Here is a 144,179-nt window from a genome sequence, read left to right on the forward strand (position 1 = left end):
TCTCAAGTTCAAAACCAGTCTCAGCAACTTAGCAAGACCCTGTCTCAAAATAAAAAGTGAAAAGATCTGGAGATGTGGCTTGGTAGTAGAGCACCCCTGGATTCAATTCCAGGTAGCAGAAAAAAAAATGGAGGCATGAAGTCAGTTTGGGATTTCATTATTACTACTCAGGAAACTTAAAGTTAAAAATGTACCTAAGATGTGCTTGCAGTTAATACCTCTGAATCTTTGCTTAAAATATTCTGGTGGTTTGGAAACAATAAAAATAATTAGCAGATCTTACTGACAGCTTGGCAATTTAATTTATTGCCGTCAGTTCCATTTATTATTTTTTGAACATAGGGAAGGTTGTGAGTTTCTCTTAAGATTAAGTATTGTCATCTGCATAGATTTCAACTTGAATCAGTTGTTGAGTATGGATTAAACAGAAAATGGGTACTGTGTGATTAATGTGTGATCAATATATAAAACAAGGTTGAGTACAATTAATACTTATTGATAAATGGTAAGTATTTTCTTCTTATCATTCAACAAAAATATCTTATTGTTTCAATACTGAATTACATAACAGTTCCCACTTGGGTAAAATGAGAGTAAAAAATTATTGAAAGGATTTTCATTAACACAATAAACTTACAAATTCAATGATGTCCCTCTCTCAGGTCTTGCTATATATCAGCTGAACTGCTAGAAACGTGTGTACTACAGAGAGACTTTAAAGCACATATTGTTGTCAAGTAGCACATTCAGAGGCAGTAGATGTTGCATTATGTACTACCTAAATGAATCTTAGAAACTTCCTTGGTAAGTTTTTAAGAAAAATACCTTTTCTTTTATGGTGGTGGTGCTGGGGATTGAACCCAGGGCCTTATGCATGCTAGGCAAGCATTCAACCAACTGAACTACATCCCCAGCCCCCTAAGAAAAATATATGGATGCATAAATCAGTATTGTCATGGTAACATTAACAATAACATCTACCCATCAATGACAGTAGCTGCCTTTGGGGGAGAGCTGGGCAGGGGAATGAAATCATGCAGAGATACCAGGAACTCAGATTTCATCAGTGGTAATACAAATCTCAATATGCTTTCATTTATGAAGCAAATATTACTCAATGTTTATATTTTCAAATTTGGTAGTTTTATTTATGATAATTATAGGTAATGCTATTGCACCATTTTTAAGTGCCAGGAATATTCTTAGGCAGTGATTATCCTGGTTTAACCCATTTTTTGTCTCATCATCCCAGATGTGGAACATGTAGAAAAAGTTAAATATGGTGTATGAAATAACATGTAAGTATATCATACTAACAATAAAATTTACTATAATACCATGATTACATTAATAATCCTTAATATAACATATAAAAGCCCTAGATTATTATTTCTAACCCATTTTAATTTACCTGTGTCAATTTCATTGGAACATTGGCAGAACTGGAAACTTGGGTCCACGAAGAACTTTACATACACATATTCTGAGGAAGTTGATTTTGACCTAATCCAAGGGTATCTATTTTAAAATTTATGTGGGTAAATACATTGATATATGAGATTCAAGAAACACTATTTAAGCAATTTAAAAAAATTAAAAATTTCTCATAACATTATAAGTTAGGTATTTATTTTCCCCATTGTTGCTATGGGGAATCTGTCCCCATGTGTTTATGATTCCAGGACTTTTCTCTTTTGCCTTTTATCCCAATTAAATTCCAGGGAGGCCTGAAAAAGTAATAAGCCTGAGTTTCCCTCACATAGCTAATGTAGAAGAGTTACCGTCCAGGCATCAGGAAGATTGATGTGAAAATGTTTAAGATGTAAAATGTTGGGACTGAAAAATGGGAGCTTTGGGGGTATCCTTGGTGCTGTGAGAGGATTTATGATTAGAAAAACAGTGGAGCACAGTAGCTGTTTGCTGTAGATTATAAAATGAAAAGTGCAAAGAGCTGTTTTCCTGACTAGATAGTTGTGGGGTTGATAGCAATGATGTGGTATAAAACAAAATTAAAACAAAAAAACCCTTCAGAAGTATTTTAAATTCTTCATTATTTAATCAGCATCAGGTGAAGGGTACTCTAACGCCACTTACTTGGTATATGATGGCCTTGACTGTGTGCAGCTACCTAAAACACATTACTTAAAATTTTAATTTTGCCTAAACTAAGGATAATAGTAATATGTTGAATGATTCTTTTCGCCTTCTACTGAATGGTTTTATTTTTTGAAAAAGCTATCTTTAACAATGTTTTTCTTTCTTTGCTGTCATGTATATTTTAAATTTTTTATTGTTTTTGTTCTAATTAGTTACACATGACAGTAGAATGCATTTTAACACATAATACGTAAATGGAGTATAACCTCTCATTCTTCTGATTGTACATGATATAGAATCATATTGGTCTTGTAGTCATATGCACATATGGTAATAATGTCTACTATTCTTCTTACCTACATACCCCCTCCCCTCCTTTGACTCCTTTTGGCCTAATCCAAAGTAACTCTATTCTTCGCTAGCTCCCTTGGCCCCATTGTGAATTAGCATCTGCATACATATCAGAGGAAACATTCAAACTTTGGTTTTTTGGGTTTGGCTTATTTCACTTAGCATGATATTCTTTAATTCCATCCATTTACTGGAAAATGCCATAATTTCAGTCTCCTTTAAGGCTGAATAAAATTCCATTGTGTATGTATACCACATTTTCTTTATCCATTCATGTGTTGAAAGCTATCTAGGTTGGTTCCATAATTTAGCTATTGTGAATTGAGCTGCTGTAAACATTGACATGGTTGTGTCACCCTAGTATGTTGATTTTAAGTCCTTTGGGTATAAACTTAGAAGTTGGATACCTGGTTCAAATGGTGGGTCCATTCCAAGTTTTTTGAGGAATCTCCATACTGCTTTCCATATGGTTGTACCAATTTGCAGTCCCACCAGCAATGTTTGATTACACCTTTTCCCCACATCTGAGCCAATATTTATTATTGCATGTATTCTTGATAATGGTCATTGAGTGATTCTTAAATGATACACAGTATTAGACTGAGAACATATATCCACAAAGGAGTTAAATCAGAAGACCTAGAAGGACAGAATCCTGGAAGAAAACTGGCCCATAAGTATGTGTTAAGAATGGACTGTGGTTGTGGCTCAGTGGTAGAGCACTTGCCTGGCACGTGTGAGGCATTGGGTTCAATCCTCAGCACCACATAAAAATGAATAAATAAAATAAAGGTATTATGTTCATCTTAAAAAATATTTAAAAAGTATGTGTTATGATTATGAATTATCAATTTAGTGTTCATATTATCAGTTCTAACCCTTAGGAAGTGTTGATACATATTCTGCATTACAGAAATTTGTACCATTGTCTTAGAATATGATTAGGTATATTAGACTGTTTCTTGCTTTACTTCAATTAAAATGAATTTTATTTCTAAAAGGAGAAAATGTATTTCTCACACTGTTTTTTTTTTTTTTTTTTTTGATCCAGAGTTAATCTGTGTGCTACCGTGACTGTGAACTTGTTATACGAGTGTTAAGGGTCTTCTAACATTTTGCACTTGAGTGTATTTAGGTGGGTAGGCTAGGTGTGGCCCATTCCTGTAATCCCTGCTCCTCAGGGGCCTGAGGCAAGTTAGAGACCGACCTAGGTAACCTAGCAAGACCCTGTATTAAAATAAAACAAAAAGGGACTGGGGAGATAGCTCAGGTGTAGAGGGCTTGCCTAGCATGGTTGAGGCTCTGGGTGGAATAATGAAAAAAAAAAAAAGAATGAAAAAAGAGTAGGCATGTAAAAGAGAAGATGAAGGACAGAAAAACAATAATGAGAGAGTTTCCAGATAATTAGGTCTGTCACAACTGAGAAATATCATTTACTGTGTGTAGACCTCAGTGTGGATGAGTAGTTGTGAAGGCTCAAATTAAATGCAGAGGTGGAGTGCTGAATGCTTGCTGACTTGTATCCTTTTTCCTACCCTCTTTTCTATGTCAAAGGTGTCTAAGCATTATAGAAGCACCAAATGTAGCAGACATCTTCCAATTCCATCTCCTGAGTCTCTCAGCTGATCCAGAATCGCAGCCCGTCCTCTTTGGACTGTTCCTGTCCATGTACCTGGTCACAGTGCTTGGGAACCTGCTCATCATCCTGGCTGTCAGTTCTGACTCCCACCTCCACACCCCCATGTACTTCTTCCTCTCCAACCTGTCCTTGGCTGACATCTGTTTTGCCTCTACCACTGTCCCAAAGATGCTGGTGAACTTCCAAACTCACAGAAGAACCATCTCCTATGGGGACTGCCTGACACAGATGTCTCTTTTTCTCATTTTTGGATGCATGGATGATCTGCTTCTGACCGTGATGGCTTATGACCGTTTTGTGGCCATCTGTCACCCCCTGCATTATCCAATCATTATGAACCCTCGCCTCTGTGGCTTTTTAGTTTTGGGGTCTTTTTTGATTAGCATATTGGAATCCCAGCTGCACAATTTGATTGCATTACAGTTTACTACTTTCAAGGATGTCAAAATTGCTAATTTCTTCTGTGACCCCTCTCAGGTCCTCAGTCTTTCCTGTTCTGGCACCTTCACCAATATCATAGTAATGTATTTTGTTGGTGCTCTATTTGGCATTTTCCCCATCTCAGGAATCCTTTTCTCTTATTATAAAATAGTCTCCACCATTCTGAGAACCCCATCCTCAGGTGGGACGTATAAGGCCTTCTCCACCTGTGGGTCTCAACTCTCAGTTGTTTGTTTATTTTATGGAACAGGCTTTGGAGTGTACCTTGGGTCAGCTGTGTCCCATTCCTCTAGAAAAGCTGCAGTGGCCTCAGTGATGTACACTGTGGTCATCCCCATGCTAAACCCCTTCATCTACAGCCTGAGGAACAGGGTCATTAAAAGTACCCTAAAGAGACTCCACAGTAGGCTCATCTAATCTCATGATCTGTGATAGAGACTTGATGGATAGTTTGGAAAAAACAATCAAATTAGCACCCAGACCTGTAAATTCTACCTCTTTGGTTATATTATTTTTGTACTTGATGACTTTGATCTCTCATGTTTCATAGTGGAATGGTAGTCATTAGGGTTGAGGGAAGAGGTTAAAGGGAATTTAAAAATGTTCCTATTAGTACATTATAGTTTACATGTTAGTGGGGCTCATTTTGACAGCTTCATACATGCATAGAATATAATTTGTTCCATTTTAATCTACAGTACTTCTACTTTCCCTCCCCTTTTCCCTTTACCTGCTCCCCTTCCTCTACTTTGGTATTCTTCCTTTTTTTAAATTTATTGTTTTTTAAATTGGTGCTTTATAAATATACATAAAGATGGAGTTCACTGTGCTATACACATATATGTTCATGGCATAGTTTGGTAATTGTATTCCACTAATTCCTCCATTTTCATGTCTGTCCTCCCTCCCTCTCAAACCCCCACTTTCTCCACTGATCTCCCTTCTATTTTCAAGGGGTTCCACCCCCATTTTTCCCTATATTTCATTCTAGCTTCCACATATGAGAGGAAATATTCAGCCTTTGGCTTTCTGTGTCTGGCTTGTTTCACTCAGCATGATGATCTCCAGTTCCACCCACTGTCCAGCAAATGCCATAATTTCATTCTTCTTTAGGCTGAGTAAAATGCCATTGTGAATATATACCACATTTTATTTATCAGTTTTTCTGTTGTATACCTTTTCTGGTCTCATGACTTAAAAAGGGGTATGAAGTTTTAGTTTAGAAGAGTGAAGAATTTCTCTGAATGGATCTTGGTGATAGTTCCCCATCAATATGAATGCAAATAATACCATCAAACTGTGAATTAAACGATGGTTAAAATTATAAATTTTGATTATACATATTTTGCCACAATAGAGAATATAAATAAAAATCAGATGGATCTTAAATTTTAAAAAGTTATTTCTATGGGTATAGGAAAGAAAAAGTACAAAGAGAAGGGTGTAGGTATAAATATGATTCAGCCTGAGGCATATTTTAGAATTCACATCACTCCAGACTCCAGGGCATTTGAAAATTAAGCTAATTTTTTCTATTGTATTGGAATTCTTTATTTGAATAACACCATAATAACCCAGTGTTGATTAAGTTCCAAAGTTCCATTAGGTAGCATACATGGCCTGGAGATGGTTGTTATTCTCCCACTTTTAGTAATCAGTACTAGTAGAGAGGTGGAGAGATTTACACACTCACTGCACATAGTGGCAGGTGAATGATATGGACTAAAGTGTTCATTTTCTCATTTCCATTGTAGACTGTTCTCTCTTCTACTGGAACAAAATACAAATATTATTCATAACACCAGAGAAAATTTCATGGTGACTTGTTATGGCACAATTATTACCATACAGACTACAGTGATATTTCAATATCACTGAACTTCAGGATATAGAACTTCAGAATATAAGAATGTATTTAATAACGACTGATTTTTCCTTTGGACAACAACTGTACCTGTCTAATAGTAAAGTTGAATATGCATCAATTGTTGAAAGTCAAACAAATGAAGTCCATCCTCATGTAGAAATTCACTAGTGTGATATAGAGAAAGGCACAGGAGCTTTTAAATGATTGAGGTAATAATAAACTGTCAGAATGAATCATCTCCCTCCCTCCAATTAATGTCTGTGTTTTTGTTAAAACATCTATTGTAAAGGATGTATTTCAAAGACAGAGCCAAATTCACCTGTTGATGTAAACCAGTACATTTCAAGGTCATATGCATTGTGTTGTCAACTTCTTAGGTGAACTTATTCTTTTATGAAAGGAACTATTTAGTGTCCTTTCCATCAAATCCCCAGGTTGGGTGAATATCTAGGTATTGATACTTTCAGTGTTTGTCCTCTGCAGTACCCAGGATCACACCACTTTGAGAGAAGACACCAAACCCTATCACTTATAATCACTTCAGAGAGAAGCCACATACTACTATGGCTTTCTCTTCAGATGTTTCCAAATTAAGTAATTTTATATAAAAATACAAAGGGTCTGTGTATTATTTCATTATTTTATAAAATTAGAATTTCTGGGAAGTAATTAGATGAGATCTATTACTTTATTTGAATGATATCAATGGTAATGACAATTACTACAAGATACCTGGAGATACTTTGGAATAACCTAACTTTAGGCAATAATTTATTGCACATGTATGAAGATGCCAGAACAGAAGTATGAACAATGTGGAATGCTTTTAAGAGATACTTCTTGTGGGACACAGGGGTGCATGACTGTAATCCCAGCAACTGAGGAGACTGAGGCAGAAGGACTGCAAGTTCAAAAGGAAAAACAAAAACTTGTTGATAATGTTCTCCACAGTTCCTCTAATCCAGGCATAAACTTGTAGTAGTATTCTGGAATAGGCTGAAAAATTAATGATTAAAGATAATAAAATTGGTGGTTCAAGATGGCGGCCTAGAGGGTGACTGCACCCCCAGTCACTCTAGAACCCAGGAGTTAAGAAGGGGAGGCATTGAGAGACTCGGACAGAAATAGAGCCATGGATGAGTCTGGCCACTGGGTAAAGCTCGGCCCGGGTGGCAGGCCCAGATAGAGGTGGCCTATCGGAGCAGGGCAGGGCAGCTACAGTCTTCCACAGGCAGCCCTGTGCACTCCAGCGGTGGGCCCCACCCACACAGCCAGCTTCTCCAGGTTCTCAGAGCAGGCCCCCTAGTGAGAGCCTTTCTGACCAGAACAAGCTCCAAGTCCCAGAGCGTACTCCCAGCATACTCCGGCACGCAAGCAGCTTCAGGGACTAGGATAGGGCAGCCAGAGACTTCCCCAAGCAGCCTGGACCCCTGCAGTGGGAGGTGCCTTTCAAGGCTAGTTTCTCGGACCAGACCGCCCAGTGAGAGGCTTTCTACATAAAACAACCACAAGTCCCCGAACACACAGAGAGCTTCAATCTGCAAGCAGCCTCTGATATCAGGGCAGGGCAGTCAGAGACCTCTTCACGTGGCTCTGCCCACACCGGCCACAGGCTCTTTCCATGGGGCGATCCAAGATGGCGGCCTAGAGGGTGACTGCATCCCCAGTCACTCCAGAACCCAGGAGTTAAGAAGGGGAGGCATTGAGAGACTCGGACTGAAATAGAGCCACGGGTAAGTCTGCCCACTGGGTAAAGCTCAGTCCAGGTGGCAGGCACAGATAGGGGTGGCTTATCAGAGCAGGGCAGGGCAGCTAGAGTCTTCCCAAGGTAGCCTTCCACACTCCGACAGTGGGTTCCTCCCACATGGCCAGCTGCATGGTGCAGGCCCCCAGTGAGAACCTTTCCACACAGAGCCAGCTCCAAACCCTGGATCCAGTAGGGGGCTAGGGGAAGCTTTCTTCGGATGCACCGCATTATCAAATTCCTCTAAGACATCAGGCTACTGAAGGCTGGGAGGTGATACACTGGAAATCTACCGGGACACTATAAGCCAATAGAGGAAATATGCAATATCTCAGGGCCCCACTGACAGCTGACCAATATGAGAAAACAAGGGAAGATAATGTCCCAAACAAACCTAGATACTACATCAATAAAACCCAATGACAGCACAGCAGAAGAAATGTCAGAAAGGGAGTTCAGAATGTACATAATTAAAACGATCAGGGAAGCAAATGAGGAGATGAAAGAGCAAATGCAGGCATTGAAGGAGGAGATGAAAGAGGAAATGCAGGCATTAAATGATTGCACCAATCAACAGTTAAAAGACCAAACACGGGAAGCAAGAGATCATTTCAATAAAGAGTTAGAAATACTGAAAAAAAAGCAAACTGAAATACTTGAAATGAAGGAAACAATAAACCAAGTTAAAAACTCCATAGAAAGCATAACCAATAGGATAGAACACCTTGAGGACAGAACCTCAGACATTGAAGACAAATTATTTAATCTTGAAAAGAAAGTTGAACAAACAGAGAAGATGGTAAGAAATCATGAACAGAATCTACAAGAATTATGGGATATCATGAAAAGGCCAAATTTAAGAATTATTGGGATTGAGGAAGGCTTAGAGAAACAAACCAAAGGAATGAACAATCTATTCAATGAAATAATATCAGAAAATTTCCCAAATCTGAAGAATGAAATGGAAAACCAAGTACAAGAGGCTTATAGAACTCCAAACATACAAAATTACAACAGACCGACACCAAGGTACATTATTATGAAAATACCTAACATACAAAATAAAGACAGAATTTTAAAGGCCGTGAGAGAAAAGAATCAAATTACATTCAGAGGAAAACCAATAAGAATATCAGCAGATTTTTCAATCCAGACCCTAAAAGGTAGAAGGGCCTGGAACAACATATACCAAGCCCTGAAAGAAAACGGATGCCAACCAACAATCTTATACCCAGCAAAACTTACCTTCAAATTTGATGATGAAATAAGATCCTTCCATGATAAACAAAAGCTAAAGGAATTTACAAAAAGAAAGCCAGCATTACAGAACATTCTCAGCAAAATATTCCATGAGGAAGAGATGAAAAACAATGAAGCAAATGAGCAACAGGAGGCGCAAGCCTAAAGGAATAGCCAAATAAAGGAGAAACCAAATCATGTCAAAAAGAAATATGAGTCAATTGAATGGGAATACAAATCATATCACAATAATAACCCTGAATGTTAATGGCCTGAATTCATCAATCAAAAGACATAGACTGGCAGATTGGATTAAAAAGAAAAATCCAACAATATGCAGCCTGCAAGAGACTCATCTCATAGAAAGAGACACCCATAGACTAAAGGTGAAAGGATGGGGAAAAACATACCATGCACACGGACACAGCAAAAAAGCTGGAGTATCCATCCTCATTTCAGATAATGTGGACTTCAAACCAAAACTAGTCAGAAGGGATAAAGAAGGACATTACATGCTGCTTAAGGGAAGCATAAATCAGCAAGACATAACAATCATAAATATCTATGCCCCGAACATTAACTCATTTATGTATGTCAAACAAATCCTTCTCAATTCCAGAAATCAATTAGACCACAACACAATAATACTAGGCGATTTTAACACACCTCTCTCACCACTGGATAGATCATCCAAACAAAAATTGAATAAAGAAACTATAGATCTCAACAACACAATCAACAATTTTACTTAACAGACATATATAGAATATACCATCCAACAAAGAACAAATAAACTTTCTTCTCAGCAGCACATGGATCCTTCTCTAAAATAGACCATATTTTATGCCACAAAGCTACTGTTAGCAAATACAAGAAGATAGAGATACTACCTTGTACTCTATCAGATCATAATTGATTGAAATTAGAAATAAATGACAGAATAAAAAACAGAAACATCTCCAATAACTGGAGATTAAATAATACACTATTATATGATGAATGGATAACAGAAGACATCAGGAGGGAAATAAAAAAAATTCTTAGAAGTAAAGGAGAACAAAGACACATCATATCAAAAACTCTGAGACACTATGAAAGCAGTACTTAGAGGAAGATTTATTTCATGGGGCACGTTCAAAAAAAGAAGTAGAAATCAACAAATAAATGACTTAACACTACAGCTCAAAGCACTAGAAAAAGAAGAGCAGACCAATACCAAAAGTAGTAGAAGACAGGAAATAGTTAAAATCAGAGCCGAAATCAACGAAATCGACACAAAAGAAACAATTCGAAAAATTAACAAAATAAACAGTCGGTTCTTTGAAAAAATAAATAAAATTAATAAACCCTTAGCCACACTAACAAAGAGAAAGAGGGAGAAAACTCAAATTACTAAAATTTGGAATGAAAAAGGAAACATCACAACAGACACGAGTGAAATACAAAACATAATTAGAACTATTTCGAAAATCTATACTCCAACAAAACAGAAAACCTCGAAGACATCAACAAATTTCTAGAGACATATGAATTACCTAAACTGAACAAGGAGGACATACACAACTTAAATAAACCAATCTCAAGCAATGAAATAGAAGAGGTCATCAAAAGCCTACCAACAAAGAAAAGTCCGGGACCAGATGGGTTCTCAGCCGAGTTCTACAAAACCTTTAAAGAAGAGTTCATTCCAATACTCCTCAAACTATTACATGAAATAGAAGAGGAGGGAACCCTCCCAAACTCGTTCTATGAAGCAAATATCACCCTGATACCTAAACCAGACAGAGGCACATCGAGGAAAGAAATTTCAGACCAATATCCTTAATGAACATCGACGCAAAAATTCTCAACAAAATTTTAGCAAATTGCATACAAATATATATTAAAATGATAGTTCACCACGATCAAGTGGGTTTTATTCCAGGGATGCAAGGTTGGTTCAACATTCGGAAATCAATAAATGTCATTCACCATATCAACAGACTTAAAGTTAAGAATCACATGATTATTTCAATAGATGCAGAAAAAGCATTTGATAACATACAGCTCCCCTTCATGCTCAAAACATTAGAAAAAATTGGGGTAGTGGGAACATTCCTTAACATTATAAAGGCCATCTACGCTAAGCCCATGGCTAATATCATTCTAAATGGTGAAAAACTGAAAGTGTTCCCCCTAAAAACTGGAACAAGGCAGGGATGCCCTCTTTCACCACTTCTACTCAACATCATCCTTGAGACTCTAGCCATAGCAATTAGACAAAGCAAAGAATCTAAAGGGATACGAATAGGAAAAGAAGAACTTGAACTATCCCTGTTCGCTGATGACATGATTATATATTTAGAGGAACCTGGAAATTCCACCAGAAAACTTTTAGAACTCATAAGTGAATTCAGTAAAGTAGCAGGTTACAAGACCAATGCTCATAAATCCAATGCATTTTTATACATAAGTGATGAATCTTCAGAAAGAGAAATTAGGAAAACTACCCCATTCACAATAGCATTGAAAAAAAATAAAATACTTGGGAATCAATCTCACCAAAGAGGTGAAAGACCTCTACAATGAGAACTACAGAACACTAAAGAAAGAAATTAAAGAAAACCTTAGAAGATGGAAAGATCTCCCATGTTCCTGGATAGACAGAATTAATATTGTCAAAATGGCCATACTACCTAAAGTGCTATACAGATTCAATGCAATTCCAATTAAAATCCCAATGATGTACCTTGCAGAAATAGAGCAAGCAATTATGAAATTCATCTGGAAGAATAAAAAACCTAGAATAGCTAAAGCAATCCTCAGTAGCAAGAGCGAAGCAGGGGGTATTGCAATACCAGATCTTCAACACTACTACAAAGCAATAGTAACAAAAATGGCATGGTATTGGTACCAAAATAGACAGGTAGATCAATGGTACAGAATAGAGAACATGGACACAAACCCAAATAAATACAATTTTCTCATAGTAGACAAAGGTTCCAAAAATATGCCATGGAGAAAAGATATCCTCTTCAACAAATGGTGCTTGGAAAACTGAAAAACCATATGCAATAGAATGAAATTAAACCCCTATCTCTCACCCTACACAAAACTCAACTCAAAATGGATCAAGGACCTCAGAATCAGACCAGAGACCCTGCATCTTATAGAAAAAAAAGTAGGTCCAAATCTTCACCTTGTTGGCTTAGGATCAGACTTCCTTAACAGGACTCCCATAGCACAAGAAATAAAAGCAAGAATCAACAACTGGGATAGATTCAAATTAAATAGCTTTCTCTCAGCAAAGGAAACTATCAGCAATGTGAAGAGAGAGCCTACAGAGTGGGAGAATATCTTTGCCAACCATACTTCAGATAGAGCGCTAATTTCCAGAATCTATAATGAACTCAAAAAACTCTATGCGGAGAATACAAATAATCCAATCAACAAATGGGCTAAGGAAATGAACAGACACTTCACAGAAGAAGATGTACAAGTAATCAACAGATATATGAAAAAATGTTCAACATCCCTAGTAATAAGGGAAATGCAAATCAAAATTACCCTAAGATTTCATCTCACCCCAATTAGAATGGCGATTATCAAGAACACAAGCAACAATAGGTTTTGGCGAGGATGTGATGAAAAAGGAACACTCATACATTGCTGGTGGGGTTGCAAATTAGTGCAGCCACTCTGGAAAGCAGTGTGGAGATTCCTCAGAAAGCTGGGAATGGAAACACCATTTGACCCAACTATCCCACTCCTTGGCCTACACCCAAAGGACTTAAAATCAGCATACTACAGAGATACTTTCACATCAATGTTCATTGCTGCTCAATTCACCATAGCCAGATTGTGGAACCAACCTAGATGCCCTTCAGTTGATGAATGGATAAAGAAACTTTGGCATATGTACACAACGGAATATTACTCCGCAATGAAGAATGATAAAATTATGGCATTTGCAGGCAAATGGATGAAATTGGAGAATATCATGCTAAGTGAGATAAGCCAATCTCAAAAAACTAAAAGACAAATGATCTCACTGATAAGCGGAGGAGGACATATAATGGTGGGTGGGAGGGGTTAGCATTAGGTTTAATGTTAGGTTTAGGGTTAGGGATAAGGAGTGTTGTAAGAATGAAGGAAGGAAAGACTGTATAGAGGGAAAAGGGGTGGGAGGAGTGGGGGGGAAGGGAAAAAATAATCAAACATCATTGCCCTATGTAAACATATGATTACACAAATGGTATGCCTTGACTCTATGTACAAATAGAGAAACAACATGTGTCCCATTTGTATACAATAATAAAAAAAGGAAAAAAAATAGCCCTGAATGAAAATTAAAACACCAAAAAAAAGATAATAAAATGGCTATCCCATTATATAGGGTTTTAAAGGGGAGGAGAGAAAATTTGGGCAAAAGAAGAGAAAAAAAGAAAAAAGAAAGAAGGAAGAGAAAGACAGAAAAGAATAATAGAAACCAATGTAAAAAGAAGAAAAAGATGGATGGGGGCAGAATGTGAGGTAGTAGCTGGGAATGTAAGAGGAAAAGAGGAGCTGAGGAGCGGGTGTATCCCTGAGTCGGGAAAACAAAGATAGAATGATTCCAGGCAATGCTTTAAAACGTAGAAGAAATACAATCAAATAGGTCAAGGGCACAATATTGAATACTAGTGTAAAAGTATCAAATCAAAATGAGTAAATATGTGTATGGTCAAAGTTGACGTTAAAGCTAAGGAGGAGGAAATTCATATTGAGTTTTCCTGTTCTGGATTTCGTCAGGATTTGGGCCATTTAGAAGATGTCCATTACTCTTCAGCTTTGTCTCCCCCAAAGGCGCTGGGGCACGGGAGCCACTCCTGTGGTTGCTCTGGACCCTCATCATGCAGTTCCCGATTCTCCTCTGTCGGCCCCGGGGGCCTGAGGCTGGATGCTCAGAGGGTGCTGCGCTGTCCCTGCTGGCTCTTTCTACTGGGTGCAGGAGTACGGGGTGCATGAATCAGGGCTGTTGCTCTGAATGCAGTGGGACACCATGCACTGGTCCCCTCCACAGGGCCCTCTTCAAAGTGGCGGAGAACTGGGTGGTTGTCTGCAAGCTCAGGACCTGTGGTTGGGAGCTCTCTGTGGTAGTTGTAGTGTAGAAGTGCACCCCGCCCTGACCAGCACAGATCACCAGGGCACTATTCCTGTGCCCCGGAAAGAGGCGCAGCTGGTCTGCCTGCATCTTAGCAGCCACTGCCCATGGTTATGAGGGGCTCCACTCCTTTCCACCGACTGGAACAGAGATGCCACCCTGCCTGTGTCAGAGCTCCCATGGCCTGTGGCTGCAAATCGCTGATGCAGTACCCCTCTGCTGCCTGGGACTGAGACAACTGTCCTATCTGTGCCTGAGCGCTCACTATCAGGGGCTGCAAATCTCAGGCCTCTACTCCCATCTCTTCCCAAGCTCCTGCAGAGGCTGTGTGAAGCTCTGGGTTAGGCGAGCAGTTCCTGGGAGTGGCTGGCTCTCCGGTCCCCACGCCCATATCCACAGTCAGGGGAGGGGCTTTTCAGCAACTTTCATTGAGTAGTCATCCCTCTACAGATTCCTTCCAGACAGATTATGGAGATGTTCCACTGCAGGGCTTCTCCCTCTGGTTTTATTTGTTGCAGTCTGAAGGTGGGGAGAAACTGTATTGATTTAATTTCTTCTAGGAATTTTGACCAGCTGTGAATTCCAGAAATGACTTCCATGCCCACATGACTCCCAGCTCACAGTTTGGGTCAAATTGCTTGATGTCCTTCACCAACTCCACTGCCCCTGCTGTGTTTTAATTTGGTCTGCTTTTCTTTCCACCTCTTGTTAAGGAGGTGAGCTTATGTGTTTTCCTCTCCCTTTCTCTCTCTCTGTAGTCCCTTCCCCTCTCCCTGGTATGGATTTGGGGTCAAGCAACTGTGTCCTTGTTTTCTGCTCCAGTAACCAAACTTCAAGTCTCTCCAAATCTCAGACTGACTAGTATTGGCTCTTAGAGCCCTAACTATGTCATCCACTTCTCTGGTCAGCTGTTTTTTCCTCTGCCTCATTTCTGGAGTGTGGAGGGGTCTGGGTTCACAACCTAGCTCTGCTTTATAGTGATATTTAATAGGTTGATAGTAATAAACCTGAATAAATGAAAAATATAAGAATTTTTTTCTTAAAATTTCATTGTGTTTTATTCATTGACAGGTAAGTGTAGTATGTACTGATGCCACATTTGTAGAGAGTAACGTTGTGTGATGTTTTCGTCAGTTTTTTCTCTGCTGTGACTGCATGACTGTAGTGGAGGAAAAGCATATTTGAGGGCTTACAGTTTCAGAGTTCTAGTTCACACAAGTCTGGCACCATTCCTTGGGGGTTCAAGGTGAGGCTGAACTTCACAGCAGCTCACATGCCGGTCAGGAAGCAGAGAGAGGTGGACACCACTTGCCACATACAATATATACTTCCAAAGCCACGCCCCCAATGCCCCTCCTCTTCCAGCCACACCCCACCTGCCTTTGGTTACCACTCAGTTATTACTGTCAAGTTTTTAATTCACTGATTGGGTTGAGGGTCTGGTAACCCACTCACTTCTCTGAACCTCCTTGCATTGTCTGACACATGAGCTTTTGGGGGACACCTCACATCCAAATCATAACATATGATTTTTGGAGTCTAAGTGTATTTATGAAAATTTAAAGTCTACCAAGATTAATGATAGGAGTCATATATTAAATGATTTTTAAGAGATAAACCATATTTGGCTGAACATTTTTATCCACGAAGAAGGGAAATTAGTCAACCCACGAATGAAGAAAAACCTCTGGGACAAAGGGCACACGACCAACTATGAGCTCTAACTCAGGGTTCAGAGAAGGCAATCCTAGCTCTCACAGTGTTCACAGACATTCTAAGTGAAGTTTTGTACCACTGGTGTGGGATAAAGTGAGGTATGTTTGACTCTTCTTAATTTACCTTAATGAGAATATTTTTTCTTATAGGGGATGGACATTTTTTATTCTGTACTTTCTTCTTCAAAGAATAGAATATATTACATAGTGATCATGGACTTCTTGTCTTTCCTGCTTTGGGTCTACTAATGTTACCCAGTTGATTGTTTCTAAAGTATGATTTTTGTAGAGGAGGAAAAGTTTATTCGAGGGTTCACAGTTTCAGGGGAGATAAATGACATAGAAACCAGTAACGCAAGAATTCTAAGAAGATTGTGTTTGACACAACTGAGAAGTATTGCTGAAGTTGTATGGACCTCAAGTGTGAATACTTGTGAAAGTGTGAATTAAAATATAAACAGAGTTGTAAGTGCTTGCTTATTCATGTCTTTCACCCAACCCTGTTTATACTTCCCAAAAGGTTTCCAAACAATATTGAAGAACACAATATTACACATGGGAGAGAATTCTTCCTCTGGGCTCTCAGGTGTTCTGGAACTGCATTCTTTCCTCTTTGGATGGTTCCTGTCCATCTGTGTGGTTATGGTGCCTGGGAACCTGCTCATCATCCTGGCTCTCAGGTCTGTATCCCACCTCCACATAACCATGTGCTCTTCCTCTCCAACCTGTCCTTGGTTGACATCTGGTTCTCTTCTACCACAGTTTCAAAGATGACTGTAGACATCAACATTCACAGTGACTCATCTCCATAGGTGGGCTGCCAAAAACCAATCTCTTTCTTTTTGAATGGAAACACTTTTATTGATAGTTAAGGGCTACAAAAAGCAGAAATAGGACAAATCTAAGACAACAGAATATAAAATTGCAGGAGAAAGATTAATACTCTTCACCCTCATCTTCTCTGTCAGCACTATCAGTTTCCAACCTCCTAATGGTCCTCCACTTTGGCAGCCATGTCCTCTTTCCTCTGCCCCCTCACCCATGTCCCAGTGAACTAAGACATGCTTAGCCTGCAGTAGGTCAAAATTGTGATCCAGGTGAGCCAGGCCTCAGCAATTGTTGGGCAGTTGCGCAGCATACACACAGCTTGCTGTACCACAGAGGGAGGCTGGTTTAAGGTTAATGCTAACCTTGAAGCCAGTAGGGTACCAATCCACACACTTAATGGTATGCTTGTTGTCAATATTGACAATGGCAGCATTAACATCTTTGGGGACCACATCACCATGGTAAACTAGGCAGCAAGCCATGTATTTACCATGGCAAGGGTCACAGTTCACCATCTGGTTGGCTGGCTCAAAGAAAGCATTGGTGATCTCTGCTACAGTGAGCTCTTCATGGTTGGCTTTCTCAGCAAGATGACAGGGGCATATGTGGTTAGAGAAAAGTGGGGTGAGGATAGGTTTGACTGGAATTCTGTCACGTCAATGTTCAGGACTCCATAAAATTTGAGGGAGGCAGTGATGTGAAACACAATCTGGCTAATAAGGCAGTTAAAGTTAGTGTAGTTTGGGAGCTCGATGTCACTTTCTGTGGCAGATGTCATAGATGGCCTCATTGTCTATCCTGAAGGAACAATCAGCAATCTATCAGTGTTGGGTGTATTGATGATCTGTTCCTGACTGTGATGGCCTATGACCAGTTTATGGTCATCTTGCCCTCTGCATGATCCAGTTATTATAAGTCCTCAGGTCTTTGATTTTTACATTTTGTAATCTTTTTTTTTTTTTGGTTTTTCTTTGAACTAGAAGCTTCACTATTTGACTGCCTTACAATGTACCCATTCAAGGATGTGAAAAGTGCTATTTTTTTCCAAAAGTTTTTTCATATTCTTAATCTTGCCTGTCCTGATATCTTTATGAATAAAATCATGTGTTGTCTTGGTTCTATGTGTGTGTGTATTAATCAACAGTAGTGAATTATAAAGCATTCTCTACCTGTGGGTCTTTCTTTCACTGCTTGCTCATTTTGTGGATCAAGCATTTCAGTGTGCTTGGTTCAACCATATCACATCTCTCAGAATGCTTGTGATAGACTAGCTGATGTACCCTGTGGGCACCACTGTGCTGAATCCCTTCTGCTCTACTTGAGGAACAGGGACATTTAAACACCACAGAGGAGTCTTCTTGGTGGAACAGTTCCATCTTGAGACCTGAAGCACACAACTGGAACACAGCAATATTGACATCTAGTCCTGAAATGCTGCCTCCTTGGACACATTGTTTTTAGTTTTGAGGGCTTTAATTCCCCATCATGTTTCACAGTAGAATGGTGGTTGCCAGGGTTGTGGGGTGGGAGGAGTGGAGAGTTTTTGACAAGGGTTCTAAGTTTAAGTTTTGCAAATTGAACATTTCTGAATTTGGATGATGGTGATTATTGCACAATAATATGAGTACAATTAATTGAAACTATGAATTCATATTAAATACGCACCATGCTGGGTGGGTATTTAATATGGTTAGAATGGTGATTTTTTTTTGTTATTTTTATTTTACCTCAATAAAAATGGGTAAAAAAGCAGATGTACCTTTAAAAAATGTAGAGGTAAAAGAAGTGAATATACATGAGCTTCCTCCAAGGTAGAGGGAATGTTCACGCCCTTCTGTGGACATTCATTTTTCTCTTGTTACTCTTCCTCCATTAATGTTAGAAAGTCCTCAGAGACCAGGGTAATATGGACCAATCTGACTAATTATGAGCTCTGTGCATTTAACTTCTAAGGTCCTTTAATAATCAATAATTAGCCTGTGGCTTCAGCTCTTTTCTGTGATGGTTCCAGCCCAGTGAGCTGCATAGCTGTGTCTCCTGCTGTGGCTGTTTGCATCAGGAAACTCCTAGCATACACCATGTATATCCATATGAAAGCTACAAACAGAGCCTGAGTCTTATTGAGCCCTAGTCATGGGTAGGTCTTGGGATCTTCACTTCTTCGTGATGACCCAGCAGAGAAGCAGCCTAACCCAGTAAGTGCAGAGGGATCCAGTGGATGTGGGAAGGACTATTGGAATATTGTGTTTTCACCATAAACATCACATTTTGGAGAGCCAGATGGGAGGATTCCATAAGAAAAAATTCATCTATTGGGATCATAAAGTTTACATTTTGGTTTAAGGTAGGGATATCAGAAGTCTTATTCAAAATTTTCTCTTTACCCACACTGGTTTTATTTCTCAAAGAAATCTCACCAACAATATCAAAAAATGGGTCCTTCTAAAGTGTTTCCTAAGCACTGAAAAGGGACTGTGATAGTTATGATAAGGATGATGTGGAGGATGGCAGAAGCCAGAGCACCATGAACTGATACAGAGGGTTTGCCAAGTTGCAGATGCTGAACAGTGTTCTGTCCTTCATTTCATTTCATGTGTGCCATCTCGCTGTAGTTATGCAGGTCCACTTTATTACCATTTGATACAAATTGAAAAGGGTCTGGCTTATTTCACTTGGCATGAAACTCTCCAGTTCCATCCATTTACCAGCACATGCCATAATTTCATTCTTCTTTATGGCTGAGTAAAACTCCATTGAGTATGTATACCAAATTTTCTTTATCCATTCATCTGTTGATGGGCACCTGGGCTGGTTCCATAATTTGGATACTGTGAATTGAGCTGCTATAAACATGGATGTGCCTGAATCACTATGGTATGCTTATTTTAGTTCCTTGAGATAAATACCAAAGGAGTGGGATAGCTGGTGATATGGTGATTTCATTTTAGATTTTTTGCCAATGTCCACACACCCTGCTTTCCAGGATGGCTGCAACAATTTGCAGTCCCACCAACAATGTGTGAGTGTACCTTTCTCCATATCCTCACAGAATGTTTTCTCTCACATCTTCCTGTCAGCTGGCAAACAATAAAACATGTAGTGGGCCTAATTCAGAGTCTAACCACTTCTTTTGTAATCTTTCCTACTTCACTTATCACTTCTGTCATGTTGGGGACATTGTTGATGTCTCTAAGACTCAGCATTGTCATCTTAGTAGATTTCTAGTTGAGGGAACTCCAGTGGGGAAGGATTAAATAGATAATAGGCACTCTGCATGCGATAAATATGTGGTGCATATATAAATTTAGGGCAAAATAAAATTTAGATATCATTATTAGGACAAACTAAGGAAAAAAGGAGGGATCCCATGAAAGTACAAGGGAATTCAGTGGAGTAGAGAAAGAGGATAGAAGAGGCAGGAGTGGGGAGGAGAGATGGGAAAAGGAAGGAACCATGGAATGAAATTGACCAAACTCTGGTGTACACATATGTGAATATACCACAGTGAATTTCATTGCGATGTATATCTATAAATCACAAATTAAAAACAATAAATCAATAGAAGGAAGACCCATAGAATAGAGGAATAGGAATGGGAGATGGGGAGGAGATGAGATAGTATTGTGTACTGAAATGAAGCAAATTGTATTCCCTGCATGTATGATTACATCAAAATAAATCCAACTGCTATATGTAACTATAAAGCATGAAAATGAAAAGGTGCATTATATTTATGTAACTTGTACTCATTTTTTAGGTAGAAAATAGTAAAACTATGTTTGCATTGGGCTGCCTGACTATGGACTCAGGGCATCATGCAGGAGAATCCTGGCAGGCTGTCCCATCAACAAGCCAACCAGCAATTCCTCTTCCCGGTCACTGCAGAGAGAGAGCCTTGCCCACTGTGTTCTTCCTTTTGGGATTCATGGTGATCACAGGGCAGAGCAGTGGGGGCGCCCACTGCATGCACTATGGAAGCAAACAGCCACGGGTCACAGGAGAGGTCCCAGTAGGGGAGGCTCATGATCATTCAGCACAGATCTCTGTCTTGTGTCCACTCCAGAACATCCTTGAAGCTGACCACATGGTCGTCCATGCTTTTACATAGCTCACTGAATCTCAAAAGTTCACCTTATGTCAGGTTTTGATTTCATTCCTACTCACAGAACTGGGAAGACTTTAAAAGTATATTTGTGAAGTACCTGTGGTTAAGACCTGCTGGAAACTTCCTGTCAGCTGGCAAACAATAAAACATGTAGTGGACCTAATTCAGAGTCTAACCACTTCTTTTGTAATCTTTCCTACTTCACTTATCACTTCTGTCATGTTGGGGACATTGTTGATGTCTCTAAGACTCAGCATTGTCATCTTAGTAGATTTCTAGTTGAGGGAACTCCAGTGAGGAAGGACTAAATAGATAATAGGCACTCTGCATGCGATAAATATGTGGTGCATATATAAATTTAGGGCAAAATAAAATTTAGATATCATTATTGTTATTACTAATGATAAGTTTATCTTCATGTCATTCAGCTAAAACAACACTGAACGGAAGTTGCTGTTTTCCTATTGCTCAATGGGACATTTTATTTTCAGTCCTACAGATGTGTATGCTCTGTATTTGGGAAGGACATCTCCCTTTTTCATTTCTGATTCTCCAGAGCCTATGCTTTGTTTGGCATGGGGAGATGCAGAATTTTAAATATTGCAAATCAGAGGAATTAGTCCCAAGGTCTTAGAACAAAATAAGGTATATTGGACTGCCTCTTAATTCCCTTATATTAAAATTGTTTTTTTATTTTTTTAATTAACGGGGAAGCTTGTTACTTTGCCCCATTTTTCCATAAAGAGGAGGCTGCATTTTACTGTGATCACAACTTGTTCCCACCACTGCTCCTGGACTTCTGATGGTGTGCAAGGAAGGGGTGAATGATGTAGAAAGCAAAAAACAAATAGTACAGGAAGACTGGGGTTTTCACTACTGAGAAGTACTGTTGAGGGTGCATAGATCTCAAGCACAAATACTTTTCTTGTGAACACTTGAATTCAAATGCATACAGAGTGCTGGGTGCCCATATGTATTTCTTTTTCCGTGTCCTCTTTTCTTTTTCAAAAGGTGTCCAATCAATACGGACCCACAAAATCTTACACGTGTTTCGGAATTTCATCTCATGAGCGTCTCAGATGATCCAGATCTGCAGCCCATCCTCTTTGGAATGTTCCTGTCCATGTACTTGATCACCGTGCTTGGGAACCTGCTCATCATCCTGGCAGTTCTGACTCCCACCTCCACACCCCCATGTACTTCTTCCTCTCCAACCTGTTCTTGGCTGACTTTTGTTTTACCTCCACCACAGTCCCCAAGATGATAGTGAACATCCAGACTCAGAGCAGAGCCATCTCCTATGTGGGCTGCCTGACACAGATGTCTTTTTATCTTATTTTTGCGTGTATGGATGATATGCTTCTGACTGTGATGGCCTATGACCGGTTTGTAGCCATCTGTCACCCCCTGCGTTACCCAGTCATTATGAGCCCTCGACTCTGTGGCTTCTTAGTTCTGGTGACTTTTTTGATTAGCCTTTTTGAATCCCAGCTACACAATTTGATCGCATTACAGTTCACCACCTTCAAAGATGTTGAAATTTCTAATTTCTTTTGTGATCCCTCTCAAGTCCTCAGTCTTTCCTGTTCACACTCCTTCACCAATAACCTGGTCATGTATTTTGTTGGTGCCATATATGGCTTTTTACCCCTCTTAGGTATTCTTTTCTCATATTATAAAATTGTTTCCTCCATTCTGAGAATCCCATCGTCAGGTGGGAAATACAAAGCCTTCTCCACCTGTGGGTCTCACCTGGCAGTTGTTTGTTGGTTTTATGCAACGGCGATTGGTGTGTACCTTGGCTCAGCTGTGTCTCATTCTTCTAGAAAGGGTGCAGTGGCCTCAGTGATGTACACAGTTGTCACTCCTATGCTGAACCCCTTCATCTACAGCCTGAGAAACAGGAACATTAAAAGCACCCTAAAGAGGCTCCTTAGTAGGATAGTCTAATCTCATTTTCAGTGACATACATTTCATTTTTAGTTTGGAAAAATAATAGAATTGAATACTGATACCTGTGAATCTTGCCTCTTTGGTTACATTACTTTGTAATTTAAAAACTTTAATTAGTGGAATTGTAGTTATAAAGTTTGGGAGGATAGATTAATGGGGAATTTAGAATTGAATATAAAGGTTCAGTTAAGAAATTTGAAAAATTTCTAGAGCTTTATGATTAATGTTATTAATGCTATCAAACTATAAAGTTAATAATGATTAAAACTATATGTTTCTATTATGTATATTTTAGTACAATAGAATATGTAAATTATTATCAGACAGATCTTAAATTTATAAAAAGGCTATTACCATGAATATAAAAAGAAAAGAAAATGTAGCACAAAGAGAAGGGTATACTTCAAAGCCAGCCTCAGCAACTTAGGGTGACCCTAAGCAACTTAGTGAGATTCTGTCTCTAAATAAAATATAAAAAAGGGCTGGGGATGTGGCCCAGTGGTGAAGGTCTCTGAATTCAATTGCTGGTTCAAAAAAAAAATCCAAAACAAACACCAAAAAACAAACAAAGCAGATTTTTTTTGTGTGTGTGGGGGGATTTTCTTAGGTTTTTTTTATTTTTAAAATTTTTTTAAAAATTTAATTATTTATTTAAAAAATTTTTTACAGACTGCATTTTGATTCATTGTACACAAATGGTGTATATGTACACATTGGAATATTATTCAGCCATAAAGAAGAACAATATTATGGTATTTGCAAATAAATGGATGGAATTGGAGAATATCATGCTAAGTGAAATAAGCCAATCTCAAAAAACCAAAGGTCAAATGTTTTCCCTGAAGAATGGATGATGACATATAATGGGTATGGAGGAGTGAGGGGTGAATGGAGGAACTTTAGATTATGTAGAGGAAAATGAGAGGGGGAGTATGAAACATGTTGGGATGAGACAGACATCATTACCCTATGTACATGTATGATTAAACGAATGGTATGAATCTACGTTGTGTACAACCATAGAACAAAGCAGATGTTATGATTAAGTTGTTGGTGTGTGAAGCCAAAGTATCTAGATATTTCAAGTATTCACAGGTCAATATATTGTTAAATAGAACTAAGGACCACTACTCGACTTGATTTAAGAGATCTAATACAAATTTTCTTCTTTTCCTGTATGGAGTGCCCAAGAGTAGATGAAGAGGATTGAGAGGCAGGGAGGAGGGGAGAGATAGGGGAGGTACTAGGGAACAGAATTGACCAAATTATGTTATGTCCATCGCAAACACACCACAATGAATTCTACTGATGTGTGTAATTTTACTGCACTAATTAAAAAACACCATAAAGGAGACCAGTAGAGGAAGGAGATGAAGGTGAGAGAGAAGATGAGGGAAAGGGGAGGTACTGGGGAATGAGACTGAAAAACTTATGCATGTATGAATATTTCACAATGAATTCCAGTATTATGTATGATTGTAATGCACCATCAAAACCACAAAATTAATTAAAAATTTTAAAACAGTCATATGACTTAAGTAATTGCTATTCCCATTTTATACATGAGCAAACTGCCCAGGTATGTTGATATTTTTTTCCTGTTTTCTCTTTTGCTTTTTTTTTTTTTCCCAACTGAATCAGAGTTGCCTTCAGGTCTCTCAAATAAGCAAGTAGTTCATATATCAGGAAGTACTGACCAGAAAGTCTAGTAAGCAGGTACATGAAAATTAGCACCCAAACTTTGGGGCCTAGGGGGTTCCCTGGTGCCAAAATCTTCAACTACAAAAAGGAGGGTTTGTGAGGAGAAAAGTAAACAAACAACAACAAAAACAAACAAAAATAAAGAAAAGATAAGAAAAGTATTACCAGATGACAATAAAATGGAGAATCAATGTGAAATTGCCAAGAGATATCTTACACAACAAATACTTTACTGAGATTTAATGGACTGATAAAAACAAACCTATATGGATGGCAGCTATGAAGAATTCAAATCATAGTAAATGCTGGAGAGGATGTGGAGAAAAAGGAACACTTTTACACTAGATAGGACTGTAAATTAGTACAACAACTATGGAGATCAGTATGGAGAGTCCTCAAAAGAGTAGGCATGGAACCACCATAAGACTCAGCTGTACTCACTCCTTGGTATTTATCCTAAGGAATTAAAGCCATCATACTACAGTGATACATGCATACCCATGTCTATAGCAGTACAATTCTCAATACCCAAACTATGAAACCAGCTGAGGTGTTCATCAACAGATGGATGGATAAAGAAAATGGCATACACACACACATGCACACACACATGAGTCTCATTCATCCATAAGTAAAAATCAAATTACGTTGTTTGCAGGAAAATGGATGGAACTTGAGATCTTTATGTTAAATGAAATAAGTCAAATTCAGAAGGTCAAGGGTCTCATGTTTTCTCTCATATGTGAAAACTAAGGAGAAAAAAAGGAAAAGAAAGGTGGGGACTTCATGAATATTGAAAAGAGATCAGTAGCATAGAGGAAAGGGACCAGGGAGAGTGGGTGCATGGAAAGTGGAAATACTGGGGATGATGTTGATCACATTATGTTGTCCTAGTGGGTGCATACGTGAGTACGTGTAACAGATGCCACCATTATACAACTACAAGGCACCGATAAAACTGTGAAAAAACCTGGATCAAATAAAAATTTCAAAAATGTTACTTCAAACTTCATTATGTTTTAATTATTGAGAGGTACAGTGTACCCTAATGTTACATTTGTGGTCAGCGATGTATGATGTATTTGTAGCTTTAACTAAACTGTATCAAAGTTTTGAGTATACCATGGCAAATGAGTCATTTGATTTTTAAATCTTTTTTTGACTGAGCACTTCACGTAGAAAGAAGGGAAATGAGAAAACCCCAAAATGTTGAAAACCTGCTGGAATACCTGGCACATGACAATGTTTTCTGTTCATTAACTATTGTTTGTAAATTGGGTTTTGGATAAGGTAGTCCTAGTTCTCACAGAGTGTTCACAAGCATTCTGTTTTTCTTCTTCTTCTTTGTACTGGGAATTGAACCCAGGGGCACTTAATCACTGAGCCACATACCAAGCCATTTAAAAAAATATTTTATGTAGAAACAGGTTCTTGCTGAGTTGCTCAGTGCCTTACTAAGTTGCTGAGGCTGGTTTTGAACTTGTGATTCTCCTGCCTCAGCCACCTGAACTGCTGGGAATATGTTCACAAGCATTCTAAACACAAATGGTAGGTGCCATTTTTGTAGAATGAAATTAGGTGTATTGAACTGCTCTTTAACTTTCCTTAATAAGTAACTTTTTTTCTTTCTTTTTCTTTTTTTGATGGTCCTGGGGATAAAAATCCAGGGCCTTGTGCATACTAGGCAAACACTTTACCATTGAGTTACATCCCAATTCTAAAAGTGATTTTTATTAAAAGGGGAAATATATTTAGTGTTCTCTATATTTTTCTTCAAAGAGTGGTATTCATTTTAGTTACCATGAATTTATCTCTAATGCTCTTGGCCTTTTATGCATGCTCAGCTGAGTGTCTCTAAAGTAGATGTTTGCAGACAATAACACAGGATACAATCACGTAAGCATTGTAAAAAGATTTATTTAGTCACAGCTGAGCAGTATTGCAGAGGGTGCATGTACCTCAGGAGTGAGTACCTTCCTTTGAATACCTATTCAAAATATATACTGAGTCGTGGGGTTTGTTTATTTGTTCTTTTATCCAACACTCTTTATTTTCCCACAATGTTTCCAAACAGTAGATTAGAAAACCTTATATGTGTCACACAGTTCCTTCTCCTGGGAACCTCTGGTGGTCCAGTTTAATCATCCCTCCTTGGACCCTTCCTGTCTATGTACCTGCTCACAGTGCTTGGGAACCCGCTCATCATCCTGGCTGTCAGCTCTGACTCCCACCTCCACACCCCCATGTACTTCTTCTCTCCAAACCTGCTACTGGCTGACTCTGTTTCACCTTGCCAGGTTACCCAGAGATGATCATGAACATCCGAACTCACAGTAGAATCATCCCCCATGTGGAGTGCATTACACAGATGGTTCTTTTGGTCTTGTCTTTTGAAATATAGAACATATGCTACTATCATTGCCTAGGATATGTTGTGACTGTGTGTCTCCCCCTGCATTTCCCAATTATCACAGACCCTTGACTCTGTGGTTTCTTAGTTTGCTGTCTTTTTGGTTAGCCTTTGGACACTCAGGTGCATGATTTGATTGTATTATAATTGTTTTAATCTATGGATGTAGAAATTTCCAATTCTTCAAGGGTCCTTCTCAACTCCTTAATCTCACCCATCCTGATACCTTCTCTAATAACATTGTCAGGTATGGAGTCATATTGTGTTTTTCCAATCTTTTGGGTTCTTTTATCTTTCTAAAATATTGTTTCCTCCATTTCGAGAATCCCATCATCATGTGGGAGGTACCTCTGAGTCTCCTCTGTCAGTTGTTAGCTTATAATGTGGAACTATCATTGGAGTGTTCCTTGGTTCTGTTGTGTGAATCAGCCCAGAAAGCATTTCGTGACCTTAGTTATTTACACCTTGCTCATCCCTACCCTGAATCCCTTCACCTAAAACCTGAGGAACAGGGACATAAAAAGTGTCCTTCACAGCAGAACTGTCAGGATCTGAGCAATGGGTTTAAATGTAAAGTATGAAAGGCAACTGAACTACAAATATAGATCTGGAATCTAGCCAGCCTCTTGGTCACATTATTGTTGTGGTATACAGGTTCCAATTTGCCATTCTTTTTGATGGCAGAATGTTGGAAGTCAATTTTGTGGCTGGGAGGAATGGAAAGTGTTTTACATTGTGTAGAAATTTTCAGTTTGGATATGGGTGTTGGTGATGGATGCCCAACAGTGTGAGTGTGATTAATGCTGATAATCTGGAGGAGACTGTCATTTTGGGAGCGAAATTAAATTTCACCATCATAAAATTGGAAAAAAGGCAAAGGAAAAAAAATTAATGAACAAAATGAATAATACCCAGGAGCTTTCTCCTGTGTAGAAGAAGAGCCCAAGAGCATTTGTGGACATTTATTTTCTCTTCCTCATCCTCCATTAACATGAGGAAGCCTTTAGAGTTTGTGATAACCTGGACCAATTTGGCTAATTAGGAAGTGTGCATTGAGCCTCCAAGGCCATATAATAGTCAACAATCAGTCTGTGCCTGCAGAGCCCTTCAGGTTGATGGTTCCAAGTTCAGTGAGCTCCATACCTGTGTCTCCTCCTTCTGTGTTTGTCTGCATCAGGAAGCTCCTATCTGAGACTGCAGGGATAGAAATCCTGGGGACAAAGCCTGAGCCTTCATTGAGTACCAGGCATTAGATGGGCTTTGGATCTTCACTCCTTGGCCATGACCCACCAGAGTCCCAGTGCAAATCGGTAAGTGCTGAGGGAGGCGAATGACGGAGCATGAGCTGTCTGAATATTGTTTCCAAAACATGCATTTTGGGTGGCCAGATGGGAGAAAAAGGATGTAAAATTTTCGGTTACCAGGATTGTTTATGGTCTTGGTTGTGGCAGGGTCCTGGAAATCTCTTCAGAGTCTTGCTTTCCTCCCACACTGGTTCCACTTTCCATGGACAACTCTCAGACAATAACGGAAAATAGGTCCCAGTAAACACTTTCCTAAGCTCTCCAAGAAGTTTATGAAGGTGATGATGAGGATGAGGATAGTGACCATAACATCATGAAGCATCATTAATTTGTCCTTAAAATTTATCATCTTTATTAAATTTACTATTGAAATTCACCTTTCCCTTTAATAATAATTAAGTACTATGGTGTGCCAGTGATTGGTGTGGGCATTTTATACATACCAAGTCCTTTAAAATGATGAGCCCTTTATAAATAATTAACCCCTCTGACAGAATTGGAGACAAAATTTTAGGACTCAAAAACATGTCTACCTGACTCAAATCTTAGCTTTTTAAATACTTTTATTGGCCTATATTAACGACACAGAATAGTGGATTTCATTGTAACACATTCATACATGCATATAGCATAATTTGGTCAACTTCAATCTCCATACTTCCACTGAAACCCCACTCCTCCCTTCTTCTGAACTTTGTTTCTCTCATCATGGATGTTTATTGGGAGATTTCTGAGTGCCAGGCACTCTGCACTGTATACAGATTGTATCAATTTTTTTCCATAGTTTTCCCGACATTAAAAGTACACAATTTTAATTTTATAGGAAATAAAATTTAAAAACATATTTTTATGTAATTTGTGTAGGATGTTAGGCTGAAAACTCTGAAGTCCTGCTTTGAACTGAGTTTTCTGATCAGGGAGAGGCACAGGCATTTAAAAATCATTGTGATATTGTTTATGGCGAGATCGCAATAAATCGCCAAGGCCATCTTAAAGCAGGAGGTAGAACCACCTTTATTCACCTGCTGGCGGGCTAGAGGGGCAGGCTGCAAGTCTGTACCCTTCAACCCCTTCCAAGGGTCAGAGTACACTTTTTATACCATAAGTAAAGCATTTTAGTACATTAATCATAAGTGGCTGTTGCCATGACAATCAGAGAATGGTCACTAACATTTACATAAATGTTAGGGTACTCTGCCCAAGAAAAATGGAACCCAGAGGGAGAACAATCTTACATTGTATAAGAACTGTCATTTGTGTTGCCAAACATGCTATGCTAGGCAACTGTTGGTGGGTACAGAGGCAGAGTTTTCTCATGGGAGAAGCATTTCCTACATGACACGGAGTCTTAGGGTGAAATGGAGTCTGTTTGGTCCTTGCCCACAACAATATAATAAACTTGCAGGTTAAATGATGTCCTTCCATTAGGTCATGTTTAATCAGATAAAGGCTTTGAAGTAGAGGAATGTACTTCACAGACTTAAAATCACATGTTCACGTGAAATAGCACATTTCAGAAGAAACATTGTGTTGTAGACAACTTAGATGAAGTTTAAGTACATTTTAGGCCATATTTTAAGGAAAAATGCTTATGGATTTGTTAATACTATTATGGAGGCATTGATTGGAAATAATAACCACCAAATTCATGACAGTAACTGTGTTTGGAACACAGCTGTGCAAGAGAATGGAGTTATGCAGTGATACCCAAAGAACTCAGACTTCATTGATGATTATTCAGATCCATTTTAAGTGGAGACAAGTATTATCAAATGCTTTTATTTCAGTATAGGTAGTGTATATTATTGGTAATAATAAGAGATATTCATGGTCCTAGTTCTAAGAGCCAGGAAGTATTTTAAGGTATTGTATCTCAAAGCTGATATAGGAATATACCACCAAGAACTCTGATATAATTGCTTGATCTGAGGTCAGGGTATTTGAATAATGAATGATTTTTACAGGTGAATATATTAATAAATGAGACAGAATTACTAGTTGTACAATTTAGAGAATTTCAAAGAAGGTTTTGTAACATCCATATAAATTAGGTAAGTTTTAGTGCCATTTTGTAGGATGAGGAAATTTGCCAGAAGCGTTTTCATTATTTCCTGTTCCATTCTCTTTTACCTTGTTTTCCAATTCAGTCACAGAGCTGTCAAATAATGAACCTGGGTTTCCTTCATGTGACTGAAGTAAGAGAATTTGCAATATATGTATCAGGAAAGATTGACTATAAAATATATGAAGGTTGGGACAAAAACCTGAGCTTTGGGATTTTCTCTGGTGGTAAAATACATAAATGTGAATTTGATGGGTTAACATTAGAGCAACAGTAGCAGAATTAGCAGGCCACAATGGAATACAGAATGAAGAAAAAGGAAGAAACAAATGCCTCTCTTATACCAGATACTTTGTTGTTAGTGTATGGATTGGTATTGTATGTATTTATGCAAATAAACCAGTATAAAATTAAACTATTCAAAGGTATTTTCCATCATTTATTATTTTTATGTCTTTGAGAGATAATGTGTACACTAATTTCACATTTTTTTAGTGATAATATTGATTATGTGCATTTAATGAGAGTTATCAATCAATATTTGAAGTCCAACAAAGCCAAGGGTACTTGATTTAATTTCCATGATTGTTTCCACTTGCAGGCATGATTCATTGTTATGGAAACAACATATGCTAATAGTTGTTCAAACAATTTAAAAAAGAGATGAGAGAAATAAAATGGAAAGTGACAACTGAAACCTACCTCTAACAGGTTAAATAATGAATCATAGTAAAAACATTGATAAGAAGAATTAAATAAAGTAACCCTTTTGTACAAAAAATGAGAAATGCCTCTGGAGTGTGTGTGTGTGTATATATATATATATATATATACTATATATATAAAACTATATATATATAGTTTATTTTATTTTTATGTGGTGCTGAGGATTGAACCCAGGGCCTCATGTATGCTAGACGCTTGCTCTACCACTGAGCCACAACCCCAGCCCATCTGGGGTATACACTTTGTATCTGGTGAGTGGAGTCTCCCTTTCTGCATGCCAATCATCATGTAAACTGCTTCCCTCCACCACACTCTTCCACCTTGATAATCTGTCTTATCTCCAGCCTGGAAAAATGGAGCTGGATGTCTATGGACTAAGACCTCTGAAACTATGAGCTGAGCCCCCAAATAAACTTTTCCTCCTCTAAAAAAATAATGAAAAAACTTTTTTGATTTCTAAAATTTTTATTAGTGTGTTGTAGTTGTACATAATATTAGGATTCATTTTGACATAATTATAGAAGATGAAATATAATTTGTTCCAATTCAGTCTCCATTACTTCCCCTTTCTTTCCTCCCTCTCCCTGTTACCTGCCCACTGGTCTTTTTTCTATTTATTTATAGTTTTAAAAAATAATGTGTTATGGATATAGATAATGGTGAAATTCACTGTGGTTTATTCATATATGTACTAGAATAGTTTGGTCTATTTCACTCCAACATTCTTCCCATTTCCCATCCCTCCTCCCTCTCCATCAAACACTTTACTCAACTCCACTGATATATGTTCTATTTTCATGGGATTCCAGCCCCACCTCTTTCCCTTATTTTGTTCTACATAAGAGAGAAAATATTTGATTCTTGACTTTGTGAGCCTAGCTTATTTCTCTTAGTTTGATGTTCTCTGGGTCCATCCATTAACCAGCAAATGCCACAATTTCATTCTTCTTAGTGGATGAGTGAAACTCTATAGTGTATATATGCCACATTTTCTTTTCCATTCACCTGTTGAATCTTACATGATTTGAAAGGAAAAACTTAAATCCACAAAGGAAGAAAATCAGAAAACCAAAGACAGATGAAAACCCTAGACAGTGACAGGCACATAACAATGTCTTCTGATTATGAATCATTAACCTTAATTCAGTTGTCAGAGTATGGAGGCCTCACACACTGTTTCTAATATTATAGGACAAAAGAATTTGTCCAAGGTCCACAAGACAATAAGGCATATTAGATTGCTTCTTAACTTCCTTTATTAAAGCAATGTTTTCATAATGAGGAAGGCTATTATTCTCTAACTTTTTCCAGAAAGAGTAGACTTGATTTTATTGTGCTTATGTACTTGTTCTGTCTAGTGCTCCAGTACTTATAACATTCTGCTTAATGTTCTCATCAATGTCTCTAAAGTGCACATGGAAAGAAGGGGTGAATAATACATAAAGCAACAAGGAGAGTGTTCGAGAGAGTTGGATTTTTCACTATTGAAAGTTATGGTTGAAGTCTTATGGACTTCAAGTGTAAATACATTACTTGTGAATACATGAATTCAAATGTATTAGGTACCTGTTAATATGTTCCCTTTTCCTCAAGCTCTTTTCTTTTTTGAAAGGTGTCCAAGCAATACAGAAGCACAAAATATAACACACGTGTCTGAATTTCAACTTGTGAGCTTCTCAGAGGATCCAGACCTGCAGCCCATCCTCATTGGACTCTTCCTGTCCATGTACCTGGTCACAGTGCTTGGGAACCTGCTCATCATCCTGGCTGTCAGCTCTGACTCCCACCTCCACACCCCCATGTACTTCTTCCTCTGCAACCTGTCCTTCACTGACGTCTGTTTTATCTCCACCACAGTTCCAAAGATGATTGTGGACATCCAAACACACAGCAGAGTCATCTCCTATGAGGGCTGCCTGACACAGATGTCTATTTTTGCCTTTTTTGTTTGTATGGATGATATGCTTTTGACTGTGATGGCCTATGACCGGTTTGTGGCCATCTGTCACCCACTACATTACTTAGTCATCATGAACCCTCGTCTCTGTGGCTTCTTAGTTCTTATTTCTGTTTTGGTTAGCCTTTTTGACTCCCAGCTGCACAATTTGATTGTCTTGCAATTTACTAACTTCAAAGATGTGGAAATTTCTAATTTCTTCTGTGACCCTTCTCAACTCCTTAACCTTGCCTGTCCTGACACCTTCTCTAATAACATTCTCAAGTATTTTCTTGGTGTCGTATATGGTCTTTTTCCCATCTCCGGGATCCTTTTCTCTTACTATAAAATCGTTTCATCCATTCTATGAATCCCATCCTCAGGTGGGAAGTACAAAGCCTTCTCCACCTGTGGGTCTCACCTCTCAGTTGTTTGTTTGTTTTATGCAACAGCCTTTGGAGTGTACCTTGGATCAGCTGTTTCACATTCTCCCAGAAAAGTTGTGTTGGCTTCAGTGATGTACACTGTGGTCACTCCCATGTTGAATCCCTTCATCTACAGCCTGAGGAACAAGGACATTAAAAGTGCTTTGAGGAGGCTTCACAGCAGAACTGTCTAATCTCAGGACCTTTGGTGTCCAGCAGCCATGTATTTTGGAAAATGTAGTAAAGTTTAACGTCTAGTCCTTTCAATCTTGTCTTCTTGATAACATCAATGACTTTAATTTCTCATCATGTCTCATATTAGAATGGTTTAACCAGTATTGATAAAGGAGGCCTGGGGAGTTTTCAAAATGGGAACAAAATTTCACTTTGGGATGGTGAAAAATTTCTAGAGATGGATGATGGTGATAGTTTGAGAACAATGTCAATGTGATTAATGCTGCTGTGCTGTGAACTTGAAAATGGCAAAAACTGTTTTGAGATTTAAAGTTATCATAATTTATTTTTCTTGCCTAATTTCTCTAACAAAACTTTCAAGGACATTATTGAATAGAAGTGGTGAAAGTGTACATTTTGTCTTGTTCCTGATTATAGGGAAGGAAATTAAAGAGACATAAATAGTGTGAAAGAAGTGCATTTGTATCTTTGTATCCATTAATGATAGGAAATCCTTGGAGATTTGTATTTCATGGACCAATTAGTCTAATTACAAGCTCTGTGTATTGATCTTCCAAGGTCCTATAATAGTTCACATTGATCCTGTGCCTGCTGCCCTTCAGTTGATTGTTCTTGTCCAGTAAGCTGCAAGGTGGTGTCTCCTCCTGGGGGTGTCTGCATCAGGAAGCTCCTGAAGACACAATCTGTACCTGTGGACACAGCTGAGACTTCACTGGGCTCCACACTTGTTAGGGTCTTGGGATCAGCACCTCTTGGTCATGACCCAGCAGAGAAGCAGTGGAACCCTGTAAGTGTGGAGGGGACATGGATGTGGGAAGGATTGTTGGAAGTAGTGTTACCTCAGCACAAGGACAGACACCACAGTGTAGCCAGATGGGAGGACACCAGAATGCAGGTTCAACCTTGGGGTTGTGGGGTTCAGATTCTGTTTCAGGTGGGGAGATCAGAAATCTTATTCACAATGTGCTCTCCACCCACACTGGTTCTAATTCATACAGAAATCTCACCCACAACAGCACAAAATGGTCCTTCAGAAGTGCTTCCTAAGCTGTAGGATGTATGTTGGTGATAAGGATGATGAGGAGGGTGACAGAAGCCAGAGCACCGTGAACTAATGTGCAGGGCTGCAGGGCTTCCCAGGCTCAGGTGCTGAGCAATGTGTTCAATGTCATTTCATGTGCACCATCTCACTTTAGTTATAGGTGTTCATAATATAATTATATTACAGAAAATGAAAAGTGCATTATACTTATGTAACTTGTATTCATTTCTTGGATAGGAGTTAAGCCTTGTTTGCATTGGGCTGTCTGACTATGGACCCAGGGCATCAGATGAGAATCCTGGCAGGCTGTCCATCCCATCAGGAACCCAACAGCCATTCCTCTTCCTTGTCACTGAAGAAAGAGAGCCTTGCCCAGGGTGCTGTTCCTTGTGGGGTTCTTGGTGATCACAGGGCAGAGCAGTGGGGGCGCCTGCTGCATGCACTATGGAAGAACAGCCACAGGTCACAGGAGAGGTCTCAGCAGGAGAGGCTCATTTAGCACAGATCACCCTCTTGAGCCCCCCAAGAACCTCCTGGACCTCACCACATGCTCCTCCATGCTTGAAAATGGCCCTCTCAATCTCACAGCACACCTGAGGTCAGGTTTGATTTCATTCCCATTCATGAAACTGGAAAGATTTTTGAAATGTATCTGAGATTTACCCATTGTTAAGGTCTCTGGACTGATACTGAAAGGTGGGAAAGAATAAAAATATTTACTTGGTCTGTTTCAGAGTCTCTCAGTCTCAGTTACGATCTCTGTAAAGCCATCCCTGGTTTCACTGGTGTCTAGATTCAGCCTTGTCATCTGAATGACTTCTAGTTGATATAACTGCAGTGAGAAAGGATAAATACTTTGATCACTTATTAGAATAATATGGGATATGTCAATAAAATCAGGCAAAATAAAATCTGGATATTATTGTTACTGTTAATCATGACTATGTCATGCCACTCAACTAATATGTCCAGTGACTCCAAGTGACCATTTTTCCTTTGTTTGGATGGACACTTTATTTTTGCCCTAACAGATACATGTGCTGTGTGTTTGGAAAGAATGTATCCTTTTCTTCTATTTCTTACTCCCTGGGGTCTGTGTTCTGCTTGGCCCAGGGAAGAAACCAGGGCAAGTCTGATGAGCATTGAACCATCCATCCTTCTTTCCTAAATTGGCAAAAATCCGTTTGGTTTAACAGACTTTTGGCCTCCTGTCTGTACATTCCTTCCTTCCAGCAGTGTCCATGGGAATAGAGACAAATTAAAAGTGTCTTTCTGTGTCCAGGTTTTGGACATAGGGACCCTTTAATTTTATTTCATATCATCCACAGTACACACATTATCAGAAATCATGGCAGAGATTTTCATGGGTTCGAGGGAAGGCAACAAGGCTGAGCTGAAGGGCACTGAACCTGCACCTTCCACTGAGGCACAGTCAGAGCTGCACTTCACTCCAGCCTCCGCTGCCCTTGACCATGGCTTTCCTCCATAATGCTGATAGTTACCTGATCATGCAGTTTGTTTATTAAAATCACAGTGACCAAATATTAATTGAGTTCCAAATTTCCCTTTGATGCTGCACGTGCTGTGGAGATGGTGTCATGTTCTGTTTCCATTTAGCAGTGAGCAGGGAGAGGAGAAGAGATTCACACACTGTGCTCACCCTGGCAGGTGTGATGTGGGTCTGAAATGTGGCCTCCCTGACTCCAGCCCAGGACACCACCTCTTCTGCTGGAGCCAGAGGGAAACAGTATTCCCTGCACAAGACAAAATTTCTTCAGGATTCATCAAGGACAGAATATTATTGTTAGTGTGACACTTCATTTTCATAATATGTATTAGGACTGAGAGGGTACCCTGATGATTCTGATTTGACTGTTTTTGTAGGGACATAAATGTCAGTCACTAATTTCAAATTTGAACATGCATTTTTTTTAAATTGGAAATCAACCCCCTAGCCAGGACCAACGTATTATGCAACATTCTTTTTTGAGTGACATGGAGATTGGCAGAAGGGTTTTGAAATGATTTCCATATTAATAAACTATCCAATTAAGTGATGATGTTCTTTCTTCAGGTAACACTTTGCATTATATAAAGACTTTGAAGAAGAGGAATGTACTTCACAAAGGAATTAACACGTCAGGTTAATGTAAACTGATATATTTAATGGGCAATAGGTATTGTTTTGCAGAATACTTAGATGAGTACTTTTAGGTACTTTAAAGGCAAATTTGTAAAGGAAAACTGTGGTAGATGATTCTGACATGAAAACACCAACAGAAAATGATTCCTCCCTACTTCATGACAGTAGGTGTGTCTGGGAGACAGACTTGCAGGAGAATGGAATCAGGCAGAAACATGAGACTCAAATGACTTACATAATGATGCAGATGTCTGTCCAATGTTAGTCCTGACACAGTGTTATAACAGTCATATGTTTCTATATAGGTAATGGGTATTATGGACAATAGGAGTAGGTAATATTCATGGAGCATGTCCTACCAGCCAGGATATTATTAGACATTGGATTGCAAGTCTGATGTAAGAAAAGACCACTGTGAACTTTGCATGTGGATATGCTGGTACAATTGGTGTTGTTCTGACATCACTGTGTATGGATATTCTAAAATATGCACAGGTAGACTTAATAATGTGAGAGAAGTACAAGATATGCAACATGAGAGGTTTGTAAGAAAATTTTCCTGATGACAACCATATGAGGTAGACAATTACTACCCCCATTCTACACATGAAGTTTCCAAGAAGTTGTTACATTATTACTTAATATACTCTGATTTGCACAGTACCCAATTCAATTACAGCGAGAAATGAGAAGTAATGAACCCAAGTGTACTTCATGTAGCCTAAATCAGAGAATTGAAATCAATGTGTGAGTAACAACTCACCAGAAATTCCATGAAGAAGAAAAAAGCACTGAGATTAAACCAGAGGTTTGGGGCTTTCCTGGTGCTTAGATCGTAAAAATTGAATTGATGAGTTGAGATCAAGAAACCATGACCTAGTTTGATCAGGCCAGATGGAGTACAGAGTCAAGAAAATGAAACAAGTGAAGAGGCATTTTATGTAAGAGACATTTTGCTGATATTATATGGGTGGATACAATAAACCTGCATAAAATTCAACTGTTCAGAGAAGAGTCTTACTGTCTATGATTTTAAAACCATCAACAGGTACAGCACACACTACTGCCCATTTGTGGTCACTGCTACCATTGATTGTGTGCACTGACTCAATCTTATCTAAATTTGAAGTTCTTATTTTTATGTAACATAAATATGCTTATTATAAATAAAATTAATTATAAAATTATATTTTTAGTTTACATAATCTTTAAAGAGAAAAGTTAAATCCACAAAAGAGGCAAATGAGAAGATCAAAGAAGAAAATGGGCACATACTGTGTTCTGGTTATGAATCCTCACCCTTGATCTGGTTGTCAGGAGAAGCAGTTCTTACCTGGTCTTAAACATCCTGTCAAAGGATTTTGTCTAAAGACCTTAGAGCTAAATGAGGTGTATCAAACTGCTTCTTAATTTCTCTTATAGGAAGTCCTTTACTTATTCCCCGTTTCCCCCTTAAACTCTAAGCTATATTTCATTGTGATCAGGAACTTCTTCTCTCCTCTGCTCCTGACTTCTAACATTGTTCAGCTCAATGTCTGTAAAGTGAGTATGGAAAGAGAGGTGAATGAGGGAGAAAGTAATATTGAAAGAGTGTGTGGAGACTGGCTGTTTGACTACCGAGCATTATTGTTGAAGGTGTGTGGACCTAAAGCGTGAGCACCTTCCTTGTGCAAACTTGAACTCAAATGTTTCCAGAATGAAGGGTGGTTGTTTTATGCATTTTGTTTAACATCCTGTTTGGTTTTCAGAAGCTGTCCAGGCAACATAGAAGCACGAAATCTAACACGTGTCTCTGAATTCCATCTCATGAGCCTCTCAGAGGATCCAGAACTGCAGCCTGTCCTCTTTGGACTGTTCCTGTCCATGTACCTGGTCACAGTGCTTGGGAACCTGCTCATCATCCTGGCTGTCAGCTCTGACTCCCACCTCCACACTCCCATGTACTTCTTCCTCTCCAACCTGTCCTTGGCTGACATTGGTTTCATCTCCACCACAGTCCCAAACATGATTGTCAACATTCAAACTCACAATGAAGACATTTCCTATGTGGGATGCTTGACACAAATGTCTCTTTTTGCCATTTTTGTCTGTATGGATTATGTGCTTCTGACTGTGATGGCCTATGACCGGTTTGTGGCCATCTGTCACCTGCTGCGTTATTCAGTCATTATGAACCCTCAACTCTGTGGCTTCTTAGTTTTGGTGTCATTTTTGCTGAGTCTTTTGGACTGCCAGTTGCACAATTTGATGATCTTAAAAATTACCAGCTTCAAGGATGTGGAGATTTCTAGTTTCTTCTGTGACCCTTCTCAACTTCTGAATCTTTCCTGTTCTGATACCTTCTCTAATATCATTGTCAAATACATTCTTATTGTCCTATATGGCCTTTTTCCCATCTCAGGAATCCTTTTCTCTTACTATAAAATTATTTCTTCTATTCTAAGGATCCCAGGCTCAGGTGGGAAGTGCAAAGCATTCTCCACCTGTGGTTCTCACCTGGCAGTTGTTTGCTTATTTTTAGGAACAGCCTTTGGAGTGTACTTTGGATCAGCTGTATCAAATTCTCCTAGAAAGGGTGCAGTGGCTTCACTGATGTACACTGTGGTCACCCCCATGCTGAACCCCTTCATCTACAGCCTGAGGAATAGAGACATTAAAAGTGCCCTGAGGAGGCTGCACCGCAGGATAGTCTAATCTCAGCCCCCATGGTGTCTGGTTCCTGGATCCTGGATCTGAAAATTATTTGAGATTTATACATCGTTGGGGGCAGAGTTACATAATAATGGTTGGTTACATGGCAGGTACTCTTGGTCCCATATTCTTAGGCTAGACAGAGTTTTCACAAGTTTTACCAAGGAAAACAAAAAGAGTAATTTTTGTACAAATCTCTCTTGAGACAGAGTATATCAAACCTTTTGTCTGCAAACCTGGCATTTACAAGAAAAAGGAAGATTCAAACTAGAATTAGCCCTCAGTAGAACTCCCGTGAAATCTTTAACACTTTTTGTAAAACCTTACTGAGAAGAAGCTTCATTATGCTAGGGGTCCCTAGATAAGTTTATATATTTTAGTTATGGTGGGGGGTCTCTTTGTGGTTACTTCAACACCTGTGGAAGTACAGACCTCCCCATGTCTCCCACTCCAGGAGACCCTTGCATCTGTCACATCCCCTTGCATGATGGTAAACCAGCCCTTTCCATCCAAAGAGGAGCAAAGCAGGTGTGGACTGCATTACCTCTCAGCAATTTGGAAAGGGTTAAGAATGTACTAGAGATGTATCTCCAGCCAGGACCTCTGGATTCAGCTTAAAATATTCTGATTTTGGAAAACAGTGAAAAGATTAGCGCATCACAACCACAGATTCGCAATTTAATTTTGGCTGCCGTTGGCTGGACTCATTCTTTCTGGAACAATGGGCAGGTTGTCAGCACTCTGCTACTCAGCAATGTCATCCAGGGTGATTTCTCATTGATATAATGATGCTGAATCCAGATTAAACAGAAAACTTGTGCTACCTATGTGATTAATATGTGATGATGGAGTAATATACAAACAAAAATAACTTAGAGTTACTCAAGAACAATGGCAGAGATATCCATGAACCTTGGAAAAGCAAAGTAGGAGCAAAGAGAAGTGACAGGAGACCCTTAGCTTGGTCTGAGACACGGTTTTGATTTTCATATTGTTCCAATGCTGCAGAGTCCTTCCATAGTCATTCTGAGCAGTAGATCCACTATTCCCTTAAGGACTGAATGCTTAATTAAAGAAACTAATGACCAAATAAGTGTCACTGAAGTATATACTTATTATGATTCAAATAGTAGTTTTTATTATATTTCAACTTCTTAAGAATGGGTCTTGAAAGCCGATGTATCTTTAAAAAACCTAGGAGTGAAAGAAGCAAATTGAGTACACAATGTTCCTCCCAACTACATCTCAGGTCCAAATCTTAAGTGGACCTTCATTGTCTTTTTTTCACCTTCCTGCATTAATGTTGGGAAGTCCTTAGAGATGGGCATTGCACAGATCAATTAATCTAATTGTGAGATATGTGTATTGAGTTTCCAAGGTCATATATTAGTCCAAGTTCAGCCTGTGCCTGCACCTCTTCAGTGGATGGTTCTTGTCCAGTAAGCTGCATGGCTGTGTCTTCTGCTGTGGTTCTGCGTCAGGAAGCTCCCGGCTGACAGCATGCTCTCAGGAATGTTGTGCACAGAGTCTGAGCCTTTGTTGGGCACCAGGTATGGGTGGGTCTTGGGATGTGCACTTCTTTGTCATGACCCAGCAGAGAAGCTTGTAACCCAGTTAGTGCAGAGGGACCGCTTGGATGTACCAAGGACTACTGGAAATATCATTTACTCATCTTGAGGACAAATGTCACTCTTTGAGTAGCCACATGGAAGGACACCAGCATGCACAGTTTCTTGTATGGGTTTCTTGAAGTTTTTGTTTTTATTTAAGGTGAGGGTATCAGATACCATTTAAAAAAATTTGTCTCCATCTAAACTGGTTCCATATTCCATCTAAATCTCACCCATAACCACACAAAATGGTTCAGTCCTTCAAAAGTGTTTCCTTACCTTTATGAAAGGTGTATGGTGGTGGTGACAGGATGAGGAGGAGGACGACAGGACCTGAGGTGCAGGCCTTCCCAGGCTCAGGTGCTGAGCTACATCTTCCAGGACATTTGTTTCATTTCCTGTCCATGACCCCGCTCAGCTTAGCATGTAAAATTTATTATCCTTTACAACAAAGACAAACATATATTTATGCAACTTGCTCTTGTGTACTAGGTAGGATAGAATGAAGCCTTGTTGCATTGGTCTGTCTCACCATGGACACAGGGCATCACAGCAGAATCCTGGCCAGCTCTCTCATCAACAAGCAAACCAGCCATTTCTCTTCCCCATCACTGCAGAAAGAGAACCTTTCCATGGTGGTCTTTCCTGTAGGATACTGGGGGATCACAGGGTAGAGCAGAGGGGACACCTGCTGCATGCACTATGGAAGAACAGCTGCAGGCCACAGGGGAGGTCACAGGTGGGGAGGCTGATGGTCATTAGTAGAGATCACTCTCATGGATCTCTCCAGCACTTCCTGGAGCTCACCACATGCTCCTCCATGCTCGAAAACAGATCTCTAAACCTCAAAGCAGACCTGAGGTCAGGCGTTGTTTCCATTCCTACTCATGCAGCTGGAAACATTTAAAAAAGGTATCTGTATTAAGATCTGTAGACCTACGCTAGAACTGTCTAGTGGGAATGAATAAAAATATTTAATGTCTCAATGTCAGAGTAAAAAGTGGTTGCAAGTGTCAGTAGTGTCTCTCAATTCAGCCTTGTCATCTGAGATGATTTCTAGTTGATGAAACTGCAGAGAGTAGGGATTAAATAGGTAATTGTTGCTCTTATGTGAATAATATGGGATATGTAAATAAAATCAGGGAAGAATAAAATCTGGATATTATTGTTACTGTTAGTCATGATTAGGTTAATCACCATGACACTCATCTCATACATCGGGTGACCTGAAGTTACATTTTTCATATTTATGGATGGGACATTTTATTTTTGATCCTCCTATCAGTAATGTCCATGGGAATAGACACAAGTTAAAACACAAGTTAAAAGTGCTTTTCATCAGTTAGAAGAAAGGCAACCAGGCAGAATCTGAAGGGCCACTGAACACTGCAGCCTTCCACTGAGGCACAGTCAGAGTTTCTCTTCATTTCAGCCTCCAGTGCCCTTGACCATGGCTTTCCTCTGCATGTTGACAGTTACCTAAATGGAATTTTTATTAAATCACAGTCACTAAGTATTTATTGAGTTCCAAATTTCCCTTTGATGCTGTGTATGTTGTGGAAATGTTGCTATTTTCTGTTTCCATGAAGCAGTGAGCAGGGAGAGGAGGAGAGATTCACACACTGTGCTCACCCTGGCAGGTGTGATGTGGGTCTGAAATGTGGCCTCCCTGACTCCAGCCCAGGGCACCGTCTCTTCTGCTGGAGCTGGAGGGAAACAGTATTCCCTGCACAAGGCGAAATTTCTTCAGGAGTTATCAAGGACAAAATATTGTTTTTAGGGCAATGCTTCATTTTCATGATGCACATTAGGATTGAGAAGATATAGGTGATAATATTACTTGTATAGGGACATAATTGTAGTTCACAGTGTATTTGGACATTCATTTTTCATTTGAAATCAACTATTCCTGGCCAATATATTACAGATGCATTTTTATTTGTGTGACATGGAGAGAGGCAAAAGGGTTTTGAAATGATTGACAAAATAAACTTTCTATTAAACGATGTCCTTTCCTCAGGTAACACTTTGCCTCAGATAAAGACTTTGAAGGAAGGCATGTACTTCATTGACTGAATTAACCCTTTATGTTACTGTAAACTAGTACATTTCATGGGCAATCAGTATTGTATTGCAGAATCCTTGGATGAATATTTTTAGGTACTTTTAAGGCAATTTTATAAAGAAAACTGTATGGGTACATAATACTCACATGGAAACATCATCAGAAAATTATACCTCCCCACTTCATGACAGTGTGTGTCTGGAAGAGAGGTTTTTAGGAGAATGGAATCAGGCAGAGAAACTATGACTCCAATTCTTAGGTAATTGTTCAAATCTCTCTAGTCAATGTTAGTCCTGAGACAATCATTATCAAATTCATGTATTATAGGACAATAGTACTAGGTAATATTCATAAAGCATGTTCTAAGTGCCAGGATATTGTTAGACAGAGGGTTTCAGGTCTGGTTAGGAATGGGCCACTGACAAACAGAAGAATGAGAAGTTATACTCCATTTATGTATGATTGGCAGAGTGCAGTCCACTGTCATGTGTAACTAATTAGAACAAACAAAGGAAAAGAATGGACGACTGAGAACTTCACATGTAGGGATGCTGACTAAATTGGTATTGTTCTGACATGCTATATATGAATATTCTAAAGTATGGACAGGTAGACATAATAGTGGGAGAGAAGTACAAATTACACACCTTTAAAATTTCTTTTTTAAAAATTTCCTATATGGGTGTTGGCGAGGATGTGGGGAGAAAGGTACACTCATACATTGCTGGTGGGGCTGCAAATTAGTGCAGCCACTCTGGAAAGCAGTGTGGAGACTCCTTAGAAAACTTGGAATGGAACAACCATTTGACCCAGCTATCCCACTCCTTGGCCTATACCCAAAGGACTTAAAATCAGTATACTACAGAGATACAGCCACATCAATTGTTCATAGCTGCTCAGTTCACAATAGCCAGATTGTGGAACCAACCTAGATGTTCTTCAATTGATGAATCGATAAAGAAACTGTGGTATATATGTACAATGGAATATTACTCAGCCATAAAGAATGATAAAATTATGGTATTTGCAGGCAAATGGATGAAATTGGAGAATATCATGTTAAGTGAGATAAGCCAATCTCTAAAAACCAAAGGACGAATGATATTGCTAATAAGTGGATGATGACACGTAATGGGGGGTGGGAGGGGTTAGAGTTAGAGTTAGAGTTAGGGTTAGGGAGGGGGGCAAGAGTAGAGGAAGGAAGGACTGTATAGAGAGAAAGAGGGGTGGGAGGGGTGGGGGGAAGGGAAAAAAATAACAGAATGAATCAAACAACATTACCCTATGTAAATTTATGATTACACAAATGGTATGCCTTTACGCCATGTACAAACAGAGAAACAACATGTATCCCCTTTTTTACAATAAAAAAAAATTTCCTGTATGAGCAATGTTTTATTTTCAGTCTGAAAGCTAGGATCTGCTTTTTATTTTAGTTTTGTTCCTAGGATTCATACTGATATGATGCTTTTGGAAAATATGATTTATTGTTTTTCTTTTTGTGAAAAACATTTTCATTTTCTTTGTTCTTTCCTTTCCTCATTTCCACTTTTCTTCATTCTTTTGACTGATTTATTAGTAAATGTTAACTTGTTCTACTTCTTTCTATGACTGAATGATAGTTTACCATCTTTATATACATGAGGTACTTATCCCTGTATCTGCTGATGTTCATATGAGTAATTTCCATTTTTTGACTATTATGAATAGAGCTGCTATGGCAATTCATGCCTATGTGTTGATTTGAGTACATTCATGACCCTCATGAACCTCATTATGTCATTTCCATGAATGGTCACCATGAATGACATTGGTCCCATGACATGTATCACACAGTGACATTGTGGCCATCCTAATTTGTTCCAGTGTGAGCTTTTATGTTCACGCAATGATGAAGTCAGCTAGCAATGGGTTCCTTGCAACCTACGCCCATCATTGAACACTGACTATACTTGTTTCCAATTATTTGAATTATACCTGTAGGAGTAAGACTGGCCATATGGCCATGGTACACTTTAACTGTTTGGGGAACAGCCCGATGCACTTCATAATAGCTGGCACATTTTACACATGAGGATCCTGATAGCCTCACCACCTTGCCAATAGTTTGTCTCTTCAATTTCATGAAAGTTATAGCCTCCCATGGGTTGTGAGTTGGCTGGGGTGCTTTTGATTTGCATTTCCCTATGACTTATGGAGCATCTTTTCATGTGCTGTAGGCAGTGTATAAATCTGTGAAGGAATGTCTTTTAAATTAACACTTATTTGGCAACTGGATTGATTGTACTTTCTTTTTCTTTAAATTTTATTTTGTTTTAGTTGTAGGTGGGCACAATACCTTTATTTTATTTTTTTATTTGGTGTTGAGGATTGAACCCAGGGCCTCATGTATGCCAGTCAAGTGCTCTACCACTGAGCCACAACCACAGTCTCTGTACTTTTATTTCAGATCTGTAAAATCCCTTATATATTCTGGATACAAGGCCCTTATCAGATATGCATTTTCCAAATATTTCCTCCATTCTTTAGGACGTTTCTCTGGGTTTTGTTTGTACAATTTATTACCTGTATTCAGTACAATCCTTTGCATGAAGTTGTTCATCCTAACTGAAATTTTGTGTCCTTGGACAAACATCTCTCCCCTCCCCCACTCCAGAGACTGAGCCAGTCAGCATTTTACTGTTTCAATGAGTTTGACTTTCTCCCTATTTCAGAGCTCTATTTTTCTCTTTCCACATATTTACTGGTGCATTATAGTTGTACATAATGAGGAGATTCATTGTTGCAAATGTGCACAGAACAATATAGTTTGGTCAATAACACTCCCCAGCCTTCTCCCCTACCTTCCCACCTCCCACCCTCTGTTCCCTTTCCTCTACTGATTTTCATGAAATGCCAGTGAGTTTGACTTTTTAGATTCCACATGTAAGTGAGGTCAAGTGGTGTTTCTCTTTCCATTCCTGGCTCATTTGTCCTAAGAACATTCCACACAGGTTCATCCATGTGGCAGAAAATGAAGGAAGGTCCTTCTTTTCATGCTTCAGTAGTGTTCTTTTGTGTATGTAGACCACATCTGTACCTATAATTCTCACTACAACACTTAGGTTGATTCTGTATCTTGGCTATTGTGACTAATGCCTCCTAAAAATGGGAGTTCAGGTAAATCTTGAATATTCATTACAGAAGTTTTGGATCTATATCTACTCCTGGAATTGCTGCAGCATAGGGTTGTTCTATTTTTAATTTTTGATGGAACTCCATAACATTTTCCATAATGGCTTCACTAATTTACATTCCCACTAAGAGAATTTAATAATCCCTTCTCCAAATCATCACCTTCACTTGCCATTTGTTCTTTTAAATATTTTTTATTTGTTCTAATTTGTCATATATGACCATAGAATGCATTTACCTTTTGATAGATCATATATAAATGGAGTGTAATTTGTCATGTTTCTGATTATACAACATTTGCTTTTTCAATGACAGTCATTTCAATGGGTGTGAAGTGATATTGTGACTTATCGTTGCATCCCCCTGATGGTTAGTGATGTTGAAAATTAATTTTTTCACAGACTTCATGTTCATTTGTATGTTGTGTTTGAAAAATGTCAATTCAGATTCTATGTACTTTTTCCTTAAATTTATTTTAGTGACATATAAAAACATAAAGATTGTACATGTTAATAGTGTAATGTTATATTTCAATATGTATAATTACATATATTGTAGGTGAAGAGTAACTTTAAAAATTTATATTGGCACATAATAATTTTGCATATAGTGACATATAATTATATATTATTATCCATCAATATATTACACATCATTGTGACATGTTCATACTTGCACATAATAAAATATGATCAAGTTAATTCCTCTGTACCTCCCTTCACCCTTCCTTCCTCCATCCTCCAGATACATTTCCTGGACCCTAATGGTCTCCCTTCTATTTTCATGCTAGAGAGAAAAAGTGAACAATAACTTCTAAGTCAGGTTAAGCACATCTGTCTGTTTAAAGACTTGTCATTTCTTTATACTGAAGACTTTCACAATCCTTTTTTCTGGCTTTTAGAAATTCACACTAGATTCTTGTTATCTACAGGTACTCTCCTTTGCAAGAGCACCCCAGAATTCTGGAACCTACCCAGCTGTTACCTAATGTCCATTGATCATCTCTTCCCCATTCCTGCCTCCTGCCTACCTTGCCCAGTCTCTTGTCACTCCCATGTTACTCCCAGTGTCTGTGGGATCACTGTTTTTAGATCCCACCTATGGGTAAGACCATGTGATACTTGTCATTCTGAGCTGGCTTATTTCATTTAATGCACCACAGGGTTTCATCCTTGATAATGGCTGGAGAGTGTTCCCTGATGTGCATGGACCCGTTTCCTTAATCTTCTCATGTGGACGTGCAGTTTGTGTGTTTCCACGTCTTGCAACTGCAATGCACATGGGAGCGAAGATGTTCTTCACAATTCTGTTTTCATTTCCTTTCAATATACACCCAGGAGTGGCATTGCTGGATCTTATCTCAGGAAGGATGGTCAAGAAAATCTATTGAGCATAAAATGCGGATACTCAAACCTGGACTTTGGAGCCTTCCCTGGTGCTAGAGTTCTCAACTGTAAATAAAGGAATTATAATCAGAAAAACAATGAAGCACTATGAGCAGCAGCCTGTTACAGAATACTGCATAAAGAAGCAAAAAACAAAGACTTGTCTTTGCAACAGATGTTTAATTGAGTTGTATTGTGTGGATACAAATTAATCTTTATAAAAGAAAAATTTCAAAAGTGTTTCCTAGCATGTCTTCACTTTTTTAAGCATTGGCAAGTGCAGTGCACGCTAATGTCAGCCTTGTGGTCAGTGATGTCATTCATCATGTGCATATATATATACATATATATGTATATATTTGGTACTAAGGATTGAACTCAGGGGCACTGAACCACTGATACACATCCCCTGCCTCGTTTTGTATTTCATCTAGACACCAGGTCTCACCAGTTTGCTTAGCACCTCACCATTCCTGAGGCTGGCTTTGATTTCAGGATCCTCTTGCCTCAGACTCCTGAAATGCTGGGATTACAGGTGTGCACCACCATGCTCAGCTTCATCCTGTACATTTAACCTTACCATATTGGTCAAAATTGAAATCCACCAAAGCCAAGGACAGTAGTTATGTTGTCAATGGCTCTGAAGAAAAGCAATATTTGACTAAGAAAAGCAATATTTGACTAATATTCTCCTCTCTTCATGAAGGAGAGAAATGAGTAACATCAAAGAATGATGGATATCATAGAATGTAATGGGCACGTAGCAATGCCTTCTGCTCATGAGCCATCATTGTTAACTAGTGTTCAAATAATACAGTGTATTTATAAATATTTCATATCAAAGGAATATATTTCATTGTCTTGGTAAAAAAGAAACTAAATATAACTGACTTAATTTCTTTTAGTCAGAATGTTTTTTCTTAAAGTGGGAAACATACTTTCAATTGTCCACTTTTTTAAATAAGTAGGCTATATTTTACTGTGAATATGGACTTGTTATCTCTAATGTTCTTGGTCTTGTAACACTGTTGGGTGTCTGTAAATTAGATATGTATAGTAGCAACTGAATCATTCAGAAACCAATAATGAAAGAGTTTTAGGAATATCAAGATGGTAAAAAATGAGAAATATTACTAAAGGTATATGGGTCTCAAGTATGAATGCTTGTGAATGTTTGAGTTCAAAATATACACAGAATGTTGGGTGCCTGATTGTTTCATTTTTCCAATCCTCTTGTCTTTTGCAAAAGGTTTTCAAGCAATATATAACCACAAAACCTAGCACATGTCTCAGAATTCCATCTCCTGGCACTCTCAGAGGATGGAGAAGGGCAATCTGTCCCCTCTGGAGTATTTCTGTTCATGTACCTGGTCATTATTCTTGGGAACCAAGCAGGTTCCCAAGGACTGTGACCAGGTACATGGACAGGAACAGTCCAAAGAGGAGGGGCTGCAGGTCTGGATCTTCTGAGAGTCCCAGGAGATGGAATTCTGAGACATGTGTTACATTCTGTGGTTCTATATTGGATGAACACCTTTTGAGAATGAAAGAAGATTGAAAAAGTAAATAAGCAAACCAGCATGCAACACTGTCTATTATTTTGGATTAAAATAATTCACTAGTATAGTCCTTTCATATGAGGGCCATATACCGTCAGCATTATTTCTGAAGTCGTGACAAACCCAAACATCTTAGAACTCTTTCATCATTGATTTTTGTGGTATTCACCTTTTTCTATACACAATACCCTTGGAGACACTCAACTAAAGTTATGTTTTAAAATCAAAAAGCATTAGAGATAAATATGTAATTATGGTAAAATATTTGTTTAAGACAAAACAAAGATAAATATCCTTTCAACTTTAAGAAAAAGATGATTCTAATTATAAGAAAGTAAAAAGCAGGCCCTGTGGCTTCCATTTGTAATGCAGGACATTAAAGGTAGAAACTGAACATCTAGATCTTTAATCCTGCCTCCTTGGTCACATTGCTTTTGTAGTTTAAAGACTTTAATTTCTCTCAGTGGTGGTATCCAGGGTTGGGATGGGAGGAATGGCAAGTTTTTGAAATGCATACCAACCTTTATATTGGAAAGAAGAAAAATTTATGAAGATGGTTGTTTGTGATGGTTATACAATTATGTGTATATAATTAATGTCATCAAACTATGAACTTAATGATGGTTAAAAAGGTAACCATTTTTTTGGCTTTTATATTTTACCCACAGTGAAAATGGAAGTAAAAGAAAATGAAAAAAGAAAATAAACTATTTGAAGAGTGCACAGGATCTCTCTCCTGAGTATAGGAAGAGCCTAGGAACTTTTGGTAGACATTAATATTCTCTTCTTCTCTCTCTACTAATATTAGGAAGTCCCTAGAGATTATGAAAGCATGGACCAATTTGACTAATTGTTAGGTCTATGCACAGAGCCTCCAAGGTCATATGATAGTAAATAATGAGCCAGTGCCTCCAGCCATTCAGGGTGTGCCAAGTCCAGTGGGCTCCATGCCTGTGTCTCCTCTCAATCGCTGTCTGCATGTGGAAGCTCCTATCTTATACTGTACTCATCCCAATCCTGAGGAAAGACTGAGGTATCACTGGGCACCAGGCAGAGCAGGGGTGTTGGATCAGCAGTTCTTCATCACAACCCAGCAGAGAAGCAGCATGACCCTGTAAGTACTGAGGGAGGGGATGGGTGGTAGAAGGACAATGGGAAGCATTGTGCCCTCAAGTGGACATCATGATGGCTTGTGTAGCCAGATGGCCGAATACCAATGTTCAAATTTTCAACTCTAAGATCTATGAAATTTGTGTTCTTGGTTTTAGTGGGGTGTTTCCCATGAATCTCATTCAACACTGTGCTTTCCATCCACACTGGTCCTACTTCCCAGAGACATCTAACCCATGAGAGCAGCAAAGATTCTCTCTGAACTCCAAAATGCATGTGAAAGTGATGATAATGAGAAGGAAGTGACAGCAATCCCCACATCTTGAGCCATTATGAGGGCTTCCTTAATGTGCAGCTTGGAGCTTTGCGTTCTATATGTCTTATTTCATTTCATCCGTATGATCTTCCTCAATGTATAGGTTATTATAGTCCAGGAAAGGGAAGGAGCATTTTGTGTACCTTGTGCCAACTCATTAGGCAGCAAAGAGTGAAGCCTGGTTGAACTGGGCTGGCTAACTATGGACACAGGGCATTTTGGTAGGAGAATCCTGAAAGGTTGTCCCCTTGGCCACACATCTAAACAGTTTTCTCTACAGTCTCTCTGCAAATACTTGTTGCTCACTGTGTTCTTCTCTTTGGGGGCTTCTGGTAGACCCCAGGGCAGAGCAGTGGTTTTCACCTTCCACATCAATGATAGAAAGAGTGGCTAAGATTGCATGCAAAGGAGAGAGAAAGCAGCCATAGAGTCACAGCAGTTATCAGTCTTCCCCACGTCCTGGATACCCCTGTGGCTGTGCCCATTCTCCTCTGTTCTTGTAATTAGCTCACTCATTCTCAAAAGGAGGCACAAATTCAGGTCTTTATTTTGTTCCTTCTTGGAAAATTGGAAGGAGTTTTAAAATATACCTTGGATGTGTTATAAATCCTGGATCTCTCCAAAACTTTCTGATTGTTGAAAAACAAAAAATTCACTGCATTGGATGCAGGGACTTACAATTTAATTGTGAATGCTCCCAGGTCCACTTATTCCTTCTGCAACCTAGGGCAGGTTGTTAGTATCTCTGAGATTCAGCATCGTCATCATACTGATCCCTTGGTGGTACAACTGCTTTGTATAAGGAAAGGCATGTTACCTATGTGATCAATACATGACAAAAGCATTAAGATCAAAGTAAATTTTATATTTATCATTAAAATAAGGTTAACTTCATACCATTCAACTAATGTATTCCATGACATGGAGTTATAGTTTATGGATTTCCTATATCTATAAGGGGTCATTTTATGTTTGTTCTTATGTAAGAATATCATATGCATTGGGAGAGGAACGACTAATAACTAACTCTTTCATTTCCAGTTGTGCAGAGACTATGCCTTTCTTGGGACAGAGGAGGCATTCCAAAAAGCTCTGTAAATATTCAGTAGACCAGACATGGTTCACAAAAACTGGCCATAATCAGTGTGGCTTCAGCATGCTTGAAGATACCCTGTCTGCACTTTTGTCCCTTTCAGGAATGTCCCATAATCCAGAGGCAAATAGCTCATGTTCCTGTCTATGTTATGGACACATAACCCCTGCAATTCCAATCAGCAGATTCTACAACATCTTTGATAATTCAAAGACAATGGCAGAGATTTTCATGGGTTTAAAAAAGAAAATGAGGCAGACAGAGAAGGGACAGGCAAACCTTGTGTTTGTGCTGAAATATTTTTGAAAGTTTCACATGATTCCAGGCTCTTAGTGCCCTTTTACATTTGCATTAATCAATAAACTCACTATTTGCACAATGATTGAATTATTTAATTAAGACACCATAAACAATTCATTTGTATTAATTTCTAGTCTTCCCTTAGGTGCCACATGTGCTGTTGAGCTGGGTTTTATTCTCTCTATGCCTGATGTAGAATAAGCACACAGAGGTGCACAGATTTATACACATTCTGCTCACAGAAGCAGGTTAAATTCATGGGAATAAAATGTTCCTTAACCTCCTCCTGTCTCAAGGTGCTGCCTCCTCTACTATATCAATGGAAATATTATTCCCTATGCAAGATGAAATTTGTTTATGACTTGTCATGGAAGAGTTATTACCAGATAGACTCCAGGGATGTTTTTGGTAGTAAGAATAAGAAGATAAGAAGAGGATGCAGCCAGGGGTGAGGGTGTTGGTGCACACCTGTAATCCCAGTGACTCAGAAAGTTGGGGCAGGAATACAGCAAATTCATGGTCAGTCTCAGCAGGCCCTAGGCAACTTACTGAGACCCCCATCTCTAAATAAAAAAACAAAACTGCTGAGGATGTGGCTCAGTGGTACAATCCCTGGCACCAAAAATAAATACATAAAAAATAAGAGGAGGCAGACAATAATGATAAATTTTTTAAATTGGGACATCAAATATAAGTACTTAATAGTAAACTGATGATGAATCATTTGTTGGAAGTCAAACATCAATCCTCCATCCACATATGTGGAAATTCTTACCTGTGTGATATGGAGAGAGGCACAAAAATTTAGAAAGAATTGTTGTAATAATTAGTGAAAATTAAACTTGAATTACCCTCAGGTAATGCTATGCACAATTAAAGCAATTCAATTAAGTGTGCATACTTGAAAGGGACTGGAAATCACATGTCAATGTAAACCAGTGCATTACAGGGCCAATCAGTGTTTGTACTGTACAATATTTAGATGATCTTCAAGGACTTTTTAGGTAAATGTTTTAAGATACTGTTTATAGATACATAAGTCCATACTGACATGGGAATTCTGAAAGGAAGTTATAGCCACCAAATTCATGTCAGTAATTGCCTAGGGGGGTCAGGTATGCAGGAGAGTGGAGTCATGCAGTGAGAGTAAGAACTCAAAGGTATTGGGTAATAATTCCAATCTTAATAAAATATTGATTATGAGGCAAATATTATTAAGTGTTTGCATTTTCAAATTAGTTTTCAGATTTCTTGACAGTAATAACTAGTAACATCAGTGCATTATTTCTAAATGCCAGGAAATATTCAAAGTCACTGGTTCTCAACTTTGATATAAAAAAATCTACCAGAACTTCACTTGCAGGTTGCAAACAATCTGGATTTGCTCTGAGGCTAGAGTATCTGGGTAGTTTGAAATATCCACAGGTCAACATATTGGTAAATATCTCAATATATTTGATGCACAATTTAAGAGATTTTTAACATTTAAAAAATCATATAAAGGAGGCCGTTATTGTCCCCAGATTACAGATGACCAAAACTTCTCAGATGCTTTTTCACACCTGAAATTTCTCCTTTGCATTGTTTCCTGATTAAATCATTAGTCAGCGAGAGCTGACAAAACAATGAGCCCGTTACCTTCAGGGAGCTGATGTAAGAAAATGCAACCCTTGTATCAGGAAAGATTGATTTAAAATCCATTAACTAGCTGGATGCTGTGGAGCATGCCTCTAATCCTAGTGACTTGGAAGGTTGAGGCAGGAGGATGGTAAGTTTGAAACCAGCCTCAGCAATTTAGTGAGGTCTTGAGCAACTGAATGTGACCCTGTCAAAAATAAAAAATAAGGAAAGGGACTGAGGATATGGCTCAGTGTTAAAGTGCCCCTTGTTTCAATACCTGGGACCAAAAACAAAATCAAAAACAAAAACATAACAACAAAAAACTGAGCTATACCTAAAAAGGCTAAGACTTAAACTGGGACTTTTTTTGGTTCAAAAGTCTTCAGCTATAAATAAGAGACTTATATTCAGAAAAAGCAATGAAACAAAATTACTAGACATTATAAAAAAGAAAAAAACTAAAAAGTGAAGAATTGTCTTCCATACCAGATAGTTTACTGAGGTTGAATGGATTTGGCAGAAGTAAACCTGGATAAAATTTAGGATATTCAGAAGTGTTTCTTAAGGTTCCATTGTTTTTAATCATAAACAGGTACAGTGTATACTAATGTCACATTTGTGGTCATTGATGTTACATAGCTACAGCATTTCAATAAACCATGTATTTCCATATGTGAAGACCACCAAAGCCAAGGTTAGAAGGTAAATGTTAAACAATTTTTCAAAGACAAACTAGATTTCCCTGAGTACTAACATTCAAAAGGGGAGAATTCAGAAAACCCAAGAATGATGAAAAACTCTTGGGAACTAACTGGAACCCATTTATTTTCTGAACTGTACACTTTAACTTGGTGTTTAGATGATGCAGTCCTAGCTCTTATAAAGTGTTTACAAACACTCAAAGTCAAGGAAAATTGTACTATGCTCCTAGAATAACTTGACTGCTTCTTCATTTCCTTTAATTAGAATGACTTTTTTTTTCTTAAAGGAGAAGAGATATTTCTTAGTCTCTATTTTGTTTTTCTTAAAAGAATGGGCTGTTGGACTGAGATTGTAGCTCAGTGGGAGAGAGCTTGCCTAGCCATTGTGAGGCACTGTGTTAGATCCTTAGCACCACATAAAAATAAATAAATAAGATAAAGGTATATGTAAAAAAGAATGGACTGTAATTTACTGTGATCATGGATTTGATCCTCCATATTCTTGGTCTTATAACATTGTTCAATTGAGGGCCTCTGAGGTAGGTGTGTATATAAAGAGGTGAAGAGCAAATAAAAATAAAATTCAAAGACATTTGGGTTTGCTAAAAGTGAGCAATACTGCTCAATATTTATGGTACTGAAATGTGAATAATTTACTTGTGAATACTTTAATTCAAAAATATGCAGAGTGATGACTGCCTTTCATTTTTTTTCCATTTTTCCAACCTTCTTTTCTTTTTCAAAAGTTGTTCAAGCAACGTGGAGCTACAAAATTTAACAGAAGTCTCAGAATTCCATCTCCTGGGACTCTCTGAGGATCCAGAACTGCAACCCATCCTCTTTGGACTCTTCCTGTGCATGTACCTGGTCACAGTGCTTGGGAACCTGCTCATCATCCTGGCTGTCAGCTCTGACTCCCACCTCCACACCCCCATGTACTTCTTCCTCTCTATTCTTTCTTTATCTGACATTGGTTTTATCTCCACCACAGTCCCAAAGATGATTGTGGGCATCCTAACTCATAGCAGAGTCATCTCCTATGGGGGATGCCTGACACAGATGTCTATTTTCATTTTTTTTGGATGTATGGATGATCTACTTCTTAGTGTGATGGCCTATGACTGGTATGTGGCCATCTGTCACCCCCTGCATTACTTAGTCATCATGAAACCTCGCTTCTGTAGCTCCTTAGTATGGCTGTCTATTTTAGCTAGCCTTTTGGAAGCCCTCCTGCATATTGTGATTGTGTTACAACTTACCTGCTTCAAGAATGTAGAAATTTTTAATTTCTTTTGTAACCCTTCTCAACTTCTCAACCTTTCCTCGTATGACACCTTTGCCAACAGCATAGTTGTGTATTTGGATGCTTCTTTATTTGGCTTTTTTCCAATCTCAGGAATCCTTTTCTCTTATTATAAGATTGTTTCCTCCATTCTGAGGATCCCATCACCAGGTGGGAAGTACAAAGCCTTCTCCACCTGTGGGTCTCACCTGGCAGTTGTTTGCTTATATTTTGGAACAGGCAGTGGAGCATATCTGGGTACATCAGTGTCATCTTCTCCCAGTAAGAGTGCAGTGGCCTCGGTGATGTACATGGTGGTTGCCCCTATGTTGAACCCCTTCATCTACAGCCTGAGGAACCGAGACATTAAAAGCACTCTGCTTAGGCTCCACAGCAGGACAATCTAGTCTCAGAATTTATTGCCTCCATTTGGAATGGAGGCTGGAAAAGGCAGCAAAACTAATCATCAAGGTTGGTAAACCCTGCCTCCTTGGTCACACTACTTTTATAGTGTAATGGGTTTAATTTCTCATCAGATTTTATAGTGGAATGATCATTGCCAAATTGCAGGGAGAAATGGGAAATTTTAAACTGGGTACAATGTTTCCATCCAAGAAGATGAAGTTTCTAAAGATGAATGATAATGATGGTAGTAAAATAACATGAATTTAATTGATGACACTGAGTCTTGCACTTAAGAAGGGTCAAGATGGGAATTTTTTGCTATGTTGCTTTGACCAGAACAAAGAATGGGGGGAAAAAAAAACTGATGGATCTTCATTAGAAAAAAAAATAAAGGAAGAACCTGACATGAATGATGTGAATACTACAAAGGAGCTTCATCCTGAATAGAGGGAAGTATGAAAACCTTTGTGAAACTTCATTTTCTCTTCTTCCTCCATAATATTAGGCAGTCCTTAGGGCTTGTGATAACATGGAAAAATTGACTAATTTTTAAAAATTTTTTAATTTATTTTTATTGTAAACAAATGGGATACATGTTGTTTCTGTTTGTACATGGAGTAACAGCATACCATTTATGCAATCATACATTTACATAAGGTAATGATGTTTGATTCATTCTGTTATTGTTTCCTTCCCCCCACCCCTCCCACCCCTCTTTTCCCTCTATACAGACCCTCCTTCCTCCATTCTTGCCCCCCTCTCCCTCCCCCCACACCCCATTATGTGTCATCATCCGCTTATAAGCGAAACAATTCATCCTTTGCTTTTTTCAGATTGGCTTATCTCACTTAGCATGATATTCTCCAATTTCATCCATTTGCCTGCAAATGCCATAATTTTATTATTCTTTATAGCTGAGTAATATTCCATTGTATATATATACCACAGTTTCTTTATCCATTCATCAATTGAAGGACATCTAGGTTGGTTCCACAGTCTGGCTATTGTGAATTGGGCAGCTATGAACATTGATGTGGCTGTATCTCTGTAGTATGCTGATTTTAAGTCCTTTGGGTATAGGCCGAGGAGTGGGATAGCTGGGTCAAATGGTGGGTCCATTCCAAGTTTTCTAAGGAACATCCACACTGCTTTCCAGAGTGGTTGCACTAATTTGCATCCCCACCAGCAATGTATGAGTGTACCTTTTTCCCCACATCCTCTCCAACACCTATTGTTGCTTGTATTCTTGATAATCGCCATTCTAATTGGGGTGAGATGGAATCTTACTGTAGTTTTGATTTGCATTTCTCTTATTACTAAAGATGGTGAACATTTTTTCTCATGTTTGTTGATTGCTTGTAGATCTTCTTCTGTGAAGTGTCTGTTCATATCCTTAGCCCATTTGTTGATTGGGCTATTCGTATTCTTGGTGTAGAGTTTTTTGAGTTCTTTATATATTCTGGAAATTAGTGCTTTATCTGAAGTATGAGTGGCAAAGATATTTTCCCACTCTGTAGGCTCTCTCTTAGCATTGCTGATAGTTTCCTTTGCTGAGAGAAAGCTATTTAGTTTGAATCTATCCCAGTTATTGATTCTTGCTTTTATTTCTTGTTCTATGGGAGTCCTGTTAAGGAAGTCTGATCCTAAGTCAACAAGTTGAAGATTTGGACCTACTTTTTCTTCTATAAGATGCAGGGTCTCTGGTCTCATTTCAAGGTCCTTGATCCATTGTGAGTTGTTTTTTGTGCAGGGTGAGAGATAGGGGTTTAATTTCATTCTGTTGCATATGGATTTCCAGTTTTCCCAGCACCATTTGTTGAAGAGGCTATCTTTTCTCCATTGCATATTTTTGGCACCTTTGTCTAGTATGAGAAAATTGTATTTATTTGGGTTTGTGTCTGTGTCCTCTATTCTGTACCATTGATCTACCTGTCTATTTTGGTGCCAATACCATGTCATTTTTGTGACTATTGCTTTGTAGTATAGTTGAAGTTCTGGTATTGCGATACCCCCTGTTTCATTCTTCCTGCTAAGGATTGCTTTAGCTATTCTGGGTTTCTAATTCTTCCAGATGAATTTCATGATTGCTTGCTCTATTTCTGTAAGGTACATCATTGGGATTTTAATTGGAATTGCATTGAATCTGTATAACACTTTTGGTAGTCTGGCCATTTTGACAATATTAATTCTGCCTATCCAAGAACATGGGAGATCTTTCCATCTTTCCATCTTCTAAGGTCTTCCTCAATTTCTTTCTTCAATGTTTTGTAGTTTTCATTGTAGAGATCTTTTACCTCTTTGGTTAGATTGATTCCCAAGTATTTTATTTTTTTTGAGGCTATTGCAAATGGAGTTGTTTTCCTCATTCCCTTTCAGCTGTTTCATTGCTTGCATATAAACATGTTTTAGATTTATGCGTGTTGATTTTATAGCCTGCTATTTTGCTGAATTCATTGATGAGGTCTAGAAGTTTTCTGGAGGAGGTTTTTGGATCCTCTAAATATAGAATCATGTCATCAGCAAATAGTGCCAGCTTAAGTTCCTCTTTTCCTATTCGTATCCCTTTAATTTCTTTAGTCTGCCTAATTGCTCTGGCTAGAGTTTTGAGGACAATGTTGAATAGAAGTGATGAAAGAGGAACATCCCTGTCTTGTTCCCATTTTTAAAGGGAATGGTTTCAGTTTTTCTCCATTAAGAATGATGTTGGCCATGGGCTTAGCATAATTAGCCTTTACAGTGTTCAGGTATGTTCCTACTATCCCTATTTTTCTAGCATTTTGAGCATGAAGGGGTGTTGTATTTTGTTGAATGCTTTTTCTGTGTCAATTGAAATAACCATATGATTCTTATCCTTAAGTCTATTGACATGATGGATTATGTTTATTGATTTACGGATGTTAAACCATCCTTGCATTCTAGGGATGAGCCCCAATTGATTGTTGTGCACGATTTTCTTAATATATTTTTGGATATGGTTTGCCAATATTTTGTTAAGGATCTTTGCATCTATATTCATCAAGGATATTGGTCTAAAATTTTCTTTCCTTGATGTGTGTTTTTCTGGTTTGGGTATGAGGGTGATATTAGCTTCATAGAATGACTTTGGTAGGGTACCCTCATTTTCTATTTCCTGGAATACTTTGAGAAGTATTGGAATGAGTTCTTCTTTGAAGGTCGGTTGAGAATCCATCTGGTCCTGGGCTTTTCTTGAATGGTAGATTTTTAATGGCTTCTTCTATTTCATTGCTTGATATTGATCTGTTTAAATTGTGTATGTCCTCCTGGTTCAGTTTGGGAGGAGCATATGTCTGTAGAAATTTGTCAATATCTTCAGTAGTTTCTATTTTGTTGGAATACAGATTTTCAAAGTAGCTTCTCATTATGTTATGTATCTCAGTGGTGTCTGTCATGATATTTCCTTTTTCATCATGAATTTTGGTAATTTGAGTTTTTCTCTCCTCTTGGTTAGTGTGGCTAAGGGTTTGTCTATTTTGTTTACTTTCTCAAAGAACCAACTTTTTGTTTTGTCAATTTTTTGAATTCTTTTGTTTCAATTTCATTGATTTCAGCTCTGATTTTAATTATTTCCTGTCTTCTACTACTTTTGCTGTTATTCTGTTCTTCTTTTTCCAGGGCTTTGAGCTGTAATGTTAGGTCATTTAGTTGTTGACTTTTCATTCTTTTCTGGAATGCACTCCATGCAATGAATTTTCCTCTTAGTACCGCTTTCATAGTGTCCCAGAGATTTTGATATGTTGTATCATCGTTCTCATTGACCTCTAAGAATTTTTTATCTCCTCCCTGATGTTTTTTGTTATACATGTTTCATTCAATAGCATATTATTTAGTCTCCAGGTGTCAGAGTAATTTCTGTTTTTATTTTGTCATTGATTTCTATTCTCAGTCCATTATGATCTGATAGAACACAAGGCAGTATCTCTATTTTTTTTTTGCATTTCCTAAGGACTGCTTTGTGGCATAACATATGGTCTATTTTCAAGAAGGTTCCATGTGCTGCTGAGAAGAAAGTGAATCCACTTGTTGATGGATGGAATATTCTATATATGTCTATTAAGTCTAGGTTATTGATTGTGTTATTAGTTCTATGGTTTTTGTTTGGAAGATCTATCTAGTGGTGACAGCGGTGCATTAAAGTCACCCAGAATTATTGTGTTGTGGTCTATGTGATTCCTGAAATTGAGAATGATTTGTTTGATGTATATGGATACACCATTGTTTGGGGCATAAATATTTACTTTGTTATGTCTTCCTGATTTATGGTTCTCTTAAGCAATGTGAAATGTCCTTCTTTATCCCTTCTAACTTTGGCTTGAAGTTCACTTTATCTGATATAAGGATGGAAATCCCCGCTTTTTTACTGAGTCCATGTGCGTGGTAGGTTTTTTCCCATCCTTTCACCTTTAGTCTGTGGATGTCTTTTTCTATGAGATGAGTCTCTTGGAGGCAGCATATTGTTGGGTCTTTCTTTTTATTTCATTCTGCCAGTCTATGTCTTTTGATTGATGAGTTTAGGCCATTAACATTCACAGTTATTATTGAGATATGATTTGTATTACCAGTTATTTGGGCTTATTTTTGGTTTTTAAGTTGGCTTGGTTTCTCCTTTGAGTGGTTTTTCTCTAAGGTAGTTCTTCCCTTTGCTGACCTACATTGTTGTGTTTCATTTCCTCCTCATGGAATATTTTATTGAGAGCATTCTGTAATGCAGGCTTTCTATTTGTAAATTCTTTTAACTTTTGTTTATCATGGAAGGATTTCATTTCATTTTCAAATCTGAAGGTTAGTTTTGCTGGGTATAGGATTCTTGGTTCTTTCAGAGCTTGAAATATGTTGTTCCAGGCCCTTTTAGCTTTTAGAGTCTGGGTTGAGAAGTCAGCTGCTATCCATATTGGTCTCCCACTATATGTAATCTGATGCTTTTCTATTGTGGCCTTCAAAATCCTATCTTTATTTTGCATGTTAGTCATTTTTATTATAATGTGCCTTGGTGTGGGCCTATTGTGATTTTGTGCATTTGGTGTTCTGTAAGCCTCTTGTATTTGATTTTTCCATTTCATTCTTCAGGTTTTGGAAATTTTCTGATATTATTTAATTGAATAGGTTGTTCATTCCTTTGGTTCGTATCTCTGTGCCTTCCTCAATCCCAATAATTCTTACATTTGATCTTTTCATGATGTCCCATAGTTTTTGGAGTTTCTGTTCATGATTTCTTACCATCTTCTCTGTTTGGGCATCTTTATTTTCAAGATTAAATATTTTGTGTTCATTGTCTGAGGTTCTGTCTTCCAAGTGGTCTAGTCTTTTGGTGATGCTTTCCATTGAGTTTTTGATTTGGTTTATTGTTTCCTTCATTTCAAGCATTTCCGTTTGGTTTTTTTTGAGAATCTCTATCTCTTTGTTGAAATGATCTTTTGCTGCCTTCAGTTGCTCTGTCAGCTTATTGGTATTATCATTCATTCCCTGCATTTGCTCTCTTATCTCATCCTTTGCTTCATGAATCATTTTAATCATGTATAATCTGAAGTCCTTTTCTGACATTTCTTCTTACATACTGTCATTGGATTCTATTAATATAGAATGTAGATTTGTTTGGATCATTTTCTTCCCTTGTTTTTTCGTGTCGTTCATGTATCTTCCCCTCTAGCAGTGCAGATCTTGGGTATTGCAGATTTCCCCCTATAGGCTTGTAGTGGCCCTATAGGTTTCCAAAACCTTTTTTCTTAGGGGAGATCAATATTAGCAGTGCCCAATTCAGACACTATGCAATCCTAGACCAAATATCCCCTATGAGGACAATAAAAAAATTGTCATAATAAACAGAATGAGTTCAAATATTATCTTCAGTAAAACAAACAGATTTGCAATAAGGTCTGCAGTTTCAAATGGAGGACAAAGAGGAAGCAGAGGGATGTAGAATGTAGCTGTTAATGGGATAAGAAAAGAATATACAGAAGTTCTAGATAATAGAAAGGGTGAGAGTGTAATCAAAAGAAATTGGATGTGAGCATGCAAAAAAGGGAGAAAGAGACTCTGAGGGAACAGGTCAACAAAAGGAAAAGAGAGCAAGAAAAGTAAAGAAATAAAAACAAATTTTTTCTATAAGGAGAAAAAAGAAAATCTACAGTATAACAGTCATATAGTAATGAAACCTCCCAGAGTTCTGTAGCCTGATGCATGAGATTCAAGCCTCCGGCAGGAGTCTCAGGATGAGTTTTGCCCCACCTAAAGATCGGAGCTCCAGGTTCCAAGATTATCCAAGATGGCTGCTCTGGCTTCCAAATGTGTTGGCAAATGGGGAGCTGCAGCTCAGGGTGTGGCCGTGGTCAGCAGGAGGTCCTGGAAGTGGGATGCGGTTGGTCAGGCCGGGGTCCTGGAGGTCAGGTGTATTTGGTGTGGTTGTGGGATCCTGGAGGCTGGTTGCAATCATTCGATCTGGGGTCCCTGTGATAGGATGCAGTCAGTTGGCCTGGGGGTCCTGGTGGCAGGGAGCAGTCAGTCGATGTGAGGGCCCCAGAGGCAGGGAGTGATTGGTCGAGCTGAGGGATCCTGGAGATGGGGCTCAGTCAGTCTGGCCAGGGGTCCTACGGGGCCTGGCTGTTGTCTCAAACTGGCGGCAGCCACGTGTAATCAAACTTGCAGGTACTGTAACAGTGAACTTCCAGGCAACAGCAGGCAGCTGGTGCTCCACTGGCGGTTGGCGATCAGTTTGCTGACTGTTGTCGAATGATCTGGACGTGAACCTCGTGTGTTGGTTGATGGATAGGTGTAAGGCAGGCGATGGACAGGCAAGAGGCAGGCAAATGGTGGATGATAGGTACCTGAGAGTGAGCAATCTGCACTCAAAAAACGTGTTGATATGCTGGCAGACTGCAGGTGATCACAGCAGACAAATGGGGTAAACAGCAGGGGATCGATAAGCAGCAAAAACTGCCTTACCAAGAAATAGATATCCTCTACTTGAAACCGGAGTTATGGAGTGACAAGGAATGCAGCCTCCCTCCAGTCCACCATCTTGGATCTGCTCAAATTTGACTAATTATGACCTGTGTGCAGTGAGCCTCCAAAGTCATAAAATAGTCAATATTCATCTTGTGCTCCAGCCTTTGCTTGATGACTCCAAAACAGTGGGCTCCATACCTGTGTTTTCTTCTTCCATAGTTTTCTAAGCTGGGAAGCTTCTATCTGACACTATTCCCATGAGTTCTGAGGACAGAGCATGGATCCTGCATGCTCAGATGGAGAATCGATAACCATACCAAGAGTGCACTGCAAAGCTCCACCTTTGTTACCAAGTGTTGCTTTTATTACTGACTTGTAAACTGGAAAGAGTTTTAAAATGTAACTCATTACATGCACCGTGGTTAGACTTCTCCATCTCTGATAAATGGAAAGAGCTTTATAATGTTGAAAACTTTCTGATGTTTTGGTAACAAGGAAAAAGTGTAGTGCACCAGATCCTGGTATAGTGTGGCCCATGTGTTGAAAGCTTGGTCTGGTCTGAGTGCCTTAAGGGGAGATGGTGGAACTTTTAGGAGGTGGGGCCTATTGGAAGAAAGTCATGTCACTGGTGTCATGCTGCTGAAGAGGACATAGGGATGTTGGTGACTTTCTCTCTCTTTGCTTCCCACCTACCTTGAAGTGGGAAGCTACTTCCCATGCACTCCTGCCGTGACACTGTGCTACCCCAGGTCCAGATCAATGGAGCCCCTGGGAATGGACTGGAACTCTGAAACCATGAGCCAAAATAAACCTTTCGACCTTATAAATTTTTATCTTGGGTATTTTGTTAGTGGTTGAAAGCTGATTCACACAGACCCTGAGAGCAAATTGTTTAATTTTGAATCCTCTCAGTTCCACTTATTATTTGCATGATATAGGGCAGGTTGTTGGTGTCGTCCATATTCAGCATCGGCATCTGGGTTGACTTCTAGGTGATACACCAGCACCAGTAGGATTAAGTAAAGTGGCACCCCTATGTGATGAATGTAGAAAGTAAAATAAAATTTAGATACGATTATTAAATCATGATAAGGTAACCTCCATACCAAGAGTAGCACTCAGCTGGGTCTCCCTGAGTCTCACATGCAGGGACATGGACAGTTTTGGGGACCTGGGGGTGGGTACCCCAGGTCCACTGCAAGGCTGACGATGATGCAGGTCAAAGTTCTAGTCTGTAGCAGGGTCACACAGACCTCTGCCTAATGCTGGGGAAGGTCTAGGGCTCCATCTGGGGCTCTGGTCTCTACACAGAGCCATTGTTCTCCACCCAGTGTGGCACCTCACAGGTCAAAGGCCTGTGCTGGCTTTCATGCCCAGGTCCCCTGCAGGGGGCCCTTGCTCACTGATCTTAGTCACTGCTGATGCCTGAGGTTGGGGGAGGGATTTGGAGGCAGACTCTGCTGAAGGGCTAAGGTAGTTTCAATAGGTCAACCCACGGTTTGGGTATGATAGTGGGGGGGTCTGACTCTGCAACTCCCCCTCCCTACCTTCTTCAACGCATCTTTTCTTTTTCTGATGCTGTTAAGCAAGAGCTAGTTTCCCCAGCTCTTGTGAAACTGCTTTGGTGCATATACAGCTATTCAATTCGCTGTACCTGTGAGGAGACAATCTCTGGAGGATCCTGGCCACCATTGTGGCCTGCACCTCTGAGGACCTGTTCTTCTCTCTACCCTAATTCCCTGGGAACACTAGTGTTTCTTGATCCCTGGCCAGTAGCACGGGAGGCTCTGACCTCCAGTGGCCTCCGTGGCAGCCCCACTCCAAGACCCAGCTCCCCAGGCCCTTTCGCCCTGTCAGCTCAGGATGGAGGCAGAAATGCGTCTCTGGCACGCACTCAGGGCCGCCACCTCCCGGGCTGCTCCTCAGTCCTCCTCCCGCTGTGCCCGCCTGTCCTCGCCTGGTTGGGGAGGGTGGTGGGGCCCATCCCGGGCTGGTCCCACCGCCCCCGTTCTCCCGCAGCGCTGCGCCCCCGTGCCCCGTCGGCTCTGCCCACCAAGGGCCGGTCCCGGGGACCACAGGGGGACCCCGCGCTGGGCCCAGGGCCGCGGCTCCTGCGGGCTGGAGCTGGCCGCCCTGCTGCGTTCTCGTCTCCACCGCAGAGGCCTCGGGACCTCGGGCCACGTCTAGGCTGCTCTGGGGATCTGGGCTGAGCAGGGCCCGCCCGCCCCTGGTCGCCCGCGGAGAGCGCGGGTCTGCCCCCACCGCGACCCTGCTCCACGGGTTGCATTCAGGTACAGGAGCCACTGATTTTTAAATGTGCCAACCCGCCTTGTGGCAGGTGCATTTCGTCATTGATAAAGTGACGCTTTTGAGCCCCATGTCTGTCGGCGCTTTAACTCACAGGAACGTGCTCACCTGCCAACTTGGACTTTTCCTCTCCGTTCCTCCTACTTCCCTCTTGAGTTGCTTTGCTGCGCTGGTGAGGATTTGGAGTTCAGTGGAGATTGGCCTTCAGGGTACATCCTGGTCTCCTTCTGATATCGGAGAACTGATCTGCCCTTTCAGTGTTAATAGGACGTTTGCTGTACATGCTTGTATTTTATTCCTAATGAGACTTTTCCCTTCTAGTCCTCTAGTAGGCTAAATTATCACCACCCATGGGTATTGAAATAGTCAATGTATTTTGTCTAAGGGAATGAACCAAATCATCTTTTTCTATTTATGTCGTGAATGAATCAGATTTGATTTTTAAGCATCCTTTATTCCCAGGATGAAATGTATTTGGTTTATGATTTATACTTAATTGTTCATTTCTCAAGTGTACTGATATGTTTACATTATTTGTACTTTGTGTATGAGATCTTGCTTCAGGTTGTACTCTTTTGGTTCTAGCATAAATTCATAGGTACGAATGTCTTGAAAGAGGAAGGTCTCATCTGACTTGTTATTTTCATGATTTCTTCTTTTTCTGTGCTTATGGCTAGAGTTTGGATTCAATGATTTGAGTTAAAACTTTATGTTGTGTTCACTTGGGTATGTCTATGGACTACTTCCCAGAAACATGTCTCTTTCCAGTTTCAGGTTAGAGTTGTCCTAAAAAAGAGGTTGCAGGTGGTTTGGAAAGCTTAAGGGAAGGATCCCTAGTTTCTGTTTTTCAGGGCCATGAGACAGATTTATGACGAGCTGGCTGGTTCCAGTTTCCTGCTTATTTGCAGGAATATTAAACCAATTAATCCATACATGCCCGAAACTGAACAGTAAGTGCTTGACTTCAGTCTCCTCAGAGGCTGCAGCTGATAGACATCTCCATAAACTCCTCTAATGATCCCAGTAGGATGTGTAGTTGGGGTCCAGGTTCCTGGTGTCTTGAACTAAGAACTCAGCAAGCCATGAAGAAGTAACAGGCAGAGCACAGGTGTAATAACGCTATGGAAGCATAGTGAAAGCAATGCTCCAGCTAGGCAGTGGCTTAAGGCCCCTGTGACTGGGCAAGGCTTATCTTGCATGCTGTGCCCCAGTCCCCTCTGCTCTCAGACCTGATTAAAGACCTCAACCTGTTCGTTCCCATTGGTTACTTTGTTTTTGTCTAATTAGAATATGGAACCTGTGCTGGGACTTGCCATGGTGATAAACCCTCAATTGTCATGGTAATGGGACTTACTGTAAACAGGGACATGATGACTCATACCCCTGTCTTGTATTCCAACAGGCATTTTTCTTTTATCCTGCTGCTACCATCTTGATGTCTCTAAACTCCCTGTATTATGGAAGAAGTGTAGTTACAAAGGAAGAAGGGAATCCAGTCAGGAAAGTATGAGATACTACTGTTCTTTTGTCTTTGAGTCAAGACATATTGCACTTTTTAGTATAGTTGTGTGTGTGTGTGTGTATTCATAGATTCATTCAACCAAAATAGCTAAGGTTTATTGAATGATTACTTATCGCGTTCCCTCTGGCCGCAGAGAGAGACACGACAAACGTCTGAAGCTTTGGAAGTTTATTATGCACAGTCCCTCTCCTACACTTCACTTCTCTACCGTTCGGCTCTCGCCTGCTTCGGCCGCTCCGCGTCTCCCACTCGGCTCTCGCCCTCGCTTGCACTCTTCTTCCTCGCCTCTACTCCTACTCTAAGCTTCTTCTTCTCCCGGCTTATTCTTACTCCCAGCTTCTGCGCACTCCCAGCTTCTCTTCTCTCAGCTTCTTCTCTCAGCTTCTCCTTACTCCCAGCTACTGCGCACTCCCAGCTTCCCGCTTCTGCTTCCCCTTACTCCCCCACCCACCAAGCTTATATACACTTCAACCAATCAGGGGAGAGCACACGAGGTAAACGCGCGGACAGCTGCAGGCATAGAATAGGTACACGAGGGGGGCATGCTCTAATCACATCGTTAACTAGCCAATCATTGGAATTCGCTGGTTGTTTACTGTATAGCTGGCCGCTTTTGGCTCAGCGTCAGGCGCCATCTTGACCGTGCCCAAGGCTGGGGGTCCTGGAAACCCCGACAGATCCCCCTTCTTTATTATTAAACTAAGGCTGGGGACCGTGTCTGTCTTAGGTTGAGTGGTCAGCATATGTCCTTACCCGTCATCAGAGCCTGCAGAGCATGCTGCAGCTCCTGTCTTAGGTTGGTACACAGCCACCTCCTTCATTGCCCGTCTTTGACTACCGGTCCAGCATCAAGAGCCATACTAATGGGGGGCTGTCGGCCTTTAGGGCGGTCATGGCCTGATGAAAGATAATTTGATCTCTCTATTGGCTAGCTTGTAGATGCATGCCAAAACGAATGAAGAGAAGGAGGCCAAGGCAGAGGAGTACCACCATAGCTTCTAAGCCTGCCCGCTGTTTGACAAATCTATAAACAGAAGAAAAACCATGTAGCCATATTAAATACAGAAACAACATACATCCCAGTAGAGTTACAATACGGGCAACACAAACACCTCTCAGGGAATAAACGCATCCCAGTCCCAAAAGTTCTTGCAAGGTACCCACTTATTCTTATAGTAAGTCCACTCTCTGATAGAGTCTCTATGGTCTGTAAGGCTGCAGCTGTATTTTCGGCCAAATGATCATTGTTATGGTTGTGTCAATGCTGCTACTGCAAGGACTGTGATGGCAATGATCACGGCTGTTGCAATGTCAAGGCCTCCCCTGTTTCATGATAATAGCACTGGCAATTCCATATCTGCAACAGAAACTAGGACTGGTAGGAAGAAAGAAATGTGCATCAAATTGCACGGGTGGCAAAAGAACCATTCCAGCATTGTGAGAGATAGCACACGGTTAGTGAACAGTTAAGAGGTGTTATTAGAAATGTTAGTTGGTAGAAACATAAAAGGGAGGAAATACACAAGCTGACGTGGGAGGAAAAGCAATATCACAGCTAGGGTCAGCAGAACGAGTTGCTCTACTCTGGGTCTGATTTGTAGTATGATTCCAACGGCAAAGTGCAAAAATTCCTCCTGTTAAAGCAAAGAAAGGCTAGAGATATCCTTGTCACCAAAAGCAGCATGACCTGAAAAATCATCAGTAGAATTGACAGGCTTGTAGAGGAATTGGTGAAAAACAAGAAAAGGAAGGATAAAAAATGTGTTAGTTAGGAGTAAAAAATATGGCCAGGCTAACAATGGCCCATAGGTTCCGGGTTTGCCTTTCCGTCTGAGTTTTTGTTATTGGAGGAAGGCTCAGGCTCGCCATTTCGAGGAGGAGCAGCATCACTTGCATGCTGTAAAACTCTGATTAGCCTTTCTGGAATCCAGACTGGAGTCTGTTGATCCTGTGGGAAAATACAAACAGACCCTCGGACACAACGAAGGACTGGATCTGGTCCTTTCCAACAACCTGTCAGGATATCATTCCATTTTGCCCATTCTTGAGGAGTATCATGGGGATTATAATGTCGATCAGCTGCAGAATGGCCGTCCCTATCCAGAGTTAAGAAATTTAGAATGAAAAGAACTAAATTAAGTTTATCTTTAGGAGACTTGTAGGAGGCTCCTATTCCCCCTTTTTGTTTATTTAGACAATTTTTTAAAGTAAGATGTGCTCTTTCCACAATGCCCTGTCCCTGAGGATTATAGGGGATGCCAGTGACTGATTGGATGTTAAATGTTTGTAGAAACAACCGGAAGCTTTTGGAAGTATAAGCAGGACCATTATCTGTTTTAATAACTTTAGGTATGCCCCAGCCAGCAAATGCTTGTAGGCAGTGTTGAATGACATCTTTTACCTTTTCTCCAGAATGAGCGGAAGCCATAATGACCCCTGAAGCAGTGTCTACTGACACATGTACATACTTAACAGTACCAAATTCAGAAATGTGGGTTACATCCATCTGCCAAATATGACCAGGCAGCAGTCCCCTGGGGTTAACTCCAAAGGATTATACTGGGATTAAAGGAGCACAATGTTGACAATTTTTTACTATTTGTCGAGCCATACATTTAGATATAGGAAATTTTCTGCTCAAAGTAGTGGAATTTACATGAAATTTTTCATGAAAGAGTTTTGCTTGTTCCTCTATGGAAAAAACAAAAATTGATTTGGTGGCCATATCTACCAAGTCATTAGCATTGGCCAAAGGTCCTGGTAAATTAGAATGAGCTCTAATATGTCCTACATAGAATAGATGTTTACGCTGTAGGATAAGGTTTTGTAGCGTAGTAAAATAAGAAGCTACCGTGGACATGGAAGAAATATGGGGTACCGTTTCAAGAACCTGTAAAGCGTTAACGATATATAAGCTATCAGATAGAAGACTGAATGGCTGATTATCTGCTAATTTAAAGGCTAATATTACAGCTGCAAGTTCAGTAACCTGTGCGGAGTTGGGTGGAACTATTATGGTGTGAAGTTGTTTACTGATAAGTACTGCACCTACTCCATTTTTGGAGCCATCAGTAAAAATGGTTACACAGTCTTTAAGAGGCTGGACACTAGTCACTTTTGGAAAAACTATGGGAGTATTTTTACAGAATTGAATCCAGGGATGTTGGGGATAATGGTTATCGAACTGAGCTGAAGTGGAACAATATAATACTGACCAATCATCATCATTATTAATTAGCCATTTAATTTGCTGAGTGGAATAAGGAGTTATAATAATAGACGGATGGATTCCAAAAACAGTAATGCAAGATTCTATTCCCTTGAATATTACCTCAGCAATAGCTTGGGGATATGATTGTAATGTTTTAGCTGGAGAGCTAGGGAGATTTATACTTTGCAGAGGTCCTCCTTGCCAAACTATGCCAAAAGGGGTATGCTTCTCTGAGATTATGATTAAACTTAATGGTTGAGTAGGATCACAACGATCAACGTAACACTGCTGAAGTCTATTCTCTACTAGCTGTAAGAATATCCGTGCTTCGGGAGTAAGTTTCCTAGGGGAATTCAAGTCAGGATTACCTTTTAATATATCGAATAAAGGTTTTAATTCCCCTGTGGATAATTTTAAATAGGATCTGATCCAGTTAATGTCACCTAAGAGTTTCTGAAAATCGTTCAAGGTATTCAATTGATCTGTCCTGATGGTCAACCTTGTTGGTCTGACTGTAGTAGCAGTGAGCCTTGTACCCAGATATTCTTGGATCTCCTCTAATTGTAATTTTTCAGGGGCTATCGTTAGTCCTCTCTTTTCTAATGATTGAGTTATAAATTGTAATGCTTCTAATAAAACTTCTTTTTCTGGATGGCAAATAAGTATGTCATCCATATAATGATAAATCAACAATCTCTTAAACTTTTGTCTAGTAGTTGTTAATGCTTTATCTACATATATTTGACATATAGTAGGACTGTTAGCCATAACTTGAGGCAACACGGTCCATTCGAATCTCTGGTCAGGCTGAGTGTGATTAAGAGAGGGCAAAGTAAAGGCAAATCTCCAACAATCATTTTTGTGTAAGGGTATAGAGAAAAAGCAATCTTTTAAATCCAGAATAATAGTAGGCCAATTTTTTGGTAGCGCAGTGACAAGAGGGAGTCCACATTGGATGGGTCCCATAGGGTACATTTGTTCATTTATGGCTCTTAAATCATGTAATAACCTCCATTTTCCTGATTTTTTCTTTGTTAAGAATATTGGAGTATTCCAAGGAGAGGTAGAATGTTGTAAATGACCTGCTTGTACCTGCTCTTGTACTAACTTATGAGCTGCCTCTAGCTTCTCTTTTGTTAGCTGCCACTGTGGAATCCAGCGAGGCTTATCATCTTTCCATATTATAGGGATTGATGGTTTATCAGTGGCCCCTAGGAAAAACCCAATCCATGAGAATCATTTTTTGGTGGAAGTAAAGGCAGTGGTTGGGTAGATCCTTGACTATGTCTTCCTAATCCTTTTTTATCATCATAGTTCATATTTTGTAACATATTTCTTACAGGAGTCCCTTGGTAAGTCTGATCAGTGATGAGTTTCATATCCATTTGCTGCAGGACGTCTCGTCCCCATAGGCTAATAGGAACATTACAGACATATGGCTGAAATATTCCTGTGTGTCCCTCTGTATCTTTCCACGATAATGAGGAAGCACTTTGATTGGGGCTTTCTGCTACTCCTAAGCCTCTCAAGCTCTGAGCTGCTGTGATCAATGGCCAGTGCTTTGGCCAGACCATTGCGCTAATAATACTTTTGTCTGCTCCCGTATCTAATAAACCTGTAAATTCCATATTTCCCACTTTTAATTTTAGGAGGGGCCTCTGTCCCATATCCATAGTAAGGTTTATTAAAGTGGTTCCTGTTGATTCAAAACCTCCTTGTCTTTTATTTGTATTTTTACTGGGCCACAAAGAATGTCGACTGGGTAATATAAGCATTTGTGCAATGCAATCCCCTGGAGAGATGACCGTAATTCCTTTTGGTGAAGAGACCAAGGCTTTTATTTGTCCAGTGAAATCAGGATCAATAACTCCTGGGTGTACTATAAGTCCTTTCAGTGTTGAGGAACCTCTACCTAGTAATAGTCCTACACTGTTCTGTGGGATTTTTTCATGCCAATCAGTATCAATCATCTGCACCCCCATATCTGGGGTTAGTATGAGTCTGGAGGTGGCACAGATGTCCAATCCGGCACTTCCTGAGGTGGCTCTGCGCTCCCCTTCTCTGTGGGAGGATACCACCATTGGGGAACTTGTTGAATTACCCCGTATATTTGTTGCGGGCCCCGGGGAGGGCCCTGTCTCCCGTTTTTTTGAAGTTTAGGATTCAACCCTAGGAAATTGTCCTCCCTATCTCTAATAGACTGACAGGCACTATTCCAATGACTTCCTCTTCTGCGTCTTGGACATAGCCCAGGTCTGGTTCCCAGGTTATTCTTTGTATAGATGTTCCCACCTTGGGAAAAGGGTGGCCTTTTGTTTGGACAAATGGCTTTTAGATGTCCCTTCTGTCCGCACACAAAACATGATCCTAAAGACTCTTTATTAGTTCTTGAAGGGAACCTCCCCTGGGCTTGTGCAAGTGCGGCAGACAACAAGGTGGTTTGTCTGTCTATGGCTGCTACAAAGGCACTGCTCTGCGCCGAAGTATCATTTACATCTCTACACACTTTTAAGTAGGTGGACAAGTCTTTGTTTCTCCATGGTCTTATGGCCTCCCTACACCATTTGTTAGCTTGTTCGTAAGTCAATTGTTTTACTAGGGGCATGGCTTGCTCTGCATCTCCGAAGATGTGTGATGCTGTCTGAATTAGCCTATCGACGAAGTCCGCGTAGGGCTCACTACTCCCTTGAGTTACCTTTGACAACTGGCCCTGCAAATCTCCTGCTCCTTGTAATGTTTTCCAGGCCTTGGTTGCAGCCACGGCAATTTGCGCATAGACTGCTGGATGATAATTAAGCTGTGCCTGAAGAGTTTCATAAGGTCCTACGCCCATAAGCATGTCCCTATCGACTTGGGAATTCCCCGCTGCTGCATTTCGGCGGGCGGTATCCGTAGATATTTCTTGCCATGATGTTTTCCACATAAGGTACTATCCCCCAGACAGAGCGGCCCTAGCAAGATTAGTCCAGTCCTGAGGCACTAAGTTTAATGATGTCAAGGTATCTACTAAGGCTATAGTAAAAGCTGACTGAGGACCATATGTGCTAACTGCTTCTTTTAACTGTTTCACTATTTTAAAGTCTAAGGGTTGGTGGAATCTTTGATTTTGAGCATCCTCAAAAACAGGATATGCTACAGATCCAAGATGACTCCATTCTGAGCGTAACCCGAAACCGGACGCTTCATGAGGGGGTTCCCTATTTATGGAAGGTGCACTAGGCAACACGGGCACTAGAGGGGGCTTTTTATCTAGTCTTAATCTTTGTACTCTTTTTTCCAGTTCCTCTCCTGATAATTCCCCTTCTGATAGTTCCTCATCTGAATTAGTTCCTTTTTCTGAATTTTGAGAAAGATATGAGCGTTCCTCTTTTATTTCTTCCAAAACCTGTCTTCCCTCAGCTAAAGGCTCGGTGAGTGAAGGTTTTTTTGTTTTTATCTTGCAGACAGGATTTAATAAGAGACCAAATAGCCATAGTGCCTACTGGCAAAGGGTTTTGCCTATCCGCTATACGAAGGTCCTTCCCCAGCTGTTCCCACTGTAGGGTATTCAAAAGGCCCTCATCCAAAAACCAAAGGGAAACCCTTTCCACAGTATCGAGAAATACTTTAACTGTTTTTTCCTTTAATGGCGTCCCATGGTTTTTTAATAGCTCCCTGAGGGGTTGCTGCCTTCTGAATTTAGACGTTTCAGACCCCATTGTTACTAATTTGAATAGCTTCAGTTATGGCAGTTACAATAACAAACAGTGGCCTAGCTGCCAGGAGCAACGAGATTACTGAAAGGAAAACTATCAAGTGTGCATTAGAATTTTTATAGCGGCTTTTCACGTACTACCTACACCCTAATTGGACCGCTTCAAGCGTGTTTCTACTTTCACTTTAATTGGACCGCGTTCCACGCGTCAGGACCGCTGATGGCGTATCCCGATACCTTTTAACCCGCGTTCCACATGTCAGGACCGCTGATGGCATATCCCGATACCTTTTAACCCGCGTTCCACGCGTCAGGACCGCTGATGGCGTATCCCGATACCTTTTAACCTGTGTTCCACGCATCAGGACCGCTGATGGCGTATCCCGATACCTTTTAACTTTTTTATAACCGGTTTAACTTATTAAAAAAAATTTTTTTTAGATATCTTACCTTGTTTTCTTTATAAGGTTTTCATCTTCCCGGGTTTCGGCACCAGTTATCGCGTTCCCTCTGGCCGCAGAGAGAGACACGACAAACGTCTGAAGCTTTGGAAGTTTATTATGCACAGTCCCTCTCCTACACTTCACTTCTCTACCGTTCGGCTCTCGCCTGCTTCGGCCGCTCCGCTTCTCCCACTCGGCTCTCGCCCTCGCTTGCACTCTTCTTCCTCACCTCTACTCCTACTCTCAGCTTCTTCTTCTCCTGGCTTCTTCTTACTCCAAGCCTCCGCGCACTCCCAGCTTCTCTTCTCTCAGCTTCTTCTCTCAGCCTCTTTTCTCAGCTTCTTCTCTCACCTTCTCCTTACTCCCAGCTACCGCGCACTCCCAGCTTCCCGCTTCTGATTCCCCTTACTCCCCCACTCACCAAGCTAATATACACTTCAACCAATCAGGGGAGAGCACACGAGGTAAACGTGTGAACAGCTGCAGGCATAGAATAGGTACACGAGGGGGGCATGCTCTAATCACATCGTTAACTAGCCAATCATTGGAATTCGCTGGTTGTTTACTGTATAGCTGACCGCTTTTGGCTCAGCGTCAGGTGCCATCTTGACCATGCCCAAGGCTGGGGGTCCTGGAAACCCCGACAATTACTCTGTATCAGACACTATTTGAAGCACTATTGCTATGACTCATTTAATGTTCACAAAACAACTGAAGGGAATGCCGTCATTATCTACATTTTATAGATGGGGAAAATGAGGCAGAGAAACTAAGGCACGTGTCCAATGTCACACAGCTAGTAATTTCCCAAATCTGCTTGGATTTAAAATTCTCTTTTAATAATCACAATATTATGCAAGAGTAATTTGTGGAAATAGTGTCTTCTATGATTCATGGAAAATCCTTACATTCTGACTTAAAGTACAATTTGGACAAGTAACTCGTAATAGCCAACATTTGTTACATATTTGTTTTAGTCAGCTTTTTTGCTGCTGTGACTAAATGATCTGACCAGCACAATTATAGAGGATGAAAGGTTTATTTGAGGGCTCACAGTTTCAGAAGGCTTAGTCCATAGAAGGCCAGCTCCATTCCTCTGGGCTCAAGGTGAAGCAGAACATCATGGAAGATGAGCATGGCAGAGGGAAGCAGCTTGCATCATCAGGATGGAGAGAGAGAGAAAGAGTCTCCACTCCCCAGATCCAAAATATATACACCCAAACCATGCCCCAATTCCCACCTCCTCCAGCCATACCCCACCACTTCAATTAATCCCATCATAGATTAATTCACTAATTGGATTAAGACTGTTATAACCCAATCATTTCTCCTCTGAACCTTCCTACTTTGGGGAGACATCTCACATGTGAGCTTTTGGGGGACATCTCACATCCAAACCATAACAATATTTATGTACCAGGCACTTACATATCATTGTATATATTTTTCATTTCATTTAGTCCTCACCACAAACACTGAAAGATGAGGACTACTATTCTGTGTGTGTGTGTGTGTGTGTGTGTGTGTGTGTGTGAGAGAGAGAGAGAGAGAGAGAGAGAGAGAGAGAGAGAGAAACAGAGAGAGAGAGAGAGAGAGAGATGCTGGGATTGACCCCTGGGACTTGTGCATGCAAGGCGAGCACACTACCAACTGAGCTGTATCCATGGCCCCACATTTTAAAAAACAGAAACAGAGTCAGGGAATGAATAGAGAACATATCCCTGTAAAGGTGGAGCATAATGGGCAACCATCTATCTGATTCAGGCGTATCCGCCTTTCACCCCTTAGCTATGTTTCCATCAAGATCAGCAAGATCTGAGAGACTACTCTGCTAACCTGTATAGTCCTGGTACTTGATCCTGGAAAAGATTTCCCTAAGAGGGCAAGAGACCATTCCAGTCACCAGCTAAGGCATCTCCCAGTGGTCTCTTGCAGTTCTAATTGGCATTGGGGAGAATGACCAAGTCACATCTATTCTGGGACACTGGCTGGATTGTGTGTCTGTATTTCTACAAGGTTAAATCACAGTCACTGACATGTTAATTCATCAAGGTCATGTTCCCTGGTGAGAGCTCTCAGTTGGTCACCAGACTTTCCTACAGGGGTAACCCTTTCTGAGTCTTCAAAACACTCTCACCTGGGTTGATTATTACTAATTGATTATTACAGTTTGTGGTGAGGACTGGAAGGAAATATCCCTGACTGTCCACGGTGACTACCTCTGAGTGGTAGGGCCGGGCTGGTGTGGGAAAGGAGCACAGTGTGATGAAAGGGAATGTGCTTTGGCATCAAACCTGGACTCAATCCTTTGTCAACAAGTTGTGGCGCCTTTGTTAAGTTGACTCACCTCTGACCCTCAGATATTCCTAACACCAGATGGTGATTAATTGCACTTAACTCCCAATCAGGGCTACCGAACTTATTAAGACAAAAAGATGTCCAGTTAAATTAGAACTTCAGGCAAATACTTCATGTATTCAGAATATAACTATATTAAGAAATTATTCATTGTTTATCCAAAATTCAATTATTTAAACAGAGATATTAGGATTATCTGACAAAGGTTTAAAAGAAGGCAATCCATAAATGCTTCAACAGACAACTATCAGCATGCTTGAATCCAATGGTAAAATAAAACGTTGCAACCAAAATTCAATTTTAAATGGGCGTCTTGTGTTTTATCTGGAAACTGTATTTCTCAGGCCACCAAAAGGCTTAGACATAAAGTGAAAAAACTTGCTGCTTATATGGCAAGCTTTTATGAAATATGGTAGCCATTCTTGTAACTTTGATATAGTTACACTTAAAAACAAGAATCCCAGGAATTTAAAACTAATTTGGTATTATAATGTTTACGGTTCTGGGCCACATCAGCTGTGACCCCTGGCATTTCACCTAATTTATTAATTTATTTAATATTCAATCAGCAAAGTATGATCTGTGCACTAAATCCAGCTTGCCACCTATTTTTGTAAATAAAATTCTATTAAAGCAGTCATTCTCGTTTGGGTACCTGCTGTCTCTGTTTCCTTTTGTACCATAATGATAGAGTTGAGTTGTTGCAAAAAAGACCATAGCCTACCAGGCCAACAATATTTACTATAAAGCTCTTTATAGTGAAAAAAAACTTGGTGACCCCATCCCAACATCATTGAGTTAATAACTGAATTATTTACAGGATAATTGTAAGAAGGAAATCGATTCTATGTGAAGTGCTTGGACAGTGTCTGGTGTTTAGGAAAGCATCAATAAGTGAAAGTTAGAGTCATCATATGCGTTACAATCTAGATTTAACTGTCCTCCAAAGACCATGTGCTAAAGCTTGGTCCCTACCCTGTGGTGCTGTTGGGAAGGGCTGTTTAGGAGGCAGTCTAGTGGAAGTGCTGTAGTTCAACGGGGGCCCTGGAAGGGAGTGTGACTGGTCACAACCCCTCCTCTCTTTGCTTCCTAACCCACACTTCCCCACACGCATCCATCATGATGTTCTTTCTAGCCCTGCGCCCAAAAGCAATGGAGTCAAGTGGCCACGGACTGAACCTCTGAAACCATACGCCAACATGAACTTTTTCATCCTTAGAAGTTGTTTATCTTGGGCATTTTGTCACAGCATTGGAAAGCTTTCTAAAACACTATTAATAGGTCAAAGAAGAAAATCATACAAAGGTTTTAGAGATGGTAAAATTACATTTGGCAAATTAAAACCTATTCCAGATTGAAATTTTTGATGGAATAGAAAAAGTATATTTTAAACCAACAGCCAGCATCAGGTTTACTAGTAGAATCCTAGAATAATTTTCATCATAGTAAGCATTTATGTTTCTAGAAGAGGTAGCTTGTGCATTTGGACAGAAATAAAGTAAGGGCAACAAGCCCCACAATGATGAATATATCAGATAATACAATTCTGCTGAAAAAAAGGCTAGAAAAATTCTTAGAATAAAGAACAGCACTAGGTAACATAAATTCTTTAATCATTTGTAATAGGTCAACAAATTAATTATGAATAAATGAAGCCAATGATGACATTCAAATCAGCAATAAAAATTGCCAAGGGATGACCCCACAAGACATGAGAAGGGCTTCTGCTAACAGAAGCATGAAGCTTTTCTTGAAGACATAAATATGTTTAAATACAGAAATGTTTGCACGTTCTAGAAGGAAAAGTGTTAGTCAAGAGGCTAATATTTCTAATATTTTTTAATCATCAGTGCAAATGCAGTGAACCAAAATCACAACTGAATTCTTAACAGAAAATAATCTAATCCTTATGGGGAGAGTCTTCCTTTTGGATACGTGACCAGAGGAGGTCAAGTGAACTTCCCCTGGGAAAGAGTAGGGCCCAGGAGTCACTGAGCTAGATCAAGGACACCGACTTTCTCCTGTGGTTTCCACAAGACTGTGGTGTCTTCAGGGAATGCAGCACAGGGACCAGTTTGCCTAATAATGATCTCTGTGCATTGCATTCTCAACGTTGCACAACAGAAACCACCAGCCTGTCTCCAGCCCCCTGACTGCTGGTCCCCGTCCAGAGGGCTCCACACCTGTGTGCCGTCCCAGAGTTGTAAATTTCATCAGGGGGTTCCTGCCTGAAATTGCTTTCCTGCCTTCCTGATCAGAGCCCTGGCTTCCACTGCTGTTGGGGCAGAAGGGAAGCAGTGGATCAGCATCCTTGGTCATGCCCCAGCACGGAGGCAGCCCCGTCCAGTGAGTGCTGTGGGAGAGGCTGGATGCAGCAGGGACTGCTGGACAGTGTTTCCTGAGTCAGGACAAATGGGCAGTTGGGGATCATTAAACAGGAGGACTATGGAATGCAAAGTTTGAGCTTGCAGGTCTATAAAGTTTTATGTTCTTGGTTCTGATGAGGATATGGGAACTCTCCTTCAGGGTTTAACTTTCCACCCATGCTGGCCTAGCTCCTGTAGGTGTCTTCCATGACAGCAGGAAATAGTTCTTCCTAATCTATCCCCTGAGCACCCAGCGTGGTCATGATGATGGTAAGGAGAGGATGAGGACAGCATGTTCACCAACACGCACTGAAGGCTCCCTCAGTGCCAGACCCAGAGCTAAGGTTCTATGTAACTCGCTTCATTTCATCTGCATAGTCACCTCAAAAGAGGAACGCACACTATCATCATTTTACAGGTGCAGAAAGGAGCACAGCATTTAAAACTTGTACTAGATCTTAGGATCAAGTTAGGTTAAATACAGGTTTGAACCTATGCATCCATGCTCCAGACACAAAGCACCAGGCAAGTCTTCTCTCCTGATATCTCACCAGCTTTCGCTTCCCAGGTCACTCCAGGCAGAGACACCTGCTCACTGCACTCTTCCCTGTGGCAGGGGCTTCTGACTGACCTCGGCAGAGACCAGTGGGTCTGCTTGCTGCATCGGCTCTAGGAAGGGTGGCTGGGCTCAAGGCAGGCATCACAGAAAGGTCAGATCTCTCTTGTCCTTGCTCCTAGATTTTGTTCGCCTGTCAGTTCCACCTTCATTGCCATAATTCAGTTCCTCTCCATCTCTAAGGAGATATGAAATCAGGGTGTTGTGTTGCATTTCTACTCAGGAAACTGAAATTAGTTAAAATATGTATTTTAGATGGGTTTTGGTTAAGACCTCTGTACCTGTGTTAAAGTTTATGAAGTGTTAGAGAAGCAGCAAAGAAGTTTAGGACATAGACTTCTGAGACCAACAGTTTAATCCCGTGTCCTCCACTTATTTCTTGTGTGATCTGGAGCAAGCCTTTACTGTCTCTGAACCTGAGTATGTCAGTCGATCTCTTGGATTCCACTGCATTGTTACAAGGATGAAACAGAACACGGAAACTACTTTGGTCATTAAACATGATGGGGCATATAGAAAGGGCAAGATGCATTTTTGATATTATCCTTAGCAGGATACCTTCATACCATTTCATGAGAATATCCTGTGATCTTAAGCTGGAGGTTTCCTAGGATTCCAGAAAGAACATTTTATTTGTGCCCTGATGCAAGTAGGCCCTGAACATTTGAAGAGAAATGACCGAATCTCACTCATTTCTGATTCCCTGGAGTCTGCAGAGTAAGCAACCAAAACAAAAACAAGAAAATCTATTTAAAAATGACTGGACTTTTCCTTCATTCTCAGGAACACAGCATATGCAATATTTTCCTGCCTCACTTCTGTCAGGATGTCCTTCCTGTAGGATGAGAAAAGAAGATACATTAGGGTTTATTGTTTTATGGAAAGGGATTTCTATCAACCCATTATCTTCCTATTAGAAACTCTCTATATTTTAGCTTTTAAAAGTGGCAGAGAGGGCTGGGGAGATAGCTCAGTCGGTAGAGTGCTTGCCTTGCAAGCCCAAAGCCCTGGGTTCGATCTCCAGCACAACAAAAAAAAAAAAAAAAAAAAAAAAAAAAAAAAAAAGTTGCAGAGATTTTTCAAATAATAAAACAAATCACCAGGAAAGAGAAAAAGATAAATCTTACTTCATATACTTAGATATCTTTTAGGACTTCACATCATTCTGTGCTCAAATTCTCTGGGACAAAAAAACAAAACAAAAACAACAACAACAAAAAAAATGTGTTTATCTCTCTGCCATATAATCAAGTAAATGGACATAAAAAAACTGTATTGGATTGGATTGTATTTAATTAGTACAGGTGGAATAAATCCCAATAATAATTCAAATTCTGATTATAAAATGATGGGCAAATGTTTGAGTTCCACTTCCTTTAGGTGCCTACCTCTCTAGAGATGAGTTTTATTCTCCCCATTACCAGATCAGAGAAGCTAGCAGAGAGAGTGGAGAGCTTTACACATACTTCACAGTGAGTGTTAGAAGATGTGGGACTCAGACCTGGGTCTACTGATTCTACTCTTAGGACTTTGTCCCTCTTGTAGAATTCTTTTTTTCCCCTGTCTAACCTGCTTTGTCACAGATGGACAAACCATGGCAGAACCATTGATTCTTTCTCTTGGGATTCATCAAGTTCATTTGTGGACTCAGGGAAGAATCCAGTGGTGTATAGGGGCATTTACAACATGAGTATTGTGGATTATATGCTTTCCTATGAACCACAATGCATTTTGCAGCTAAGTGGAAATCTTAGATATGGAAATGTTATTCCCAATATAAGATGAGAATTTTTTTGCATGGAGCTATAAAAGATTGATTATTATAGGATAGACTTCAGGAATATTTCTCATTCAATAACTTAATAAGAGAATATAGTTGATAGTAACTTTTTTTCTATTTAGAAAACAAATGTATACAATAAGTAGCAAAACTGAACAATGCACTGGATTTTACAACTCACACAACTATCCTCTAGTGCACATACCACACACAAACTCTCACTTGTGTGATGAAAGAGAAGCATAAGAATTTTCATAGGATTATTGTAATTAGAAACAAGTTCAATCTTCAGGTAATATGCATTAGTAAAAGTTATATCTACATGTGTATATTTTACAGAAAGACTTCAACTCAATGTTATAGTAAATAAGAATGTGTTAGGTACAATAGATATAGTGACATACTAGTTACATAAACTTTCAAGAAAACTTGTATATACATAAATCAATTCTAACATTATGGAATCACAGACAGAAAATACATTTACCAAATTCAGAACTTATTGCATTTGGGGGACAGATGTACAGAGCAACTGAATTATTCACGGATACAAGAAAACACAAATTTTATTGGAAATATCTCAAATCTCCATAAAATAGTAATTCTTAAGCAAATATTAAATGTTTATATTTTTAATATGGTAGTGGGTATCAATGATAGTTATAACAGAAAATATTAATGAAGCATTTTCTAGTGCATGGCAATATTCTAAGACATTGATTCTTGACCCTGGCCCACCAAGAACTGTACATGTGGAGATCATGATTTAATTGGTTCTAAGCTATGGCAGAGCATCAGTGTATTTTAAATACCCACAGATAAATAAAATGTTCAACTAGGATTGATGACCACTGATCTAAGCACTTTACGTGTTTCATTTCATCTAATTTCTTAAGCACACCACTGTAAGGTAAGTTCAACTATAATCATTTTACAATGTGGAAATTCCCCAGGTGTTTGTTACATTGACATGTTTCTGCTTTTTTCTTTTGTATTTTCCCCCAAATTAAATCATACTCTGAAACACCAAGAGAAATGAGGATCACAGTTGCTCTCAGGGAACTGGTGAAGGAGAATTGAAATTCCTATATCAGGAAAAATTGAAATGAACAGCTGTTAACTATGCATAGGAAAGTTGGATGTCAGGCCTGGATTTGGGGAAGCATGGCCCTAAATTCCTCAATTGTCAGCAAGAGGGTTGAATTTGAAGAGGACTCAACACTTGTAAATGTTTAGGAATAGTAATTCATGTAAGTTTGAACCTGATCATCCGATCACTCCATACTATGTACACATATCTTAATATTACTCTATAATCCCCAAATATGTGACTATAATTTGTCAATGAAATAAAAAAAATATATATTTAAGTACTTTGACCAAGCTACCACAAAATGAGTGAGCATTTATTTCCATAAAGGAACAAAGTCAAGGAACAAAAATTGATGGAAATATGTGAAGATAATTGGTACAAAAATGCTTTCTGATTCTGAAACTTTGGCTTTAATTTAGAATTCAGATACTGTAATTTTAACAATTATAGAGGTTATCAATATTCTGTATCAGAGGAATTTTCTTTTTGCATTGGATTTAAACACACTAAGACTGCTTCTTACATTTTTAAAAATTAGAAAGATCTTTTTAAAGGTCATAGTAAATTTTTCCATATTTTCTTAAGAGACTATTATAATGTGATCAAGATTTATCTCTACTGTTTTGTTTTTGCTTTTCAAACAACATAGTCAAGTATCTCAAAAATAATTGTGTATAGAAAGAGGTGAATAACACAAAAATCAATGATCAAAGAGTTCTAAGATGTTTGGGTTTGTCAGAACTAAGAAATATTGCTGAGTATATATGGTCCTCAAATGTGAGGACTTTACTAGTGAATTGCTTTAATTGAAAGTTATGCAGTGGTTGTTGCTTGTTTGCTTATGTGCTTTTTCCAACATTTTTCTCATTTTCAAAAGGTGTCCAAGTAATACAGAGCCACAAAATCTAACACATTTCTCAGAATTTTTCCTCCTGGAACTCTCAGAAGATACAGACGTGCAGCCCATCCTCTTAGGACTGTTCCTGTCCATGTACCTGGTCACAGTGCTTGGGAACCTGCTCATCATCCTGGCTGTCAGCTCTGACTCCCACCTCCACACCCCCTATGTACTTCTTTCTCTCCACTCTGTCTTTGTCTGATATTGGTTTTATCTCCACCACAGTCCCAAAGATGATTGTGGACATCCTAACTCATAGCAGAGTCATCTCCTATGTGGGCTGCCTGACACAGATGTCTCTTTTTCTCATTTTTGGAAGTGTGGATGATCTGATTCTGGCTGTGATGGCCTATGACCGGTACGTGGCCATCTGTCACCCCCTGCATTATCCAGTCATTATGAACCCTCGCCTCTGTGGCTTCTTAGTTGTGATGTCCTTTTTGCTTAGTCTTTTGGAATCCCAACTGCACAATTTGATTGTTTTACAATTTACCCACATCAAGGATGTGGAAATTTCTAATTTCTTTTGCGACCCCTCTCAGCTCCTTAATCTTGACTGTTCTGAAACTTTTACCAAAAACATAGTCCTATGTTTTGCAGGTGCCGTATTTGGTTTTCTTCCTATCTCGGGGATTCTCTTCTCTTACTGTAAAATTGTTTCCTCCATTCTGAGAGTCCCATCATCAGATGGGAAGTACAAAGCCTTCTCCACCTGTGGGTCCCACCTGTCAGTTGTTTGCTTATTTTATGGGACTGGCCTTGGGGTGTACCTCAGTTCAGGTGTCTCAGTTTCTCCCAGAAAGGGTGCAGTGGCCTCAGTAGTATACACTGTGGTCACCCCCATGCTCAACCCTTTCATATACAGCCTGAGAAACAGGGACATCAAGAGGGGTATGTGGCGGGCCCTCAGAAAAGCCATTTAATCTCAGGTCCTGTGCCATCCATTTGCAGTGTGAATTGGAAAAGGCAGCAAAACCAAGCTTCTACCCCTGCAAATCTCACCTCTTTCATCTCATCATTTTGTGCCTCTCATGGGTTTCATCCCTCTTTATATTTCATATTTAAGTAATGCTTTTATGATCCATCTTTAGTGAGACTGTTCTCTATCCTTTGTACATCTTACTCCCTGCATTCCTGTATCCTATCATATCTACAAACCTTCTGGAAGTTCTTTTTAATGATACAGGCATGTCAGAAAGATGAACAATGTTTTTATACACTTAAAATCTATGTCTTTTCTAGAACTCATTTGTACTTTTCATACAATGTTTACTTACAAAATTGACTTATGCAGGTTATCTCTAAGGATGCATATTGCTAGTCCTCAAGCTTGCCTTGGTGAAGTCACCGAGGGTGCTTTAGGAATACTGATACCTGGGTCTCACCACCAGGAATTCTGATTTATTGAATTTGTATGTGGTCTGAGCATTTGTAGTTTTAGTGTACCCCTAATTTCTGCTGATAATTTTAGGAGTTTCCTTGTATGGAATGAGTTACTTTTCTCTTGTTGCTTTCAGGAGTCTCTGTTCATGTGTGATTTTTGACTGTAATATATCTCAGTGCAGGTGCCTTTGGATTTGTCATAGTTGGAGTTTATTGAGCTTTTAAATGTTTTTGTTGATGCCTTATAAGTATACCTAATGATGGGGTTCATTGTGATGTATTTATACATGCATATTTTATACATAATTTTTTTCCATTTTATTCCCAAGTACTTCCATCTCTCCCTTCCTGCTCCCCCAATCCCTTCCTCTATCTCATTGATCTCCCTTCTATTTATTTATTAATTGGTGTATTATAATTCTACATAAAAGTGAGATTCATTGTGAGACAGTCATACATGCACATAGCATAATTTGGCCAATTCCATTCCCCAGTAACTCCCTTTTCCCTCCTCCCACTCCCATTCTGTTCCTCTGTTTACTTTTCTTTCTTCTGTTTTCATGATATCCCTTTTTTATTTTCTTTTTCTCTCTAGCTTCTGCAGATGAAAGAAGTCATTCAACTCTTGTCTTTTTCAATCTAATCTATTTCACTTATTATGTGGTTCTCTAGTTCCACTCATTTACCAGCAAATGAAAAAATTCATTCTTCTTTTCAAACTACACTGAGACTGTGATTGAACTGTTTGAATGTGTATGTTTACTTTTTCAAATTCGGGCACTTTCAGTTTTCAATTTTCAAATTGGATCTCTGTCCTCTCTTTACCTCTTTCCCGAGTGGAACTTCCATAATGCTTAATTGGTTGGCTTGATGGTGTCCCGTAAGTCCCTGAGGCTCCCTTCTTTCTTCTTCATTTTTTTCTTTCGATTCTAGGATTCAATAATTTTAAGTGTTGAGATCATGCCCCTGACCCGAATTGAGGACTATGCAGGAAAGTGGAGGGATGTGACCTGGGTTTTAGGTACTTAGATCCCAAAGATCTGCTAGAAATTGAATTGGACAAGCAGCTAAAATGCTCCCAAGGGTGTCCACCTGGTTTTCTTACCCTTGTGACTTCCTCTAATGGAATGTGGAATAAACTCAATGACCTTCCTTCAGGAATGAAAATGTGGAAGAAGTGATAGGAAATCACATCACCTCTGGCAACAGAGTGAAAAAAAAATCTGGCTTTTAACTGTGGAAAAACAGAGAGGTTCCTCAAAAACTAAAAAATGGCACTACCATATGATCTAAGAATCCACTACTGGGTATATACACAAAGAAAATCAGTCTGTGGAAGGGACATCTGCGCTCTCATGTTTACTGTAGCACTATTCATAATAGTCAAGAAATGGAAACAATATATGTGTCCATCAATGAGCAAATAGATTAAAAATATATGGATATGTGGGACATGAAGACAATGGAACACTTCTGAGTTATAAGAAGGATGAAATCATATCATTTTTCACAACATGAATGGAACCAGGGAGAGAGAGGAGTGAGGGATAGCATAAAGTTGATTAATATGTACTAAGAGTTGAATAATAAGAGCTAGAGGTTATGTGGTTCTGTTACACAGTAGGGTGACTACAGATAATGATTATGCATTGTATGTATTTACACATATAGATCTCATATATTTTTTAAAAGCTAGAAAAAGGATGTTGAATGATTTTGCCTTAAAGAAGTACACCAGTTAAAAAATAATAGGAGGAAGATCAGTAGAGTAGAGAAAGGTGGTCAGAGGTAGGGACAAGGGGAGTAAAAGGGGTAGTACTGGGGATTGAAATGGAACAAATTGTTATATGTATTTATGAATATGTCAAAATGTATGCTAAAATTATGTAAAACTATAATGCACTAATAAAAACATTAAAAAAGAAATGACAAATGCTTGAAGAATTAGATACGCTTACCTTGATTTGAACATTACACAATGTATATTTGCATCAAAACACCACAAGGTATCCCATAATTATAGACAATTTTATGTATCAGCTAAAAATTTAAAAACAATAAAAATATTTAAAAAAATTATCTTTGAAAATGAATCTAGCTTTCTCTCTACTTCTCCTCAAGTATTTAGGTAAAATGTAAGTCACCATATAAGTATGTAAGAATCAATAGTTTTGTAAGATGTTATGGTTTAGTTATGTGGTGTCTTCCAAAAGCTCATGTGTGAGACCCTGTGAGAATGTTAAGAAGCAGAATGATTGGACTACAAGAGGTGTAGCTTAATCCACTGATACGGATTAACTGAAAGTTAGTGGTAAGCAGCTAGGGTGTGGTTGGAGGATGTAGGTCACAAGGATGCATTTGGATGTATACTTTGTCCTTGATGAGCAGAGTTCTCTCTGCTTCCTGAGCTTCTTTCCTCCACCACACTCTTCTACCATGATGTTCTGCTTCTCCTCATGCTCAGAGCTATGGGCTGGCTGTCTATGGACTGAGAGCTCTGAAACCATAAGCCAAATAAACTTTTCCTCCTCTAAATGTCTTAGCTGGGCCTTTTGGTCACAGGGATGAAAAAGTAGACTAAAACGTAAGATATCAATGCAATTCAACTGGAGAGAAAAAACTTAGAATTGAACACACATTTAAATTAGTTTAGAATGCATACATCTCTAACACAAAATGCCAATCCAAGAAAGGACTAAGGAAATGAAAATAAGATGTTCTCCTTAGAGACAAATACTCAGAAACAGAAATAGTATTTTTTTTGTATAGAATATCTAATTCTACCTAGACATGATAGTAATATAATGGATTTCTAGATATCAAAATCCCACACCGAATTGTTAAATTGAATTAAAGTCTGAATTTTATGTACATATTGTACAACTTGGAAGTCAGAAGCAAGTACAGATGAGTTTCCTCCTGCAAAGTTTTCAAGTACATGTACTTTTCTCCTTTTCCTCTTCTATTGATATTATGTCCTCAGAGACAGGATAACATGGGTCAGTTGACTAATTAGGAGCTATGTGCATTGAACCTCCAAGGTCACACAATTTAAATAATTAGTGGGTGCCTTCAGACCTTTCCTTTGCCAGTTCAGTACAGTGACTACATCCCAGTGTCAACTTTCCTTCTGGTCACTGGATCAGAAGGCCCAGCCTGAGTTTGTCTTCTTCAGAGTCCTCAGAATAGACCCTGAGACTTTACTGCCCATCAGGTAGAATCATAGCAGTGGATCCACACTGCTTGGTAGGGCCCCAAGAGAGACAACAAAGCCCAGTAAGTGCCGAGGGAGATGGTGGAAGGAGGAACTGTCAGGACATTACTTCCTCACAATCAGGACAAATGACAATTGAGAAAGTGTATGGATTCAGCTTGAAATGACCACAGCCATCTTGAGTTGTAACCAGCATAATTGTCCCTGAATAATCCTAGCTGGGTTTTCCCACATAGTTTGCAAGCAAACTGTAAATAGATAAAATCAGTATAGTCACCTGTAGGGTTTTAATATTGGACACTGGCTCCAGGGATGCACCTGACCCTTTGAATGTACATTAAGATAAACCAGGTACATTCCAGTCAAGATAAAGTCACTTTTGTCCTAACCCATAACTATGCACCTCTTTCTGACCCCACATGTGGAGATTCAACTTGTCTTTCTGCCACTCAGGACCACACTTCTGTCAGTGAGTCCCCTAATAAATTTCATTCTGTGAAATCCTATATCTCTTTCTTTGGTTTCACCATACTTTGGGGTCCTTCCTAATATGTTAGAATCAGGCTTTTCTGGAACAGATTGATGGGAGAATATAAAAAATTTTACCTCAGAGAACAAAATTTATAATTTGGTTCTGGAATGGTCTGGAATTCTTGTTCAGAGTTCTGCTGTCCTCTCACACTGGTCCTAGCTCCTATAGGCATGTCTCTAAGCTGTCCCTTAAGCAATCCAAAATTGTCATGCAAGAGATGATGAGATTGATGAGAAGAAGTGTATTACTCAGAGTTCTCTAGAGGAACAATACCAAGAGGATATGTATGATTATAAAAAGGGGATTTATTAGATCAGAAGCTGGATAGCTCTGCAATGGCCATCTGCAGGCTGAAGAACTGGATTCCTTCAGTAGCTGCTTAGTCCCGAAGCTGGGGCCTCAGAACAAGAGGGATCAAGGATGCAGCTCCAGTCTGAGACAGAAGGCCTAGAAACTCCCTGGAGAGCTGCCAGTCAGAGTCTGCTTTGGAAGAGTGATGGAGCTAGAGTTTGATGTCCTCAGACAATTGCAGGAGCATTCAAAGCGCTCTCTCAAGAAGAATCAAGCTTTTTAAGGAAGTCAGATCCTAAGCTAACATGGTGAAGATTTGGGCCTACTTTTTCTTCTATTAGGCACAGGCTGTCTGTTCTAGTGCCTAAGTCTTTGATCCACTTTGAGTTGAGTTTTATGCAGGATAAGAGATAGGGGTTTAATTTCATTTTGTTACATATGGATTTCCAATTTTCCCAGTGCCATTTGTTGAATAGTCTATCTTTTCTCCAGTGAATGTTTTTGGCACCATTGTCTAGCATGAGATAACTGTTTTTATGTGGGTTTGCCTCTGTGTCTTCTATTCTGTACCATTGGTCTACCTGCCTATTTTGGTGCCAATACCATGCCATTTTTGTTACTATGGCTCCGTAGCATAGTTTAAGATCTGGTGTTGTGATGCCTCCTACTTCACTCTTCTTGCTAAGTGTTGCTTTGGCTATTCTGGGTCTCTTATTTTTCTAAATTAATTTCATGATTGCTTTTTTCTGGTTCTATGAAGAATGTCTTTCGAGTTTGCATCTGCTTCCTCATTCTTCCATATTTCTTTTCATCCAGGCCCCTGTTTATTGAACTGTGCTGCCTGCATTAAGGGTGGGTCCTCTCAGTTCATTGTCCTCCATGCAGCAACACTCTCACTGACACACCCAGAAGCCTTTTAATCTTAGGCATCTCTTAATCCAACCAAGTTGGAATTCAGATGAATCATCACAAAGAAGACAAGAGCAACCATGACACCATGAGCCTTTATGAAGGACCTCCTAGTTGCCAAGCTCTCAGCTTTGTATTCTCTGTAGCCTGTTTCATTTCAACTGCATAGTCTCCAAGTTGTTATTGCTCACATTATTGTTATTTTAGAGAAAATAAAAGGAGTATAGGAATTTTATACAATGTGCACTACATTTTCAGGTAGTGGGGAGGAAATCAGATTCGAATTGCGAAGTCTGACTCCAGACATAAGGCACTGGCCAGTTTCCTCCCTGGACAACCCAACCAGTCATTTCACTTCCTCATCACTCCAGGAATAGTCCCCTTTGCTCCCTGTGCTCTTGTCCTGTTCTTGGTGTTCATGGTCAATCACAGTGAAGAGCAGAGGGTGACACCTGTTTCATCTACTCTGAAGAATGGCTGAGGTCACAGGCAGAGGTCACAGGAAGAGGTCACAGAAAGCATACACACATGAGAAGCCATGGCAGGACTCTCTCTTGTCCCTCTCATGTCACTTCAGTCACCCACTTCTTCATCCACTCTTGCAGTCGTTCCACTGAGTCACAACGGAGACCATTAAGTCATGGACTTGGGTTCCATCCTACTCAGGAAACTGGAGTTAAAAGATGGGCCTTAGATCTAACTGTGGTTAAAGTCTTCTAGAACACTGATTTAATTTTCAAGAGATCAAGAAACAAATAAGAATGAAATTACGGCATTTGTTAGTAAATGAATAGAGTTAGAGAACATCATGCTAAGTGAAATAAGTCAAGCCCAAAAAACCAAAGGCCAAATGTTTTCTCTGATATGGGGATGCTAATTCACAATGGCGAGCAGATAGGGGAGAATAGAGTTATTTTAGATTAGGTAGAGGGGAGTGAAGGGAGGGGAAGGGTCATGGGGGTAGGAAGGATAGTAGAGTGAAACAAACATTATTACCTCATGTACATGTATGACTGCAAGACCGATGTGATAATACAATATGTATAATCAGAAAAATGAGATCATACTCTATTTATGTATAATCTATCAAAATGTATAAATGCATTCTACTATCATATACAACAAAATAGAACAAATTTTAAAAAATTAAGAAAAGAAATGTGAATAGAACTCAGACTGAAATTTAATATTTGCTCCACTGTTTTCTGTGTGACATAGAGCAAGTTCTTAATATCTCTGAGACTCTGCATTGTCATTGAATTAATATCTAGTTGATACAACTGCACTGAGCAAGGCTTGCACAGGTAATGAATGATACATCCTCTGTGCCAAGGAAGGTGTAGGCTCTGGGAAATCCAAAATGAATGCTTCAGTCACTCCTCTCCAAATATTCAGAATTTCCTTACATAAGAACAAAAATGTCCTGTTAGGGGACTAGGAAAGCCATAACACAAGGTCCCAGGTTATTTAGGTCAAACAGTATAGTGATAACTCTTATCCTATTTTAAGGATGTGGACATCTCTAATTTATTCTGTGATCTTTCTCAATTCTTTAGATTTGCCTTTCTCAAACCTTTACCAAAAGCATGGTCACATATTTTGTTGATGCTGTATATGGTTTTCCTCCTTTTCCCAGTATAATTTTCTCTTACTATAAAGTTGTTTTTACTATTTTGAGAATTCCAACACCAGGTGGGAAGTATGAAGTCTTCACCTGTGGGTCTCACCTGTCAGTTGCTTGCTTACATTATGAAGCAGAAATTGGAGTGTCCCTTGCTTCAGCTGTATCACATTTTCCAAAAATGGTCCAAGTAGCCTCGGTGATATACACTGTGGTCACCCCCAGGCTGAATCCCTTCATCCATAGTCTGAGAAACAGGGACATGAAAAGTCCCTGAGAAGTCTCCCCAGCAGAACGGCTAATCTCTGGACCTATGGCTTCCTTTTAGAATATTGGTTGGGAAAGGCAACAAATCTATCTATACCTGTAAATCCTGCCTCCTTGGTCTTATTATTTTTGTAGTTTAATGTTTTTAACCTCCATCATCTTACATAGTAGGGAGATGGTTTCCAGGGTTGGTGGGAGGGAGGAATGGGAACTTTATAAAAGTAGGCACTGTTTCAATTTGAGAAAATGAAAATTTTCTGGAGATGGATAATAGTGATGGTTTCACAACAATGTAAATGAGGTTACTGCCACTAGGGAGTGTATTTTTAAATAATTTAAATGGTAAATGTTTGTTATGTATATCTTAGCACAGTACAAATAGAATAAATAAAAAAACACATACAAATGAAGTGACTATTGCACATGAGCATCCTCCAGAGTACATGAAGGTTTAAAAACTTTGGTGGGCATTCTTTTCTCTTATACTTCTTTCTCCATTAACATTTATTAATTCTGTAGAGGTTGGGATAACAGACCAATTTGTCTAATTATGAGCACTGTGGATTGAGACTCCAAGGGCATATACTGGTAAACATTCACCTTGTGTCTCCAGCCTTCAGCATGATGATTCTAGTCCAGTGGCTCTATGCCTGTGTCTGCTCTCCCATGATATACTGCACCAGGAAGGTCCCATCACTATATTCATATCAATCCTGAAGACAGAGTCTGAAACTTCACTGGCTCCAGGCAGAGGAGGAGTGTTGGATCCATAGTTCTTGGTCACGAGGCAGCAGACACAGAGTGTAACCAAGTAAGTGCCGAGGGAGTCAGGGACAGAGGAAGGACTGGCTATGGGAGCATTGTTCCTTTATTATTGAGACAAACCTGATGTCCATTTCCCTTTCACTCCAGGAGAGACCTCTTACTTCCTGGGTGTTCCAGCTAGATCACAGTGGAGAGCTGTGATTGGCACCTGCTGCCTGAGTTGTAGGTAGGATAGCTTTGGTCACAGGCAGTGTTCACAAAGCAGTGACTTGTAATTCAGCACAGACCTCTCTCTCCCTCACCCCAAGACATGCATGCAGCTCTCTACGTCTTCCATCATTCTTACAATCTGCCACTCAATCTCAAAAGGAGGAATAAAGTTGGCTCCTGGCATTCCTAGTCAGGTATCTGGAGACCTTAAAATGCACTTCAGATATATCTGTGGTTAAGGCCTCTAGGCTTCTCCTTAAAACTGATGGTTGAGAAACAAACATTTCAGTGTCCCAGGTCCAGAGACTGGCAATATAATTTTGAATTCTGTTAGCTTCTCTTTTCCTTCTTTCCATCCTCCCTTCCCTTTTCCCTCCTGCTTGTGTGCGTGATCTCTCTCTCTCTCTTTGTCTCTCTCTCTGTTTCTTTGGATTACTATTGGGGATTGAACCTAGGGCCTCATGCTTGCTAGGCAAGTGCTCCACCAATGAGCTATTTCCTGAATCCTCCATTTATTATTTCTGTTATGTAGGACAAATGTTTAGTATCTCTGAAACTCAATATAGTCATTTGAGTTGGATTATAGTTGATAGAACTTCACCAAGCAAAGATTAGACAGATAAAACATGCTCTCTATGTGATTAATATAGAATGGATAAATGGATATAAAAATAACTGCAGGGGAGATCCAAGATGGGGAACTGGAGGGAGGCTGCGTTCCTTGTCGCTCCTTAACTCCGGTTTCAAGCAGAGGATATCTGTTTCTTCGTGAGGCAGTTTTTGCTGCTTATTGATCCCCTGCTGTTTACCCCATTTGTCTGCTGTGACCACCTGCAGTCTGCCAGCATATTGATGTCTTTTTTAGTGCAGATTGCTCGCTGTCAGGTGCCTATCATCCACCATTTGCCCGCTTCTCGCCTGTCCATCGCCTGCCTTACACCTATCCATCACCCAATGCACGAGGTTCACCTCCTGACAACAGTCAGCAAACAGATCGCGGACTGCCAGTGGAGCACCAGCTGCCTGCTGTTGCCTGGAAGTTCACTGTTACACTACCTGTAGGTTTGATTACATGTGGCTGCTGCCATTTTGAGACAACAGCCAGGCCCCATAGGACCCCTGGCCAGACTGACTGAGCCCAGTCTCCAGGATCCCTCAGCCTGACCGATCACTCCCTGCCTCTGGGCCCTCACATCGACTAACTGCTCCCTGCCACCAGGACCCCCAGACCAACTGACTGTGCCCTATCACCAGGACCTCAGACCAAATGATTGCAACTGGCCTCCAGGATCCCACAACCACACCAAATACACCCGACCTCCAGGACCCCTGTCTGACCAACCGTATCCCGCCTCCAGGACCTCCTGCTGACCACGGCCACACCCTGAGCTGCAGCTCCCCATTTGCCAACACATTTGGAAGCCAGAGCGGCCATCTTGGATAATCCTGGAAGCTTGAGCTCCGATCTTTAGGTGCGGCAAAACCCATCTTGAGATGCCTGCTGGAGGCTTGAATCTCATTGTCAGGTACCTCTCATGCATCAGGCTACAGAACTCTGGGAGGTTTCATTACTATATGACTGTTATACTGTAGATTTTCTTTTTTCTCCTTATTGAAAAAATTTAAGTTTTTATTTCTTTACTTTTCTGGCTCTCTTTTCCTTTTTTTTACCTGTTCCCTCAGTCTCTTTCTCCCTTTTTTGCATGCTAACATCCAATTTCTTTTGATTACACTCTCACCCTTTCATTTATCTAGAACTTCTGTATATTCTTTTCTTATCCCATTAACAGCCACATTCTACATCCCTCTGCATCCTCTTTGTCCTCCATTAGAAATTGCAGACTTTATTGCAAATCTGTTTGTTTTACTGAAGATAATATTTGAACTCATTCTGTTTATTATGACAATTTTGTTATTGTCCTCATAGGGGCTATTTGGTCTAGGATTTCATAGTGTCAGAATTGGGCACTGCTAATATTGATTTCCCCTTAAAGAAAGGGTTTTGGTAGTCTGGCCATTTTGACAATATTAATTCTGCCTATCCAAGATCATGGGAGATCTTTCCATCTTCTAAGGTCTTCCTCAATTTCTTTCTTCAATGTTTTGTAGTTTTCATTGTAGAGATCTTTTACCTCTTTGGTTAGATTGATTCCCAAGTATTTTATTTTTTTGAGGCTATTGCAAATGTAGTTGTTTTCCTCATTTCCCTTTCAACTGTTTTATTGCTTGCGTATAAAAATGCTTTAGATTTATGCGTGTTGATTTTATAGCCTGCTATTTTGCTGAATTCATTGATGAGGTCTAGAAGTTTTCTGGAGGAAGTTCTTGGATCCTCTAAATAGAGAATCATGTCATCAGCGAATAGTGACAGCTTAAGTTCCTCTTTTCCTATTAGTATCCCTTTAATTTCTTTGGTCTGCCTAATTGCTCTGACTAGAGTTTTGAGGACAATGTTGAATAGAAGTGGTGAAAAAGGACATCCCTGTCTTGTTCCCATTTTTAAAGGGAATGGTTTCAGTTTTTCTCCATTAAGAATGATGTTGGCCATGGGCTTAGCATAATTAGCCTTTACAATGTGCAGGTATGTTCCTACTATCCCTGTTTTTCCTAGTGTTTTGAGCATGAAGGGGTGTTGTATTTTGTTGAATGCTTTTTCTGTGTCAATTGAAATAACCATATGATTCTTATCCTTAAGTCTATTGACATGATGGATTATGTTTATTGATTTACCGATGTTAAACCATCCTTGCAGTCCAGGGATGAACCCCACTTGAACTTGTAATCCTCCTGTATCAGTCTCTTGAGTTGCTGGGATTACAGGTATTCACTAGTGCACCTGGCCTTATTGTATGTTTTTCTGTATCTATTAAGATAACATGGTTTCTGCCTTTTAATCTCGATGTGGTAACTTATACACACATACATACATATATACATATATTTTCTAATTTGAAATACCTTGTATTGTTGGGATAAACTCAGTTTTGTCATTAGAATATCTTCTTTTTTTTCTCCAATTTCTAACATTTTTTTCTTATGCCTTCTCTCTTTTATTCATTGGTTGCACCAGAGTATTCTTTAGTTTATTAGGCTTTTCAAAGATGAATTTTGAATTGTTGATTATCTCCATTGTGTTTTTCAACTGAGGTAGTGAAAAGGAATTATACATATGAATTTTGGAGCCTGACAGCTTGGATTTGAAGCCCTGTTCCACCTCTTCATCAAGAAACCTTGGAAAAGTTAATTTGGACAAGACCTCAGTTTACCTTAGTGTTTTCATCTAGATAAACAAGTATTAAATAAGATAATATGGGGAAACTATTTAGAAAAGAACGTTTTGGACATAAGTATTCAATTAAATGTTGGTATTGCTAGGATCTACAAGCAAATTTATTAGCATATGTTAAGAAATGGTGGATTTTAGATCACCTACCTTGAGGCTCATAATTTATTTAAAAACAAAATAAGCTAGCAGCATTATTCCCATAACTTATGACTCTTGGCAGATCCTAAATTTATTATGATCAAGATCCCATATTAGAATTTGTTCTAGGGTGTAGGATTGCTTATATGTAAGGAGGACATACAAGGATAAGGGAAGTGTACTGCTTCCCCTGTGAGAGGGAAACCTCTTCATATCTCTATGTCTTATACCAACACTTCCTAGCCCTCTTTAAATTGAAAAAAGAAAGATGAACAAAAGAGCAGAAAAGAAATGTTATGGGAACTATAAAAAAAGTTTTATAATATGTTACATGAGAACAAAATTACATACATGAATCACAACTATGTAACATAAATATGACTGTGAACAATTGAGAGATGATGTGCAAAAATAAAAGTAGTGTGGGGCTGGGTTTGTAGGTCAGTGGTGGAGTGCTTGCCTAGCACATGCAAGGTACTGGGTTCAGTCCTCAGTACCACATTAAAAATAAAGGCATTGTGTCCACCTATAACTAAAAAAATAAAATAAAATAAAAGTAGTGTAATGGGGTAGAGGGATTATGAGGGATTTTAAGTTAAATGTTGTTTGATAGTCATGTCCTCTTTTTGATAAAATACCAGTATTTATAAGCTTGATATTCATAAATCAATAACTATCCTATATTCTAATAGTGATTCTGCTGAGAAAGAAATCAGGAAAACCATCCCATTCATCACCACCTAAAAGTAAAAATACTTGGGAATTAATTTAATCAATGGGGTGAAAGACCTCTATATGAATACTATAGAACACTGAAGAAAGAAATTGAAGAAGTGCTTAGAAGACGGAAAACCCTGCCATGTTCTTGAATAGGCAGAATTAATATTGTCAAAATGGCCATATTACCAAAAGCATTGTATGATTCAATGGAATTCCAATCAAAATACTAATGACATTCTTTGCAGAACTAGAAAAAATAGTCCTAAAATTCATTTGGAAGAATAAATGACATAGAATGGTCAAAGCAATCTTGAGGAAGAAGAATAATGCTGGAGGTATCACAATACCTGATTTCAAATTATGCTACAAAGCTAGAGCAACAAAAACAACTCAAAAACATTTAACACCAAAAGAAGCAAATAACTCAATCAATAAAAGGGCAAAAAAAACCTAAATAGACACTTCTCAAAAGAAGAAATACAAATCACCAACAAATACATGAAAAAATGTTCAATATCCCTAGCAATAAGAGAAATGCACTGAGATTTCACTTCACTCGTCAGAATGGCATTAATAAGAATACCAACAATAATAAATGCTGATGAGGATTGTTGGTGGGACTTCAAATTAGTACAATCATTCTGGAAAGCAGTAGGGAGATTCCTCAAAAAACTAAGAATGGAATCATCATATGACCCAGCTATTTATCCCAAAGAACTAAAATCAGCATACTAATATGATACAGCCACATCAATGTTTATAGCAGCACAAATCGCAATAGCCAAGTTATGGAACCAGCCCAGGTGCCCATTAATATATGAATGGATTAAGAAAATGTGGCCTATATATACAATGGAGTTTTACTCAGTCATAGAGAAGAATGAAATTATGTATTTGCTGGTAAATGGATGGAACTGAAGAATGTCATGCTCAGTGAAAAAGTCAGACTCAGAAAAATCAAGCATTGAATGTTTTCTCTCATATGTGGAAGCTAGAGCAAAATAAGGGATAAAAAAGGTGTGTTGGGGTGGATATCATAATGATAAAGGGAATATCAGTAGGGCAGAAGAAGGAGATTGAGGGGGAGAGAGGAGGGTTGGGAAAGAAGAGGAAATATGGAATGAATTTGACAAAATTATGGTATGTTCATGTATAAATATGCCACAGCAAAGTCCACCTTTATATATATTTATAAAGCACCAATTAAAAATAAATACATAGAAGGAAGACCAATAGAACAGAGGAAAGGGAATAGGAGGGAAAGAAGAGGCACTGGGGACTGAAATGGAGCAAATTAAATTCCATGCATGTATGATTATGTCAAAACGAACCCAACTATTATGAAATAACTGTAATGAACCAACAAAAGCATAAAATGCCGGTAAAAGGTACATATGTATATGTATATATATATATATATATATGTAGACATATACACATGCACATTACCACACTGCTATTAAAATCAATAATACAAGGTGCTGTTCTATGTGCAATGTGAATTTAATCTTCACAAAACCCAATGAGGTGGCTATGTGTTTTATAACAGAGAAATTTGTGGAATAAAGAGTTAAAGTAAAAAAAAAATGTCATATAAAACTGGGGAGAAGGTAAAATAGCTTTTGTTTGTGTCCATGTCATGGACACGAGGGTTCTATAATTCCAATTATCAGCATCTGCAATATTTGTTTTTTCACAGACTATGGTATAGATTTTCATGGGTACATAATGACAAAAAGATTCAGATAGAGAAGGAGGTGGAGAATTCTTATTTCTTGGAGTTAAACACTGTTTAGAGTTTCCAGTCATCCCAGGAATGAGTACCCTTTAACAATTACATTTATCAATAAATTCATATTTTCATAAGAATTGAGTTCTTTAGTTCTTTAAACACAATGGTCAAATATTTATTAGGTTCTAAACTTCCCTAATATGTCAGATATGTACTCGAGATAAGTGTTATTCTTTCCATTTCCATTAAGTAGTATAAGCTCAGAGAGGTGGAAAGATTGATACATATTCTACAGATTATAGCAGGTCAATGGTGTGAAATCAAGATGTTCATTTCCTGTCTCCCAGTGCAGGATACTCTACTGTAGTCAATGGAAACTATATTCCTGAAGGAAATGAAATTTATTAGTACAATACCATGGAAACATTATTATTAGGGCCACTGCAGGGATATTTTTGATGGTGTATTTTTTTTTTTTTTTGCAGTGCCAGGGATTGAACCCAGGGCCTTGTGCTTGACAGGCAAGCACTCTACCAACTGAGCTACATCCCCAGCCTGATGGTGTATCTTAATAGAGGATATATTTATAATAACTAATATTTTATTGGAACAATACAGGTGATAATAGTAAAACTGTACTTGTCTCAATTACTGGAAATCAATCATTATCCAATACACACATATTGCATAGAAATTCTCACTTGTGTGATAGAGAAAAAGAATTTTGAAAGGACTGTCATAATGATGAAAAAATTAAGTGATATTTCCTCCTCAGGTAATTTTGAATGTTATTTAAAGCATTTGAAGTAGCTGTATGCACTTCATAGAAAGACATAAATATTTAGTGAAAAGTAGCACATTTCAGGAGAAATGGGTTTAGGTCCTTTGGGCAGTTTTCTTAAATGCTGTTCATGGATACATAAATCAATATGACATGGAGACAATGACAGGAAAATACACTAACCAAACTCTTGTTACTAGTTACTTTTGGGGGACAGGAGGGTAGAAGAATGTAATCATGAAAAACTGAAATTTTATAGGTAACCATCAAAATCTGTGTCAAATATGATTTTTGAATGTAGAATGAATACAGAATAGAGATTTATTTATGCCACAATGAAACCCGCTATTCTGCACATTTAATATGTACCAATAAAACATTTAAATATTATTTTTGAACCATGTATCATTAATGTGTATATTTTAGTATGGATGGTGATTATTTTCATTAATAAAAATTACTACCATAGAGCTTGTATGAAGTGCCAAGAAGTGCACAGAGGTAGTGATTCTCAACTCTAATGTAGAAATGGTCGTGAGAAACTTCACATGCAGGTAGTATGACTGCATTGATTTTGACCTGTGGTCACTGTAGCTGGATATTTTAAAAAGTTAACCAATAAATGTGTTGACAAATGAAACTGAGAAATACTGATATATGCAATTCAAAACATTTTAAAACACTTTCATGTATGTAATTTTCACCTCCATTATGCAAATGAGGAAACTGCCCAGGTGTGTCCTATACTTTCTTTTACAGTTTTTCCCAGTTAAAACAGAGTGTGAATTGACAAATTAATTAACTTGACTTGTCTTTGGATAGCTGAAATGAATTGCAATTCATTTGTCAGGAAGGATTGATGTGAAAATCTAACTAAACATAAGAAGTTGGGGACTCAAACCTAGGGTTTGAGACTCTTCTTGATGCTGAAGTGCTATGATATAAGAAAGATTATGATCAACAAAACAATTAAGCAGAGTGCATGGACCTATAGGAGAGAATTTATATATTAAATAATTTTTAGAAGATAACTATTTTTGATCAAGTATATCCTTGAAGGAGGGAAATCAGAAAAATCAAAGAAGAGTGGATTTATTTGCTAGCAGATAATTGGCAAGTTATTTTTGATTATAAACAACTGATTTTTATTTAGTGTGCACATTGATTTCTAGCACTTAGTTTGTTGATAAATATTCTAAGTTAATTGAACTTACACCATTTTTGTCAAATAAAATGAGATGTATTCCACAGTCTAAATTTCTTTCAATAAGACTGATTTTTTTTCCTACAAAGGGAAGAATATGTCTTATTCACTATTTTATCTTAAACAAGTAGGTTACTATTTAACCAAGACCATGAACTTGTGTGTAATGTGCTTGGTCTTCAAACATTACTCAGTTGAGTGTCTCTAAAGTAGTTGTGAACAGGAGGTAAATAACACAGATGCAAAGAATGAAAGAGTTCTAGGAAAACTGGATATATCATAGTCAGAAATGTCTCTCAAAGTCATGGAACACAAGTGTGGAAGTTTTACTTAGGAATACTTGAATTTAAGATATATACAGAATCCTTGATGACTCTTTAATTCTGTCTGCCACTGTCTTTTCTTTCTCAAAAGGTATCCAAACAATAAAGAACCACAAAATGTAACACAGCCCTCAGAATTCCATCTCCTACAACTCTCAGAGGATCCAGACCTGCAACCCATCATCTTTGGACTGTTCCTGTCCAGGTACCTGGTCACAGTGCTTGGGAACCTGCTCATCATCCTGGCTGTCAGCTCTGACTCCCACCTCCACACCCCCTTCTTCCTCTCCAACCTGTCATCGACTGATACTTGTTTCATCTCCACCATGGTTCCAAAGATGATTTTTGTGGACATCCAGACTCACAGCAGAGTCATCTCCTATGTGGGCTGCCAGACACAGATGTCTCTTTTTATCATTTTTGGATGCATGGATGATATGCTTCTGACTGTGATGGCTTATGGCTGCTTTGTGGCCATCTGTCATCCTCTGCATTACTCAGTCATCTTGAACCCTTGCCTCTGTGTCTCCTTAGTGTTGATGTCTTTCTTAGTTAGCCTTTTGAACTCACTGTTGCACAATTTGATTGTCTTACAATTTCCCCACTTCAAGGATGTGGAAATTGCTAATTTCTTCTGTGACCCTTCTCAGCTTCTTAATATTTCCTGTTCTGATGCTTTTACCAATAATATAGTCATGTGTTTTGTGGTTACCATATCTGGTCTTCTTCCCATCTCAGGGATCTCTTTCTCTTATTATAAAATTATTTCCTCCATTCTGAGAATCCCATCTTTGGGTGGGAAGTACAAAACCTTCTCCACCTGTGGGTCCCACCTGGCAGTTGTTTGTTTATTTTATGGAACAGGCTTTGGAGTGTACCTTGGATCAGCTGTGTCAACTTCTCCCAGAAAGGGTGCAGTGGCCTCAGTGATGTACACAGTGGTCACTCCTATGCTGAATCCCTTCATCTACAGACTGAGGAACAAGGACGTTAGAAGCACTTTGAGGAAACTCCACAGCAGCAGTTTAGTCTCAGGACCTGTGGTTTCCATCTTGGAATATAGTTCGTAAATATAGCAAAAGCAAACACCTAGACATGTAAATCATGTCTTCTGGTTTACATCAGATTTGTATTTTGTGTACTTTAATTATCATAATGTTTCATAGTAGAATGGAGGTGGTGTTATTTGGGAGAAGGAGAAATGGGAGGATTTTAAAATGTATATAAAGTTTCCATTTAGGAGGATGAAAAACTTCTTGGGATGGACGTCACTGATGACTGGACATTGATTTAAATGTAATTAACATCTAAATTTTGCACTTTTACTCTGTGTCTTCTTGGTTGTAATATTATTTTTGTTAGCCTTTTGGACTCCCAGCTGCACAAATTGATTGCCTTACAATTTATTACTTTAAGGAGGTGGAAAATTCCAACTTCTTCTATCACCCTTCTCCACTTATAAATACTGCCTGTTCTGATACTTTCACTAATAACATAGTCATTTATTTTCTTGGTGCAATATTATGTACTTCCTGTCTCAAGGATCCTTTTTTTTAATTTTTTCATTTTTTTATTTTTTATTTTTTATTTTTTTTATTGTATACAAATGGGATACATGTTGTTTCTCTATTTGTACATAGAGTCAAGGCATACCATTTGTGTAATCATACGTTTACATAGGGCAATGATGTTTGATTATTTTTTTTTCTCCCCCCCACCCCTCCCACCCTTCTTTTCCCTCTATACAGTCCTTCTTTCCTTCATTCTTACTTCTCTCCTTATCCCTAACCCTAAACCTAACCCTAAACCTAATGCTAACCCCTCCCACCCCCCATTATGTGTCCTCATCCACTTATCAGTGAGATCATTCATCCGTTAGTTTTTTGAGATTGGCTTATCTCACTTAGCATGATATTCTCCAATTTCATCCATTTGCCGGTAAATGCCATAATTTTATCATACTTCATTGCGGAGTAATATTCCATTGTATATATATGGCACAGTTTCTTTATCCGTTAATCAAATGAAGGGCATGTAGGATGGTTCCACAATCTAGCTATGGTGAATTGAGCAGCAATGAACATTGATGTGGCTGTATCTTTGTAGTATGATGATTTTAAGTCCTTTGGGTATAGGCCAAGGAGTGGGATAGCTGGGTCAAATGGTGTTTCCATTCCAAGCTTTCTGAGTAATCTCCACACTGCTTTCCAGAGTGGCTGCACTAATTTGCAACCCCACCATCAATGTATGAGTGTTCCTTTTTCACCACATCCTCACCAACACCTATTGTTGCTTGTATTCTTGATAATCGCCATTCTAATTGGGGTGAGATGAAATCTTAGGGTAGTTTTGATTTGCATTTCCCTTATTACTAGGGATGTTGAACATTTTTTCATATATCTGTTGATTACTTGTACATCTTATTCTGTGAAGTGTCTGTTCATTTCCTTAGCCCATTTGTTGATTGGATTATTTGTATTCTTCTTGTAGAGTTTTTGGAGTTCTTTATAGATTCTGAAAATTAGCGCTCTATCTGAAGTATGGTTAGCAAAGATATTCTCCCACTCTGTAGGCTCTCTCTTCACATTGCTGATAGTTTCCTTTGCTGAGAGAAAACTTTTTAGTTTGAATCTATCCCAGTTGTTGATTCTTGCTTTTATTTCTTGTGCTACGGGAGTCCTGTTAAGGAAGTCTGATCCTAAGCCAACAAGGTGAAGATTTGGACCTACTTTTTCTTCTATAAGATGCAGGGTCTCTGGTCTGATTCTGAGGTCCTTGATCCATTTTGAGTTGAGTTTTGTGTAGGGTGAGAGATAGGGGTTTAATTTCATTCTATTGCATATGGTTCTCCAGTTTTCCCAGCACCATTTGTTGAAGAGGCTATCTTTTCTCCATTGCATATTTTTGGAACCTTTGTCTAGTATGAGAAAATTGTATTTATTTGGGTTTGTGTCCATGTCCTCTATTCTGTACCATTGATCTACCTGTCTATTTTGGTACCAATACCATGCCGTTTTTGTTACTATTGCTTTGTAGTAGAGTTGAAGATCTGGTATTGCAATACCCCCTGCTTCGCTCTTGCTACTGAGGATTGCTTTAGCTATTCTAGGTTTTTTATTCTTCCAGATGAATTTCATAATTGCTTGCTCTATTTCTGCAAGGTACATCATTGGGATTTTAATTGGAATTGCATTGAATCTGTATAGCACTTTAGGTAGTATGGCCATTTTGACAATATTAATTCTGCCTATCCAGGAACATGGGAGATCTTTCCATCTTCTAAGGTTTTCTTGAATTTCTTTCTTTAGTGTTCTGTAGTTCTCATTGTAGAGGTCTTTCACCTCTTTTGTGAGATTGATTCCCAAGTATTTTATTTTTTTTGATGCTATTGTGGATGGGGTAGTATTCCTAATTTCTCTTTCTGAAGATTCATCACTTATGTATAAAAATGCATTGGATTTATGAGCATTGATCTTGTAACCTCCTACTTTACTGAATTCACTTATGAGTTCTAAAAGTTTTCTGGTGGAATTTCTTGGTTCCTCTAAATATATAATCATGTCATCAGTGAACTGGGATAGTTTGAGTTCTTCTTTTCCTATTCGTATCCCTTTAATTTCTTTGGTTTGTCTAATTGCTCTGGCTAGAGTCTCAAGGACGATGTTGAATAGAAGTGGTGAAAGAGGGCATCCCTGCCTTGTTCCAGTTTTTAGGGGGAACGCTTTCAGTTTTTCAACATTTAGAATGATATTAGCCATGGGCTTAGCGTAGATGGCCTTTATAATGTTAAGGAATGTTCCCACAACCCCAATTTTTTCTAGTGTTTTGAGCATGAAGGGATGCTGTGTTTTATCGAATGCTTTTTCTGCATCTATTGAAATAATCATGTGATTCTTAACTTTAAGTCTGTTGATATGGTGAATGACATTTATTGATTTCCTGATGTTGAACCAACCTTGCATCCCTGGGATAAAACCCACTTGATCGTGGTGCACTATCTTTTTAATATATATTTGTATGCGATTTGCTAAAATTTTGTTGAGAATATTTGCGTCGATGTTCATTAAGAATATTGGTCTGAAATTTTCTTTCCTCGATGTGTCTCTGTCTGGTTTAGGTATCAGGGTGATATTGGCTTCATAGAACGAGTTTGGGAGGGTTCCCTCCTCTTCTATTTCATGGAATAGTTTGAGGAGTATTGGAATGATCTCTTTTTCAAAGGTTTTATAGAATGCGGCTGAGAACCCATCTGGTCCTGGACTTTTCTTTGTTGGTAGGCTTTTGATGACCTCTTCTATTTCATTGCTTGAAATTGGTTTATTTAAGTTGTGTATGTCCTCCTTGTTCAGTTTAGGTAATTCATATGTCTCTAGAAATTTGTTGATGTCTTCGAGGTTTTCTGTTTTGTTGGAGTATAGATTTTCAAAATAGCTTCTAATTATGTTTTGTGTTTCACTAATGTCTGTTGTGATGTTTCCTTTTTCATTCCGAATTTTAGTAATTTGAGTTTTCTCCCTCTTTCTCTTTGTTAGTGTGGCAAAGGGTTTATCAATTTTATTTATTTTTTCAAAGATCCAACTGTTTATTTTGTTAATTCTTCCAATTGTTTCTTTTGTGTCGATTTCGTTGATTTCGGCTCTGATTTTAACTATTTCCTGTCTTCTACTACTTTTGGTATTGGTCTGCTCTTCTTTTTCTAGCGCTTTGAGCTGTAGTGTTAAGTCGTTTATTTGTTGATTTCTACTTTTTTTTTGAACGTGCCCCATGAAATAAATCTTCCTCTAAGTACTGCTTTCATAGTGTCCCAGAGTTTTTGATATGATGTGTCTTTGTTCTCGTTTACTTCGAAGAATTTTTTTATTTCCCTCCTGATGTCTTCTGTTATCCATTCATCATATAATAGTGTATTATTTAATCTCCAGGTAGGAGATGTTTCTGTTTCTTATTCTGTCATTTATTTCTAATTTCAATCCATTATGATCTGATAGAGTACAAGGTAGTATCTCTATCTTCTTGTATTTGCTAACAGTAGCTTTGTGGCATAAAATATGGTCTATTTTAGAGAAGGATCCATGTGCTGCTGAGAAGAAAGTGTATTCGTTCTCTGTTGGATGGTATATTCTATATATGTCCGTTAAGTCTAAATTGTTGATTGTGTTGTTGAGAACTATAGTTTCTTTATTCAATTTTTGTTTGGATGATCTATCCAGTGGTGAGAGAGGTGTGTTAAAATCGCCTAGTATTATTGTGTTGTGGTCTATTTGATTTCTGGAATTGAGAAGGATTTGTTTGATGTACGTGAATGAGCCAATGTTCGAGGCATAGATATTTATGATTGTTATGTCTTGCTGATTTATGCTTCCTTAAGCAGCATGTAATGTCCTTCTTTATCCCTTCTGACTAGTTTTGGTTTGAAGTCCACATTATCTGAAATGAGGATGGATACTCCAGCTTTTTTGCTGTGTCCGTGTGCATGGTATATTTTTCCCCATCCTTTCACCTTTAGTCTATGGGTGTCTCTTTCTATGAGATGAGTCTCTTGCAGGCAGCATATTATTGGATTTTTCTTTTTAATCCAATCTGCCAGTCTATGTCTTTTGATTGATGAATTCAGGCCATTAACATTCAGGGTTATTATTGTGATATGATTTGTATTCCCAGTCAATTGACTCATATTTCTTTTTGACATGATTTGGTTTCTCCTTTATTTGGCTATTGCTTTAGGCTAGCACCTCCTGTTGCTGATTTGCATCATTGTTTTTCATCTCTTCCTCATGGAATATTTTGCTGAGAGTGTACTGTAATGCTGGCTTTCTTTTTGTAATTTCCTTTAGCTTTTGTTTATCATGGAAGGATTTTATTTCATCATCAAATTTGAAGGTAAGTTTTGGTGGTTATAAGATTCTTGGTTGGTATCCGTTTTCTTTCAGGGCTTGGTATATGTTGTTCCAGGCCCTTCTAGCTTTTAGGGTCTGGAATGAAAAATCTGCTGATATTCTTATTGGTTTCCCTCTGAATGTAATTTGATTCTTTTCTCTCACGGCCTTTAAAATTCTGTCTTTATTTTGTATGTTAGGTATTTTCATAATAATGTGCCTTGGTGTCGGTCTGTTGTAATTTTGTATGTTTGGAGTTCTATAAGCCTCTTGTACTTGGTTTTCCATTTCATTCTTCAGATTTGGGAAATTTTCTGATATTATTTCATTGAATAGATTGTTCATTCCTTTGGTTTGTTTCTCTAAGCCTTCCTCAATCCCAATAATTCTTAAATTTGGCCTTTTCATGATATCCCATAATTCTTGTAGATTCTGTTCATGATTTCTTACCATTTTCTCTGTTTGTTCAACTTTGTTTTCAAGATTAAACAATTTGTCTTCAATATCTGAGGTTCTGTCTTCAAGGTGTTCTATCCTATTGGTTATGCTTTCTATGGAGTTTTTAACTTGGTTTATTGTTTCCTTCATTTCAAGTATTTCAGTTTGCTTTTTTTTCAATATCTCTAACTCTTTATTAAAATGATCTCTTGCTTCCCATGTTTGGTCTTTTAACTGTTGATTGGTGCAATCATTTAATGCCTGCATTTCCTCTTTCATCTCCTCCTTCAATGCCTGCATTTGCTCTTTCATCTCCTCATTTGCTTCCCTGATCGTTTTAATTACGTACATTCTGAACTCCCTTTCTGACATTTCTTCTGCTGTGCTGTCATTGGGTTTTATTGATGTAGTATCTAGGTTTGTTTGGGACATTATCTTCCCTTGTTTTCTCATATTGGTCAGCTGTCAGTGGGGCCCTGTGATATTGCATATTTCCTCTATTGGCTTATAGTGTCCCGGTAGATTTCCAGTGTATCACCTCCCAGCCTTCAGTAGCCTGATGTCTTGGAGGAATTTGATAATGCAGTGCATCCAAAGAAAGCTTCCCCTAGCCCCCTACTGGATCCAGGGTTTGGAGCTGGCTCTGTGCGGAAAGGTTCTCACTGGGGGCCTGCACCATGCAGCTGGCCATGTGGGAGGAGCCCACTGTCGGAGTGTGGAAGGCTACCTTGGGAAGACTCTAGCTGCCCTGCCCTGCTCTGATAAGCCACCCCTATCTCTGCCTGCCACCCGGGCCGAGCTTTACCCAGTGGGCAGACTTACCCATGGCTCTCTTTCACTCTGAGTCTCTCAATGCCTCCCCTTCTTAACTCCTGGGTTCTGGAGTGACTGGGGATGCAGTCACCCTCTAGGCCGCCATCTTGGATCACCCCGTAGAAAGAACCTGCGGCCGGAGTGGGCAGAGCCGCCTGAAGAGGTCTCTGACTGCCCTGCCCTGATACCAGAGGCTGCTTGCGGATTGAAGCTCTCCGTTGGTTCGGGGACTTGTGGCTGGTTCTCTGTAGAAAGTCTCTCACTGGGCGGTCTGGTCTGAGAAGCTAGCCTTGAAAGGCACCTCCCACTGCAGAGGGTCCAGGTTACTTGGGGAAGTCTCTGGCTGCCCTATCCTGGTCCCTGAAGCTGCTTGCGTGCCAGAGTCGATCCTTTTTCTTTTACTATAAAATTCTCCTTTTCTTCATTCAGAGAACCCTATCATAAGGTGAAAAGTATAAAGGCTTCTCCACCTTTGGGTCTCACCTGGTATTTTTTTTTACTTTATGAGACAATTTTAGTGTATGCATTGGTTCAATTTTTTCACATTCTCCCAGAAACTGTGCAGAGGGTTCAGTGATGTACACTATGGTCACCCCTATGCTGAATCCCTTCATCTATAGCCTGAGGAACAGGGACATGAGGAGGCTTCACAGCGGAACATTCTACCTTCAGGTCCTGTGGCATGAACTAGGACTGTAGTTTGGAAAAGGCAGTCAAACTAAGCTCACAGACCTGCAGTCGCAGAATGCTAATTTGCAGTTTGAGTGCTTAATTTCTCTTCTTGTTGTCAGACACTGATGGGAGATAGAGGATTAGGGATTTCAAAAATGTGCCCAAAATTTCAGTTTGGGAATAGGAAAATTTTGTAAAAATGCATGGTGGTGATTATTGAACAATTATGTGAACATAATCAATGCCACAGTATTATGCATCTAAAAATGGTTAAAATGGCAATTTTTCTCATGTATTTTTACCACTATAAATGATGGAAATAAAATGAAAATGTTCTCTAAAAATTGAAGATATGAAAGAAGTTAATATGTACAGCCCAATTCACAATAGCTAAGTTATGGAATCAGTTTAGATTTCTGTCGACAGAAGGATTTATAAAGAAAATGTTTGTATATACACAATGGATATTTTTTTCAGCCTTAAAGACATTATGTCATTTGCACTAAAGTGGATGGAAGTGGACAGTGTCACATTCAGTGAAATAAGCCAGACACAGAAAGACAAGTTTGGTATGTTTTGTCACATATGTGAAGCTAGAGGGAATAAAAGAAAAAAAAATGATATCATGAAAGGAGCCAGGAAACATTTGGGTAGATGAAGGGGAGGTAGGAGGGAAGGTAAGGGAAGGCATTGGAGATTAATGCTGACCAAATTATGCTATGTACCTGCACCAATATACCAGATAAAATCCACTGTTCAGTTTAATGAATGTGAATCAATCAATAAATAAGTAATGTATAAATAGTGTATATTACATACATGCTTCTTACTGAGTACTAGAGGAGTCCAGCTAATACCTTTGTGGACATTCATTTTCTCTTGTTTTCCACCACTAACATTTGAAAGTCCCTAGATATTAGTGTAACAGGGATCAATTTGGCTAATTATGAGCTCTGTGCAAGGAGCCTCCAAGGTCATATAATAGAAAATTATCAGCCTGTGCTTCCAGCCCTGGACTTCAGCATTCCAAGTGCAGAGTGCTCCATCCCTGTGTCTCCTCTTCCCAGGGTTTTATGCTTCAGGAAGCTCCAGGCTCACACTGCACTCAGCTCAGTACAAGGCATGGCCTTTAATTAGGCATTGGAGGGGTGTGAATACTTAGTCCTTGGCCATGACCCAGCAGAGCCTCCGAATCATTCAGTACGTGCTGAGGAAGAGGATGGGTTGGGACGATTCTTGGAAGTTTTGTTTCCTCATCATCAGGACAAATGATGTGTTGGGTAGAGCTATGGTAGGACACCATCACACAGAATGTAAACTATGTGGAATGTGAAGTTTTTGTTCTTGGTTTTTGTGGGAGTCCAGAAATGTCAATCAAAATGTTGCTTTCTTCCCACACTGTTTCTACCTCCCATAGAAATCTCCTCCATGATAGCTGAAAAATGGGTCCGTATGCATTGCTTCCTAAGCACTCCAGGAGGATTGTGAAGATGACGGTAAGGATGAGAGTGAGGATGGTAACCATGACATCAGGAAGCACTGCTCCTGGTTTCCCAGGCCCAGGGTCTGAGCTGTGCCTTCTATGAAACTTGTTTTATTTCATCTTCATCATGTTCCTCTAGTTGTGATTGTCAAAACTTCACTATTTTACAGAAAAAGAAAGAGCAACAATTTTTGTGTTAAATATACGAGGTTGCTTAGTAGAAGTGACTGAAGTTGTTTTGAGTTTTGCTGTCTAAGTGAAACACCGGGCCTTATATCAGGAGTAACCTGGTGAGGCAATAAGCTCTTTCCCTTCCCTGTTTTTCCCAGAAGAGAACACTGGCTCCCCATGTTCTTTCCTGCCAAGATTCCTGATGGATCACAGGGGAGAGTGGTGACTGGCACTAGTTGCTCCTACCAGAAGGGTGACTAACCATGACAAGCAAAGATCACACAGAGGGTAGATGCATAATAATTCAGCACATTTCTCTCTTGTTCCCAGTCCAGGGTGCCCTTGAAGCCCTCTGCATCTTCCTTTGTTCTTATAAATGTCACTGAATCTCAAAAGGAGATACAAAATCAGACATTGTTTTAATTCCTGCTCAGGAACCTGGAAATAGTGCTTGAGATATCCCTGTGGTTTATATCTCAGGTACTCTGCTGAAATATTTCTGATGGTTGAAAGCAATTAAAATGTTCATTACTTTGGATTCAGAGAGTGACAATTACTTTTGAGTCCCACTGACTCCACTTAGTATTTCTGTGACACAGAGCAGGTTGTTAGTGTCTCTGAGACTCAGCATTGTCCTGGTTTTGTGTTTCTAGTTGATACAGCTGTGCTGAATGTAGATTAAATAGGTACCGGATGTTTCATATGTGATTAATATGTGGTGGCTGCATGAAATAAGGAGAAATAAGAGACATTATTATTAACATCAGTATTTAAGCTAATCACTATATTTCTTGACTCAAGTATCCTGTTGACCTGAAGTTAAGCCTTCCCTGGTTCCCTGTAGAGCATTTCAATTTTGTCCTTTTGTGAGTAAAAATGGAATCTTTGGAGAGGAATTTCAGAGACTCTCATTCGGGTTTTCCAAAACCTATTCCTTGCTTGGCAGAGAAGAGGCATCAAAGATTAAAATCTCTGCTAAACATGTTTAGACCCTTCACAGAAATAGAGCATGGGGTACGCTACCCCCCAACCCCTGGGGCCATCATGCCTATGTTTTTCTCCTCTCCAAGAATGTCTCAAAGGACCAGAGACAAGATAAAACAGTATTTGTTTGTGTCTGTGTTTTGAAAAGAAAATCATCTACAATACTCAATTATTTAAAAATCATGGAAAAAAATTTAATAAATATGAAAATTAAACAACAGAAAGGGATAGGGCAGATAAACTTTATTGCTTAGCCTTAGACACATTTTAAGGTTTTGTTATTCTGTGTTCAAATGATCTTTTTTTGGCTTGAGGGAAATGTCTGCAGAGGAATGGGATCATGCAAGAGCCCTGTAAAACTCACACTTTACTGGTATTAATACAAATTTCTACAAAATATAAGAGGTAGGGAAAATATTAATGTTTATATGTTTAATATATGGGATGGATATTGATGAGAACAATAATAGGTATTATTAAGGGATTAGTTTTTAAGTGTTTGACAATTTTCTAAGGCAGATTTTTTTCTACCCACCAAGAGTCTTTCATATATCAGGATTATCTGATTAAATTCACTCTGTGCAGAGATGCAGTATAAGTATATTTGAACTATCCATTGGTAAATACCTGGATCCTTTGGTCTTGAGAACCACTTGGTCTAAGAAATTTAAATATGAAAAAAAAAAATCCTGTTTCAGCAGGTTTAATTATTGTGCTAATTTAACACATGAGGAAGATGTCCAGGTATGTTTATTCTTTGAATCTTTAATATATTTTTTCCACTAAAATAACTATGTGACCTTTCAAAATACTGCAAGTTTCCTAAAATTGCCTGAGAATGCAATAATTGATTTTGATCACTTTCTAATGTCCTTTAATTAGAATGATTTATCTTATTAAAGGGGTAGGGATATTTCCTGTTCTACATATTGTATTTGGAGTCTTGGCTACATATTACTGTGAATTTGATACCTCTAATGTTCTTGGACTTAATCTTCAGTAGAGTATCTCTGGGTTAATCAGCTTCCTGTTAATATAGCAAATACCTGAGATAAAAGGTCATAATAAAAAGGGCATTATTTTATCTCAGAGCTTTGGAGGGTTCAACCCATGATTAACTGAACCCTATTGTTTGAGCCTGTGATGAGGCAGCATATCATGTTGGAATAAAGGAATGGAAAAAAATTCTTACTGTATAGCCAGGAAAAAAATGGAGAGAAAGAGGAGGCAGATGGGTTCACTCTATCCCCTTTCAGAGCAAGCTCGCACATGAAAACTACCCAACGGTACTCATCTTTAATGTTCAAACACCTCCCAATAGCACTACCATGGGGATCAGCCTTTATCACACAGATCTTTGTGGAATGTGCAACATCTGAACTGTGGTCAAATATAAGTGTGATTAGAAACAGGTGAATAATAAATAATAATTTTAAAATTTAAAAATTGGTGATGGAAAAATTCTAAAAATTGGATTTTCCCAACTTGGAAATAAGGTAGAAGGTGTATAATCTTTAAATGCAAGGAATTTTCTAGTGAATTGCTTGAATTCAAAATACAGACGTAATGCTACATGCTGGTACATACTTCCCTGTTCCAAAACCCTCTTTCCTTTTTCAAAAGGTGTCCAAGCAATAGAGATCCACAAAATCTGACACATGTCTCAGAATTCCATCTCATGGGTCTCTCAGATGATCCAGACCTGCAGCCCATCCTCTTTGGACTGTTCCTGTCCATGTACCTGGTAATAGTGCTTGGAAACCTGCTCATCATCCTGGCTATCAGTTCTGACTCCCACATCCACACCCCCATGTACTTCTTCCTCTCTAACCTGTCCTTGACTGACATTGGTTTCATCTCCACCACAGTCCCAAAGATGATTGTGGACATCCAGACTCACAGCAGCAGCATTTCCTATGTGAGCTGTCTGACTCAGATGTCTCTTTTTATCCTTTTTGGATGCATGGATGGTATGCTTCTGACTGTGATGGCCTATGACCACTTCGTAGCCATCTGTCACCCACTATATTATCCAATCACTATGAACCCCTGTCTCTGTAGTTTCTTGATTTTATTATCTTTTTTGTTTAGCATTTTGGACTCACAACTGCACAATCTTATTGTCTTAAAGTTTCCCTACTTTGAGAATGTGGAAATTGCTAATTTCTTCTGTGACCCTTCTCAACTCCTTAATCTTATCTGTTCCAACACCTTTACCAACAATATAATGATGTATATCTTTGGTGCCATATTTAGTTTTTTTAACCATCTCAGGGATCCTTTTCTCTTATTATAAAATTGTTTCCTCCATTCTGAGAGTTCCATCATTAGGTGGGAGATACAAAGCCTTCTCCACCTGTGGGTCTCATCTGTGTGTTGTCTGTTTGTTTTATGGAACAGCCATTGGAGTGTACTTCAGTTCATCTGTCTCACATTCTCACAGAATGGGTGCAGTGGCCTCAGTGACATATACTGTGGTCACCCCCATGCTGAACCCCTTTATTTTCAGCCTGAGGAACAGGGACATTAAAAGAGCCCTGAGGAAGTTACACAGGAAAACTATCTAATCTTGGAGCTTTTTTTTTTCATTTAATCTTAATGTAAGTTGGAGAAGACAGAAAAGAGACAATTAGAATCACAAATGCTTCTTCCTTTGGCACATTACTTTTGTACTTTAATAGACTTAACTTCACATCATGTTTCCTAGAATACTGGTGGTTGCTAATTTAGAGAAAGGTAGGAATGTGAGTTTTCAAAGTGGATAATATTTAGGTTGTAAAGATGTAAAACTTCTGGAGATGTATGGTGGTTATGGGTGTCCAACATTGTTAATATGATTAATGACATTTAACTATGTTATTAAGTGTTTTTATTTTGTGTTTTCACACAATAAAATATCAAAATAAAAAATAGATTTTAAAAATCAGAGAGAAGTTAATAGTACACATGAGCTACATCCTGAGTAGGGGAGTGGCCCAAAACTGTTGAGGACATTAACTTTATTTTCTTCTTCCATGAATAGTAGGAGGTTCTTTGAGATTGGGATAATGTGAACCATATGACTAATTTGATCTCTGTGCACTGAACCACCAAGATCAAGTTGGAACAATTACTCCTCTAATTCCTCCAGTCCTTCAATTGATGGCTGTAGTCCAGTTGGCACCATACCTGTCTGTACCTCCCATGGTTTTCTAAGGCAAGAAGCTCCTATTAATGGGCTCATGTCAGTCCTGGGGAGTTCTGGGCTTCCTTAGGCAACAGGCAGAGGAGATGCATCATATTTTCAACCATTGGTCCTGAACAAGCCGACATACAGGAGGATAACCAGGTAAGTACTGAGAGAGACAAACATGGAAGACTAACAGAGGCACTATTTTCTCACCATCAGGTGAAATATAACACCTGGGGCAGCCAGATGGGAGAGAAAGTGTTTAAACTTCAGGTAGGTGCAATGTGCAGTTTGTGGTCTTGTTTGTGGTAGAAGTCCCCAAAAAATCTTTTCAAAACTTGTCTTTCCACCCACAGTGATTCTGTCTCCCATAGAAATCTAACCCACAGTAACAGAAAGTGTGTCCATGTAAACTGTCCCATAAGCACTTCAAGACATTTATAATGATGATGAGGAGGAGGAGGAGAAGGAGGGAGATGACAGTAACCCTGACATCACATACCATTATGGAGGGCTTCCTAAGTGCCCAGCTCTGAGCTATATGTCCTTTGTAGCTTGTTTCATTTCATGTGTGTAGTCATTCACAAAACATATGCTCCAGCATTGTTATTAACTTACAGGAAAGAAGGAGTCCACCATTTTGTGTACCATAAACTAGGTGGTAGGTAGAAAAGAGTGAAGCCTTTTTGGAGATGACTGGTCTGATTTCAGCATGGGGCATTCTTGCCAGTAGAATCCTGGCAGGCCATGAAATTGATAACCCACACAGCCATGTCCTTTCTTTTCATCCCAGTAGAGATTTCTTGTGAGATCCCAGGTGGATCACAGTAGAGAGCAGTGTTAGGCACCTGATGCATGAACTCTTCCAGGTGGAACACTTGTGGGTCACAGGCTATGACCACAAAGGAGCAGACGTGATAACCCACCACAGGCCTCTGCCTTCTCTGCAGTCCAGGTCACCCTTGCATCTGTTCCATCATCATCCATTCTCATCATCAGTCCACTTATCTCAAACAGAGAAATAAGGTCAGGCCCTGGTGGCATTCCCACTCAGAAATCTGGAGAGAGTTTTCAAATATACCTCAGATGTGCCTGTATTTGAGACTTTTGGATCTCAACTTAAAATTTTCTGATTATTTGGAAACAATAAAATGCTTTGGTGTTTCAAACTCAAAGACTGAGAGTTTAATTTTGTAATCTGTTGCTCTATTTATTTCTGTGATGTAGCACAAGTTGTTGGTATGTCTGAGACTCAGGATTGTCCTCTAAGTTTCTAGTTGATACAATGACACTGAGTAAAGATTACATAGGTACAGCATGATCCCTAGGAGTATGTGAAGAAGGACTAAAATGCAAAAATGCAAGAATGCAATTTTAACATTAATAATAATAATAAAATCAACCTTCATACAATTCTTTGATTTGAAGTTACCATTTCCCTATTTCTGTAATGGAATATTTAAGTTTTGTCCTTACATAAGTATATTTGTGTACTAGGAGAGGAATTACTCTTTTATTTTTGATTCCCCAGAACCTATGGAAGCTTGGGCACCGAAGAAGTATCAACAATAAAAACTTCCTTTAAAAATTGACTAGACTCTTTCTTGGTTCGCAAAATTGGCCACACTCTGTGTGGCTCCAACATATGTGTTTTCTCACCTGTACTTTCATTCCTTTCAGGATCTTCCATATAAGTAGAGTAAACTTATATTGGCTCCTAATTGAGTCTGGGTTATGGACTCATGGGACCTATAATGACATTTAATAACATCTGCAATGCTCAATTATTGAAAGATCACTACAGAGATTAGAAAAAAAATGGAAGAAAGAAAAGTGGGTATGTAAACTCTGGACTGTGACACACTTTATACTTTCACATTATTCCAGGATTCAGTGCCTTTTGCAAACTGTTCCTCAGTAAATTCACTATTTCCAAAGTGATGGAATGGCTTATCCAAAAACATATGGTGAAATAGTTAATGAGTTCCAAATTTCCTTGGCATAGATATGGGTGTTATTCTCCCTCTTCCAATAAGTAGTATAAACAGACAGAGATGGAGACATACATACATTCTGAAAATATAGCAGGTCAATACATTGACCTGAAATTGATTTTCTGATTCCCATCTCAGGGCACTGTCTCCTCTACTGGAGCCTAATGGGAATATTATTCCTAATACAAAATGAAATTCCTTGGTGAATAATCTCAGAAAGCTTATTACTAGATAGACTTCAAGGATACTTTTGGTGGTATATATTAAAAATAAGTGAATATATTAAAATATAAAATTATAGATGTGTTTGTTAACATTTCATTAATTTTAGGCACTAATTGATGCAGTGTAAAGTAATAGCATATTTGTGACCTGTGATGTAGAATTATGTGGGTTTAACTAAACCATACTTAGCAAACTTTGAAGTTCATCAGGCCAAACATATTAGTGACATTAAATAATTTCTAAACAACAAAATATGAGTGAGGATTTTCATCTACAAAAAAGGAAAATCAGAACATTCAATAATGTTGAAACCCTTGCAAGATAATTGGCACTCAATAATGTTTTCTGACTGTTAACTATCAACTTTTATTTAGTGTGCAAATGATCTGCCTTAGCTTTTACACAGTGTTTTAAATATTTTAGGTAAAAGGGTTTTTTTTTTCATGGTCTTAGAATAAACCATGTTTGATTGCTTTTTACCTTCCTTTATTTACAATGACTCTTTTCTTAAGGAGGGAAGGCTATTGCTTCTTCTTTATTATTTTCCAAAAAGTGTTGGCTATATTTTACTGTGGTAATGGACTAGTTATCTTCTAAGTTGATTATCCCTAAAGCAGGTATGTAGGAAAGGAGGTGAGTAACACAGAAATGAATAATGAAAGAGGTTTGAAAACAGTTTGTCATAACTGAGAGGTATTGCTATAGTGTATGTACCTCAAGGTATAAATAAATACTTCTGCATATTGGAATTCCAAATGGTTCCATTTTCTAAACTGCTTTATGTCTACAAAAGGTGTCTAACGAATAGAAAATCATTAAATGTAGCATAGGTCTCAAAATTCCTTCTCATGAGCCTCTCTGAGACCCAAATCTACAGCTTGTCCTATTTGGACTGTTCCTGTCCATGTACCTGGTCACAGTGCTTGGGAACCTGCTCTTCATCCTGGCCATAAACTCTGACCCCCACCTCCACACCCCCAGGTACTTCTTCCTCTCCAACCTGTCCTTGGCTGACATCTGCTTCATCTCCACTCTGATCTTAAAGATGATTGTGGACATACAAATTCAGAGTATATCTGAACATATCTGAGTATATCTCTATCATTCCCTGACACATAGGTCTCTTTATATTTTTGGAGGTGTGAATGGTATGCTTCCGACTGTGATAGCCAATGATCAGTTTGTAACCATCTGTCATGTTCTGAATTATCCAGCTATTATGAACACTTGGCTCTGTGGCTTCTCAATTTTGATATAATTTTGGGATAGCCTTTTGGATTCTCAGATGCACAATTTAATTCACTTATAATTTACCTACTTCAAGGATGTGGAACTTTCTAAGTTCTTTTCTGACAATGGTCAATTTATTAATTCCGCCAGTCATACATTAGTCATGTATTTCAATATTGCCATCTCTGGAGTTCTTCCTATCTCAGGAATCCTTTTCTCTTACCATGAAATTATTTCCTTCATTCTGAGCACACCATCATTGGATTGGAAATTCAAAGCCTTCTCCATTTGTGGGTCTCCCCTGGCAGTTATTTGCTTATTTTACAGAACAGGCCATGAGGTAGACCTATTCATCTGCATCATGCTCTCCCAGGAAGGGTGCAGTGGCCTCAGTGATGTACACTGTCATTGATCTTTTTCATTTACAGTGTATGGAAGAGATCCCTGAGGAGTCTCCACCGCCAAAGAATCTGATCTCAGGACCTTTGACATCCATTTGGTATAGGGGTTGGATTTGGCGGCAGAGCTAAACATGTACACCTGTAAATGGTGCCTCTTGCTTACATTATTTTGTACATTTTAGACTTTAATTCCTTATTGTGTTTTACAGAAGAATGGTCTTTGCCAGTGTGGAGAGAGGAGGGAATGCAGAGGTTTTAAAATGGGTTCAAAGTTTCACTTTGGGAAGCAGAAATCTTTCTTGAAATAGGTGTTGGTAATAACTGAACACCAAGGTGAAGGTGATTAATACCACCAAATAGTAAACTTAAAAGTGGTGAAAATGGCATTCTTAATGTATATTTCACTACAATAAACAATGGAAAAATACAAGTGGGCTTTTAAAAAAATCAAAAAGGGAAAGAACAAATCAAGTGTTCTTTCCAAAGAACCAAAACTTTAGCCTTCAGTTCTTTTTTCCTCACCTACTATTAAGAAATACTTAGAGATTGGGATAATGTGAACCAATTTGGCTAATGATCACCTCTGTGCATTGAACCTCCAAGGTCAGGCTGTCATAAAAATCAGCCTGTGCCTCCAGTCCTTCGTTCTGATGGCTCTGGTCCAGTGGCCTCCATACCTGTGTCTGCTCCTCCTGGGGCTGCATCAGGAAGCCTGTATGTTACCCTGTATTCATACTGAGCTGCAGAGAGGGCAGAATCCTTCACTGGGCATTCCATTTGTGTTCCTCCATCATGGCCCAGCAAAGAGGCAGCTTAAACCAGTAAGTGATGAGGGAGATGATGGATGGAGGGAGGACCACCAGAAACATTGTTTTCTCCTCAGCAGGACAAACATGACAGAGTGGGTAGTTAGAGGGAAGAATAGTGACAAAAACTACATCGATGATGAGTGTGAGAGTTATTTTTGGTGTTGTGCTGGGTTCCCTGGAGACTCATGCAAAGTTTGCTTTCTTCCTATTCTTGCTGTGCTCGCCAGACACTCCTCACCCATGAATGCTTAAATGGGTTTCCCAACAGTGTTTCCTAAGTAGGAGGAGCAGGGGGGGCAGTAACCATCACATCATGAACCATACCTGAGGGATTACTTGAGTGTCAGGCTCTGAGCTCTTTGTAGCTTGTTTCATTTCATTTCATCTGTATAGTTTCTGCCAGGTTGTAAGCATCCACCTTATTTTCCATAAAATGAAAAAGGACAGAATGTTTAGGTAACTGCTGTCAGATTGCTAGGTCATAAAGACTGAAGGGATTTTGAACTGGTCTGCCTGAATACAGACACAGGGCTTCCTGCCAGGAGGATCCTGTTGGCTTTCCCTCTGACAACCCTACAGTAAGTTGCCCTTCCTGTCACTCCAGGAGGAGCCCCTTGCTCACTGTGTCCTTCACTTGGGGTCTTGGTTAGTCCACAGGGAAGAGCAATGCTTGGCACCACACTCATGAAGTATAAGAGGGATAGCTACAGGTCACAGGCAAGGATCACAGGCAAGGATCACAGAAAAGGTAGACACTTCACAGTGCAGCACAGATTTCTCTCCTGACCTACCCCAGGATGTCCTTGGATCTGTCCACAAATGCCTGCATTTTTGTAATCTACAAACCCAATTTCAAAAGGAGACTTATTTTCATTCCTGCTCAGGAAAGTGTTGATTTCATTCTACTGGGAAGAGTTTTCCAAGGTTCCTCAGATGTCCCAGTCATCAAGACCTCTGGATATCTGCTTAAAACTTTCAGAAGATTGGAAAAAAATGAAAGCATTTACTGCTGCAGATGCAGACATTGAAAATAAATCTTGACTCTATCCCTCACACCTGTTATATCTGTGACACAGACAGATTTTCAATATATCTGACTTAATTTCTAGTTGATACAACTTCATTGAGGGTAGATTAAATATATATGGGTATTCCCTGCATGATTATATGTGATGAATCTATAAAAAAGGAAAGGCAATTTGGATGTTATTATTATTGTTATTTTACTCTTCAGCCCATTCAACTAAAATATCATGATAGTTGAGGTTATTGTTTTTCTATTTCTGTAATGGAACATTTTATTTTGTTCTATTTTGTACTTTCATAAGTATAGGCTGTGTATTTGGAAGGAGATGCCTACATATTTTTCCATTTCCTGATTCATCAGATCCTATACTTTGTTTGGAATAAAGGAGCCATCAGAAATAAAAGGAGGTATGCCTTTACGCCATGTACAAACAGAGAAACAACATGTATCCCATTAGTTTACAATAAAAAAAAAGAAATAAAAGGAATCTCTGTTAAATTTTGGATAGTCACTTCCTTGGTTGCCAAACCATACTCATTGCGGCTTCAAGATACTTGGTGCTTTCCTTCTGCACTTTTGTCCCTTTCAGGAAAGTACAATGACTAAATGTATATTAGTTTCCAAACTTTCCTTACGTGGCTATTATGTGAAAGACATGGATGTGCTTGTCCCTATTTTCTTTAAGAAGTATGCATCCAGACAGATGAAAAGATGTGCACACAGTCTGCATGCAGTTACAGGTTAATGATCTGAGGTTAAATGTTGATTTCCATATCAGAGTACTGTGCTGTCTACTGGAGCCAAATTAAAATATGATTCCCCATATAAGATGATATTTCTTGGTTAAGAAGACTGCAAGGATTATGACCAGATATACATAAGTAATATTTTTGACAATATAAACTAACAATTTTAGGTTGCATTTGACTAGAACTGATTTTTTGGTGGAGGATATTGGGATTGAAACCAGGGGTGCTTAACCACTGAGCCACATCCCCAGTCTCCCTTTTTAATTTCTTTTTTCTTTTTTAATTTAGAAACAGGGTCTTACTAAGTTGCTTAAGTCCTTGCTAACTTACTGAGACTGGTTTTGAACTTGGAATTCTCCTGCCTCAACCTCCTGAGCCCCTGGGATTACAGGCATGTGCCACTGTGCCCAGCCTAGAACTTATTTTCAACTGACACACCAAATATAGGTGATTAATAGTTAAATGGAATGTACATCATTGGAATTCAAGTAACCAACACTTATGCACTTATTATTTGGAAATTTTCATTTCTGTGATATGGAGAGAGACACAAAGAGTTTTGAAAAGCTATTTTGTAATCATGAACTCACTAACTAAAGTTGTTCTCCCTCAGAATACACTGTACATCAGCTGAATCATTTGAAATAGCTGCATGTCCTTCACAGAGAGACTTAAATCCACACAATAATGTAAATTAATTCATTTCAGGGACTTTCAGTGTTGTGTTTTGGACTACTTAAATAAGCTTTAACATACATTTTAGGCAAGCCTTAAATAACACAGCTTATGCATACACAAGTCAGTACTGGCATTTATTGTAGCATAAAAAATATACCCAATGAATCATGTCTGAAGGACTTTTTTTTTTTTGGGGGAATAGGGGGACAGGTATATAGGAGAATGGAATCATACAAAAATACCTGGAAGTGAAATTATATAGACAAATATCTAAATCCCTCTAAAATGTTAGTTATGAAGCACACAGTGCTTTATCTTTAGTATAAGTAGTGGGTATTATTGACAGTAATAGTAGATAAACTTAACAGGACATTTTCTCAGTACCTGCAAGTATTCTACAGTACTGGCTTTCAACTCTGGGCTAGGGAAAGAACAAGAAGAACTTCACATGAAGACACTCTGATTACATTAGTGTTTGTCCAATGTCAGGGCATCTTGATATTTTAAAATACTCATAGCTGAATACATTGATAAACAAGACTGGGAAACACTAGACTATACAATTTAAATAAAAGAATTGTAAACCATTTTGCAACCTCACAATAAGCTAGGTAATTATTGTTTCCATTTTAGACATGAGCAAATGGTCCAGGAGGGTTTACACTCTTTCCTCTACTTTTCTCTTCTGCATTTTTTTGTGATTGGTATCACAATGTGACCTGACAAAACAATAACCCTGAGTCACCTTATAGCTGCTGAGATAAGGGAATTGCATTCAAGTTCCAGGAAGTGTGGAGGTGAAATTCTATTACATGGCATAAGAAGGGTAGGACTCATACTTGAGCTTGGGGGATGTCCCTGATGCAAAAATGCTTAACAATATGTAGGAGAATTTATGATCAGAAATACAATGAAGGGTTATTCCCAGAGCAGTGGAAAATAAATTTTTTTTAAAACCAAAGAACATCTTCCTCACTTGATATTTTATTGAGCGTATGAGGGATCAATATGAATGAATCAACATAAATATAAAATTTCAAGTCTCCTTCTTAGTATTTTATGACTTTCATCATTGACAGCTACAGTGCACATAAAGTTCACATTTGTGATCAGTGATGACATTGCTTATGTGCAGTTACCTTAAATATATTTACCAAAATTTGAAGTCTACCAGGCTAAGTATACAAGTTCTATTTTAAATAATTTTTTAAATGAAAATAAAATTGGATAGAGGAATTTTTACAAATAAGGGAAATAAAAAAACACAAGAAACCAAAAAAGTCCTAAGATATAGCTGTAACATATTTTCTGATATAAACCATCAATTTCACTTTAGTGTTGATATAATATAGACTTTATTTTAAATATTCTAAAACAAAGGAATGTGTGTAGAATTGTTTGAATATGTGTTTCCTGCTTATTGCTTACTTTTTTTCAATCCTCTTTTCTGTTTCAAAAGGTGTCCAAGCAATAGAGAACCACAAAATCTAACAGGTATCTCAGAATTCCATCTCCTGGGGCTTTCAGAAGACCTAGACCTACAGCCCATCATCTTTGGACTCTTCCTGTCCATGTACCTTGTCACAGTGCTTGGGAACCTGCTCATCATCCTGGCTGTCAGCTCTGACTCCCACCTCCACACCCCCATGTACTTCTTCCTCTTCAACCTGTCCTTGGCTGACATTGGTTTCATCTCTACCACGGTCCCTAAGATGCTGGTGAACATTCAAACTCATAGCGGAGTCATCTCCTTTGTGGGTTGCCTGACTCAGATGTCTGTTTTTATCCTTTTTGGATGTATGGATGGTACAATTCTGACTGTGATGGCCTATGACCGGTTTGTGGCCATCTGTCACCCCCTGCATTATCCAGTCATCATGAACCCTCATCTCTGTGTCAGGTTAGTTTTGGTGTCTTTCTTGTTTGGCCTTTTGGACTCCCAAATGCACAATTTGATAGCCACACACTTTTCCTACTTCGAGAATGTGAACATCACTACCTTCTTCTGTGACCCTTCTCAGGTCCTTAGTCTTTCCTGTTCTGATACCCTTACCATAAATATACTCATGTATTTTATTGGCACCATATATGGCTGCCTTCCTCTCTTAGGGATCATTTTCTCTTATTACAAAATTATTTCCTCTATTCTGAGGATCCCATCCTCAGGTGGGAAGTACAAATCCTTTTCCACCTATGGGTCTCACTTGTCTGTTGTTTGCTTATTTTATGGAACTGGCACAGGAGTGTACCTTTTTTCCAACAAGTCATCTTCCACCAAAAAGGGTATAGTAGCTTCAGTGATGTTCACTGTGGTCACCCCCATGCTGAACCCCTTCATCTACAGCCTGAATAACAGGGATGTTAAAGGTGCCCTGAGGAGACTGCACAGGAGGACCGTGTGATCTCAGGTCCTGTGATATCCTTTAGGAATATACGCTGGAAACTCAGCAAAACTAAATATCTAGACATTAAATCCTACCACACTGGTCACATTATGTTTTGTAGTTTGATGAGTTTAATTTCTCATCATGCTTCATAATAGAAAGACGGTTTCCATGACTGGGAGAGAGATGGGAAATTTTAAAAATCGGTATGAAGTCTCAGTTTGGGAAGGTGAAATATTTCTGGAGATGAAGGATGGTGATGGTTGCACAAGGAAGTGCCTGGAATCACTGCCACCATTTATCTATATTTTGATATTTTATGTTTGGATGTATAAAGAAGATGGATCCTTAGGGAAAAAAGGAAAATCAAAAGTGAATAGTACACACACAGTTTATCCTGAGTGTCAAAACCAAATTTATTGCGGACGTTCATTTTCTCATCTTCTTCCTCCACTAATTTGAGGCAGTCCTTTGAGATCTGGATATTGGGTATCAGTGTGACTGAGTATGAGCTCTGTGTGTTGAGTCCCCAAGGTCTTACAGCAGTAAGTAAGAAGGCAATGACTCCACCCCTTCAGCTGACTCCCAGCTGCACAGTTGGATCGCCACACACTTCTCCTACTTCAAGAACCCCTTAAGTGCTCAGGGCTGTGAAAGATAGAGAATAACATGTTGGAACCATTTTTTATCCTCACGAGAACAAATTCTTAAAAATGGAAATAAACAGGAAGAAGACCAGTAGAGTAGAGGAAGGGTTACAGGTGGAGGGAGGAGGGAAGGGAAAGGGGAGGTATTGGGGACTGAAGTGGAGCAAATTATAATGTATGCATGTGAGATTATGTTGGAATGAACCCTGATGTTATGTGTAATTGTAACACCCTAATAAAGTCATTCAGAAGGTGGAAGAATACCAACATGCACAGTGCAGATATGAGTTTTGTGGACTTTATGTATTTGGCTATGATGGGGATCCCAAGAGTCTGAAGGTTCTGATTTTCTCCCATGCTTTTCCTGCTTCCCTTAGATATCTCATCCCCAACAGCAAAATGTGGATCCTGAAAACTGTTTCCTATGTACTGCAAAAGGATTATCAAAGTAATGCTGAGGAGGAAGAAGAAGATTATAGTATCCCTAATGTCATGAACTGAGTTGGAGGCATTCCTAAATACCAGGATCTGATTTACATATTCTAATATAGCTCATTTTATTTCATCTGCATTAAATTTCCCAAGTCTAAGCTTCTATATTATTATTTTTCAGAAAAGAAAGAAGCACCACATTTTTAGGTAGTTAATTTCAGGTGGTTTGGTACAAAGTTGACAAGGCATCTTTGCATGGTTTGTCTGATTATAGATGCAGGGCATCATGGCAGGAGAATTTTGGAATGCTGCCTGCTTGACAACCCAACCAGCGGTTTGACTTGCCTGTTGCTCCAGAAAGAGACCCTCTCTCACAGTGCTACTCCTTTTAGAGGTTCCTGCTACAGCATAGGGAGAGAACTGGTTGGCAACTCCTGAGTAAACTGTGGGAAGGGTGACCACAGATGACAGGTTAGTTCACACACAGATGCACAGTAATCAGCACAGAGCTCTATCCTTGCTCCTTGCTCTGTTCAGGTCCTCCTCTAACCCTGCAACCAGCCTGCTCAATCTCAAGAAGAGACAAAAGAGCAAAGTTATAAAAATGCTCTTAAAGTCCTGGGTCCTAAGATACCAAATAATAAATATCGACAACATTCAGTTATACAAAGAACAATGCAGGGATTTTAATGAGCAGGAAAAAAGAAAAAGGAAGCCCAAAGACTGGAGGGAGGTGACCCTCGCACCTTAGGCCATGACACATCTTAGAATTTCACATCATCAGAGGCTTCCATGCTCTTTTGAAATTTCTCCTGAACAAACTTGTTATTTCTACAGTGATGAAATTATTTATTTTATAAAAACAAAGGTGATGCAATATTTACTGGGTTCCACTTTTCTTTGATGTGAAGATGGGTTATATTCTTCCCATTTCCTCTGAGTTACATGAGCACAGAGAGCATGAGAGATTTGCATAGATTCTGAAAATTAGGTCAGTGATATGGGACTAAAATGTCGATTTCTCGACTCTCACCCCGGGGCAGTGCTTCCTTTGTTGGAGTCAAACAGACATATTATCCCCAATACATATTGACATTTCTTGTCAAATCTCTTTAAGATATTTCATGGATATTTTTGATGGTAATATTAAGAGTAGGAAAATGTAGGTGATATTGTCTTAATTTCTATAGGGACAGTAAGTCCATGTGATTAATAGTGAAACTGAGCAAGCCTCAGTTGTTGGAAGCCAAAGGATTATCCTGCATTCACCCAGTAACATGAATTCTCACTCGTGTGACATGGAGACAGGCACAAGAATTTTCAAAGTATTGACATAATTTTAAACTGACAAATTCAATGCTGTCCCTCCTCAGGTAACACTATACATCCATGAATGACTTTGTAGTTGATACATGTACTTCACAGACTTAAAACTATGTGTCAATGTGAACTTGCATGTATCACTAGAAATAATGTTACACTCTGCCAAAATAAACTTCATGTACATTTTTTTAAGCCATGTGAACAAAAAACTTATTTGCTCACTTCTTGCATTTGAAGTATTCTTCAATGACATCTATGGCCTAAGATTCGTTGTTATAGTCCTTAACCACTACACAACTGCAACCAACCACTCTATGGTGGTTGTCCTCTTGGTGAATTTTACAGAGGCCTCCCCATTCTCCTACTGTCTTATCATCAACCTGAATTAGGTTGATTGGTCCTCCACCCAAGGGGCCTCCACCAATTTGACATATATAGGCTCATTACAGCTGGATGCGAGCACACAAAGATGGGCCTGGTGCACAATTCCTCTCAAAGTTCAGGTGCTTCTGCAACAAACATCAGCTTCATGTTTCATTAATTTTACATAATGCCTGGTTTGATGACTGCTACAAATGAAATGAGGCTCAGCATCCTCAAGAAAATGAGACTAGAGTCACAGCCTACAGGTGTACAATTAAGGTAAGTTTTTTTTTTTTTGGAGGGGGTAGTATCAGAAATTGAACTGAGAGATACTCAACCACTGAGTCACATCCCTAGCCCTATTTTATATTTTATTTTAATTTATTTTTTTCATTGTTTTATTTATTTATATTTATTTTTACAGACTGCATTTTGATTCATTGTACACAAATGGGGTACAACTTTTCATTTCTATGGTTGTACATGATGTAGATTCACACCATTCATGTAATCATACATGAACATAGGGTAATGATGTCTGTCTCATTCCACCATCTTTCCTTACCCCGCACCCTCCCCTGTCTCATTTTCCTCTACATAATCCAAAGTTCCTCCATTCTTCTCTTAGTCCTCCCCCTCAATTTGTATCTCATTTGTATTTTATTTAGAGACAGGGTCTCACTGAGTTGCTTAGCACCTTGCTTTTGCTGAGACTGGCTTTGAACTTGCAATCCTCGTGCCTCAGCCTTCCGAGCTAGTGGGATTACAGGCATGTGCCACCTTGTCTGACTCAAGGTAAATTTTTGAGATAAGTCTTTATGGACACATTAATATGTATTTACTTGGAAACATTCAGAGGAATATCTACTGGCCAAATTTATGATAGTAGTCGCCTTTTAGGGAAGAGGTGTGCAGGAGATTGGATTCACACAGCAATACCAAAATCTCAAATTTTTTGTCATAATTTAGATCTTCATAAAATATCTGATCTGAAACACACATCTTGAAATGTTTACACCTTAATATAGATGATGTGTTTTACTGAGAGTGGTAATAGATGATATTAATGCAGCATGTCTTAAATACCAGGAAATACTCCAAAAGGACCAGAATATTCACATGCAGATATTTGACTAAATTGGTTTGGGATGAGAGCAGGATTTCTGGGTATTTTGAAATAGGTAAATACATTGATGGATGAGTCAGAGAATCATTAATTTACATACTTTAAAAGATCTTTAAAAACCCTTCATACAACAAACCTATTAGGTAAGTAGATATTATCTCTATTTTGCACATTAGGAAACTGACAAATCACATTTACATCACTTACGGTACTTTTCTGTTTTGCACTTTCCTCAATTAAATGATAGTGTAAACTGACCAAATCATGCACTTGAAGTTTCCTTTAGGTAGTTGAAGTAAGAGCATTGCAATCCAGTTATCAAGAGGAGGCAGATCTATTAACCAGCTTAAGAACACTGAGACTTAAATCTGGGTCTTGGAGCCTTTCCTGATGCTACAGTCTTCAACCATACATCACAGAGTTTATGATCAGAAAAAATGATGAAGTACTATGACAGACCACTGTCTAATGCAGAATCAAAAGCAAAGAATAAAATGGTGTCTTCTGCTCAATATATTGGCAGAGCTCCCTCCCTTGTATTTCACGGAATAGTTTGAGGAAGATTGGCATTAGCTCTTATTTAAAGGTCTAGCAAAACTCAGTTGAGAATCCATCTAGTTCCAGCCTTTTGATTTTATGTCTATGCATGAGAGCGATGTGCTAAAATCATCCAGCATTACTCTATCAAAACTATACTGAAATTTCATCTCTCTTCAGTTACAATGGAAGTCATCAGGAATACAAATGACAGTGATTGCAGGTGAGAATGTGAAGTTACATAATGTTGGTTGGACTTCAAATTAGTACAAACACTTTGGAAAGCAGTATAGAGGTTCTTCAAGACACTAGAAATAAAACCACCATATGATCCAGCTATCCCACTCCTTGCTTTTTTCCAAAGAAGCTAAAAACATCATGGAAATAAATTCTATCAAAAAAAGTAACCAAAGAACCAGAATTTTCATGTATAAATTTTCAATTCTTCTGCTTTTTCTAGCACATTTCAAATAAATGCCACAGGTCCAGAGATTAGACTGTTATTCTGTGAACTCTCAGGATGGCTTTATAATTACACTATAATAATGGAATTCAATATGCCATATTCAAACACCCTCATAATTTGATCCATCTCCTTCCCCAGTACCTCTCTTTCTCCCTCTGCCATCTGTGTACTCTATTCTACTGGTGTCCCCTTAATTATTATTATTCATTTAACCAGTGAATTATAATTATACATAATCAGCATTCACTGTAATACACTTGTACATGGACACAGCATAATTTGGTAGAATTTATCCCCCAGTACTTCACCTTTCCCCCTCCCTCGTCTCCAATCCCTATCATCTATTCTATTGGTCTTCTTTTTTTGTGAGATGCCTCTTTTCCTTTTTCTTTTTTCTCTAGCTTCCACATAAAGAGAAAGTATTCAACCTTTGACTTTCTAAGTCTGACTTATTTCATCTAGCATGATGTTCTCCAGTTCTATCCATTTACTAGTAAATTACATAGTTTCATTTTTATGGATGAGTAAAACTCCATTTTGTATATATGTCACATTTTCTTTATTTGATCATTGAATGATGGGTACCTAGACTGGTTCCACAACTTGGCTATTGTGAATTTCATGGTTATAAACATTGGTATGCTTTAAGAAGCTTCTTTTATTTTATCAGCAGTCTTCCTCTACTTAAAAGTGTCCACATTTTATTATTTTAGAAAAAATGAAGGATTACATTATATTTATGAAACTTTTACTAAGTTGTTAGGTGGAAATAAATAGATCTATGTTTGAATTGTGCTAAGTATGGACACAGGACATTTGGACTAGCAGACTGTCCCCTTGACAACCCTACCAGCCATTGAATTTCTGTCACCCCTGAAGTGACTCCTTTGCTCATGCAGCTCTTACTTTGGGAGATTCCTGGTAGTTCATGAGGCAGTGCAGTGCATGGTGCCAGCTCTATCTAAAATAGGATGGTTAGTTATGGACCACAGTCGAAGATCAAAGAAAGCTTGGGCACCCACAGTGCAGCACAGATCTCTCCCCCACTCCAGGATACTCCGGGGCTGTCCATGGACTCCTTCATCCTTGCCAACTTAGTCTGGTAAGGAGACGTAAAGTCAGAACTTTCTTTCATTTTCTACACAAGAAATGAGAGAGTTTTTAAATGAACCTCGGATGAACGTGTGGTGGTGAAGACCACTGGACCTCTACTTAAAACTTTCTGACTGAGAAATAATGAAACAGATTATAGCACATTTGACTCAGAGACTGTCTGATTTTGAACCCTCTCTGTTATGCTTTTTATTTCTTCTCAGAAGAGCAGAACGTCAGCATCTCAGATACTCAGCATTGTGATCTGAGTTAATTTCTCATTGGTGCAATTGCATTGAGTGAGTAATGAAGAGAAAATGGATGCTCCCTATGTGATTAAAACATGAAATAGTAGCAAATGATAATCTAACTATCATTACTACCTTTATTTTACTTCTGATTCTTTAGAGCCAATGCATTGTTTGGCATAGTGGAGTCATCAAAAATTTAGAAAGAGGACTGGGATTGTAGTTCAGTTGTAGAGTCCTTGTCCAGCAGATGGGAGCCTCGCAGTCAATCATTAGTAATCAAAAAAGGAAGAAAAAATAAGAGGAGAAAAGAAAAAGCAGTCTCTGTGAAACATTGAGTAGGCCCATGCTTGGTATAGTAACGGGTCGCATCAATGTGGCTGCAGCACCCTTGATGTTCTCCTGTCTGCTCTTTCATCATTTTCAGGAATGTCCATAGAGATGAGATAAAATATCCCTCGTCTGTGTCTATGTCATGGTGCTATGGGCCCTGTGATTCCATTTAACAGCAGAGATCTTCCTAGGCATAATGAAGGAAAAAGAGTAACAAGGGGGAGCAACGCTGTGGCTTGGGTTGGAGACACATTGTAGATTTCACATCAGTACTGCTCCAGTGCCTTTTGAAAATTGCATTATGAAAATTACTATTTTCATAATGATGGACTTCTTTTTTTTTTCAAAAATGCACAATGATTAGCTAGCTGAAGTGAAAGAATTGCAATACATACGTGCATGTTTCCAAACATCCTCAGGTGCCTCAAAGGTGGATATGTGGATTATTCTCCCCATTTCCATTAAGTAGTCTGAGCACAAACAGGTAGAGAGCTTCCTACACCTTATGCTTATAACAGCAGGTCAATATTTAATTGTATATTAAATGATTTTTAAGAAACATAAACAACATGAGAATGAGCATTTACACCCAGAAAGGAGGGTAATCAGAAAACCAAAGAATCAGAAAAAAAATTTTCAAAGGTAACTGCCACATAATGTTTTTTGATTATGAACTATCACCTTTGATCCAGTATTTAGGAAATTCAGCACTAATTCTTTTAGAGTGCTTTCACAGAGTCTAGGGGAAATCACACAATTGTCTTAGAACAAAGTAGGGTATATTTGACTGCTTTAATAGCCTTTAATTTGAATGAAGTTTTTTCTTAAAGGAGAAAGTCTATTTCTTATTCCCTAATCTCTTTCAAGAGAGACTGCATATGCAGAAGTTAGAGAGGGAAAAAAGAAAACAAAGGTGTGGGCGGCAGGGGAGAATCTCCTAAACATCAGAGAGATCAGTAGAGAAAAGGGACCAAGGGGCCAGAGACAGGGAGGGAGGGGACAAATGCTGGACAGCGATATTGGTGATATTGGTCAGATTATATTGTTATACAGTATAAATATGTATGCATGAATATGTCAAAACAAATCCCAGCAATATGTACAATTGTAATGCACCAATAAAAATGATGAAAAAATATAGAGAAGCAGATATTTTTCGGGTGGTCTTGGATTTGATAGTTGCAGCAATCTTGGTCTTCTAGCACAGTTCAATTGAGTGTCTTTAAAGAAGGTGAGCACAGAATGAATCGAGATGAAAAACCCAAAAGTCTATGAAGGAATATTGCTACATAATCTATTTGTCATAAATGAAAGATATTACGGAAGGTGTTTGGATCTTAAGTGTAAATATTTTAAATAGGAATACTTGAATTCAAAATGCATGGAGAATGTTAAATACCTGTTCCGTTTTTCCAAATATTTTTTTCTTTTTTTTTCTTTTTTTCTTTTTTTTTATTGTAAACAAATGGGATACATGTTGTTTCTCTGCTTGTACATGGCGTAAAGGCATACCATTAGTGTAATCATAAATTTACATAGGGTAATGTTGTTTGATTCATTCTGCCATTTTTTCCCTTCTCCCCCACCCCTCCCACCCCTCCCCTCCCTCTATACAGTCCATCCTTCCTCCATTCCTGCCCCCCTCCCTAAACCCAACTCCAACCCCAACAGTAACCCCTCCCACCCCCCAATATGTGTCATCATCCACTTATTAGCGATATCATTCTTCCTTTGGTTTTTTGAGATTGGATTATCTCACTTAGCATGATAATCTCCAGTTTCATCCATTTGCCTGCAGATGCCATAATTTTATCATTCTTTATGGCTGAGTAATATTCCATTGTATATATATACCACATTTTCTTATCCATTCATCAGTTGAAGGACAATCTAGGTTGGTTCCACAATCTGGCTATTGTGAACTGAGCAGCTATGAACATTGATGTGGCTGTATCTCTGTAATATGCTGATTTTAAGTCCTTTGGGTATAGGCCAAGGAGTGGGATAGCTGGGTCAAATGGTGGTTCCATTCCAAGTTTTCTAAGGAGTCTCCACTACTGCTTTCCAGAGTGGCTGCACTAATTTGCAGCCCCACCAGCAATGTATGAGTGTACCTTTCTCCCCACATCCTCGCCAACACCTGTTGTTGCTTGTATTCTTGATAATCGCCATTCTAATTGGGGTGAGATGGAATCTTAGGGTGGTTTTATTTGCATTTCTTTTATTACTAGAGATGTTGAACATTTTTCCATATGTTTTTTGATTGCTTGTAGATCTTCTTCTGTGAAGTGTCTGTTCAATTCCTTAGTCCATTTATCGACTTGGATTATTTGCATTCTTGGTGTAGAGATTTTTGAGTTCTTTATAGATTCTGGAGATTAGTGCTCTATCTGAAGTATGATTGGCAAAGATTTTCTCCCACTCTGTAGGCTCTTTCTTCACATTGCTGATAGTTTCCTTTGCTGAGAGAAAACTTTTTAGTTTGAATCTATCCCAGTTATTAATTCTTGCTTTTATTTCTTGTGCTATGGGAGTCCTGTTGAGGAAGTCTGGTCCTAAGCCTACATGTTGAAGCTCTGGACCTACTTTTTCTTCTATAAGATGCAAGGTCTCTGATCTGATTCCAAGATTCTTAATCCATTTTAAGTTTAGTTTCATGCATGGTGAGAGATATGGGTTTAGTTTCATTCTGTTGCATATGGATTTCCAATTCTCCCAGCACCATTTGTTGAAGAGGCTATCTTTTCTCCATTGCATATTTTTGGCACCTTTGTCTAGTATGAGAAAATTGTATTTATTTGGGTTTGTGTCCGTGTCCTCTATTCTGTACCATTGATCCACCTTTCTATTTTGGTACCAATACCATGCGGTTTTTGTTACTATTGCTTTGTAGTAGAGTTGAAGATCTGGTATTGTGATACCCCCTGCTTCACTCTTTCTGCCAAGGATTGCTTTAGCTATTCTGGGTTTTTTATTCTTCCAGATGAATTTCATAATTGCTTGCTCTATTTCTGTAATGTACATCATTGGGATTTTAATTGGAATTGCATTGAATCTGTATAGCACTTTTGGTAGTATGGCCATTTTGACAATATTAATTCTGCCTATCCAAGAACATGGGAGATCTTTCCATCTTCTAAGGTTTTCTTTAATTTCTTTCTTTAGTGTTCTGTAATTCTCATTGTAGAGGTCGTTCACCTCTTTTATGAGATTGATTCCCAAGTATTTTATTTTTTTCAAAGCTATTGTGAATAGGGTAGTTTTTCTAATTTCTCTTTCTGAAGATTCATCGTTTATGTATAAAATTGTCTTAGATTTATGTTCATTGATCTTATATCCCGCTATTTACTGAATTCACTTATGAGATCTAACAGTTTTCTGGTGGAATTTCCAGGTTCCTCTGACTATACAATCATATCATCAGCAAATAGGGATAGTTTGAGTTCTTCTTTTCCTATTCCTATCCCTTTAATTTCTTTGATCTGTCTAATTGCTCTCGCTAAAGTTTCAAGGACGATATTGAATAGAAGTAGTGAAAGAGGGCATCTCTGCCTTGTTCCAGTTTTTAGAGGGAATGCTTTCAGTTTTTCACCATTTAGAATGATATTAGCCATGGGCTTAGCATAGATGGCCTTTACAATGTTAAGGAATGTTCCCACTATCCCTATTTTTTCTAGTGTTTTGAGCATGAAGGAGTGCTGTATTTTATCAAATGCTTTTTCTGCATCTACCAAAATAATCATGTGTTTCTTGACTTTAAGTCTATTGATATGGTGAATTACATTTATTGATTTTCCTGATGTTGAACCAACTTTGCATCCCTGGGATGAAACCCACTTGATCATGGTGCACTATCTTTTTAATATGTTTTTTATGCGATTTGCAAAATTTTGTTGAGAATTTTTGCATCGATGTTCATTAAGGATATTGGTCTGAAATATTCTTTCCTTGATGTGTCTCTGTTGGTTTAGGTATCAGGGTAATATTGGATTCATAGAATGAGTTTGGGCAGGTTCCCTCCTCTTCTATTTTATGGAATACTTTGAGAAGTATTGGAATGAGCTCTTCTTTAAAGGTTTTGTAGAACTTGGCTGAGAATCCATCTGGTCTTGGACTTTTCTTTGTTGGTAGGCTTTTGATGACTTCTATTTCATTACTTGAAATTGGTCTATCTAAATTGTGTATGTCCTCCTTGTTTAGTTTATGCAATTCATATGTCTCTAGAAACCTGTTGATGTCTTCGAAATTTTCTATTTTGTTGGAGTACAGATTTTCCAAATAGCTTCTAATTATGTTTTGTATTTCAGTCATGTCTGTTGTGATATTTCCTTGTCATTCCGAATTTTAGTGATTTGGGTTTTCTCTTTTCTTCTCTTTGTTAGTGTGGCTAAAGGTTTATCAATTTTGGTTATTTTTTCGAAGAACCAACTATTTATTTTGTCAATTTTTTGTATTGTTACTTTCGTTTCAATTTCGTTGATTTCATCTCTCAGTTAAACTATTTCCTGTCTTCTACTACTTTTGGTGTTGATCTGTTCTTCTTTTTCTAGGGCTTTGAGCTGCAGTGTTAGGTCATTTATTTTTTGAGTTTTACTTCTTTTATTAAATGCGCTCCATGAAATAAATCTTCCTCTAAGTACTGCTTTCATAGTGTCCCAGAGATTTTGATATGATGTTTCTTTGTTCTCGTTTACTTCTAAGAATTTTTAATTTCCTTCCTAATATCTTCTGTTATCCATTCATCATATAATAGCATATTGTTTAATCTCCAGGTGTTGGAGTAGTTTCTGTTTTTTACTCTTTCATTTATTTCTAACTTCAATCCATTATGATCTGATAGAATACAAGGTAGTGTCTCTATCTTCTTGTATTTGCTGACATTAGCTTTGTGGCATAATATATGGTCTATTTTAGAGAAGCATCCATGTGCTGCTGAGAAGAAAGTATATTCGCTCTTGGTTGGATGGTATATTCTATAAATGTCTGTTAAGTCTAAATTATTGATTGTGTTATTGAGATCTATGGTTTCTTTGTTCAATTTTTGTTTGGAAGATCTGTTCAGTGCGGTGAGAGAAGCATGTTAAAATCACCTAGTATTATTGTGTTTTGGTCTATTTAGTTTCTAAAATTGAGAAGGATTTGTTTCACATACATGGATGAGCCACTGTTTGGGGCATAGATGTTTATGATTGTTATATCTTGCTGATTTATGCTTCCCTTAAGCAGTATGAAATGTCCTTCTTTATCCCTTCTGACTAACATTGGCTTGAAGTCCACATTATCTGAAATGAGGATGGATACTCCAGCTTTTTTGCTGAGTCCATGTGCATGGTATGTTTTTCCCCATCCTTTCACCTTTAGTCTATGGGTATCTCTTTCTATGAGGTGAGTCTCTTGCAGGCAACATATTGTTGGATCTTTCTTTTTAATCCAATCTGGCAGTCTATGTCTTTTGATTGATGAATTCAGGCCATTAACATTCAGGGTTATTATTGAGATATGATTTGTATTCCTGGTCATTTGGTTCATATTTAAATTTTTTGACACATTTTGGTTCCTCCTTTGTTTGACAGTTCCTTTAGGATAATTCCTCCCTTTGCTGATTTGCTTCTTTGTTTTTTATCTCTTCCTCATGAAATATTTTGCTGAGAATGTTCTGTAATGCTGGCTTTCTTTTTGTAAATCCTTTTAGCTTTTGTTTATCATGGAATGATTTTATTTCATCATCAAATTTGAAGGTAAGTTTTGCTGGGTATAAGATTCTTGGTTGGCATCCATTTTCTTTCAGAGCTTGAAAAATGTTGTTCCAGGCCCTTCTAGCTTTTAGGGATCTGGATTGAAAAATCTGCTGATATCCGTATTGGCTTCCCCCTGAATGTAATTTGGTTCTTTTCTCTCACAGCCTTTAAAATTCTGTCTTTATTTTGTATGTTCGGTATTTTCATTATAATGTGTCTTGGTGTGGGTCTGTTGTAATTTTGTGTATTTGGAGTCCTATAAGCCTCTAGGACTTGATTTTCCATTTCATTCTTCAGATTTGGGAAATTTTCTGATATCATTTCATTGAATAGATTGTTCATTCCTTTGGTTTGTTTCTCTAAGTCTTCCTCAATCCAAATAATTCTCAAATTTGGCCTTTTCATGATATCCCATAGTTCTTGGAAATTCTGTTCATGATTTCTTACCATCTTCTCTGTTTGTTCAACTTTGTTTTTGAGGTTAAATATTTTGTCTTCAATATCTGAAGTTCTGTCTTCCAGCTGTTCTATCCTATTGGTTATGCTTCCTATGGAGTTCTCAATTTGGTTTATTGTTTCCTTCATTTCAAGGATTTCTGTTTGGTTTTTTTTCAATATCTCTAACTCTTTATTGAAATGATCTTTTGCTTCCTGAATTTGCTCTGTTAACTGTCGATTGGTGCGATCATTCAATGCCTGCATTTGCTCTTTCATCTCATCGTTTGCTTCCCTAATCATTTTAATTATGTACATTCTGAACTCCCTTTCTGTCATTTCTTCTGCCATTCTGTCATTGGATTTTATTCATGTAACATCTAGATTTGTTTGGGGCATTTTCTTCCCTTGTTTTCTCATATTGTTCAGGAATCAGTCGGTCATTAAGATATTGCAGATTTCCTCTATCGACTTATAATGTCCCTGAAGATTGCTAGTATATCCCCTCTTATCCCTCAGTAGTCTGAAGTCTTGGAGGAAGTTGATAATGCTGAGCTCCAGGAAGAAGCTGCCTCTCTAGGGGTGGTGACCCTCAGGTGGTGTATATTCCTTGCTAGTGGGCAGAGGTGCCTCCACTTGTTGACCAATGGTCATCCAATGGGGAACTAGGCTTTGGGCTGAGGCAAGTCCTGTTTGTGCCTGTATCTCTGGTTTTACCATCCCTGGGGGAAAACCTCCCCCGGCAGGGAAGACTCACTCGGTGGGGACGTCTTGCTGGTCTGTTGCCCTCCTAGAGGTTCCCCTCAATCTACAACTACCACCTGGGCTGGGCTGTCTTCCTCTGCAACATTCCCACGGGCCCCGGACCTACCTGCTGGGCCTGGGAGCCTAACCCTTCGCAGGCGAGTCTCCTTAGGCTGCCTCTCCCAGAGAATCTGCCTGCAGTCCTGGAAACTTCTCTGTGCAGCTCTTCCAGCAAGAAGCCACCTAGCTCCTGGGACCCTGCTCTGCACCTAATCACCTGGCTATGCGGCCCCTCCTCTGAGCCACCATCTGGAGCCCCGTACAATAGCTCCAAGACCCAGAGACCCACCACACACCTCCTCCTCCAGACAGCGGCCCGGTTTCCGACGCAGTCACTAAGAGTCCAAGCAACTCACTTCGGGTCTCCTTCTCCCGCCAATTGCCCGTAGCCCTAGGCAGTCACTCTGAGTCCAAGTGACCCGTCCTGTTCCTCCTCCTCCTCGGGGTAGACCCCAGGGTGTTCAGGAGCGGTGGCTCTGAGACCAAGTGACCCATCGTGCTCCTCCTCCAGGCAGGCCACCGGTGTTCAGGAGCGGTTGCTTTTAGTCCATTCAACTCACCACTCGCCTCCTCCTCTGGCAACCGCCTGTGGCTCTGATGCAGTCACTCCTAGACCAAGCGACCCACCGGGCTCCTCCTCCAGGCAGGCCACCAGTGTTCTGGAGCGGTCGTTCTGAGTTCAAACAGCTCGCCACGCAGCTTCTCCTCTGGCAACTGCCTGTGGCTCTGATGCAGTCACTCCTAAGTCAAGCGACCCGCCATGCTCCTCCTCTTCCTCCAGGCAACCTCCCGGTGTTCAGGAGCACTCACTCTGAGTTCAAACAGCTCGCCACACAGCTCCTCTTCAGGCAGCCACCCGGAGCCCCAGTCCATTTTTCCAATTTTTATTTTTTGAATTTCAAAAGGTGTCCAAGGAATTTAGAGTCCCCAAATCTAACATCTATATTGGAATTCTACCTCATGGATCTCTCAGAAGATTCAGGCCTGCAGCCCATCCTCTTTGGATTGTTCCTGTCCATGTACCTGGTCACAGTGCTTGGGAACCTGCTCATCATCCTAGCTGTCAGCTCTGACTCCCACCTCCACACCCCCATGTACCTCTTCCTCTCCAACCTGTCCTTGATTGACATCTGCTTCACATTCACCACAGTCCCCAAGATGCTTGTGAACATCCAGATTCACAGCAGGGTCATCTCCTATGTGGGCTGCCTGACTCAGATGTCTCTTTTTGTCTTTTTTGCATGTATGGAGAGTCTGCTTCTGACTGCGATGGCCTATGACCGGTTCGTGGCCATCTGTCATCCCCTGCACTATCAGATCATCATGAACCCTCACTTTTGTGGCTTCTTAGTGTTTCTGTCTCTTTGGTTTAGCCTTTTGGACTCCCAGTTACACAATTTGATTGCATTACATTTTGGCTACTTCAAGGATGTAGAAATTTCTAATTTCTTTTGTGACCCTTCTCAAATTTTTAATCTTGCCTGTCCTGAAACCTTCACCAAAAATATGGTCAGGTATTTTCTTGGTGGTTTTTATGGCTTTGTTCCCATTTCGGGGATATTTTTCTCTTACTTTAAAATTGTTTCCTCCATTCTGAGAATTCCATCAGCAGGTGGGAAGTTCAAAGTCTTCTTCACCTGTGGGTCTCACCTGGCAGTTGTTTGTTTATTTTACGGCAGTGCCATTGGAGTGTACCTTTTTTCAAATATGTCTTCTTCCAACAGAAAGGGTGCAGTTGCCTCTGTCATGTACACTGTTGTCACCCCTATGCTGAATCCCTTAATTTACAGCTTGAGGAACAGGGACATTAAAAATACCCTGAGGAGGATCCATAGCAGAAGAGTAAAATCTGAATCTGTGGTGTCCATTTGGTATGTGGGTTGCAATTGCTAGCAGAACTAAACCTATAAGCCTGTAATGCATGTCTTTTGATCACATTATATATATTGTGGGATTTAATTACTCATCATGTTTTATAGAAGAATGGTCATTGCCAAGATTGTGAGAGGGAAGAATATGGAATTTTTTAATAGGGTACAAAGTTTTACTTGGGGAAGAGGAAATACTTTTGAAAGGGAATGTTCATGATAGCTACACAGCTAAGTGATTATAACTAACAACACTGCAGAGTGCACCTAAAAATTGCAAAAATGGTAATGTTTCATTATGTACATTTTGCCACAATATTCAGTAGAGATGAAATGCAGTTGCTGTTTAAAAAAAGATGAAGAAAAAAAGAGAAGAAAGAAATGCAGTGACTAGTACCCAGAGCTTCCTCCTGAACAGAATACTCCCACAAATTTGGCAGACATTCATTTCATCTTCTTAGGATCTCTACTAAAAATAGGTCTTTAGAGATTGGGATTGCATGGACCAATTTGGCTAATAATAACCTCTGTGCCTTGAACCTCTAAGGTCCTGTTGTAGTAAATAATCAACCTGTGCTTCCAGTCCTTTAGCATGATGGGTACAGCCAAGTGAGTTCCAAATCCTGTGTTGCCTCCTTCCTTGGTTGTCTGCATCAGGAAGCTTGTATCTGCCACTGTATTCATTTCAAGTCTGAGGACAGAGTCAGATCCTTCTCTGGGCGCTAGAAAGTTCAACTGCATTGGGTTCTCATTCCTTGGTAATGATGCAGGAGAGAAGCAGCCTACACCAGTAAGTGTTGAGGGAGATGACAGATGGGGGAGGCCCATTGGAAGTTTTCCTTCATCTTCAGGACTAACATGACAGTGTGGGTAGTGAGACTGGAGGATGCTAACATCCAAAAGTTCAGTGATGATGAGTACCTACTTTATTTTCCACAAAGGGAAGGGGACTATCATTTTATTATAACTCTTATCACATTAGTTTTAAGAAGAGTGAGGGAGGGTTTGAATTAGTGTGTCTCAGTACTGATGCTGAGCTTCCTGAAGGAGAATCCTGGTACATTGTCCCCTTGACATCACAAGACATTTCACTTTCCTACCTCTCCAGGAAGAGACCTCTCTGCTCACTGTGTTTTTCCATTTGGGGCTCCTGGTAGATAACAGAGCAAAGCAGGGATGCCACCAGATGCATCAAGCATAAGATGGAGAGCTACAGATCACAGAAAAGATCACAGAGCAAGCAGGCACCTGATAATCCAGCAGGTACCTGATAATCCAGCAGATTTCCCCCTGGCTTCTCTAAGGATATCTTGCATCTGTCCATATTCATGTCCACTCTTGTCATCTTGAAGCCAGAATTAGGGACAGGTAGTTAGTGTAGAAATAGGGGATCTGATCAAATCGAGGAAATGAAGCCATGAAGCCATCTGCCTCTGGAAGTTGGAGACCGCCCCTGGAAGAATGGAAAGTCAAGGATCTCCGAGCTCATTGATTACCAAATTTACCTGCCTTTATCAAGGACTGCAAGCATGGAGCTGCTAATGAATGCCCCCTGGGCCCTTACCTGCATGAATCACCTTGGCCCTCCCCCTGCCCATGGCTTCTCACTTAATGCAAAACCAGGCCTAGTCAGTAGGCAGGAAGGAGAGATAAGGGAGGGAGAGAACTGGAGAACAAAAGAGACTTTCACCTATAAAAGATGTAGGGTGCACTCACTTCTTTGGACTTTAGAACATCAGCCATGGCCCCCTTCTTCCTGCCGGGAGAAGTCTGTATCATTACCTTTAAATAAAACCTGTTTAATATGCTTGCCTTGGCGTGCTTCTCTAGTGTTCAATCTTCAACATTAGAAGGAGCAGAACTTGTCACCGGTAAATGGCAGTATCAATCTGCCCACCCAGTCTCAAAAGGGACCTAAAGGGAACTGCCGATTTCATTATTTTTAAAGAAATTGACCAGAGTTTAAGTATGTACTTCAGATGTCCCTGTGGTTTAGACCTCTGGACATCTGCTTAAAACTTTGTGATGGCTAGGAAACAGTGAAGAAATTTAGTACATCAGACCCAGAGCCTGATTATTCAGTTTTATTTTTTATTAGAGCCTTATGGTTATACATAGTAGTTGGCTTCATCCTGGTAAACTCATACATGCATGGAAATCAATTTCAGCTCATGATCCCCCCTCTTCCCTCCCACCCTCCCTACCTTCCCTCTCCCAATCTCCTTCCTCTATTCTCCTTCCTTCATTCATCTATTAATTTATATTTGATAGGTTTTTTATGTTATTCTATCCTTCCCTCCCTCTTTCCTTTATTTTACTCTAGCTTCTGCATGTGAGAGAAAACATTTGGCCTCTGAGTTGCTAATTTCACTTAGCATGATAGTCTAATTTTCATTCATTTTCATCCATTTACTGACCATGTCCATAATTTCATCCTGTTTTATGACTGAGTAGAAGTCAATTTCTTAATCTATTCTTTTTTTGGGAGCATCTTGGTTGATTCCATAATTTAGCTAATGTGCTGCTGTAAACACTGAGGTGTCTGTGCCGCTGTAGAATGCCAATTTTAGAACTTTCGGGAAAGTACCAAGGAGTGGGTGATCTGGGTTGAGGGTTCAGTTTTGAATCTATCTGCAACACTTGTGTCTGTGACACAGGAAGGTTGTTAGCACCTCTGAGACTCAGCATTGTCATCTGAGATAATTTCTAGGTGATACAACTGTAGTGAGTTCAGATTAAACAAATAATGGGTACTCCCTATTTTATTAATATGTGATAAATGTGTAAAAGAAGGGTGAAATACACTTTAGATATTATTATTAATAATGAGGTTAATCTTCATATTCAAATAAAATATAATGTAAACTATAATGTATTTGAAGTTACTGTTTCCACATTTCAGTGACAGGATATTTTATTTTGTCCTTATCTAAGTATAAGTTGTGTATTTAGAGAAAAATGACTAATCTTTCATTTCTGATTCCCCATAGCCTATACTTTGTTAGGCATAGAGAAGGAATAAAAAATAAGTAGTCTCTGTTAAACCCTGAGTAGACTCTTCCTTAGTTCACAAAAATTGGCTGTAATCAATGCAGTTTCAACACTCTGAAGATTTCCTTTCTGCACTTTCCTCCCTTTTGGGAATGTCCAACAGAACAAGATATAAGATATAATAGCTCTTGTGTCTGTATCATGGACTCATGAATCTTAAGTTTTCATTTAACATCACTTATGCTATTTAATTATTCAAGGATAATGGTGAGATATTCATGGATATTAACCCAGAAAAAGGGGGAGAAAGACATGGGCAAATAACCTTTTTTGGGAGGGATGCTGGGGATTGAACCCAGGGTGCTGAGTCACTGAGTCACAATTTTTTTATATTTTATTTAGAGATAAGTTCTCACTGAGTTGCTTAGGGCCTCACTGAGTTGCTTAGGGCTTCGCTAAGTTGCTGAGGCTGACTTTGAACTCACCATCCTTCTGCCTTAGGTGCCTAAGCCACTGGTATTACAGGAATGTGCCATTGTGCCCACCTGCAAATAATATTTATGTTTGAGCTGATTCACATTTTGGAGCCACATCACTGCAGGCTTTGTTGGACTTCTCCATTTTTTTCTCACTCACCATTTCCATAACAATGAAAATCTTTATTTGAATGAACAGTACAATGACCAAATATTTCTTTGGTTTGAAATTTCCCTTACATACATATTGGCATTTCTCTCTCTACTTTCATTAAGTAGCATGTGCTCAGAAAGGTGGAGAGATTACACACATCAGCACTTGGGTACTAGAACATGGATCCAGGACTACAACACTGATTTCCTGACACCCGTTCCAGTACACCGTCTTCTCTGCCAGGGCCAAATGACCCATTATTTCCTATACTAAATGAAAATTTTTGGTCAATGATCAAGTAAACATTATTAAAAGATGTATGTTAGCAATATTCCTGAAAGTACATGGTAACAGTAATATGTTATAATTTATTTGGACTAAATTTTTTTTATTGAGACAAACAGGTGAGTAACATAAAATGGAATGAACAGGGGCTGGGGATATAGCTCAGTTGGTTAAGTGCTTGCCTCACAAGCATAAGGCCCTGGGTTCTAATCCCCAGCACTGCAAAAAAAAAAAAAAAAAAAGAAATGAACATTCACCTTGGTATGGAATATTGGTATCTTTGGAATTCAAGTAACTATCAATCACACAAATATGATCTGGAAAATTTCATTTGTGTGACATGGAGAGAGGCATGGGAATTTGAAAAGATAGTCATAATAATAAACTCACTCATTAAATGATGTCTCTCTCTTAGGTAATGAAGTGTATCAGTTAAAGCTTTCAAAGTTGATGTGTGTAATTCACAGACAGGAGACTTAATTGCACATGCCAATGTGAGCTAGTAAAATTCAGGGGCAACGGGTTTGCTTTGTAGTCTACTTAGGTGAGCTTTAGGTACTGAATAGGTAAGCTTTTAAAAAACTGCTGATGGACACAAATCAGGACTGGTATGCACATACTGAAAAAATGTGTGCATAGAATCATAACAGCAGTTTCTTGTGAGGAACTGTTGTGCAGAAGAATGGGATCCTGCAGGGAAACCAAGAACTCAAATTTCATGGGTAAAAATGAAAATCCCTCTGAAATGTTAATTCTGAAACATATATTATTTTTTTAA

General features: G+C 39.0%; 8 protein-coding genes, 1 non-coding gene and 2 pseudogenes across 9 annotated transcripts in view; 10 read left to right on the forward strand and 1 right to left on the reverse strand.

Moving 5' to 3' along the window:
* Window positions 1-839: 839 nt before the first annotated feature.
* Window positions 840-912, reverse strand: Trnaa-agc (transfer RNA alanine (anticodon AGC)). Its single transcript has one exon. It is a non-coding gene; the product is annotated as a tRNA-Ala (tRNA).
* A 3,109-nt stretch (window positions 913-4,021) lies between these two features.
* On the forward strand, window positions 4,022-4,945 carry LOC124969151 (olfactory receptor 7E24-like). Its single transcript, XM_047531982.1, has one exon. It carries the CDS (start codon window positions 4,115-4,117, stop codon window positions 4,943-4,945), a length of 831 nt encoding a protein of 276 aa, XP_047387938.1. The 5' UTR covers window positions 4,022-4,114.
* Window positions 4,946-19,209: 14,264 nt separating this feature from the next.
* LOC124969045 (putative gustatory receptor clone PTE01) lies at window positions 19,210-23,098 on the forward strand (annotated as a pseudogene).
* A 9,780-nt stretch (window positions 23,099-32,878) lies between these two features.
* On the forward strand, window positions 32,879-33,859 carry LOC124968903 (olfactory receptor 7E24-like; annotated as a pseudogene).
* A 4,734-nt stretch (window positions 33,860-38,593) lies between these two features.
* On the forward strand, window positions 38,594-39,739 carry LOC124968001 (olfactory receptor 18-like). Its single transcript, XM_047530408.1, has 2 exons — window positions 38,594-38,680; window positions 38,741-39,739. The coding sequence occupies exons 1-2, from the start codon at window positions 38,594-38,596 to the stop codon at window positions 39,737-39,739; spliced, it is 1,086 nt and encodes a 361-aa protein (XP_047386364.1).
* A 10,737-nt stretch (window positions 39,740-50,476) lies between these two features.
* Window positions 50,477-56,358, forward strand: LOC124968002 (olfactory receptor 18-like). Its single transcript, XM_047530409.1, has 2 exons — window positions 50,477-50,643; window positions 55,416-56,358. The coding sequence occupies exons 1-2, from the start codon at window positions 50,477-50,479 to the stop codon at window positions 56,356-56,358; spliced, it is 1,110 nt and encodes a 369-aa protein (XP_047386365.1).
* Window positions 56,359-83,569: 27,211 nt separating this feature from the next.
* Window positions 83,570-84,527, forward strand: LOC124969131 (olfactory receptor 18-like). Its single transcript, XM_047531963.1, is given in 2 exon segments — window positions 83,570-83,767; window positions 83,769-84,527. Coding segments are annotated over 2 exon segments (831 nt in total). The 5' UTR covers window positions 83,570-83,695.
* A 15,454-nt stretch (window positions 84,528-99,981) lies between these two features.
* On the forward strand, window positions 99,982-102,050 carry LOC124968003 (putative gustatory receptor clone PTE01). The gene is made up of 2 exons (XM_047530410.1): window positions 99,982-100,007; window positions 101,072-102,050. Exons 1-2 carry the CDS (start codon window positions 99,982-99,984, stop codon window positions 102,048-102,050), a joined length of 1,005 nt encoding a protein of 334 aa, XP_047386366.1.
* Window positions 102,051-109,950: 7,900 nt separating this feature from the next.
* Window positions 109,951-113,984, forward strand: LOC124969105 (olfactory receptor 18-like). The gene is given in 3 exon segments (XM_047531933.1): window positions 109,951-109,979; window positions 113,041-113,680; window positions 113,682-113,984. Coding segments are annotated over 3 exon segments (972 nt in total).
* A 9,271-nt stretch (window positions 113,985-123,255) lies between these two features.
* LOC124968004 (olfactory receptor 7E24-like) lies at window positions 123,256-124,101 on the forward strand. Its single transcript, XM_047530412.1, has one exon. The coding sequence runs from the start codon at window positions 123,271-123,273 to the stop codon at window positions 124,099-124,101; it is 831 nt and encodes a 276-aa protein (XP_047386368.1). The 5' UTR covers window positions 123,256-123,270.
* A 14,501-nt stretch (window positions 124,102-138,602) lies between these two features.
* The window catches only part of LOC124968005 (putative gustatory receptor clone PTE01), a 5,893-nt gene continuing 316 nt past the window's right edge, over window positions 138,603-144,179 (forward strand). The window contains exon 1 of the mRNA XM_047530413.1: window positions 138,603-139,498. Within this exon, the coding sequence (XP_047386369.1) occupies window positions 138,645-139,498 (854 nt within the window). The 5' untranslated portion in view covers window positions 138,603-138,644. The remainder of the gene's footprint in view (window positions 139,499-144,179) is intronic.

This window comes from Sciurus carolinensis, chromosome 17 (genome assembly GCF_902686445.1).
Source record: "Sciurus carolinensis chromosome 17, mSciCar1.2, whole genome shotgun sequence".
Taxonomy (NCBI): domain Eukaryota; kingdom Metazoa; phylum Chordata; class Mammalia; order Rodentia; family Sciuridae; genus Sciurus; species Sciurus carolinensis.

Excerpts from the sequence above, each read along its gene's own strand:
- LOC124969151 (XM_047531982.1), top strand. The coding sequence starts at position 4,115 with ATGTACCTGGTCACAGTGCTTGGGAACCTGCTCATCATCCTGGCTGTC.
- LOC124968001 (XM_047530408.1), top strand. The coding sequence starts at position 38,594 with ATGGAAAGAGAGGTGAATGAGGGAGAAAGTAATATTGAAAGAGTGTGT. Across the intron at positions 38,681-38,740 it reads ACCGAGCATTATTGTTGAAG|AATGAAGGGTGGTTGTTTTA; the intron begins GTGTGTGGACCT and ends AAATGTTTCCAG.
- LOC124968002 (XM_047530409.1), top strand. The coding sequence starts at position 50,477 with ATGCCTGTGTCTCCTCTCAATCGCTGTCTGCATGTGGAAGCTCCTATC. Across the intron at positions 50,644-55,415 it reads CAGAGAAGCAGCATGACCCT|TTGTTCAAGCAACGTGGAGC; the intron begins GTAAGTACTGAG and ends CTTTTTCAAAAG.
- LOC124968003 (XM_047530410.1), top strand. The coding sequence starts at position 99,982 with ATGGTCGTGAGAAACTTCACATGCAG. Across the intron at positions 100,008-101,071 it reads GTGAGAAACTTCACATGCAG|GTATCCAAACAATAAAGAAC; the intron begins GTAGTATGACTG and ends CTTTCTCAAAAG.
- LOC124968004 (XM_047530412.1), top strand. The coding sequence starts at position 123,271 with ATGTACCTTGTCACAGTGCTTGGGAACCTGCTCATCATCCTGGCTGTC.